Source organism: Furipterus horrens, unplaced genomic scaffold, assembly GCF_987537825.1.
Source record: "Furipterus horrens unplaced genomic scaffold, mFurHor1.1.pri manual_scaffold_6, whole genome shotgun sequence".
Lineage (NCBI taxonomy): Eukaryota > Metazoa > Chordata > Mammalia > Chiroptera > Furipteridae > Furipterus > Furipterus horrens.
In genome coordinates, this window is record NW_028327176.1 from 80,650,234 (window position 1) to 80,781,031 (window position 130,798).

At 37.3% G+C, this 130,798-nt stretch overlaps 1 protein-coding gene and 1 pseudogene across 2 annotated transcripts; both read right to left on the reverse strand.

Moving 5' to 3' along the window:
- Nucleotides 1-33,704: 33,704 nt before the first annotated feature.
- On the reverse strand, nt 33,705-110,707 carry SLC9A4 (solute carrier family 9 member A4). 2 transcript variants are annotated; one of them, XM_090280370.1, is made up of 12 exons: nt 110,178-110,707; nt 102,949-103,412; nt 67,933-68,192; nt 66,459-66,676; nt 61,858-62,060; nt 61,155-61,241; nt 56,270-56,340; nt 53,777-53,937; nt 47,964-48,073; nt 43,896-44,027; nt 42,859-42,946; nt 33,705-34,041 (listed from the first exon to the last, which is right to left on the reverse strand). In XM_090280370.1, the coding sequence occupies exons 1-12, from the start codon at nt 110,560-110,562 to the stop codon at nt 33,707-33,709; spliced, it is 2,514 nt and encodes an 837-aa protein (XP_090136496.1). In that variant the 5' UTR covers nt 110,563-110,707; the 3' UTR covers nt 33,705-33,706. The 2 variants fall into 2 exon arrangements, with proteins under 2 accessions (XP_090136496.1, XP_090136497.1); XM_090280371.1 differs by having other exon boundaries at nt 47,964-48,060; nt 53,776-53,937.
- LOC150006606 (THAP domain-containing protein 1 pseudogene) lies at nt 55,153-55,941 on the reverse strand (annotated as a pseudogene).
- Nucleotides 110,708-130,798: the final 20,091 nt, after the last annotated feature.

Sequence of the window (130,798 nt, forward strand, 5' to 3'; positions counted from 1 at the left end):
CTTTACATATTTATGTGCTCCTTTGTTGGGTGCATAAATGTTTACTAGAGCTGTATCTTTTTTGTGGATGGTTCCCTTAATTATTATGTAGTGTCCTTCTTTTTCTCTTACTATAGTCTTAGTTTTAAAGTCTATTTTGTCAGAAATAAATATTGCTACCCCACCTTTTTTTACCCTTTCACTTACATGAAATATTTTCCATTTCTTCACTTTTAGTCTCTGTGTATATTTCATTCTGAGGTTGGTCTCTTGAAGACAACATATATATAGGTCTTGTTTCTTATCCATTAAGCTATGCTATGTCTTTTGATTGAAGCAATTAAACCATTTACATTTGAAGTGATTATTGATAGATACATATTTATTGCCACTTTATTATTTTAACTATATCTGTCTGCTCTTTTTATTTATTTTTTTCTTCTACTTCTTAAAGCAAGTCCTTTAATCTTTGTTGTAATACAGATTTGGTGTTAACAAATTCCTTTAGCTTCTTCTTGTCTGGAAAGCTCTTTATTTCTCCTTCAATTTTAAATGATAGCTTTGCTGGGAAAAGTAGCCTTGGTCATAAGTCCTTGTTTTCATCACTTTGAATATTGCATGCCAATCTCTTCTGGCCTGATGTTTCTTTTGAGAAATCAGATGACTGTCTTATCTGAGCTCCCTTGTAAGTAACTAACTGTTTTTCTCTTGTGACTTTTAAGATTTTCTTTAAACTTTGTCATTCTAATTTTGATGTGTTTTGGTGTGGGCCTTTTTGGGTTCATCTTGTTTGGGACTTTCTCTCTGCTTCCTGGACTTCTGTGCCTTTCTTCTCCACTAGGTTAAGAAAGTTTTCAGTCATTATTTTTTCAAATAGGTTCTCAATCCCTTGCTCCTTCTCTTCTCCTTCTGGTATCTCTATGATGCAGATGTTGCTTGTTACACTTCATATTGTCCTAAATGTCCCTTAAACTATCCTCATTTAAAATTATTTTTTTCTTTTTGCTTCTGATTGGCCTTTTTTTTCTACCTTGCTTTTAAATCAATGAGTTGACCTCTGCTTCATCTTACCTACTATTTATTTCTTCCAATGTATTAAATATTTCAGATATTGCATTCTTTATTACTGACTGATCTTTTTTTATTGTTTCTATGTTTTTTCATGGTGTTGAGCACCTTCATATTAATTACTTTGCACTCTATATCTGCTAAATTACTTACTTCTATTTTATTCAGTTCTTCTTATGGAGAATTCTCTTGTTCTTTCATTTGGGGACTGTTTCTTTGTCTTCCCTTTTTGGCTGCCTCTTTGTGTTTGAGTCTATGTATTAGGTAGTTCTTCAGAGACTCTTGTTCAGGTGTATCACAGATGTTGCTTGTGACTGGTCCTGGGCAACATTTTGGAGCTATTAGCAATCCACAGATTGTGGCTTCCTCTGCTGGGTCTGGGTGCTTCCTGAAAAAACCAAGGTGTATACCAAGCCTGGATTTTACCAGCATCAGGCCTACAACCAGTTGATCTGCCTCTGGCTACAGGTTGTCTATTAAGCTTGATTGCTAAAAGACTTTCTAACTGTGCTCAGCAGTGCTTAAGCTCCAGAGGATGGAGCATGAAGTATTCCTGTGTGTGGAGCTATTGCTTTCCCCCAGGCTGATGTCACATGGGTGGGAGTGATCTGCCTGAGAAAGATGGCTTCTGTCATATAGGGGATGACTCAGCACAGGGGTCCTGGCTGCTGACCCTTTAGCTCTCTCCCCAGAGCCCCCATCCCCAGACTCTTCTCACAAAGCTCTAGTCCACTTTGCCCTCCCTTTGCTGGAGGCCAGAGTAATTGAATGCAAGCATAATTTTGTGCAATTGCTTTTTACAAGGGTGTCTTGCCTCTCTAGCTGTCTTCCCCTGTTGGACAGAAACCCCACTGCTTTTCACAACCGAATGTTATGTGGGTTCCTTTTACATTTCTGGTGGTCTAGGCTGAGGAGCGCAGATGGGGTTTAGACCCTGCAGTTCTCAGGGAGATCCCCCTCAAATGCTGAAATATCCCTCTGGAACATCAGGTGCCTCCCATGGGATGACAGCCAGCCCCTCTCTTGCTTTCGTACTTCCTATCAGTCCAATGTAGTGGTGTATTTTCTTCTGTAAGATTGAAGGCTTCTCTCAAGCTAGTCTTCATTTGGTTATTCAGGATGATTTATCTATAATTTATTTGTAATTACAGGTTAGACCTGGGAAGAGGTTAGCGTAACTTCCCTCTACCCTGCTGCCATCTTGGATCTCTATTGTGCAGTTATTGACACTTTCACTGCTCATGTATTAGGATTGTATACCATTAGAAGCAGATACTTGTGTAGGTGTATAACAGCTCAGGTGTTTTATGTATGGGGAAGTAGTTAATTATAAAGTATTCCAATAATTCTGCTGTGCCAAAACAGGGTCCTGATTAGGAATGGGGTGACCCTGAGGCAAAAGAACTAATGAACTAGAAAATATTGAATGACAAATAATTTATTGGTACTTTGAAATGGCTTACTATTCTCTGTCAAATGCCAGTGCATCCCCTTTGGTTGAAGATGACTATGAAGTCTCTGCTTTGCAAGACTACATGTGTTCACTTATGTTCTACCATCACTTTTTCCCATGGCCATCAAACCAATAACTAGTATTAATTCTTAGCATTGCTCATCTGGAGAATTACTAGGCCTGAGGGTGGGTGGCGACCACACTCCATGTGAGATGCAGGATCTGGACAACTTCAGAGGAGCTATTAGAGAATGTTGGGACTAGGTCTTGAAGGTTTTACATCAAGGGGTGAGTAGAGCATAAAGTTTGACAAAATAAAATTTATAAATATAAGAGCACTCTCTTGTGACTCAGGATTTAACATCTTGACAAGACTGGGAGATGGAACTAATATCCTAGCCAGATAGCGCTTGAAAACCTGAAGAAAGTGATACTCCATATTAAATAAAATTAAAAATGTCTGAAATTCTGTGGCAGATGAATAAAGCCTCAAGGAACTGGGAATGTTTAATATACCATGGAAGGACAGTAAACTTACCACCAGCCAACTTAGTTTTCTGTTAAAGTTCCTCGAAGACACTGTGCGCACTAAGCAGTAAGGGATGCACTGGTGAGCATCACTGAGAAGCTCAGTAGTCATTACCCTCAATAGTGAGGTCTGCTGATAGAGGACTCCTTGATGGCAATGATGAGAGTATTCCAAAATAGGAGGGACAAGATGAAAAAAGTAAATGTAATGAGCATAAGACAGTGGGTCTCACCCTCAGAGAACTACAGAAGAGGTATATTTAGAAGGAAATCTATCTTGCTTTGTATTGGATTCCTATTGCTACTATAACAAATTGCCACAAATTTAGTAAATTAAGCAAACTCAAATTTATTGTCCTATAATTCTGGATGTCTGAAACAAGTTTGACTGGTCAAAAACAAGGTCTTTACAGTGCTTATTCTCTCTGGAGGCTCTAAGGGAAATAGTTTCTTTACCTTTTTTTTTTTTTTTTTTAACTTCTAGAGGTTACTTGCATTTTTTGACTAGTGGCCTTTTTCTTCATCTTTAAATTCAGCAGCATTGCATCTTCAAATCTCTCTCTGAAGAATATGAAGTGTCATCATGGCCCAACTGTCAAAGTGACAAAGTGAGTACATGTTGGAACAAGATAATAAATTGATTCCACTGGCCTCAGAGACATTCCCAGTGGTCATTTCTCTAGTCTTCAAATATATAGTAGAAATGGACATGTTTGAGATTTTGTAGGACCCACACACTTTTTCCTTTACCCATGGGATAAAAGATATAGCTGGGGAATCCAAGTTGAATCCTCTAATACATCTACCTGGTAACCAAGGTATTAAATTAAAAACAATACTGTATAAAATGCAACTAATCTGGATATTTATATTATATCCTGCTACTTGATTGAATTCATTTATCAGTTCTGGTAGGTTCTTTTTTTTTTTTTTTTGGTTGGATTCTTTAAGGTCTCTATGTACAGTATTATGTCATCTGCAAATAATGAAAGTTTTACTTCTTCCTTTCCAAATTGGATGCCTTTTTCTTCTTCTCATCTGATTGCTTGGACTAGAACTTCCAGTACTATGTTTAATAAGAGTGGAAAAAGCATTAATCCTTGTCTTGTTCCCAATCTCAGGGGAAAAGCTTTTAGATTTTGCCCATTGAGTATGATGTTGTCTGTGGGTTTTTCATATTTGAATTTATTACATTGAGTTATGTTCCCTCTCTTCCCACTTGGCTCAGAGCTTTTAATCACAAATCAGTGTTGGATTTTATCAAATGCTTTTTCTGTGTCTATTGATATGATCATGTGGTTTTTGTCCTTCATTTTTTTACATATAGTTTATTGATTATGCTGTTACAGTTGTCCCAATTATTTTCCCTTTTTCCCCCTCTGTTCAGTATCCTCCTTCCCTCCAGCAATCCCCCAGCTTAGTTCACATCCATGGGTCATGCATGTAAGTTCTTTGGCTTTACCCTTTCTTATACTATTCTTAAGATTCCCCTGTCTGTTTTGTTCCTACCAATTATACTTCTTGATCCCTGTACCTTTTCCCCCTTTCTTCCCCTTCCCCTTCCCAGCTGATAATCCCATACCTATGATTCTCTTCCCATTTTTGTTGTTTGTTTAGTTTGTTTTTGTTTTTATTTTTATTTTTTAGATTCAGTTGATAGTTGTTGTCATTTTAATGTTCATAGTTTTGATTTTCTGCTTTTTCTTAAATAAATCCCTTTAACATTTCTTATAATAAGGGCTCAGTGATGATGAATTCATTTAGTTTTACCTTATCTGGGAAGCACTTTATCTGCCCTTCCATTCTAAATTATAGCTTTGCTGGATAGAATAATCTTGGTTGTAGGTCCTTGTTTTTCATCACTCTGAATACTTTTTGCTAGCCCTTACTTGCCTGCAAAGTTACTTTTTAGAAATTAGATGATGGTCTTATGAGAACTCTTTATCTTTAAACTTTAGCATTTTGACTATGATGTGTCTTGGCATGGTCATCTTTGGGCACAAGTAAATTGCACAAGCGGGCGGCATGTACTTTGTACTCTAGGTTTTTTCAGTCTAAGGATGGAAATGGCTTACTAACTTTGCTAGCCCAAGGGTACTTCATCAACCTGTGTTGATATTTCTAACTTCATCTTCACCTTTCTAAATAGATCCTTCATTAAACAATTCTTAGTTACCAATATTTGAGGGTTTCATGGTTTCTTGACAGAACCACGATAAATACGAAGAAGAATAACCTGCCTTAGATTAGTGACCTCCAGAAACCTCAAGGACTTGGAAACCCTTAAATTTTTATCAGATGGATCACCCATTCTCTTACACATATATGTCTTTTTTTAAAGTATATTTTATTGATTATGTTGTTACAGTAGTCTCAATATTTTTTCCTGTTGCTCCCCTCTGCCCAGTAACTCCCTTTCTCTCCAGAAATCCCAATCCCTTTAGTTCACATCCATGTGTTGTGCATATATGTTCTTTGGCTTCCCCCTTTCCTATATTATTTTTAACTTTCTCCTGTCTGTTTTGTGCCAACCAATTATACTTCTTAATCCCTGTACCATTTCCCCCACATGTATGTCTTAACAAGACATCAATGTTCCTTTCAATTTCCAGGTCAGCTAGCCATATCAGCATGTCATCAATGCAATGGAGTAGTATGTCCTGTGGGATGATAAAATAACCAAAGTCCTTGTAGTCTAATTTATGAAATAGAACTGAAGTTGTCATGGTTCAAAACAAAAAAGGTGAAAGTATAGTATTATCCCTCCCAAGTAAAAGAAAACTGCTTTTGCTCTTCCCTGCATATTGGGATAGAGAGGAAATATTTTCTAATTAAATAGCTGCATACTAAATACAAGGGGTTATTTTAAACTGTTTCAGTAAATTTACCAAATCTGGAACAGCAGCTGCAATTTAAGAAACAAAATAATGGCTCCTTATAATATACTGTTACTTTTTCAAGTCTATTTTTAGATCAGGTTACTAGGAAGCAATTTCTAAGACAGATATTTATTGTGAAGAAAATTTATTAGAGATTGGTATCAGAAGCAACACTTGCAAGCAGTTTGGGGCACAAAGAAGAGCTGAATTGCAATGTAGTTGCAAAAAAAAAAAAAACTCTCAATTTCACAGAGTGTTCAGAAGCAGAAGAATTCAGATATGTTCTGAAGTAAGCAGGAGGAATGGGCCTTACTGGACCCAATCAGTTTCCATGGAGGGGGATTATACTTTGCCAAGGCATCTCTCTTCATCTGAGAGAAATTTCTGAGGAAAAACTCAGCCCTCAAAAGGCAGCACTCTTGAAAGCTGGAAGAATGGGTAACAAAATTCTGAAGGGGAATCTAGGTAGTCTATTCAGGATCAGATATAGTTCACCCTTTGCATCACTTGAATCCACTTGCCTTATATAATAAGGTGACCCTATCTGGGCACATCTCCTCCAGGATTCTCAGGGCATCTTTAAAAAGGAAAGTTAGTGGAATAACCTGTGCCCCCCCCCCCCAACTCCTGCATCAGGCCTTGAGTTTGTAATTAATACCCCTCATCTTCCTCCTGTATTATTCATTCTAGATTCTCCTCATTGTCACCTGCAACTTCTGCTCATCTAGGTGGCTTTTCTAGAGGGGTAGTTCAGACCTACATTCCTAATGGCTATGAAGCATTGCTTACCATGCTTTTCTAAGGCTGTGGCTGCTGCACTTGTCAGTCACAAACACGGGTATGAGAAGTACCAGAAGAGGCCCCAGTGAGTTACCTGTGAACCAACATATTCTTTGCTGCCCCTATTTTGTAGTAACAGCCCTACAGAATCTTCATAATCAATTACTGATATCTGAATGAGTATTCTTTCATTTCTTTTTCTACTGCTTTCAACTACTAAATACACTCTCTATCCTCTATTTTCTCATCTCTGGATAAATTATGGCTATGAATAGTACCAGTGAGATCCCTTACATTCTGGGTTCTGATTATGTTCAGCCAATAGGAGGCACTTAGACAGTAGAGAAGAGTGAGATTTGAATATTTATTTTCCCAGTGACCTGACTTCTGGGTTGAGCTTGGAAGTATAGAGGAACACAGATACTGAGAGCCACAGCTCCTTTTTGAATATCACTCTTTGACAGTGCCCACTCTCCTATGTGAATCAGTTGTTATAATAATTTGTCAAGATTTAGTTTCATTTTATCCTTCCTGATGAAATACTTTTAGAATTCACTCCCATTGTGGTCTCTAGATTTCTGTTAAAACAAATGATGTCTCTTACTTTTCTCTCAGTGATGTACTGGTACCTAACTCTAATTATGAGCCTAGAGGTATTGTGGGGAGGAGATGTTGAAGCAACTCTCACAGTTAGTTATTGAAATATCTTCATACAGGGGAAAGTTGGTTCATGCTAATAAGAAGACAGGGTCTGTTTCTTCTGTTGAAGGATGCATATCTTCTCAGATATGGCCATCTCAGGTCTCAGGTTTCTACATTTACCCTGTGCTTAGCACAAGTGACCTGGTAGAGTTGAGCATTGAGTCAGAGATGTAACTCTACAACCATTATAATCAGGTCCAATGCTTGATCACAATATTTGCCCTGGATGCTGGAGGCCATATGTCTTGTATTTATAAGTGCTTCTCTGATAGATTTATCTGGTGATTCACAAGATTGCCCAATTTGAGAGAGGTACAAAAAACCAGAATAATTAATATTAAATTAAATAAATAATTAAGGTTATAAATCAAGTAGCTCTTCTTCTTGACCATTATGTTATCAGAGACACAATGCTACTTAAAATGTTATGAAAGATCAGAAACCCTTTAAAGCCTGTGACAAATCCCAATACCAAAATCACAGCAGAAACCCCTAGGAGTATGCAAATAACATTATACAAGTAACTGCTCTTCTTTTGAGAGTGCCTGATTTGGGAATGCCTGGTGTCTATGATTTCTGTGTTTTGCCCAACATAGACTGGTTTTGACCTGAACCACCAAGCTAAATAGTACCTAACTTTCAATAGAAGTAATTTGTATAGAGTATTGATTTTTTAATTACTGAGTAACAAATTAGCACAAATATAGTAGTTTAAAACACAAATTTATTATCTCACAGTTTCTGAGGTCAGAAGTATGATGGTTAATTTTATGTGTCATCTTGACTGGACAATGGCATGCCCAGGTATCTGCTTAAATTTTATTTCTTGGTGTATCTGTGAGGGTGTTTCTGAAAGACATTAGAATTTAAATGGGTGGAGTGAGAGAAGATGGCAGAGGAGTGAGGGGAGGCTGTGCTTTCTGGCTCCCGAGACCCGTCTGTAGCTTGGGCTAATTACAGACAGAACATCTCGATGAGCAGCTGGACACTGGCAGGAGTCGAGCCATGGCACTGCTGGATTAGAGAAAATCCATCTGGGAACAACCTGTTTAGTGAGGATAGCGAAGGAAAAGGGGACGAAATGGGATGCCTGACTGGGACGGCTGCCCGAGCTGCGGCTGGAAGTACACAAAGGCTTTTTGGCGACCACAGGCTACCCCGGAGAGGAGTCGGGAGGAGAGCAGATCTATGCCTGCAGGCAGAGCCAGGAGAGGACCAGGTGGCATCTGGCACTGAAAGACAAGAAACAGCATACTGCTGTGCATGAGAGAATGTGATTTTCTTTTATATTTTTCTTTTGTGTACTGCAGAGAGGGGAGGAAAGGTTGAGGGTGATAGGACATTCTTGAGGCGCACAGGTGCAGAGATGCTCTCGCCCACTCCCCAACCCTCCCTTTGGGTTGCGCAGGCACGCACAGAGAAGTACCCTCATTCACTGGCCTAGGAGCACAACCAGGTCATGGGTTGCGCGTCTGGGTGCCCCTTGGACACACCCTAACAGACATAATATCAGTGCCCCAACGGGCACAGGGAGGGTCCGCTGGGCATGCAGAAGACCATGCACAGAAACCTCTAGCCAGCCCCAGTGGGTGCCAGGCCGGAGTGCAGACCACTTGCACGGACTATACTCATGCCCACCCAGGTGGGTGCGGGAATGGCGGGCGGTTGCGGCACGGGAACAGTGGGCGGCGGCGACTCACAGATGCTCACTTCCACCATACACAAGTGTCCAGGGCCCCAAACCAAGGGGCGAGAGACCAATTCCCCGGGGCACAGCTCAGAAAACCCGAGGCTAGCGCACAGGCCAACTTGAGCGTGTACAAGCACCCCAGCGGGCTCCAAAGAGGCGCCAAACCTGCAAATATCAGGAGCCTCTGGCCTGCCTCATTAGGCTAGCTGTGGATCCAGAAAAAGAAGACGACACACAAAGGCTGAACTGCGTAGAAACTTTCCTTTTGTATATATATATTTTAAAATATTTTTTAAAGTATATTTTATTGATTATATTGTTACAATAGTTCCAACTTTTTCCCCTTTGCTCCCCTCCACCCAGCACCCCTCTTCCCAAACAATCCTCTCCCCAAGTCCATGCCCATGGGTTGTACATACAAGCTCTCTTCCCTCACCCTTTCATATATTCTTCTTCTTCTTTTCTTTTTTAATAATTAATTAATTAGTTAAATATTTTAACAATATAAAATAACAATCCCTCCCTCTCAGACTTAAGACCCTTTACAATCTTATAAAGGACAATGGACGAAGGTCTCGAGCTCCTCTAGCTGCTTCAAGCTGGACATGGTCGTCGTCCTAACTACTCTTGGGTCAAGAAATCCCTAATAAGAGTGGGGATGTGGAGGGGAGCGTGGCCTTCCCACAAGGGGAAGGATCGTGCAGACTCCAGGTTGGTTGGCTGTCTCTGGACAACGGCATGCTTGGTTTAACAGGCTGGCATCCTTGTTGTGTTCTGGGGGCAACAGGGTTAAAGGACATCATTCAATCTGTAACCACTAGATGACAAAAGACAGGTATTAATTTTTCAATTTCCCACATTAGGAAAAAGAAGGGCTTCTTTGGAGGAAGGTGTGCTAGGTACATCTCACCTTTCCAAAACCCTTTTACCCATTGTACTTAGTTTGGACTGAGGGAAATATTTTAGGTTTTCCCCCTCTCAGACCTCTGGGCACTTTCTGTCCAAGCCATTAGGATAGAAAAGAGAAACCAGTTTTAAAGTGAAGCGCACAGACCACCCCGTTCTTCACCAACCCAGCCACTTAGTTCAGCCAAACCAATTGAGTCTCAGGAGGCAGCGATGCAGACAGGATTAAGTGAGGCCTATACGTACAGACAATCATTCAGGTAATGAGATCGTAGGCTTATGCCCTTTGAAAACAGAAAACACATGTTAATTTATGTAACATAACCCACATACAAGTCTCTAAATCTGTAGGACTGTCTTATCAAAAAGACATCCAGTTGCAAGACATTTGACATTTTTCTTGCCTGTAAATTAAACATCTTTGATAATGCCACAGACATAGTTTAACTTTCGAATGAAAACAAATTTTAAATGAAAAGAAATTTTAAATACGGTTAGCTGCACTACTTTATAGTCTACCACTGGGCATTGTGATCTTCCTTGAATCGTGATTTTTCTCCCTAAGATTACCCTCCTTGTCATTAAAGGGACTGCATTAAGTTCATTTTTAATTTATCCTGTTCATTTGCATAAACACAACAAGAGCAGAAAATGATCACTTATGATCTTTAGTTCTGCTTTGCTGGAACTTACGCAAGGAACATTTAGGGTGACCTTCAGTCTGCCCTTCAGGGCACAGAAGCTGAGCCACATACCTGGCATTCAGCCTTGCCTGTAAACACCTGTCTTTTCCAGGTCCTCCTAGTTTTCCATTGTGCCTTAAGGTCCCTTCTAGCCATCTTTCAGGAAAACAACCTTCATTCCTTGCCTGGAAAGATTGCTATGGACCGCTCATCCATCCAAGGTACCAGGCCTTTTATCTCGTGGACTTTTATTACCTTTGAAAGTCAGTCCCAGTTGCTCAGGGCTTTTTGGTAACAACCAAAGCCCAAGCATGTCTCCTTTAGGCATGACATTCCAGTCAAAGTCTTAGTCAAAAAAATCGTTATTAACAACTGGTCTTATTAGTTTTATGTAAAGAAACTTAAGTCATTACTTACTTCTTTAGAATGCCAAATTCTGGAGGGATCAGATAGGGAGAAAATATATACAGTGTGAATGAAAATCCTTGTCCTTCTAATATTCACTGAACTTGCATTTCTATTCTTTATATTTTTATTTTTCTCCCCCACTAAAAAATTTTTCCATTTGTTTGTTTTTCCATTACAGTTGTTTCACTTTTTTCCCCCTCTTGCTTCCCTGCACCCTGCCCCCCCTTCTTCCACATTCAGTCCCCACCCAGTTGTCCATGTCCATGGGTCATTTGTACATGTTCTTTGACTAGACCCTTCCCCTTCTTACCACTTCTCTCCCTCTCATCTCCCCCTTTGTTACTGTTAGTTTATTCCTTGTTTACATACCTCTGGTTCAATTTTGCTCATTTGTTTGTGTTGTTCATTAGTTTCCTGTAACAGAGGATAGCATAAGGTAATTTTCTTTTGTTGCCTGGCTTATTTCGCTAAGCATAATTCTCTCTAGTTCCAATCATGTTGTTGCAAATGGTAGAAGTTCCTTCTTTCTTTCAGTACTTATTCATTGTCATTTTCTGCCTTTGTACTCGTGTTCCTCTCTGTCTCTCTCTGTTTCTTCATCTTCTTAAAGAAGACCCTTTAGCATCTCTTGCAATACTGGTTTGGTGGAGATGTATCCTTTTAGCCTTCTTTTGTCTTGGAAACTCCTTATTTCACCTTCCATTTTGAATGAGAGCCTTGCTGGGTAGAGTATTCTTGGTTGTAGGCCTTTGTTTTTCATTACTTGGAATATATTTTGCCATTCCCTTCTGGCCTGTAGTGTTTCTGCTGAGAAATCTGATGATAGCCTTATTGGAGCTCCCTTGTATGTTATTAGTTTTTTCTCTCTTGCTGCTTTTAGGATTCTCTCTTTGTCTTTGAATGTTGGCATTTTAATTATGATGTGTCTTGAACTGTGCCTGTTGGGGTTCATCTTCATTGGGACCCTCTGTGCTTCCTGGACTTGCATGGTTCTTTCTCTCTTCATGTTAGGGAAGTTTTCTGTCATTAGTTTTTCAAAGAGGTTTTCTATCCCTTGCTCTTCTTCTTCTCCTTCTGGAATTCCTATGATACGGATATTATTACATTTCATGTTGTCTTGCAGCTGTCTTAGAGCCTCTTCAGTCTTGTTCAGTCTTTCTTCATTTTGTTGCACTGTCTGTGAGTTTTTGTCTACATTGTCCTCCAGCTCGCTGATCCGATCTTCTGCTTCCTCTAGCCTGTTTTTAATTCCTTCTACTGTGTTCTTCAATTCAGAGATCGTATTCTTCATTTCCTCTTGGCTCTTATTGATAGCTTCCATGTCCTTTTTGATGCTGGTATAATTCTCAGTAAGTTCCTTATAGTTCTTCTGGAGTTCACTGTAGTTTTTCTGGAGTTCTTTGTAGTTTCTGCTGAGCTCATTGAGCTTCTCCATAATCCCTGCTTTCAATTCCATATCTGATAGTTGGCTCCCCTCTGTTTCATTTAGCACTCTTTCTGGGGACTCTACCTTTCCTTTTGATAGGGGGTTGTTTCTCTGTCTTCCCATTTTCGTGACTCCTATTGTTTGTTGGTGCTTCTTAGAATGATCTGCACTACCTGGATCTGCCCCTGGTGGCATCAGATCCTGTATCAGTCTGGGCATAGGCAGCCTGTTGAAGACTTCCAGGGATCTACTGCCTTTGTCTGACTCCTTTAGTTGTTAATCTATTCAATCTGTGATTAGCCATCAGGTTTAAGGACCGTGGGTGTGGCTGCTTAATTCCTGTAGGCAGGGCTTTTGCTTCCCCTCAGGCTGATGCCACTTGGCCGGGAATGGTCTGCCTGCAGCACTGGGGATGAGTCAGCACTGGGACCCGCCCGGCCGCTTCCCCAGCTCTCCCCTCAAAGCCACCACACCAAACTCTCCCCAAGCATTTCCTGTCCTCTCTGTCTTCCCTCTGCTTGTGCCCAGGATAAGTGGGGGCAGAATATTTTCATATGTGATCCGCTTAAGAGCTCTTTTTCTCCAGCTGTTTCTCTTTGGCTAGGAAGAAACCCTGTGGCTTTTCGCTTTTCTCAGCTGGATACTATTTTACTTTCCACTCTGTTGCTGTAGGCTGGGAAGCTCAGCTGGGGGTTTAGACCTTGCCCTTCTCAGGGGGAATCCCCGGCTGCTGAGATGTTTCTCAGTCCCTTCAGCTGCCACCCGTGTGATGCTAGCCAGCCCCTTCCACGTCTCTGCACTCCCTACTGGTCACATTGTGATGTAGTGGCCTTTTCTGTCACTCCGTGGTTACAAGACTTCTCTCCAGCTGGTGTTCGGTTGGTTATTCCAGATGATTTCTCCAAAATTACGTTGTAAATCCAGACTAGTTCTGGGAGGAAGTTAGTGTAGCTTCCACTTACTCCTCCGCCATCTTGTTTCTCTCTATTTTAAAATATTTATTTCTATTTTAGTTTTTTTATTTGTATTTAATTTTAATTTTTTTATTTCTTATTTTTTATTTTAATTTTAATTTCTACTTTAATTTTAAAAATTTAAGAAAACAGTATCTCCTTAATTTGTTTCAAACCATCTCTCCTTCTCATCCTTCCTCTTTAATTTTTCTTTTTTGTTTGTCTGTTTTGTTTAGCCTCCCTTACCAACTAAATAAATAAAATATAAATACCTTATAAATCTAATACTATACCATTCCACTTTCTTAATATATTCTGCATTGTTCCCTCTTTTTTAATTATTATTAATATACAATGTAAGTATTACCTACTGTCTTTCATAGTCTCAACACTACTTGCTACTACTAGTAATCTATCATCCCCTCTCTCAAAAGTCATTTTTTTTCATTAAAAACAACTCTTATCAATTCTTCTTATAGTATAAAAGCCCTAACCTCTCTACATTTATATTAATACTTGCTCATTTGATGACAATAGCAGGACAGAGGGTGGGGGATATTTTTGAGGGTGTGGGTTTCCTGCCTGGGCTGTGTGTTTATGTTTTTAACAGCATCTCCACAAAAGAACTCAAGACAAAGTGGACTGAGTGACTCTCAATCAACTAGCCAGAGAAAAGATCTCACCAAAGAGCATCTGAAATATAAACAGACAGGATAAACAAAGGACATGAAGGGTAACCCAAGAACATCAGACTCAAGAGATCAAAAAGACTGCACCATCGAAACCCCAAGATCTCCTATAAAGAATCTCATAGCACAAAGGTGGGAAGTCAAAGCAGACAAATCCAAAAAACAAACAAGAAGAATCCAACATGGTAAGATGCAGAAACAACCTCTCAATGAAAAGAAAAGAGGAATCCCCAGAAAGAGAGATAGATGGAACAGACGTAGGCCAAATGTCAGACACAGAATTCAAAACAATAATGATGAAGAAGTTCAATATAATCGACAACCTCTAAAAACAACTACGACAACCTTCAGGGAGGTTACCAACAGCTCCAAGAAAATTACAGGGAACTTACAAAGAACTACATCAGCATAAAAGAGGACATAGAAACTATTAACAAGAACCAGGAAGAAATGAAGAATACAATCTCTGAACTGAAAAACACAGTAGAATCAATCAAAAGCAGGCTAAACGAAGCAGAGGATCAGATCAGTGAGTTAGAGGACAATGTAGAAAAAAATTCTGAGACAATACAACAAAACGAGAAAAGATTGAAAAATATGAACAAAATGTGAGGAAATTACAGGACAGCATGAGAAAAAACAATATCAGGATCATTGGAATGAAAGAGGGAGAGAGAAGAGGAGAGAGGAATAGAAAAGCTGATAGGAGAAGTGATGACAGAAAATATTCCTAACCTGATGAGAGAAAAAGTTATGCAAGTTCAAGAGCACAGAGTCCCAATGAAGAGGAACCCCGAAAAACCCACTCCAAGGCACATCATAATTAAAATGGCGACATTCAAAGACAAAGAGAGAATCCTAAAAGCAGAAAGAGAAAAACAGCAAATAACATACAAGAGAGCTCTGACAAGGTCACTGAACGATTTCTCAACAGAAACACTACAAGCCAGAGGGAATGGTCAAAAATATTTCAAGCAATGAAAAACAAAGGCCTACAACCAAGAATACTCTACCAAGCAAGGCTCTCATTCAAAATGGAAGGTGAAATAAGAAGTTTCCCAGACAAAGGAAGACGAAAAGAATACATCTCCACCAAACCAGCACTGCAAGAGATGCTAAAGGGAATGTTTTAAGAAAAAAAAGAAAAAAAGAGGAGAGGAACACAGGTACAAAGGGAAATGAATAAATACATGTCAATAACAACCTTAAATGTGAATGCATTAAATGCTCCAATTAAAAGACATAAGGTAACAGAATGGATAAGAAAACAGGACCTACATATTTGCTGTCTACAAGAAATACACCTGAGAACAAAAGATTTACAGACTGAAAGTAAAGAGATACAAAAAAGTATTCCAAGCAGCAGACATGAAAAAAAAAAGCTGGGGTAGCAGTACTCATATCAGACAAAACAGATTTCAAAGAAAGGGCAATAAAAAGAGATAAAGAAGGACATTTCATAATACTTAAAGGAACAATCCATCAAGAAGATATAACACTGATAAACATATGTGCACCCAACTTAGGAGCACCCAAATACATAAAGAAAATACTAGAAGACCACAAGAAGGATACTACCAGTAACACACTCATAGTAGGGGACTTTAACACTCCATTATCAACAATAGACAGATCTTCGAAACAAAGAAACACCAGGGATATACAGGCATTGAACAACACACTAAACCACATGGACTTCACTGATATATATAGAACTTTTCACCCCAACAAGCAAAATATACATTCTTTTCAAATGCACATGGGACATTCTCAAAGATAAACCACATGATAGGACACAAAACAAGCATCAACAAATTCAAGAAAATTGAAATCATATCAAACATCTTTTCAGACCACAATGCCTTGAAACTAAAAATCAACCTCAGAGAAAAAAATCAAAGACACCCAAACTCATGGAGAATGAATAACATTAAATAATAACATTAAATAATGAATGAGTCAACAATGACGTCAAAGAAGAAATGAAGAAATTTCTGGAAGCTAATGATAATGAACAGACAACAGCCCAAAAGCTATGGGACACAGCAAAAGCAGTCCTAAGAGGGAAGTTCATAGCAATACAGGCATATCTGAAAAGGATAGAAGAATCTCAAATAAAAAATCTAAGCCTAAAGCCACAAGAACTAGAACAACAACAAACAAAGCCTAGGGCAAGAAGAAGGAATGAAATCATCAAGATCAGAGCAGAATTAAATGACATAGAGACCAAACAAACAATTCAAAAGATCAATGAAACTAGGAGCTGGTTCTTTGAAAAAATAAACAAAATCGACAAGCATCTAGCCAGGCTCATCAAGAAAAAAAGAGAGAAGACCGAAATAAACAAAATCAGAAACATAAAAGGACAAATCATGACTTATACCACAGAAATACAAAGAACTGTAAGAAATTACTACAAAAAACTGTATAGTAAGAAATTTGACAACCTAGAAGAAATGGACAAATTTCTAGAAAAATATAACCTTCCAAGACTGAATCAAGAAGAAGTAGAAAGTCTCAACAGACCAATAACAAAGAAGGAAATTGAAACAGTAATCAAAAATCTCCTGGCATACAAAAGCCCTGGACAGGATTGCTTCACAGGCAAACTTTACAACACATTTAGGGAAGAACTGACTCATACCCTCTTCAAACTATTCCAAAAATTCCAAGAAGAGGGAAGAATTCCAAACTCTTCTATAAAGCCAGTATTACCCTAAATCCAACACCAAGTCAAGACACAACAAAGAAAGAAACTACAGGCCAATATCACTGATGAGCATAGATGCTAAAATCCTCAACAAATTATTGGCAAACAGGATCTAGCAATACATCCAAAAGATCATACACCACGATCAAGTGGGATTCATCCCAGGGATGCAAGGATGGTTTAATATTCGCAAATCAATAAATATAATGCATCTCCTAAACAAAATGAGACAAAAATCACATAATCATATCAATAGATGTTAAAAAAGCATTTGATAAAATCCAACACTAATTTATGATGAAAACACTCAGCAAAATGGGAATAGAAGGAGCATACCTTAACATAATTAAGGCTATATATGAGAAACCTGAAGCCAACATCATACTCAATAGACAAAAACTGAAAGCATTCCCTGTGAAATCAGGAACAACACAAGGGTGTCCACTCTCTCAACTCCTATTCAAGAGAGTGTTGGAAATCCTAGCCACAGCAATTAGACAAGAAAAGGGAGTAAAAGGCATCCAGATAGGGATGGAAGAAGTAAAACTATCATTATATGCATATGACATGATAGTGTACATAGAAAACCCTATAAACTCCACTAAAAGACTACTTGATATAATAAATGAATTTGGCAAAATAGCAGCGTACAAAATAAATATGCAGAAATCTAAGGCATTTCTGTACAGCAACAAAAAAATATCAGAGACAGAGACAAAAAAAAATACCATTTACTATAGCAACAAGAAAAATAAAGTACCTAGGAATATACTTAACCAAAGAGATAAAAGACCTGTACTCTGAAAATTACATAACATTGAAGAAAGAAATTAAGGAAGATACAAATAAATGGAAGCAAGTACCATGTTGTTGGATGGGAAGAATCAACATCATCAAAATGGCCATACTACCCAAAGGAATTTACAGATTCAATGCAATCCCTATTAAAATACAAATGACATATTTCAAAGACCTAGAACAAATACTTCAAAAATTCATATGGAACCAAAAAAGACTCCGAATAGCAAAAGCAATCTTGAGACAGAAGGATAAAGCAGGAGGAATCACAATACCAGACATCAAACAATACTACAAAGCCACTGTGATCAAAACAGTCTGGTACTGGCATAAGAACAGACATATAGATCAGTGGAACAGAATAAAGAGTCCAGAAAGTAATCCAGGTTAACTAATATTTGATAAAGGAGGAAGGAACATAAAATGGAGTGAGAAGAGCCTCTTTTAGAAATGGTGCTGGGAGAACTGGACAGGGACATGCAAAAAAAAAAAAAGAAACTAGACTACCAACTTTCACCACACACCAGAATAAACTCAACATGGATCAAAGACTTAAATGTAAGCCGTGACACCATAAAAGTCCTAGAGGAAAACATAGGCAAGAAAATTTCAGATATCCCACATAACAATGTTTTCACGGATACATCTCCTAAGGCAAGAGAAATAAAGAAAAAAAATAAACAAATGGGACTACATCAAACTAAAGAGTTTCTGCTCAGCAAAAGAAAACATCATCAAGATAAAAAGGAAACCAACCATATGGAAAAACATATTTGCCAATGATATATTAGACAGGGGACTGATCTCCAAAATATAAAGAGAGCTTATATGACTCAACATCAAGAAAACAGACAACCCAATTAAAAAATGGGCAAAGGAACTGAATAAACACTTCTCCGAAGAGGACATACAGAGGTCCATAGACATATGAAAAAAATGCTCAACATCACTAGCCATCAGAGAGATGCAAATAAAAACCACAATGAGATACCACTTTACACCTGTCAGAATGGCCATCATCAACAAATCAACAAACAACAAGTGCTGGCGAGGTTGCAGAGATAAGGGAATCCTAGTGCACTGCTGGTGGGAATGCAGACTGGTTCAGCCACTGTGGAAAACAGTATGGAATTACCTCGAAAATCTAAAAATGGAACTGCCTTTTGAACCAGCAATTCCATTGCTAGGATTATACCCGAAAAATCATAAAACCCTAATTCAAAAGAACTTATGCACCTCTATGTTCATAGCAGCACTGTTTACAATAACTAAGTGCTGGAAGCAGCCTAAGTGCCCATCTATAGATGAGTGGATCAAAAAACTGTTGTACATCTATACAACGGAATACTATGTAGCAGAAAGAAAGAAGGAACTCCTGCCATTTGCGACAACGTGGATGGAACTAGAAAGAATTTTGCTTAGTGAAATAAGCCAGACAAAGAAAGAAAAATACCATATGATATCACCTAATACAGTAAACTAAAGAACAACATAAACAAATGAACTAAATAGGACAAAGAGCAGAATAACAGTCAATAGTGGGGAGGGGAAAGGAGAGATGGGAGATGAGTAAGGGAAGGGTTTAGTCAAGGAACGTATATAAATGACTCATGAACATGGACAACGGGGAGGATATGATTGTGGGAGAAGGGGTGGGCTGGTTGTGGGGAGCAATGGGGGAAAAATGGGACAACTGTAATTGAAAAATCAAAAAATAAAATTAAAAAAATAATAAATAAAAGAAAAAACATTTATTCAACTTAAAGAAAACATAAAAGAAATAAAAATAAAATTGGAGAGAAAAAAATAAAAAATAAATAAATGCGTGAACTGAGTGAGATAGATTTCCCTCCCCAAAATGGGTGGGTATCATTCAATTCATTTATGATTTGGTAAGAACTAAAAGGTTGAATTCTCTCTCTGTGTGTGAAAGCTTGATCTGAGATATCAATGTTCTCTGCACTTCGACCAGGTTTTACACCATTAACAGTTCTGATTCTCAGACCTTTGGACTCAGACTGGAACTGCACCACTGTCTTTCCTGAGTCTCCAGTTTGCAACAGAAAATTGTGGGGTTTCTCAGCCTCCACAATTAGGACTCAATTCCTTCCTATAAATTTTACATATATATAAGTGTGTGTGTGTGTGTGTGTGTGTGTGTGTACGAATGACATATATCCTCATTTACAGATAGCTCTGCAGCATATGCTGGCATGTTTAGGGAATGGACTGCTTTAGTACCACAAATGCAAATAGAAAAGGCCCTGTTTTTACAGTAGAGGATAGGAATGTTCCCAGTGGCTATAACTTTGACCTGTATATCTTGTCTATCAGTCTGCATACATGGACAATTTCCTATATGTTGGTCAAATGGTTAGGGTCTTAGAAGAAACAAAGGCTTGGAAGGCTGGAAGATTGGTGACAAAGGACAAGGAAATGTAAAGAAAAGGAATATGTATAAATTCTTCAGGCTGAAAGAATATTCAAATTTCATGTTAATACTCAGGAAAAATCTACAGAAACTCAATAACTGTATAAAGAAGAATTCAGGATGTCAGCCATCCTTATTTCTTTCTTTATTACTTGTTCATTTTATGAGAAAATTTTCATGGAAACATAAACTCTGTGCAAGCTTAATATTAGGAAATTTTCTTCACCAAAACCAACTTATCACCAGGTCTGGGGGCTTAAGGTATTCAAAATGTGATCAACCCAAATATTCAATCTCAGGGGATTCCTCACTTTATTAAATTGAACCCCTTTTATTGTGAAGGGCACAATGATTTGCTCTCACTGGATAGAATTTTATTGTATATTTTTTCATGTGTATTTGAGTTATTGTCTAGTGTATTTTCCTTTCAGCCTGAAGGACTTCCTTTAGTATTTTTTTGCAAGGCAGGCTACCAATGATGAATTTTCCCAATTTTGTTTATTTGAGAACATCTTAATTTCTTTACATTTTTAAAAGACAGTTTGATAGATATAAAATTCTTGGTTGAGAGTTTATTCCTTTTAGTACTTTGAATCTTTCACACAACTGCCTTTGGGCCTCCATGGTTTCCGATGAGAAATTAACTACTACTATATTGAGAATCCCATGCATGATGAGTCATCTGTCTTTTGTTGCTTTCAGGGTTACCTTTTTGTCTTTGTCTTTTGACAATTTGACTAAGATGTGTCTAGGTGTGGATCTCTTTAATTCATCCTACTTTGAGTTTGTTAAGTATCTTGAAAGTGTAGATTAATGTTTTTCACAAAATCTGGGAACCTCTCAATAATTATTTATTCAAATATTTTTCTCTTTTCTCTCCTGGGACTCATTATGCATCAGTTGATATGTTTGATGGTTTTTCATAGGTCTCTGGAGATCTGTTTATTTTTTATTTCTTTTTTTTTATGTGCATTATATCGGACAATCTTTATTGACTTATTTTTAAGTTTGCTATTTCTTTTTATCCTAATAGCTCAAACTGCTGTTGATTCTCACTAGTGAATTTTTATTTTAGGTATTATATCTTCAACTCCAGAATTTCTATTTGGTTCTTTTGAAAACAAATTATGTTGCTCTATTGATATTCTGTATTTGATAAAATATTATTACCATATTTTTATTTAATTATTTAGGCATGGTTTCCTTTATGTTTTTTGCATACTTATAATAGACAATTTAAAGTCTTTGTCTAGTAAATCCAACATTAGAGTCATCTCAAGGATAATTTTGGTAACTGCTTTGTCCCCAGTATATAACCATACCCTCGTGTTTCTTTACATGTCTTATATATTTTTTTGTTGTTGAAAACCAAATATTTCAGGTAATATAATGTGTCAACTCTGAAAATCCCACTACCAAAAATTTTGTTATTGCATTTTTGGTTTTGCTTTTCTTTTATTTTTTGGCTGCTTGTTTAGTGACTTCCTTGGATTTATTTGATAAAATATGTATTTCCTGTAGTGTGCAGCCATTGAAGTCTCTGTTCTTTTAGCTTAGTGGTGATTGGTCAGAAATTTCTATAAATGCCTTAAGCTAGTAACTCTTCCAGTGGCCTTGCATGTTTGTTGACTCATGCCTTCAATGCTCAGGCAGGTTACAAGTCTGTGTTAACCTTTATTTCCTACTTGTGAAGGAATTTTAAGATGGCCAGAGACAAACAGGACCCTCTCAGTTCTATTGTGCACATGTATGAGGACTTCTGAAACCCCAAGAATGTCTTAGCTTTTTAAAGCCCCTTTTAAATTCTCATTTCCCAGATTTTCTTTTAAATTTTTGGCTAGTGCTTGTCTGTGGCAACTGGTATTGCATAGCCTTGTGCAGATATGATGTTAAACAATTGCTGCTGATTGTTTTTGACAAACAAGCTGTGGATAGAGATTTGCTCATTGACCAAGGTCTTCCTTCCTCTCCTTCTCTTGTCCTCTTCAGTGTCTTGCCTATTCTTAAGCTTTTTCACTTCTATGAATTTCAAAATATTCTTTTAAATTTAAAAGTTTTGAATCTTGAAAAATTTCATATTGAATCTATTCATATTCCTATTTAAAGTTTATTAAATATATAAATAACTCCAGGGAGAAGTATTATATTTATTATGTTGAGTTTTCCTATCTGTTCTCTAACTTTGAGTCCTTACTAATTTTGTCACAATTTTTATAATTTTCTTCAAATTTTCTTCCTATACTATGTTTTAGAGGAGAAAAGTTCAATAATACCAAGTAATGGTATAAGTATGAAATAGCAAGAACACTAACACACTTCCAGTTCTTATGTAAATTGGTGTACTATTTGGCATGAAATTTTACTAGTCACATACTCTATAATTTAGCAACTGTATTTTCCTAGAGAATATTGGATAGTTTTCATACATGGTAAGAAACTGTGGTATATTTTCAAAACAGAATATTATACAGAAGTAAAAATTAATGTACTATAGATAAATATAATAATATAGAAGAAACTTAGATGCAATCTTTAGTAAATAAGTGTTAGTTTCAAAGTAATATATATGGCATAACACAACTTTCATAAAGTTTTAAAATGAACAAAATGTAACAATATAGCATATTAGAATGCACACATTTGAAATAAAACCATTAACATAGAAAAATAATTGTAAAATTTAGAACAGTAGTCATCACAAGGTACAGTGGAGAAGCATGAATTGGGATAAAGAAAGAACACATGCAATGATATAAAAATTGTTATAATTTTTTAAATGAGTTATAGATTCATCTTCGTTTGTTTTACTATTTTGCTTAATAATTTGAGTTTATTATATTTGGTTACATATATTATTTTTATGTAAAACTCTTATATAGAAAAAATGAAAAAATATTTATTAATTTAACCTTTAAATTTTTCTCAAGTCAGACCAAATCCTAGTCCATATTTATGTAAAGGGTTAGCAGATATATATATTTTAAGTTTGGTTCTCAAGATATCAGTATTACTATTTTTAGTGATAAGTACTTAAATATTTACAAATAAATTGATATGATCTCATAAATATGAGAATTTTCATACAATAACCTGGTGGATATTATGCCAAGATACAGTAGGTACAGCTGAAAAAATGTTGGCCCTAAATTAATATTTATTGAAGCTGGTGATGGGGGCAAATGGGTTAGTTTTATTCTTTTTATTACTTTGTCTACTTTACAATTTTTGATATTAGAAAGTTATCCTTCTAATTCCAACACTCACAAAAAAATTAACCAATGATGAAAAAATATAGATCAACTGAAGCAAATGATGCAAAACTCAGAACTTATGTGACCATGAGAGGAAAAGTCTACCCAGGCAGACAGACCACCTGGCCAGTGACAATGGTTCCAGTTAAGTGTCATCATGTGTTGTCTTACACCAAAGAGCTTATTGCTTATTTTATTTTATTTGTTTTTAATCTTGAAAAATAGTAAAAACAAATGGAAATTACTAGTTCAGTTTTAGCAGTTCTGTCAAAAATTAAAGAGCTTCTTTTCTTTAGAAATATGAGAAAAATTGTTCATATTTGCTATCTTTCTTATCTTACACCCAATCCTACAAAGCAAAAGGGCCTGCACAGAAATCTCATTCAAGGAGTAGCTCATAGCTCCTTGAACCAGTTACACAAATAAAATATTCTTAATAACTTAGTTTCTCTCCTCTCTCTTTCTCTTTCAAGCACACACACACACACTCACACTCACACATTCCTGGATAAATAAAAGATAAGGGTAGCCATGTTTTTCATTGGGCCTGATAGATTTTACATGCAACATTGCCTGGGATTTTACATGTGTTATTTATTTTTCATATCAATGCTAGTATTATTGTTCCCATTTTATATATCAATAAACTAGATCCAAAGAGTTATTGGTAACTTGTCTAAATTCTCATAGTTTGAATGTTACACAGCTATAATTTGATACCACATCAAGTACACCCCTAAATCAATACTACACCTAACACATTAAATGAAACAAACAATCTGAATAATAGAATAGAAAAAATCTTTGTAATTTTAGAACACTTTAGAAAAAAGTTGGAATTAGTTTAAAAGTAAACATAAAAACAATCCACGAGGTAAGAAAGGGTTTTAAACATAGAGCTAAAAGAACTGTATCCTAAGACATTTGCCAAAATGTCAGTGATAATAAAATAAGGGTCACTGTTGATTTCATTCATGAGAATCAATTGGATCAGTATAGTGTGTGGCTTCTTTAAGTGGCAAGTCTATTAAAAGCACAGGACAAAGGAGTCAAATTTAAATTAGATGCAAATCTGAGCAGTAGGCAACAATCTGGATGAGGCTGATCCCCTTCGCTAGAGAAATAGGAGTTTTGTGCATTGTAGTTCTTCCCACCAGTTTTTAACAAATGGGAATTTTGGTTAAAAAACGTTACTTTCCCTCATTTCTATATTAATCTTCTCTAAGCACTTTGTTTTAGATTTTCATAAGACAACCTACAGAGTGGGAGAACATATTCATCGATATATCTGATAAGAGATTAATATCCAAATTTTATAAAGAACTTATAAAATTCAACACCAAAAAACAAACAATCCAATTAAAAAATAAACAAAGGACTTGAATAGACACTTCTCCAAAGACATACATATATGTGATCAATAGACATTTGAAAAGATGCTCAATGTCACTAATCATCATAGAAATGCAAATTAAAATTGTAATGGGATATCACTTCACACTTATCAGATGGCTGTCATCAGTAAATCAACAAACAAGTGCTGGTGAAGATGTGGAGACAGGGGAACCCCAGTGCACTGTTGGTGGGAGTGCAGACTGGTGCAACCACTCTGGAAAACAATATGGAGTTACCTCAAAAAAATAAAAATGAAGCTGCCTTATGACCCAGTAATTCCACTTTGGGGAATTTATCTGAAGAAACCTGAAACACCAATTTGAAAAAATATGAGCACCCCTATGTTCACTGAAGTGTTATTTACAATAGCCAAGATTTGGAAGCAGCCCAAGATTCTATCAGTAAATGAGTGGCTAAAACAACTATGATACATTTATATAATGGAATACTCTTCAGCTGTAAAAAAAAAGAATAAAATTTTATCCTTTGCAACACCATGGATAGACCTAGAAAACATAATGCTAAGTGAAATAAGCCAGTTAGAGAATGATCAATATCATATGATTTCACTCATATGTGGAATATAATGAACAACTTGAACTAACAAGCAAAATAAAGAGAGACTCATAAACAGAGCAGGGTGACAGCTCTGTGGGGTATGGTTAGGGGGTGGAGGGATGGAACAACAGAAAAAAAGACTCATGGACATCAGCAACAATGTGATGATTGCAGTGGGGAGGGTGGTGGGTGGTGGTGAAAGAGGGTATAAGGGGGATAAATGGAAATGTCTTTGAATTTTTTTGTTTCGATTATAGCTCTGTAAATTGAGAAAACAATACTGCAAATAATTCTTGTCCATAGATATGCAAGTGGATTCTGTCAGGAGGGGAAGACAAGTGATTTCTCTTCCTACTGTGTTAAAGCTTGCTTGCATCTATCAGTATAATTTAATTTAATTTTAACATTCTGGCTACCTATAAATTTATGGCATTTTGAATTCTTCTTTGAAACATTGTATTGTTTTCTCATTAATTAATAAATACAATCTTTAATAAGTGTCTATCTTATTTTAACAATTATGATTTTACTTTTATTAAAAAATATGTTTTCACGGGATATAAGCAGTCTGACTCGAGAGCCCACATCCTCATGACAAAACTATACTAACACCTTTACTATGGTAATAGGTAAAGTTTATATTGTGCTAACTGTATCACAAACACTCTAAAACAGTGATTTTCAACAAGTGAGCCACAAGAATTTTTAAAACATACAATACCTAACTATTTAGTCAGGGGAACTGACCTCTTTTCTCTCAGTTTGTAAAAAAAAAAAAAAAAAAAAAAAAAAAAGTGACAACAGCCAATAATATCTGATGTGAATAAATCAAAATTATACCTATTTTTGTCAGATCAGCAACAAAATATATTTTTTGGTGTGCCACAGAATTTTACTAATTAGTTCATGTGTGCCATGAGATGAAAAAGATTGAAAATTGCTGCTCTAACAGCTTGGAGAGATTAAACAAGCTATTAACCTTTGTGTTATATTTCCTTCTTAAGTTCTTTCATAGCCACGAAAACTTTCTGCTTGCTCAAGACTGTATAGTGCTCTCTACTTCGGAATTTGTTCAACTCCTGACCTCCTTCCAGAATCACAACCACTTCATGAGGTAGGAACACTAGATATTATTTGCCTCAACTTTGTTATATGGAACTAATTGAAAGGTCAAAGGGCTTGGTGAATATCATAAGCACTAAGTGATGGAGCTGGTACTCCATCCCAGATCTTCTGATTCTAAATTCTTCTTTGCTACTCTGTTAGAGGAGGAGGCTGTAGGGTCATCCCCAGACATGTGATAATGCCCAGTGGGAATTACATCCTGGAGAGAGGTCATAAGCCCTTGAAGTATTGACCCTAGCATGCTCAACCAAGATTTGAACAGGGCTTTGAGACATTTAGATCTTAGGACTTACTAGGCTAATCCAATGTAACAGCATTTCCTCAGGGCTTTCTCTGTGTCTGACATTTAAAGAGTATATAGGCTCTTTAAATTTGAATTCAGTAAATTATTTGAAAGACCCCAAGCCTTGCAAATAATTTACCAAACGTAAATATGTATTAATTTTCCTGAGTCTATTCAAATACCAGGAAGGGCCTAATGGTGTGATGTAATCATAGGCATACCTTTTCCCTGCAAGGAATTCATCCTACCTCCTCAAGTCATGATAAAATCACTAACCTGTTTGTGAGGTTCTCCCCAAATAGCTTATTTTCTCTCATTCAACCTTGAAAAACTCACTATAGATGCATTTTACTTTTCAAATATTCATTTTCATTCTTTCAGTATTTGTCCAGATGTTTTTCACAGAGAGCTGCCTGATGCTCCCTGTGTTGTGGAGTAAAACTTCAGAAAATTCAGCTCTGTTGTCTCAATTCAGAACTTGGAATTCAGCTCCAGAGGTGTGGGTGGAGTATAGCAACCATTGTCTGTTGAGCCCCGAGCTCTTAAAACTGCTGGTTTATACTGCTCTGCTCTGCGTGGCTTTACCGTGGGCGTTTCCCTGGGTGAGGACCTGTCCTTTTGTCCGGTTGTTTTAAGAATATTCCCTTTTAGGAGGACAATACATTGATTCTCTTTTCTTTGTTCTGAATAGTTGTTTTTCTAACTTCTGCATTCATAAATTTGGGGGCATCCCCTTCTCCTCATACACACAACCTTTTTTAAAGATGGCATGGTTAGATAACAGGGCTGCCTCCTGAACCAAGTCCAGGACAAGCACAAATTCCAAACAAGGGCAGACTTCATGGGTGAAACAGTACACCAGCGAAACTTAGAATCTGAGTTTCACTTGCTCTCAGTTACCCAGAAAAAATCCTGCAAGGAAACAAAATTAATCAAACACTGTGGGCCCTTCCTTCCTTTTAAACTGCTCCAAGGTCCTGATGCTAAGTGACCCCTTATTTTAAAGGTTTCTGACTTGAAAGTATTCCCATAAGTTTAACGACAAGATCCAATAGCAACAAAAATACTGAAATTTTAAAAAAAATTGGATGTAGTGAATGTTCTTACTTCATTATACTTATTCCAAGATGCAGACTCCTGAATCAGTGATTTGGCCACAGTCACTGTTAGCCTCAAATAGCACTGGAACATCAGGTAAAAGAGAAAGAAAACTAGTTGTGGTGCCTAAAGAAGACTAAAACTAGCAGTTGATTCAGTGATGGGATTTTAAGAATTCAAATGATGGTGGCATAAAGCATATTCATTTTGTTAGGTTATTCAATGTATTCTTTACAGTAGCCATGAGGGTATTACTATAGTTTAGTGGATAGAGTTAGTGGCTTTGGAGTCAGACAGCTCTCAATGTAAATAAATGTACTGCTATGTGTGTCCTTGATGAAAACTTGGACATCTGTGTGTCCTTGGTGAAAGCTTTTCTGAGGCTTGGTTTCTTCATCTGTAATAATCACTTCATAAAATTGTTATAAGAATTAAAATTTTAAGAATGTGTATGTAAAGTTCTACATAAAAAGTCAGGCACATATTATGTTTTCAATGAATGGTGCAGTGCTTACCAAGAATTTAAGTTCCTCATTATACAGGTGCTTCAACAGTCAAAATCATTTGTTTACCCTCTTCCACCCTTTTAGTGGGTTGTTGGCTTATATTTTCTTTGTAAGTAAATTGCATAAGGCAGTGTTTCAGCACTCCCCTGGAGTGTCGAGACTGTCTACTTGGAGACCTCATTTGGAAACTGAAAACAAAGTTCTTTGGAAACAACATTTAATTGACACAAAGCAATATACAGATGATATATTAAAGAATTATATACCTAAAACATATAATGTTACCCCTATAAATTTAATAAAATAAATAAAAACAGACAAAATATTTTATTTATCTTCAAAAATAGTATAAATGACAGAAATGATCAATACCAATCAACATCTAATTTTTAGGCCATCCATTAAGTTTGTAAAACGTATTTTCAAAATCGTATCCTCTTGCACTGTATTTATTTGTCCATTCTAAAGCAAAGTTCTTTATTGGTAGGATAGAGCTTCTCTGTTTCTCCCCACTGTTTTTTCCAAGTGAGAAAAATAACTGTGTGGACTTGAGTCATTTACTAAATTCCAAGTTCATCTCAGGAAGAAAGTTTAGGTCGGTGGTTATGAACCAGACAAACCTGATTTCCGAGGTCTTCCTTGGAAGCAGGGTGACCTTGGACCTGTTACTTAATCTCTCTAAACTTGCCTCTTTTCATTTAAGATGGGTGAGACTGCAGTGTGTATGTAAAACATATTAAATAATGCCTGGCGTAGAGTAAGCATTCTATAAATGTTGCCTAATATTACTGTTCTACTCAAGATTGATTTCCTGGAACAGAGTATATACCTTGATTTCAGGACCACCCAATTCAATTAAGATCTGTATTACTGTGTCTTGAAACAAAATAGTGATCTTCTTGGTTCAGTTTACAACATGGTTCCAGGTCCTTTGTTGAACAAACCCTAACTTGAAGAAAGATGGGCAATGGAAATTTTTATTTCTAATCTGTCATACTCACTTGAGCATCCCTGGCTTGGAAGCTCATTAAAGTCTCAGAAAGAAAAATAATTTATTAATCAAATATTGTGCACAAATGAAACAACATTTCACTTGCTAGTTAAAGGAGAGATTAGCATTGATGCAGGCATCTCTTTTATCCCCCTTGGTTTATGGCTCCATTAACAATTAACAATGACTGATATCCTAAAATGAAGCTTTCTGTCTACCCTCCTGGGTTTTCTCAGCAGGAGTTAGAAAAAAGATACTTGACAGTTTAGTCAGAAAAAAATTAAATCTACAGTAAACCACCCATCTTATTTGTGGATGAAACATACATGCAAAAACCTTAGATAACACAAGCACATATTTATTGACTTTATAAAAAATTACTTTCCTTAATGTTGAAAAGTTATGAAACATAACTAGAAACTATTTTTTTTATGCTGAAATTCTTGAACACTTTTCTCTCTAGTTAATATTCCTAAGTTAAAAGAATCACTGTTTTGGAGGGAAAGTCTCATAGAAAAGATTTGAAGTGGAGAAGTTAAACCTCACTGAATGTTTCCTAAACAAAATATGTCTTCTTTCTTCACTAAGCATCTATCACGATATGTAGAGGCAGGGTTTCTAAATTTGTTGTCTCTCTGAAAACATACTATGATTAGAATTGGACACCAGAGTAATTGTTCCCAAACTAGGAAAATGCAATGATTTTGAGATAATGATACAAAAATAAACAAGCAGTGACTGAAAAGCATGAATCTATATTCAGACTTTATCTCTGGTTTTGCTATTAACTGATGAATGCTGAATAGAGAGACATGGCCAGGTGGGGTTGTGATCATGTTTTTCAGTGCTCTCTATTTCTCTCACATCTTCTTACCAGTGCCTGCAATATTTTCTCTTACGACAACCAAATGGCTTCTCATTAAACTATCAGATTTCTATGATCTGTGCCTCTTCATGTTATCCAATCAATGTATGGCTTTTCTCATGTATACATATTTTAGCCTAAATAATTATAGCTGTTAATGATCCCTCTCTAACTGTAAACTAAGCACTAAGCTACGATTTTTACATATATTATCTTATTTGATCTTTATTATCATTTAATGATGTAAATAAAATTAATACCTTAGAATATTAATCCATAAATTTCAGCTTAAAGATGATAATTAAGTTGCCCAAGGTCCTACAGCTGCAAGTGATCTGACTCCAGAGCCTGAGATCTGAATTAATTATATTGATTTTAAAATCTTTTAAGCTTAAGACCTAAGTTCTACCACACACCTGCCATAGTAGTCCTGTGTACTATAGCAATGGTAACCCTGTCACTAAATTCAGGTGGTAATTCAAACCTCACATCCTATGACCCTTTAATTTTCTCAAGAGAAACACAGAAGTATATGGTCTCCATGAGCAAGAGAAAGGCATGAAGGAAGCATAATAAAGTGTCCAGAATCATATCTCCACTTTGTCATAGCAGATCCTCTTCTGCACCCAATGGCCAAGGTTTCTCTTTAAGCAGATTGATTGAAAATAAGAAGGTACCAATAGCATCATATCAAGACCAGGGAAGATGAATAAGAACATTTACCAAATCCTGAACACTGGAAAACAAGGAGAAAAGTCTCTGTATAGGATAAATACAAGGAAATGCTACTTTACCCAACTTCAAAATTCACAGAAACCCAATACCATTCAACTTAGCATATAAATAGGTTTGAGAAAGGGGAAAAAAAAAGGAAAACATGCAAAAGACTTATGGAGGAAAATTAAGATTTTATGGGTGATGTGTCTCATATTTTGAGGTTTGAGATAAAAGAGAAAATTCTGCCATGGGCAGCGAAGTTAGACAAGGAGGACTGCTAAGGGAGCAGAAGTCAGGCCTAGGATAACGTCTTTCATGGGATTCCATCTCCTTCCTGAGATGAGTTAGGAAGAACAAGATCTTCCTCAACACTCAAGAAGAAACTTTTCTGCTGAACTGTGTGTTGCCTGCTGGGAAAAAAAAAATTCATCATGCGAAACTGATATTCTAGAGCATTCCTCAGGTACATGTTACACCCTCAACAAATCCCCAGAGTGATTAATGAAATGAAGATGAGATCACACTGCATTTTGAAACAATCTTAGGTGATAAACAAGAGACCATTTCCATCATGAACTCTGCAAGTCTACCAGAGCTACCAGGACCACTTGTGTCCTCGGCCCACCTTACCTTTTAGGCAAGAGCTCCAGGGCTTCTTCCCAGACTTGGGCAGCCCTGGCCAGACAGTGTCTAGATGAACAAAGCCTTCAGGTTGAACAACTCCATTATGGTTTCTACCAGTTAAAAGAGAACGTTTCAATCTACTTACTAACTCCCACCATCTTTCTCCAAAATGGAACCAGCCTCTCAAAGAAAAACAGTACAGTTATATGACTCCTACTAATTCTTACTCCTCTAGGAAGGGGCCTTCAAAATGTGGGTTTCTGGCATTATGCAGAAAGTCTAGTAAAAAACAAAGGCATCCTACAGCTCTCAAGAATCAGCTTTGCATTTGAATTTGGAAAGATAATTTCTGATGATGCCTCTCTGTCTCTGTATCTCCATTCATAGTTTAAGAATAGTGGTTCACTGACTCTCTCTCAGGGCACATAGGCTTTTCCCGTGGCTTTGACTGCTGGTTCACTTAAGTGCAAAACAAACAAACAAACAAAACCAGATTTCCCTGGGTTTTATATGTGTTTCTGTCCCTTTGGGATGATTGCTATTACTTGGTAGCATACAATTTTATTAAAATCCAAATATTTAAACAACTTAGAAGCAATCTTATATGTCAGATTCAGAAGAAAGACAAGTAACTCCTTAGGTTGACATTTCTTCCACTTCAGCAGGAACCTGAGTGAATGTCACTCACAAATTATAAATCTGTGGAAAGTCATATACTTTTCATCAGTCACTGGCACCCATGGGTTATATTAGAAGACAAGACCACATCCTTCAAGGGGAAGCAGACCCTGGACTGGCAGTAGGTATTTTCCCAAGACTTCATTTTTGTCACCTAGAAAATAAGAATGCCTGACATCTTCCCTAGTGTGCTTTTAGCTCTAAAATGTCATTGTCACTTCATTTATAGACAATCCACCATGTACAAAGTGCTATAACAAGAAAAGCTGAAACAAATAGAAAGAAGGCAAATCCAGGAGATAAAAATTACAACTGATAAATAGATAAAATTAAAATGAATATACTATCCTCCCCATTCGTGGACCATAGAAGTGGACAAGCACTTACACACATGGAAGTGTAATTCCCAGAGAAGTCCCATAACATGTCCAAAGTGGTGTGAGGGCACAAGAAGGAAAAGGATCACTTGATCACTTCTAATTAAGAGGAGCTGGATGAATTGGATCCTAACCTTTAAAGATGTATATGATTAAATCAGTTGAGGATGATTAGAGATGACAAAAATGGCAACAATAAAAAACATTATGGTTAACTGATTATTATAAATTCACCATTTGGCACAATAAATAGTACTTAATAAATGTTAAATCTATAGATGGCCAGAAGAAAGAGAAGAGGAAGGAAAGATAAAGTCATCTAGCAAAGCTGATGAGTTGGAATGTGAGGTTCATGGTCAAGTTTGGGGACAATGAAGATGGGAAATTAAATTGGAAAATAGTTTCAATCCTTATGGAAAAACATAGCACCCTACAAATGTACATAAATACATTGTTTATGTCATTATTATTTAAAGCCTGTTCATGGCTATTTTGTTTCTAATATTTGTTTTTAAAATATTCTAATTATAAAATAGACAACCCCATTGTTTGCAAATTAATTCTTTAGTCTGTATTACATCTATTGTTGCTACTGATTAAATATAGCAATGTAATGACAAATTTTACCTCTTCCTATACATATAATTATTGAATAGTGCATATCAAAATCAAATGCATTCTCTTGGAAGGAAGATTAATTAGTTTGTGAAGCCAACAACTCACCATGTGACCTTGGGCAAGCTGTCCTCATTTGTAACTTCATGGGATTGAATCAGAATATTTATAGGGCTCTTCTTAGGTCTACTCTGATTATAAGTTGCACATGCATATTGTCAAAGTATCACCAATCACGTTGTAGCTCAATAAATTAAATGAATCACACACACTTAGAAATTCTTAGGGAATAATTGCTGGGATGATGAATATCTGTCACTCACAGGGAATTATTTACAAAGTACACCAGCTAAGAATACGGCACAGCCTCAAAGTTAGTGCTCCTAGTCTTCAAAAAAAAAAAACCTTGCTTCTCATGTCTAATAGCTTAAGAAAAAATTTAACTCAATATTTTTCTTTGGAATTTTAAAAAATCTTCTTTCACAACAATAGGAAAATGGGCCCTTGAGATGAGCAGAAATAATCTCGTACACAATAAAACTATTTTCTTCGGAGCAAAGAACTGTGCAACCTGTGGTGTTCCCTTCTGTGTCTATGCTCAGCTGACCTCCTGGACCCAATTGCTGAGGCCTCTTCCTCACTCTCCTCTTCAGATTCATACTCCTCATCTACTGCGTGAAACAGTGGTTTGGGCCTTACAGCCGTCCTTCTGCCTCTGCCAACACACTCTTCTTGTCTTGTACTTCTTTGATAACCAAAGTTGGATGGCTTCCCTCCTCTGTTTGAACATTTCAGTTGTCTTTCTTGAAGCGACCTTGTTTGAGAGTGTGCAGTAAACATGTCGAAGGAGAATTCTGAATCACTGCTGTCATTATCTAGGAAATTATGACAAGAAGAGGTCAGAAGAAGACCTAAGGTCTGAGAGAGGACAACATCCAGACAGTCAGAGCTCAGACTGAAACAGAGTCCTTTCTGAGGGTCTAGCCCAAAACTCAATTTTCTTATCAGCATGATTGTCTCTTTTCAAGTTTGCTCCCCAAGCAGGAGAGTGGAATACAATTGACCATTCAACAATGCAGGGTTAGAGGTACAAACTCCCTGTGCAGTAAAAAAATCCATGTATAACTTTGTTGACTAGAAGCCTTACAGATAACATGAACAGCTGGATAACACATATTTGTATGTTAGATGTATTTGTAGAACTGTAGTCTTATAATAAAGTAAGCTAGAGAAAAGAAAATGTCATTAAGGACACCATAAGGAAGAAAAAATATATTTACAACACTGTACTAGTATTTTAAAAATCTACATATAAGTGGACCCACACATTTCAAACCTGTGTTGTTGAAGTATCAACTGTAGAAGCTATATGTGTAGTGTTGTAAATAAAGAGAAGTGTATGAAAATGGGTGTATAAAGCTTGTCTCCTCCAGGTAAGTAGGGAGTATCTTTTACAAAATCAGAACAATTGGCCCTAAGACACAAAGATGCTTTGTGTTATCAAAGACCAATGCTAAACTGAAGTTTACACAGTACTACATATGAAAATAGCTGTTTTTATGTGTCTTCCACTGTGCTATCATTTCACATCTATTATGCCATTTAGTCTCCATTATTACCCTTCATGATGAGAAAAATTGTGGTGGTCATTTCATAGGTGAAGGTTTCAAGAAGTAAGTGACCTCCAGTATCATACGATGAAGACAGGACTGAAATTTGAGCAGAACTTGTCCAGCTGCTCAGTCAGCCTCGACCAGGCTGTCACTGTCTCCTTTACATATGTCATGTGCAGGTCAGGAGAGCTGTATCATTAAAAGAGAAAAGCTATGACTTTCCAAATATCTAAGCCATGCTCAAGATATTGCCTTTTCCTTCACTGTGCACACACCCTTAAAGGAATATTTTTCACAATCTCTTTAATTCTCATGTCCGCAGTTTTAACCTCACAAGTTTATTTTCCTTTTAAATATTCTCCTGAGAATTTAAGCATTTTAAGACTTTTTATTTAAATCTGAAAGCAGGTTGCTTTCTCTCACTTTCTCCTTCTTCCTAAAAAGTATTTGAATTCTTTAAAAAAAAAATAAAACAAAACAAAACAAAAAAGAAATCCACACAGAACTAATGTGCTCACAGGTTTATACTTGACAAAATATATTTAAGACATGGGACATCATAAAATCTTAAAATAACCTGTTCAATAAGGTTTTTTCCAAAATGTAACCAAATTATCCTGAGAAGGTAGCCTGTAAGTTGAGGGGGGGTGGGCAGAAGGCTGGAATCAATGCTTTAAAAAAAGAAAACATTAGTGTGCTATTTATCCATTTTTCCATGACTTCCTTTTAATTCGTACTCTACAGTCTGGCCTGGGGCCTGAGTTCCTCTTGACCTTTTGGTGTTTGGAATACCACCAAAGCCTATCTGAGAAAACAAAGGCCTGGATGTATCTCCCTTCCCCCAGGAGCTGATCCTTTCTCCCACTCCCCTTTTCCCCCTCCTGGTTTCCAACTGCCCCTACTAAGCATATGCTTCTATCAGGGGGCAGATTCTAGTTGTCATTTCCTGGCCACCTCCTGGTTTTTGAAAGTGGGTTCCATGCACTAGAAAGAGACTTCAGGCAAGTACTTGCATCTTGAGTCTTTAGATCTGTCCATATGGGAGGAAGTGTCTTGCTAGAAAGCAGAAGGAAGAAGAAGAGTGAGGACTTTTCTTTGTTCCACTGGCACACTCCAGATCAGCACAATCCAACTGAGCACCCAGGAAGCACTGTTCCAGGGAAAGATCAGTTCTTCTATCTGACACCTGATTAAAAAGCTTAACTTCTGGACATACATTCTGGGGCAGAGCGAAGGAGAAACAGGGGAAGTGCATCTGCCCAGGGCAAGGCAGAGCCTAATACACAGGATGAAATTGGACTGCCTAACACAGACCTAGACCTCCAATTCAACCCTTCCTCTCATATCCTCCTCATGGTTTCATTTTGTTTAACTGTGGTACAATATACATAATGTAAAATTTAGCGTCTTAACCCTGTTTTTTATTTTAACCATATTTAAGTGTACAGTTCTGCACCACTAAGGACATTCATACTGTTGTGCAACTACCACCACTCTCCAGCTACAGAACTTTTCATCTTCCCCAATCACATGGGTTTTAAGCAGTCTCAGGGCATAGAAGAGGTGTCCAGGCAGGATCTCTGTACTTGTAATATCAAGTGAACCCCAAGGACAAAGGTGACTTGGAAGAGTGTGTGGGAACTCCCAAACCAGCAGGGTGCTCCCAGACATCTAGAGTAAGGGATGTTCTGCCACTGGGGGCAAAGAGAACAAGGAAGAATAGTGCTCTCCATAACCTGGTTAGCCAGGGACTTCCTAATGAAATGCACATCCCCCTCTTTGTTCTCCCTATAGCCCCTCTGACCATTCGCTGAACTTGTTCTGGTACAGAAAAACTTCAAGGATTTAAGTAATTGTGCCTGGGTACACACTGATTCTCACCATGATTATTATGATAATTCTTTAAAACTTATTAAAGATAAGTCCCACTTCATTACTTTTCTTTTCATATTTCTAGGTTTACCACTATTTTCATTTCCTTAATGAAATTTAGAACCAGTTGAGTATACTTGAAAGAAAAAAAAAAAAAAAAAAAAATCATTGAGACAAAAATTTCATTACATTTCTAGATCAATGCATGTAGAACTGACATTTCTGATGTGTTGTCTTCTTTACCTATATCAAGTATTCTTTGATATCCTTCAATAGTAATAATAATAATAGTTAATATTTATTGCACATTTACTCTGTTCCAGGCACTGTTCTAATAGCTTTTTGTGCAATGATTGGCTTCATGTCAGGACAACCCTTTTGTGTGTAGGACATACCAGTATTCTCCCTTTAACAAGAGGAAATAAAAGCATAAGGAAGTAGAGTTTGATGGGTTTTTTTAAATGTAAGTTTTAGATATATTTTCTTGGGATTTTAATTTTTAATGAAAGTATGAGTGAGATGCCTTTTAGGGCATCTATTGATAGGATTTGGTCTTTTGAGCTGATAATGTGGTGAATAATGTAAACATTTTCAAATGTTAAACAGCTCTACCTCTGTAATAATTTCCACTTTGTAAGGTGTAGTATTCCTCTAATGTTCTGCTGTATTTTGTTTGTAATGCTTTATTTAGGGTTTGTATATTAGTGCTTAGGAAGGTTATTTTCTGCTAATACTAGAACATGATTCTGATGTTCATCTCATAATAAATGATTGTTAGACTTTCATGATTTCTATTCACTCTAACAATATGTAGTTCCAGATAATTCATACAAGAATATTTTTAGATGGGAGAAACAAGATGGCGGAGGAGTAAGTGGAAGCTACACTAACTTCCTCCTAGAACTAGTCTGGATTTACAATGTAATTTTGGAGAAATCATCTGGAATAACGAACCGAACACCAGCTGGAGAGAAGTCTTATAACCACGGAGAGACAGAAAAGGCCGCTACATCACAACGTGACCGGTAGGGAGTGCGGAGACGTGGAAGGGCTGGCTGGGCTCCCACGGGTGGCAGCTGAAGGGGCTGAGAAACAGCTCAGCAGCCGGGGATTCCCCCTGAGAAGGGCAGGGTCTAAACCCCCAGCTGGGCTTCCCAGCCTACAGCGACAGAGTGGAAAGTAAAATAGTATCAGCTGTGAAAAGCGAAAAGCCACAGGCTTTCTTGCTAGCCGGAGAGAAACAGCAGGAGAAAAAGAGCTCTTAAGTGGATCACATACGAAAATATTTTGGCCACCACTTACCCTGGGCTCGAGCGGAGGGAGGGCGGAGAGGACTGGAGACACTTGGGGGGAGTTTGGCATGGTGGCTTTGAGGGGAGAACTGGAGGAGCAGCTGACTGGGTCCCAGTGCTGACTCATCCCCAGTACTGCGGGTAGACCATTCCCCTCCAAGTGGCGTCAGCCTGAGGGGAAGCAAAAGCCCTGCCTGCAGGAATTAAGCTGCCACACCCACAGTCCTTAAGCCTGACAGCTAATCACAGATTGAATAGATTAACAATCAAAGAAGACAGACAACAGCAGTAGATCCCTGGAAGTCTCCAACAGGCTGCCTAGGGCCAGACTGGTACATGATCTGACGCCACCAGAGGCAGATCCAGGAAGTGCAGATCATTCCAAGAAGCACCAACAAACAATAGGAGTCAAAAAAATGGGGAGACAGAGAAACAACCTCCCATCAAAAGGAAAGGTAGAATCCCCAGAAAGAGTGCTAAATGAAATAGAGGGGAGCCAACTATCAGATATGGAATTCAAAACATGGATTATGGAGAAGCTGAATGAGCTCAGCGGAAACTTCAAAGAACTCCAGAAAAACTACAAGGAACTCACAGAAAATTACGTGAGCATGAAAAAGGACATAGAAGCTATCAATAAGAGCCAGGAGGAAATGAAAAATACGATCTCTGAATTGAAGAACACAGTAGAAGGAATTAAAAGCAGGCTAGAGGAAGCAGAAGATCGGATCAGCGAGCTGGAGGACAACCTACACAAAAACTCCCAGACAATGCAACAAAATGAAAAAAGACTGAACAAGACTGAAGAGGTTCTAAGACAGCTGCAGGACAACATGAAACGTAATAATATCCGTATCATAGGAATTCCAGAAGGAGAAGAAGAAGAGCAAGGGATAGAAAACCTCTTTGAAAAACTAATGACAGAAAACTTTCCTAACATGACGAGAGAAAGAGTCACGCAAGTCCAGGAAGCACAGAGGGTCCCAATGAAGATGAACCCCAACAGGCCCACTTCAAGACACATCATAATTAAAATGCCAACATTCAAAGACAAAGAGAGAATCCTAAAAGCAGCAAGAGAGAAACAACTAATAACATACAAGGGAGCTCCAATAAGGCTATCATCAGATTTCTCAGCAGAAACACTACAAGCCAGAAGGGAATGGCAAAAAATATTTCAAGCAATGAAAAACAAAGGCCTACAACCAAGAATACTCTACCCAGCAAGGCTTTCATTCAAAATGGAAGGTGAAATAAGGAGTTTCCAAGACAAAAGAAGGCTAAAAGAATACATCTCCACCAAACCAGCATTGCAAGAGATGCTAAAGGGTCTGCTTTAAGAAGGTGAAGAAACAGAGAGACAGAGAGGAACACGAGTACAAAGGGGGAAAATGACAATGAATAAGTACTGAAAGAAAGAAGGAACTTCTACCATTTGCAACAACATGATTGGAACTAGAGAGAATTATGCTTAGCGAAATAAGCCAGGCAACAAAAGAAAATTACCTTATGCTGTCACCTGTTACAGGAAACTAATGAACAACACAAACAAATGAGCAAAATTGAACCAGAGGTATGTAAACAAGGAATAAACTAACAGTAACAAAGGGGGAGATGGGAGGGAGAGAAGGGGTAAGAAGGGGAAGGGTCTAGTCAAAGAACATGTATGAATGACCCATGGACATGGACAACTGGGTGGGGACTGACTGTGGGGGGGGGGGGCAGGGTGCAGGGAAGCAAGAGGGGGAAAAAAAGTGAGACAACTGTAGTGGAAAAACAAACAAACAGAAAATTTTTTAGTGGGGGGGGAATAAAAATATAAAGAATAGAAATGCAAGTTCAGTGAATATTAGAAGGACAAGGATTTTCCTTCCGATAAGACAGTCCTACAGATTTAGAGACTTGTATGTGGGTTATGTTACATAAATTAACATGTGTTTTCTGTTTTCAAAGGGCATAAGCCTACAATCTCATTACCTGAGTGATTATCTGTATGCATAGGCCTCACTTAATCCTGTCTGCATTGCTGCCTCCTGAGACTCAATGGTTTGGCTGAACTAAGTGGCTGGGTTGGTGAAGAACGGGGTGGTCTGTGGGCTTCACTTTAAAACTGGTTTCTCTTTTCTATCCTAATGGCTTGGACAGAAAAAGCCCAGAGGCCTGAGATGGGGGAAACCTAAAATATTTCCCTCAGTCCAAAATAAGTATAATGGGCAAAAGGGTTTTGGACAGGTGAGATGTACCTGGCACACCTTCCTCCAAAGAAGCCCTTCTTTTCCCTAATGTGGGACATTGAAAAATTAATACCTGTCTTTTGTCATCTAGTGGTTACGGATTAAATGATGTCCTTTAACCCTGTTGCCCCCAGAATACAACAAGGATGCCAGCCTGTCAAACCAAGCATGCCGTTGTCCAGAGACAACCAACCAACCTGGAGTCTGCACGATCCTTCCCCTTGTGGGAAGGCCACCCTCCCCTCCACATCCCCACTCTTATTAGGGATTTCTTGACCTACGGGTAGGTAGGACGACGACCATGTCCAGCTTGAAGCAGCTAGAGGAGCTCGAGACCTTCATCCATTGTCCTTTATAAGATTGTAAAGGGTCTTAAGTCTGAGAGGGAGGAATTGTTATTTTTTATTGTTAAAATATTTAACTAATTAATTAATTAATTTTAAAAAAAAGAAGAAGAAGAATATATGAAAGGGTGAGGCGGGAGAGCTTGTATGTACGACCCATGGGCATGGACTTGGAGAGGGGATTGTTGGGGAAGGGGGGTGCTGGGCGGAGGGGAGCAAAGGGGAAAAAAAATTGGAACTATTGTAACAATATAATCAATAAAATATACTTAAAAAAAAAAAAAGAGTTACTACATAAGTTTTGTCAAATTTTAGAATTGTTTTAGGCATGAGGGTAACTCTTACTGTCTCTGTTGTTGTTGTCCAACCAAGCAATTAACATGACTTTATTCTTAAATAGCATTTTATTTTGCTTTCAGTGATTCTTTTGTAAGCTGAAGAAAATCTACAGTTTTTTATATAATTTCTAGTGGTAATATTGTCACTTATTATTGAGACTGATTCATTACTTTTAAAAATGTAATATTTACTCTCTGTTGTAAATATTTTTTGATTTTTGTTTAATTTTAGATTTTTCTATTAAATTTTATTAAGTTTGGTTTCCTTTAAAAAAAAAAAAGAATATTTTTAAAAATTAATCTGCTGTCTACCCTGTAACTGGTGTTCTTTTGTTAGTTTGCTTTTGTTTGTGGAATGGCTCTTTTAAAACATAAAATAATACTAGTCACAAGATTGTGATGTGAGAATAGATTACTAGACCGATGAGACAGAATTGAGTCCAAAACTCTCTCAGAACCTATGACTTTAGTACAACAAAGATGGCATGTAATATTCATGGAAAAAATAAGGTTTATAAAGGAACAATACCATTTAAAAACAATCTCTATCTTAGTCTACACAAAGGTCAATCTCAGATGATTTGAAAGTTATATGAGAAAGTCAAATCACAAAAGTTCTAGATGAAAAATACTGATAAATCGTTTCCTAATTTTTCTGTAGAAGAGCAAACAGATCTGATTAATCAGAATCTAAATGGCAAGTATGTCTAAAAACTAAAAAATAAGTGTGAAATTTGGGGAAAAATCATTTGTAACAAATATAAGATAATAGGTGATGTCTTTGTTATATAATGTTCTTTAAATTCAATTTAAGAAAACAAACAACCAAATAGAAAAAAATGGGCAAAGCAAAAACAGAAACTTCCCCAAAAGTAATACAGTTGGCTCTAAAATTATTAAAAGATATTCAACCATATTAAAATTAAAAGACTCATGTGAAAATTAAATTGTATCCAATCATATCATAGATTACTCAAAAGTTTGATAATACCCCAGTGACAGTAAAAGTGTTCAGAAATGACTTTTCTCCCAGAATGTGGTGTAAGGGTAAATTTAAATATATGTAATTTTTCACTAAAATTTTTACTTTTTGGAAAATATACTAAGGAAATAATTGCTTATTTGTGCAAAAATCAATCACAAGTGGTCCAAGGCACTTATTATATAACATTAAAAATTGGAAAAACCTTAAATATTTGTCAATAAGGATTTAGCTAAATAAGCGTTGGCATGTTTATATAATTGATTCTTATTAAGTCATTAAATAATCAAAAGGTTCATATCTATGACATGGAGATAAATTCACAACATATGGTTGCGTGAACTAGACAATTTTTTAAAGTTACAAAACAATGACTATACTATGATTTTATGTATAATATTATACTTGTGTGGCTATGAGTTGTTTTTTGTTTTTGTTTTTTGTAATCATGCATGGGTAGGGTAGGGATTAAGGTGCTATAGAGAAAATTATAAAAAAAATTCCTGCCGAAATATTCTATAGTGATTATATCTGGGTTTTAAAAGGAAAACATTTCATCAGTAAATATGATGAAATTATTTTAGTAAAATTTAACCAACTTGGGAGAAGTCTGGTAACTTTTAAATTGTGGGTGAATTCTGTTGACAAATGTGCCAATTTTGTTGTTGTTCCTGTTTCTCTAAGACAAGGCTCAGCAAATTATGACCCTTGGCCTATATTTTGTCTGCTGCCTCTTTTTGTGTGGCCTATACACTAAGAATGATTGTTACATTTTTGAATGACTGAAAAATATGAATAGAAGAATATTTTATAAGTAAAATAATATGAAATTTAAATTTGTGTCCATCAATACATTTCTGAATTAGATTAATAAAAACATTGTTTTTTCTTTTTTTTTTTTAGTCATAGAAGTCCCTATATAATATTCTTGTTTTTACATTTGGCCCCCAAGCTCCAGGATATATATCATGTGGCCCTTTACTGATAAGAAAAAAAGCAGCCAGGCAAGCCAGTTACCTCTGAAGTCAGCAGTCCTCCTGTTTCTCCTTGCCAGCTGAGGATTGCTATAGGGAAAAGACAGGTAGCGGATGTTCTTGGCACCAGCCTGTGGGGAACAGATAGAAATAAAAGCAGAGTTAGCTACTTCAATTTGGAGTTTCATGTGGCGAGCAAAGTGAAGGACTCAGACCTATAGTGAGTGTTTCATCTTATTTGGTTGACTGGCTTTCAGTTAGTTTTGTTTAAAAAAAAATGCTTCAGCATTTTTAAAAAATATATTTTATTTATTTATTTTTAGAGAGAGGAGCAGGGAGGGAGGAAGAGAGGGAGAAAAACATCACTGTGTGGTTACCTCTCACATGCCCCCGACTGGGGACCTGGCCTGCAGCCCAGGCATGTGCCCTGACTAGGAATTGATCCAGCGACCTTTTGGTTTGTAGGCTGGCACCCAATCCACTGAGCCACACCAGCCAGGGCTTCGGCCTTTAATACGTATTTCCTTTTTTTCTCATGTAAAATAAGACATTCTAAACCTCTCAAAATTATTCCCACTGCCTCACTGAGATTAGGATAGAGAGGTGAGACTACTCCAGACCAACCTCTATTCAGTAGTCTTAGTAAGATCGGTTTGCTATGGCCTCAGATAGAATAGCTCAGATGCACAGCAGGTGATATGGAAATAAGGCCCAAACATCTTGGCAAAAACAACTTCCTACCTGAGAGAAATGCAAGCTTTCTAGAGCCAGGGATCCTGGTCCAAGGAGGTCCCCTGGCATGTTCAGTACCTAGCCACTTCGGTGTCCAGTCTAGACTTAGAGCCCAGTGAGTGTGGTAGTCACTGATCCATTCTGAAAGGCAGATCCTATGGGTTCCTAAGACCCTAGACCCCAAGAGGGATACCCAAGTATGGTGTCCTGCTCCCCGTTCTGTTTGTATTTCTCTGTCAACAGGGCAGTGGTCTTGTTTGCTTGTTTAAATATCAGTGGTAGTCACCTGAGGAGGCCCTGTACAGAGACTGGCCCAGCTCTCAGGTGTGTCCACAGTCCCCACCTCACCGGCTTTCCCCACGGCAGGCTGTGGCCTTTCCTCACGCTCTTCCGGAATGTGTTCTGGCGGCGGAGCAGGATCTCTTTAGTTTGCTTCTCAATTGTTTCAGGTCTGAGGTTATATTTGTTGTAGGACAGTGTCTGCAGAAAGACAGAATGTCAAATATGAAAAGACTTCTTCAGTATAGCTGTCAATCTCAGGGGGCCATCAAAATATCATGAGTTAAGACCCCTATAGCAAGAAGACACCATGTACACCATCTGAGCATTTCCTTAGTTACTGAGGAGCAAGCTGTGGCCCCATGAAGAAGGGTCTGTGACCAAAGCCACCCCCATCAGAACATGCCTGTGGTTGGAGCTGGCGCCTCCTGGCTCACACAGCACTGCTCTCCATCTTACTCTTCCTCTGTTATCCTTGCAGCACCCCTCCCACCATCACCACCAAATACGCACAGACTTTGGCTGCCCAATATACACGTTTTTCCCTGGGTTGTGTTTTCATATTAGGCCAGTGGTTACTGAATTTAATGAATTAGGACAAGGTCAGAACTACTTTGGGAATTCCCATAAGGTTGCTATTTTTTAACTTTACCAACAAAAAATACATTAACAAAAATCAACCAAATACATCATGTTGGATAAAGAATAGGATCAAATTGGATCAATTTAATGTAATGAAAAATTTCTTCCTTGTTCTTATCAAGGCCAGTGAAAACCTGTGTTGAATGACAGACTAACATTAGTCCTCAGATGTTTACAAACTGCTTATCTGGAACTTCTCTCCCTCCTTTCACTCAGGGTTTGCCAGTGAATATCCTGTTTCCCATGGGTCAGTAGGACTCTTGGGTAATATAATCAGGACTGTAGGCACTATCACTCTTGGTTAATGGGAGCTTTAACAGGGATATTCAGTTCAACAGGAAAAAAAAAAAGCAAATGCTTTATGTACCAGGTTCCATGGTAGACATAAAATTTTTTAAAATGGATGTTAGAATTATGACCTTCAAAAGGCTCACACTCTACTGGGACAGTTATACAAATTAGCATATGCTATTATGTGCTCAGGTATGTGATAAGATGTTGGGGTCTGCAGGTGTTATGGAGGACAGGCAAAAGGCACTCAATCAGTCAGTTATTGTTTGTATTTTGGTGTATTATACATCCAGTTAAGTACATTTGTGGCCTTTTTTAACTATTAGCTCAATAATAGTTAATTAATCCTCATAAAATGGCAAGTGTCTAAAAGTAGTTCCATAAATAACGCATAGGTTGGGGGTCAGGGAAACAAAGGTGGATAAGCAAAGGCAACCTTCTTATTCTGCTGGTGGGAGACCTTTACTGGCCACTGTTGCCAAATTAAACAACCTGACAAGAACTTGTCAAAAAAAAAAAAAAAAATAGAATTTTGAAGACATTTTGAAATATGGATTTTTATCTACCATCAATAATGATGGACCTCAACTAAGTACATTTTACACACTGGGATATTAATGGATACATATAACACTATCATGAAAAATAATAAATAAGCATCTAGAATACTGAGACAAACTTTTATAATTTTTCACCAATGGTAAATTTATGCAAACTCTACTCAGTGTGTGTGTTTATACACATATGCAAACGAGTATGCACATATATGTGTGTGTGTGTGTATACATATGTTGCTAGTAGAAATTTACTACACCTTAATTTGAGGAAGGTTGTACTTTAGAAAAATTTGGACATACTTTTGCCTCATATCACATCACCCATGTGCTTGTCTAATTTGCTTATTTGCAGGAAGCATAGTAGGTCCTATGCATATAATGTATATTCAAGTTTTTTCCCTCTCCTTCCTCCCTTTCTGCCTTCTAATGAAGGAGCTGGTGACTGTATAAAACCTATATTTTCTACTAAAACTTGATAAAGATATGCATTAGATTTCTGCTAAAGGGAACTGAAGTTAAATAAATTTTTTTCTCCTTTGAAAATATATCAAAATTCTGAATGTGATCTGATCATTCAGGCCACTCCAGGGACTGCCCACCAGTCTCTTGAATTATTGTTAGGATTGAGGTTAAGTCTGGTTTCTTCCCTTGTAAATTTAGTGTTTTTCTAAATCTCCATCCCTATTGCATTCCAAAGCACTTCTGATGTGGTTGTCCCATTGAGAATCTTTGGGGGAGAGTTCTTCAACTTCCCTACCAGTGAAGATCTTATACTAGATGTGCTAAGGGATGTTGCCAGAGCCCTCCCAGGTAGAACAGACCCAGTAGAACCAGCTCAGTTTCAGATCGATTATGTATTAGGATTCCGTAGAGCCAAACCCTGCACTCATTCTAGCCTTGCTCTAAAGTGACTCCTGACTCCCAAGATGGCCTCTCCCAAGATGTGGACTGTGAGAAATGTCCCAATTACAAGTGTAAGGCCTAATGACCCAGCCTAGAGGATTATAGATGTCACTTTTGTGACAATCCTCAAATTGTAGATTGTCCACTAGAAACAAAGCAGTCAAATAGCTATCTTGGGTGGCATTTTGAGTGCTGTTTTTCCTTCAAAAGAGCAAGAGGACCATGGTGGAGGTCAGAAGCCATATGACCTATGTAGAAAGTAAAGGAAAGACAGGAAGGGAGAGAACTGGTGAATTTCACTCTCTCAAAGTAACAAAAAGTGCAAGCAAAAACCATCTCAGAGGCTTGGAACTCCCCTCTGTTTATTATTTAAGTACTTTCCATGTGACTTTTCATAACCTATCTGCTTATTTGGGGACAACAAAAAAGGGATACACCACATAGCTTAGGAGAGAGTAACCTAGAAGACAGACCAAATAGGCACATAGATAGAATAAGAAAGGTAGCTATCTGGGAAACTGCATAGAAGGGAAAAAAAAAAGAGAGAGAGAGAATGGGCAGTTAACCTCATTTTAGACTGGGTTGGAGACCCAGGATTTCTATCTCCATTTTTGGATCTTTCCCTAAATTCAACTTTCATAAACACAGAAAAAAAGGCTAAATACCAATCACTCTTTGAGCTCTTATCCTCACTAAGCTCTAACCCACATTGGTTAAACCAGAAAGTTCTTAAGCATTTAGTGAAGGCAGAATGTGAGAGCTTTACTGAAACCGTTTAATTTGGAATGATTTGAAAGCTGTTGCATTTACCCTAAGTGTGCTATAATTGCTGCTGACTGATATTCCTTCAGCAGGTGCAGAGACATTCCATGACATATTTCCCTAAATCATTGTCCTTTCCAAAACAAGAAGCTGAAATAATTCACTTCACCTGAATCCTGTAAATATGGAATCATAGAAAGAGTGCAGGACCGGCAGTTTGGAAGATCTGGGTTCTTCTTTTTGTTTTGCGACCTTAAACAAGTCAGATAACCAACTCCCCTAACCTCAGCATTTTCTACTTGATAATAAGGAGCCTTGATTAGATGATTTTTTTAAGTCCCACAAAAACTATGATTTATGACATAGTCACAAAAACCAAAGTCTTCATAAAGAATTCACTTATAATCATATTGAAGAATTGCAAAGTTTGATTGAATCTTCACACTTTAAAAAAGAACCCTCCTAATTAGAGGTCACAAATTTGTATATCATTGGACTAAACCAAAGTTTCAGAAGCACTCACCCACTGATTCAAGAAATGTTTCTACTCCGCACTTTGTACTGGTTCCCATATGCTAATATAGACTCCATACCTTTTTCCAAAATTGAGAAATAGTATGTCTAATACATCTCCCCTTTTTTTTTAAGGCATTCAGCATTGCAGTTTCAGTATTCTAATAGAAACCATCTCAATTTTGTGAGCTCTATTACAGTCAACGGATTGAAAAAACTATCCTCCGTGACTGCAAGCCATCATTTTCTGTGGGGCTAGGGCCAGCAACTGGATTTGCATTTCTTTTTATACCACAGGTGCCAATTTGGAGCAGAAACATAACAATAAGCTTTCTGTTCTCCAAGATAAGCAAGGAGAAATTATAAGTAAAAAGGCTGTTTTATAGAGGACGGTGTGACCAAGACCTGATTCTTAAAGGGTTGGTTCCCAGGGCAAATGACAAAGACAAGTAAGATGGCTGATACACACCCTCTGTCGGACTTGGTACATGTTGCGTGTCAGAATGTCCCTCATGGCCTCTACATCTTCAGGAGAAAGCCTTTTGACTCCTCGTATCCTCTGGGTCCTTGAAACATCATTGGAGGAAGGCAAGCATTATTTTTCATATTGGCAAGAGTGCATGAAAAGTATCAGTGTACTTGTGGGAGTTCTAAGTTCCAGGCCTCTGTTTTTACATAATCTTTCCTACTGTTTGGTAAGCTCCAGTGAAATGTCAGTGTACGTGTCTTTACTTACATTTTAAAAATATATTTTCTTTGCCTTTAGCTTTAATATGGAAAATATTATAACTCATTTTTTAAAAGGAGCTTAAGGTGGTGACAAATCAGTTTTTTTCCCTCTGTATTTGCTATAAACAAACATGATTATAAAAATAATATGTCAATTATTAGAAAATAAAATTTTAAAAAATACCATAAACTGCAAACCAAATGTTTTACTATTAAATTCAACAGAAATAAGATTACTCATTCAAAACTGATTCTTTTTTTTTTTTTGTTTTAAGGCTATTCTTAATTAGCACTGTACTTATGGTGGACAAGTGACAAACAGCTCACAGACAGTGCTATCCACACACCACATTTTGAGTAGCATTAAATTAAAGGTATTAAAATGTTACAAGTACCTTTATTAGTACATCTACTCTGGGACTGTTCCTTTAGGGGTTTTATCTTTGGTTAAAGAACATCCTAAGAAACTAGTATCGTTTTTTACAAAGAGAATTAGAACATTTTTATCTGTGAGACTCTAGAAACAGTTGGCTGCTCACTGCCCCCACCAGACCAGCTCCCCACGTTGTCCTTCACCAGGAGTCCCCCACAGCCCCCCTGAAAGGGTTCAAAGACCAAGTCATGCCCAGATTAGCAGTCAATGCACAATTGTCTTCTGAGGATTGCAAAGTCATGAGATTGCTATGCGCAGAATTTGCATTAACAAACATATTTGATTTCAATCATTTCAATTTAGTGGAGGTAATTTCTGTTACTATTTTATGAGTAATATATGCTCACTGCAGAACATAAGACCTAAAAAGAGAGAACTAAAGAAAATTAAACCCATATTTAATGTCATCATCTCCCTTAACAGTGTGATATAAACCCTTACGGAGTTTTGACTTTTCTTTTTTCCTAAACCTCTTGCTGTAGCTCTTCTGAATGCATAAGGGCACTGCTGTGCTTGTATCTGCTTGCAATGGTCTTAGGATAATTGATCAAAGAGATGAGTAGTTATTAGTTTCCATACAGGCCACTTTTTAAATATTTTCCTCAAGCATCAGTAGCAACATAACCCTGAATAACATGGACATTTTGTAAGTAATGTACAACTGGTAAAAGATTTTTAAGGACTTAAATGCTGGCTATCACAGTATGTCAGGATTTGTTTAGCAATTTTATCTGTACAGTGACTAATACCCTTTCTACATAGTCACTGAAATCAGAGCTTCCATATCTTAGAGATACAAATGTCAACACTATTGATATTTGGTTACCACCTTAGGGGAACTGAACATTTTTGTAAGGGCATTTCAACTTAACTGTTTAAATGTCCTTAAAATAAAATATTCTGATTTATTCCAACAATATCAACACATTCTTTTATTATAGTGGAAGTAATCTAGTGCTAAATAAAAACAACAGCTAATGAAACAGTTTCATTTTCTGTATGCATAACAAAACAATCAAGTAGGAAAAACCATTGGTAAAGGTAATGTTAAAATTAAACTTCAGATAGCAATAGATCTAACTTGGCAGGCTCCTTGGTTTACAGTTGGGCACTTTGGGAAAGACCAAACTTAATTAAAAGTCCATTCAGGCTGCTGGTTGGATATATAATACCGGTATCACAAAGGCATCACCTTTCACTGATCCACACTGAGAAGCTGCAGCTCTAAAGTCATACAGATGAATTATTAACTTGGTCAAGGTGACACTTGGAGTTTTCTACATGCCACTTGATTAGCAGAATTATCCTGGAAATAATTATATCAGGAACACAGAATGGATACAATCCTTAGAAAAATGGAATGTTAATAATTTATTAGTCAAAAAAAGTAAACTTATAAATTGAAAGACCTTCGTCTCTTGAAACGTCATTCATTATCCATAAAAAAAAAAAGTCTGTCACCATAAATAAAAGTCCAATAGTAATTTCATGGCTATTAAAATCAAAAAGAAAGAACTGAATCTAAATGTATTTGAATAAAAGGTTCACATTTCTCTTAATTTTTTTTATTTTAAAAATGAGATGCTAAAATAATGTAAAAAGAGGCTTCAATTCCAAACAATATAGGTATAAAATCTGGCAGATGTTATGTTCATGCCATAATATTAATTTGCAAAAAATTAAATACTATATCCTGACTCTTTTAAAAGAATCCGTCCTCTTTTACTAGCTTTATACATGAAATCCATGGGAAATACATGATAAAATGACTGAAGGATATGCCCACTGAGTAAACAATGTGTCCAACAGCTTTTCTGTGACTGTGGTCTCCTGTTGTCCTTTCTTTTCCCTTGAATTTATTGGAATGACTTTTTAGGAAGGTCACAAAGATGACCAAAACTTAAAATGAATGAAGAGTGGCAGAGAAGAAGGCCCAATTTCCCACACACCATGTTCCATTGTGGAATGAATATGACATCAGTCTTCATTCTAGAGTCTTCAGTATAAGAACATATAAGGAGAAACTTATACCTGTCAAAATATGATTAAATAAAAAATTTCTTAAACTATAATAAATTTATTCTTTTTATAAGTGACATGCTAAAATTATTTGGGAGTTGTTAAATATAGTATTTTAAAGTTGTAGGTTGTAGTTTTCTATGCCTATAAATTTATAAATATTTCAATATCTTTTTAATGGTCTTAAACTAAATATTTTTTAAAGCTTCCACAGTTTTAATCAATCTGAGCCTCTATCCTTTGATATTTCTAAGAGTGCACTACTCACTGGTAAAATGAGATGCCTCATACTTAAAATAATAATTCAAATACATACTCTACCTATTCCATAGCATTGTTTTGAGGTTCAAATAAAATAATGCATGCAAAAGTAATAAAATTCCATGGAATCAACACCATCTGCACTGTGCTATCTATAACTTTTGGTGGGAGGTTCTCCTTAGTTTGCAAATTTAAGTTTAAGAACAATTTCTTAAACTTATAAAGAAAAAATATATGTTCATTTTTCTGTTTTCATTTCATACAGAATAATAAAAAGTGAGCAGAATACACACTTCTTTTTCCTATTATTGTATGAAGGTTTGTTTATTAAGAAATTAGCTGCCTTGATATTAGGAGAATTTCTTTTTGCTTGTGGTCCTGCATATTTCAGATGAAATCAAATAGATGCAATTTAACTACTGAACTTGAATTAATATGTTTTAAATTTTCTTTTATCCACCCCAGTTTGGATTATAGATGGGAAAATACTTGTCTCTCACCTATAAGGCTCTCTTACTAATCTTGAATCAACGTCTTAAAACTGTCTGAAAATATAATTGACAGAACAGAAGCCCCCACCCCCTCCAAATAAAACTGGCTTAAATATTGCCTGAAGTCAGAAACTGGGGCAACTGTTCATGACCAATGCAAAGTAATACAGAGATTCAAATTATGTTTTAGTACAGAATAGATTGATTCTCAATAAAGATAAGAGCTTCCACATTCCTATACCAAGTGCTCACATAACTTGTAAGCAAACCAATTGAGGAAGTGTTTAATAGTTTAACTTGCCTGAACCTGTCCAGCCCCCCTATTCCGCATTGAATTAACTCTCATTCGCCCTTCAGTGAGCAGGTCAAATGCCTGGGGAACAGATGAATTTCACCTCTTATACTCTCATAGCTCCCTAGACTTTAGAATTATATGTTTGTGACCTTTTTTTAAAATTAATGTAACCCTTTGAATTAATGTCATGACCCAGCTCCATGAAGACAGGGACTGTGTTTGCTTTCACACAATAGGAACAGGATTGGGACTAAGGCGAGGTGAGTGAGGTACCTGCCTCTGATAAGAGGATACCAAAAAAATTATATACAGTTCTTACCCCTCTCTGCACCCTGCCTCTTCATCAAAGTTCAGTAATCAAGTTAAGTCAGATATGAATGCAATATTTTAGAAAATAAAGGTCAATGCAAAAAATCCATGATGGATAAAATATCAACATTTTAAATAATGACAGGGTCAATATTTACTGATGTTTCCTTCTGCTTCAAGTTCTAATATGGCTCAGCATGACACTGCCAATAAATACTTGTTAACACATTCCCAATTTAGTATCCAAAGTTTCCTTATAGCCATGTAATGGGCAGCACAAAAATAAACCAACCACAAAAACAATTTCACTGAAAAATAAGGCAGACATCTTTCTATTTATACTGGACACACTCAGGGACACCACTCTGTTAGATTTTTCCCATGCCATGGAAGACAGGCAATAGTGCTTCTGATTCATTAACATGTAAGGGATGAGAAGCAACACTCAGGCATTAGTGACAATTTTATTTCTATCTATTCTGAGCTGTTCTCTCAACTAGGTTTTCAAACAGGAAGACATTATTAAGGCTCTTGATCAAGTATTCTTACCAGCTGAACACTTAAATATATCTTAGATTTACACTCTGATTAATTTTCTCAACTCAAAAATTGTTTCCTGGAAGAAAACTGGATATCTGTGGGTGGGGGAGGGGATAAATTAATTCTTGTGATATTGAAGGGACTCTTGTTAAATGTCAGAGAGGTAAAGCAGCTTGGAAAATATCTACCCACATCTTAAGATAATTGGTTTCCAATGCTCCAATAGAAGTTCCGTGCTTCAAAGGGACTTATATTGTAATGACAGATGTATATACAGGTCTTACCCCTCCCTACACCAACTCCCTAAGGCTCTCTGTTCTGTGGGAAGCCAGTCCTCTCCCTGATCCTATTACAAGTTAGTCTCACACAGACTCAAAGAAAATCTCACAATCTCACACACGTCTTTTGGCTTTAGACGCAATGACAAACTCACCTTTCTTTTTAAATAGCCCACCAACCACCACACCTCTTGCTACCACACCTCTTGCTACCACCACTCTGAAATCCAAGTTAGCACCTCAGAATGCTGACTTGGTTTCTCTTCATACAAGAGAGAAAGAAATAACTCAGGAGGAATGCAATGATAGGATTACCAGAATCAAATAAACTAAGGTTGAAGGGTAGAGATTTCTAATCAGGAAGAGAAAGGATAAGTCTTGTAAAATATGCTGTGATTCTATAAATTCACTTGCCTCTCCCTCCCCCCAAAAAAGGCAATTTGCAGAAATTAAGTGAAACAGGTTGAGCATGGCTAAGCTTAGATGATCTAAGACTTAGATTATCTTTTTTTTTCAAGATTTCTTTCTTATATTTGTGTTTCTTCATTCCAAGTATTATCTTTAAGTAAAAATTAATGTTAGTGCCCCTTGGAATACTGACATTGAGCATCTAGATCAATGGTTGCCAGAGGGGAGAAATGTTGGGGGGCTGGGTGAAAAAGGGATTAAGAAGTACAAATTATAGTTAGAGAATGGTCACAGGGATGTAAAGTACAGCACAGGGAATATAGCCAATCATATTGTAATATCTATGCATGGAGCCAAGTGGATTCTTGAAATATTGGGGGGATCACTGTGTAAATTATATGATTATCTAACCATTATGCTCTACACCTGAAACTAATACAAAATAATTTAGAAAGTAAATACAATTGAAAAAAATTTTAATGAAAAATAATCTAGATCAAAGAGCAGACGTGACTTACGGATGAGGTATGGAAAAGACTGCAGAATTTAAGTTCCCAGTTTCTACCATCTCAAGAGCTTGTTTTATTTCCAGCTTCTTGTACAAAGAAACAATGCTTGATTTTGGCAGGTTCTTTCGAATTAGGATTTTCCGTAAATATCTACGATCAAACGTCTTAAACCTAAAAATGAAAACCAACATTCTAAACATCTTTAATCTCTGTATGTGTTATGCAAGTATGTACTTTTCTTAGAACAAATTACTACTTAACTTTAGTCTGAGAAACATCAACACAGTGCCTGGAGTTCATAGCTATTGAACATTTTTTAAATCATGGAATTAATATGTTTTCTAAAATAAAGAAAGAATAGCTTACTGGCTTAAATATAGCAAAAATCAACTAAACAAAAGGGAGGCACAGGTTACAATCAAGACAAAAATTGTGTATAAATGGGGATCTGGGTAGGCACAGCCTAGCTCAGCTACAATTATGAAAAGAGAAATGAAGGGTTGAGGCTTTTGAACAAGTCTTTCACTCTAATAGCTCATAACAGTGGCAGCTGTACTTGCTGTGATACTGGCCTATCCAAACTAAAGCCATTAAGTTTAAACAGCCCTGTGGTTACAGTAGTTTTGCCCACTATGCTGCAGATCATTTTCAATTCTGCCAATTAAAAGGGTGGTGGTGAGACTCCACATATACCTTGATAGTCTGAATGATTGAGAATCTGAACAGGCTAGATGCTGATGGCTGCTGATTATTGTAGTGAACTTCTAGCTGACCCATTAGACAGCTGCATGGATATGTTGATACATTCAGAGTTGGCCACTTGTTTGGAGTAGAAATTTTCAACACTTCCAATCATTTTACATTCAAGAAGTAATTTGTCTGCCTGCTTTACTTGTTGCCACTCCCCTTGCTTTACTGGCCATGTGGCTTCCCCTGATGCACCCCTGGGTCATTTTTTCCATGCCCTCCATGTCCTGATTGACACAGGATTCCTTTCCAGCTTCCCTAATTTCTTCTTCTGAGTCTCCTTCACTCTTCCTCTTCCTTACCTGCCCAATAGAAATGGAGGTTTCTCAGAGTCCTGTCCTCAGTCATTGACCTTACCCATGACCATGGTGTTGGTTACCAAACACTCTCTGAAAACTCAAAAACGTAATCTCCAGCCAATCTTCCTCCTAAACCTGAGACTAAATTTCAAAAGGGCTGAATAGATACTCAAGACATATTAAACAGAATCTGTTATTTAACTCTAAACATTTGTCTATAGTGTAAAAATTTAACCATGACCTTGTTATCTCCCTAGACTCCCTAACTGGAAATCTGAGAGTCATTCTTATTTTCTACCTGTTTTTTTTTTTTTTTTTTTTTACAGTATACAGTTAATTTATTTTTTTAAAAATATTCTGAATTGTTTTTATACAAGTAATCAAGTGTTGTTTTCTCAGATGAAACTCCTTTATAGGCTAGAAGAGGGTATGTGGTATTGCCCCATTAAAAACCAATACAAGTTTCATTTTTTCTATGCTGGTACTTCAACTATTTTAAAGTAGTTATCTGGCAGAATCACATAGCCTCTCTCTGATATGTCTTTCTCTTTCTGGAAGTGTACAACCTCCTTTAATTTTTCAAGCTGTTGTTCTTGTCTTCTGCATTGCTGCTGTGTAGTCTTGAGCTTCTTTCTGAGTTTTTCGACTTGCTGCTCTAGCTGATGAATCCTTTTTCTCTGGTGCATTGTATCCTCCACAGTATAGTTGTGATCACAGAAAACTGAGAGATTATCAGGGGTCTGAAGAGGAGGCATTAGTAATCCAATAGCAGCATCAACCTGGGAAATGAGAGGTGTTAAAGGAGATGGGAGAAGCTGTTCTTGCGGCTCCAGAAGATCTTCCTTCTTGTCATGTGGTTCAGAACAAAGAAATATTGTGGGTACAGCATTCTCTTTTAGTAACTTGTTGCACTCGCTCTTAAAGCAATCTGGAGTAAATTGTTCTGAACAAATACTGCTATATTTGGTGGATTTAAAGTTTTTTCTTCTGACAGCTGCCTCCCATTCTTTACAAAGACTGGGTCAAGTAAGAGGACATTTATGGAAAGAAACGGGCTTATCCTTATCGTATCGGTTCTTGCAGCCGTAGGCGGAACAGGACTGCACCATCCTTCCAGTCCTCGGTCGTTTCACTTCTTTTGCCGCGGCAGGCTGGTGAAGCTGTTATCAATGTCGCTGCTCTCCGCTTTGACACCCTCGCTTCTTCTGTAGGTTTGGCCAACAATTACAGTGATGTTAGCCTTACTTGGGGGTGGCTGGTGTGCCCGTTTTGTTGTTTGCATTAGCAGAAAGACCTTCTACCTGCTTTTTGTATGGCATAGCTTCCAGTCCCTTTATCTTCCCAGTCCCCTTCCTCTAGATTCTTTCTAGTTTTATGCTCAGCTTCCAATGTAACCTTTTGAGGTTCCCTATGCCATAAATATGCTTCCTAAATAGTGAAACCCTCAGTCTTCTTACTTGTCTCTCACTTGGTAGTGGCTCCATTGCCCACACACATCTTCAATTCCAGCCTTCAAGTGATCCATTAACTGCCAAATCAAACATAAGAAAATGATTGCTTTTGAATTGTTAACTCTAAAAGACACACAAGGGAATCTGATACACTTTGGAAAACAAAAGAGTCCTTAATTCTCTGGAGCATATCCTCTTTTCTATCACTCTGTTCATATAACTAAAAATTATAAATTCTTTGCATAGTAATTTAACTTTGTTTTATGATTCAATGACTGTAGAAAACAGTTCCTTAATAATACACATAACTTGCAATAAAAACAGAGTATCTATCATTTCCTTTGAGTAGTATATTTCTAGAATTATCTAGGAAATATCTCATTACTGAAATCATGTGAGTATAAAGCTTATTAACTGTTATTATTAATGTCATTGCAAAAAAGAGAAAATGCCAATATCCAATTTATACAGTTTTCTAAAAATACAGTACTACAGATATTCTATTATAATAACATATAACAATAAAATTTACCTATATGCCTAATTCTTTATTTGACATTTTGTGATGATTCAAGCCAACTATACTACATTTGACTTATCCAAATTATTTATAGAAATGTAGAAAAAAAGTGCAATCCATTAAAAATGTATGAGTTAATAGTTTTCACACAATTTGAATTTGTAATCATTAAAGTTTATACTAGCTTCTAATTTTGTTGCAAAATACAGTAAAATACTAAATTTTGAAATACTTAATTGGTGCACATTTTACCAATAATTATAACTTTCTTGAAAAAAATAAAAATAAATAAGAAAGAAGGAAATATCCAATTGTTATCATCTTAGATATACAATCTCTAATTTTTCAAAATAATGAACAAATGTTATAAAGATAAAAACAAAATTTTGGGACTTCCGGCCAAGATGGAGGCTTAGACGGACACGCTAGGTCTCCCTCTACAACTATAGAGGAATACAACTACTTCAAAACAAAGGATAACTAGAAATTCCAGAAAATAAAACTACACGGAAGTCCAACATATGAAGTTATAAACCAGCGGTGCCATTTGGGCAGGTAAGAGTTAAAGTGGGCAGTGCTGTTTGCGGTCGCACCCGGAGCGGCGGTGCGACCCCGGCGAGGAGTCCCGGCGGCCAAGCCCCTGGCGTGCGCGACTCTGGAGCTGGGAAGAGCGGCCGCCGCATCGCCTTGAACAGTGAGGCCCAGGGGGGCGGGAGGACGGATCCCGGTCTCCTAGCTGAATAACTGTGTGAATCCATCTTGGACCCCCGCCCCCAAAGAAAGCACCACAGGGCTGCGAAATAGGTCGCGGACAAGCAGGCGCCGGTCGCTGATTTGTGACGCGTACACAGGCACTGCCCCCGACAGCCAGCCCAAGAAAACAAAACGCATCTGTCAAAATGAGGCAGGCAACTTTAGAAATACCGGTAACACAACTCACCAGGCAGCAGATAGAGAACCTGACAGATGAACAGATAAGAAACCTGTCAGAGGCTCAGTTCTGGGCCATTGTTATCAGGTGGCTTACAGAATTCACAAAAGAGCAGGAAAAAGATATGAAAGAAGCGAAAAACTTTCATAACGAAAGGAACAAAACAGCATACGAGACAGAAGGAAAGGAAATAAAATCCAGAGTTCATTTCAACAAACTGGAATATGGAGAAGGAACAAGCAGTCAACCAATGCAGCGAGAGGAAATGGGAAGCAACAATGAAAGGATCAGAAACCTCTGGGACAGCTATAAAAGGCCCAACATAAGAATCATTGGTTTGCCAGAGAATGAGGAAGATGAACTAGAACTTGAAAATCTGAGTGAAAATATAATAAAGGAGAACTTCCCAGACTTGGGGAAGGGAATAGACCTGCAGGTCCAGGAAGCAAGGAGAGTTCCCAAGAGACTGGACCCAGGGAGAACCACTCCAAGACACATTATAATCAAAATGTCAAAAATTAAAGATAAAGAGAGAATCTTAAAAGCAGCAAGAGAGAAGAAAAGAATTATGTACAAAGGGGTCCCAATTAGACTATCAGCTGACTTCTCAAGGGAAACCCTACAGGCAAGAAGAGACTGGCAAGAAATATTCAAAGTAATGAAAATCCAAAACCTACAACCACGAATACTCTATCCAGCGAAATTGTCATTCAGAATAGAAGGACAGAGAAAGTGTTTCCAGGACAAAATAAAACTGAAAGAGTTCATTAGATCCAAACCACTGTTATATGAGATGTTAAAGGGACTGGTTTAAAAAAAAAAACAGAAGCTAGGGAGATGAAACAAAGGCAAACTAAATAGGCAACGAGAGTGGAAGAGGAACTGTGGGTACGGGAAGCATATTGGGGGGAGGTCAACAGGGAGGGGGAATGGGGAAAGGGAGGGAGATGATATAGGAATTGGGGATCAAGGTAGGAGGGAATGGAATAGACGGAGAGAGGTTGGGAGGAACTGTATGCACAACTAATGGACATAATCTAAAAGGGGGGGACAACTGGAGGGAGGGGGGCCACCGGGTGGAGGGGAGCAGAGGGAAGGGAAATTGGCACAAATGTAATAATTTAATCAATAAAACACATTAAATCTGAAAAAAAAACAAAAACAAAAACAAAATTTTGTACTTAGGTTAAAGCATTACTTATTTTACAAAGTTTACTCCCCGTCCTCATCTATTGAATATTTTTGAATGACCTTGAAAATTTTTGGTTTGGGTTTCTTCGAACTTAATTACCCTATTTTCTCAGATAGCTTTGGCTATGAAATTCAGGGCTGATTTTGAATGATTTCAGCAATTTCTCCAGCTTTAGAATCATAAAATCTCAGGGAGGAAAGAAACCTAAAAATTATAAGTCAATCATCCTCTCAAATATTTAGCCTTCTAAAACTATGCCAGTGTTCCCAATTATTACTTGCACAGATCCATTTTGACTTTGGGCATGTCATATAAAAAACAGGTCAGAATGCTCTTCATTCACTGAGCTGAAGTCTGTCTCCCTATATCTTCTATATATTAGTTCGTATTTTATTCCCTGGAGCCATACAAATGACATCCTTTCAATACCATATTTAATGTATTGAACAGGTAGAAACCATGCTCAATTTCATTCTTATCATTACCAGACTTGAATATTTTCACTAAAAACTGCCACTAGATCTGCAGAAGTAGTAGAAACCTTTACCCGTTTCTAATTAAAACTTCAGGAAGATCAGGGGATCCCATGTTACATTTGAACAATGATTTTAGAACCAAGTAGGACAACTCTCAATATTAGTCACAGTGATAGTTTCTTGATGTGTAAAATTATCTAGCCTAGTCGCCAGGTATTATTAACACTAATATAGCAATGCAGTAAAGACATTTTGTAGATATGATTAAAGTTCAGAATCAGTTACTTTAAGTAAGGGAGATAGTTTGGGTGGGACTGACTTGATCAGTTGCAAGGACTGAAGAATGAAGCTGAGGTCTCCACATGTGCACAGTGGCTGTAGCTCATGCCTAAGAGTCTCAGTCTACCTTCTTAATGACTTAGTCTCCAGTTTGTGGACTTGCCTAGCCAGTTCCCACAGAAAACAAAGCTCTTAATATATATTTTCTACTAACTCTGCTTTCCTTCTCAGAAATACTGCCAGCTTGGACCAAAAGGGAAGGAGAGAAGGCAAAATAAAAGAAGGTTTTTAGATTCCCAAAACTCTGCAAGCAAGAAATAGGCCAATCAAACTAATGAAATCCAACCATGCCACCTTTCATGAAAAAGAAAATATGACTCAGAAGGAGGAGTTTGAATCAAGAAGGTGGTACAAAGAGCCACAAAAGATTGTTCTCAGGCCTGGAAACCAAATAGTTTTCCCAGGTGAACTGAGAAACTTGCTTGGGATAGATCACTCCTTTTTTCCTTTCATTTCCCCCTCCCTTTTGAAAACGAGTGCACATAGCTGTTATCTGATGACTGTCCTACCAGTGTATTTGGGGAGCTGTAACTTGTTTCTTGAGTGTCACAGGTTTAGAGGTGGAGAGGAGTTTTGCCTCAGAATGGATGATACTCAGGGCATCATCAATGCCTGTAGATAATAAATTTGATTGAGATGATAATATTTGGGCCTTTTGAACAGATATGATTTAAATGAGATTTTTGGTCTTTGAGTTGATACTAAAATGAATTGACACTTTTGGGATGCTGGGATAGAGTTAATGTATTTTGAATATGGAACAAACATGAATCTTTGAGGGGTAGAGGGCAGACTAATGATCTATAGACATGTCCACATCCTGATCCCCAGGACCTGTGAACAAGTTCTTTTATATCCAAAATGAATTAAGATAGCAGATCAGTTTAGGGTTGCCAATCAGCTGACTTTCAGATAGAGAGAATTTTTCTAAATTATCCACGTGTACCCAATATAATCATAAAGATCTTTAATACAGAAGGGGAAGGCAGAAGAGTCAGTATCAAAGTGATGCAGCACGAGAAAAAACTGACCAGCCACTACCCGGTATGTGAATGGAAGGAGCCTAGGAGACAATGAATGTCAGAAGTTTCTAGAAGCCGAAAGAGGCAAGGAAGTAGATTCTTTCTTAAAACCTCCAAAAAGTAATGCAGCCCTACAACATTTTTACTTCAGTCCAGAGAGGCCCATTTTGAACTTCTGGCTTCCAGAAATATAAGATAATAACGTTGTGCTTTTTTAAATCACCAGGTTTGTAGTAACTTCCTACAGCAACAACAGGGAACTAACTGGTACAGTCACTCTTGGTGGAGCTGGAGAGGAAAGGGGCTACATCTAGAGATATGTACACATATCTCATCAAATCCTAAATGACTCCCATAGGTGGCAAGTGGGAAACTTTTTATTAATTTAATTATGGCAAAGCGATAACTTACACGAATGTGAAGCTCTTCATTGATGGATTCTTTTTTATTGGTCTTTTTAACATCCAGATACCTGACCAGAGGGCCAATTGTGATTCCCTAGATTATAAATAACAAAATAAAAGGCTTTGTTGTAGTGAAGGTTGTCATTATAGAGAACAAATCTATTAACAAAACTATTAGAACTTCCAATTTTTATGTCTTTGTTTTGTACTAGCTTTTACTAGGTAAATGCTTCAGTGTTTATTTTTGTTCTTTTTAATTATTTTAAATTCTGCAATAAAAATAAGCATTATCTTTATATTTTAAAGAAGGAGTTTTGTTTCATCCCTTAAATAATCCTTCATCAATTTGCTGAAAGGTAGCTTGAGCTAAAATAAAAATTTGTACTACCTAATACTAATTAGAATTTTATTTTTAGCAATACACAGTATAATAGCTATAATTCAACTGTTACCCAGGAATGTTTTGATTAATATGTTTTACTGATTAAAATCCATCATATTTTAGAGTTTGAAGAATGACCACAGACATGATCTAAAAATGTTTGGAACTTCAGTATGATTATATTGTCTAATTTCTCAAAATAATAAACAAGATACAAAAATAGAAAATCATATCTGAAAATCAAATAAAATGTACTTTTTGTTATAGTAATTTAATACATAGTTTTGAAAGAATCTACTTATTTCAAATATGAAAGAAATCTACCAACCTGAATAAATACAGTAAAATATATAACTACTAGAGTAGCTGTAACAAACATTTTTTTCCTAGGAAAAAGGGACAGAGGAAGCAAAAATGCAAGCGAAAAACTTCCAGCTCCTCGAACACCACTGTAGAAAATTATACACTGGTCCTTGATGGAGAAGGGGAATGTCCGAAACTGGTTACTGACATAGAAGAGGGCAAACACGCCTAAAAAGGGGAAGATACGTATTAGAGCAGAGGGTCATGAACAAGTAGAGATACAATGCTAGTGAATCCAGGTTGTGCTCATGTGCCTTCAAAACTTGCCACCCAAATTCCATCACACCCATAATTGCCTGTCCTAGACAGTAGTGCTTCAGATTGGTAGCTTTCTAGATACTTTTTGATATGAGAAATGCATATATTTTCTAATATAACTCATAATTTTTGCTCTCCCTTTTAAAATGTGGTAAGGCAATGATATTGCCTGAAGAATAAAAATATTTTTATCATTTCATGTTCTCATTCAGTAAACAAAGAAGGTGTGTAATTTTCAGCATGAAAGTGGCCATCTCAGGGACTATGGTCTCTGTGGGGTGAACAAACCTTTTGTGGTTGATATGGTTCTTCTTGATATTCAATGCAAACAAAAAAGGATATTGGCAAGAATTCCAGAAAAGGGCTTATTTCTTTCAGTAAGTGGAGGGTTAAGGGTGGAGAGCTTGTTTAAAACACAGAGGTACTTTCTTCTACACTAATTTTCCATCCCTAACTGGTGCACATGACCTACTACAATACTGCAGTGATTCCTAGTGGGAAATGTCCCTTCACTAAAGCTTTGGCTAAACAAGAGGTTTCACTGCAGAATAACAAATCTTTCAGCAGCATCATGTGACTTCTAATCACACCGACCACACAAAAAGCAACTTTTGATTATAGGCATAATGACAGCACAAGAAACAATTACATTCAATTTTTTTCATTTTGTGTTGTTTGTTCTCACTCCTTCACATATTCACTAGTCATGCGACCTCAGACAAGGCTTTTAATTTTGCCGTGTACTCAAAGTCCTCATCTGCTTAATAGAAGTAATGATAGTATTTCCATCAGGAGGTCGCTATAAGATTGGAATTAATTTCATAAATACAAGTAATTATAAAGCAGGCCCTTATATGTTACATGCCTCTATAAGTGTGAAATATTATTAGCTAGAATGAGTCAGGCTAGAATGAGAACAGGCTGGGAGTGGGAGAACTGGATTCTGACACCTGGCTCTGTCCCTCACTGTGATGTGGCCCAGTCAGCCATGCTTTTGGTGACTGTTCCCTCAGGTCCCCTAGTTAGAAGATGACAAAGTTAGGCTGGATGGTCACTAAGGGTCAACAATGTGGAAGGATCCACAATATTAATCTTCTTTAAATGGTTTCTATTCTTGTTGGCTGGGCTGAAGTTTTGTAGTGTTAAGTTCTCTGACATTAACTTTAATAACCCTGTGGATTTAGTATTGGAACTAAAAAGAATCTTAGAAATTTGTCCACACCCACCATTTTCTGGTTGAGGACAAATATTTTGAGTCATTAAATATCTATTCAAGGTCAAATAACTAGTTAGTAATAGTGCCAGCAATTGATGTAAGATTATAAATTTCTATCACAATGTTCTTAATTCTCTTTTTCCTTGGGCACCCGTTAGTGATATTCAGAGTAAGTTTTACAAATATTTTAATATTTCTTCTTATTCTTTCTTAGATCCTAAAACCCATCCTGAATTAATTTGGAACTGATATGTTCAGTAAGTTCTCAGTCATTTTTCTAATATTTATTTATTTATTAAAAAGTTTTAAGTATATTGTATTTATTATGGTATTACAGTTGTACCAATTTCTACCTTTACCCCCTGTACCTTATAACCCCCTTACCTCCAGCAATCCCTTCCATTTAGTTCCTGTCCACAGGTAATGCATATGAGTTCTTTAGCTTCTCCATTTCCTATACTATTCCGTCTACTTTGTACCTACCAATTATGCTGCTTAATCTTTGTACCTTTTCCCCATTTTCCCCCAACCCCCTCGATGCTGATAACCCTTCAGATGATCTACATATCTATAATTCTATTCCTATTCTAGTTGTTTGGTTGATTTGATTTTGTTTTTTGAATCCAGTTGTTGATAAATTGTGAGTTTGTTGTCATTTTAATGTTCATAGTTTTGATCTTCTTTTTCTTAAATATATCCCTTTAAAATTGCATATAATAAGGGCTCGGTGATGATAAATTCATTTAGTTTTACCTTGTTTGGGAAGCACTTTATCTGCCCTGCCATTCCAAATTATAGCTTTGCTTGGGAAGAGTAGTCTTGGCTGTAGGTCCTTGCTTTTCATCACTTTGAATACTTCTTGCCAGTCCCTTATTGCCTGAAACATTTCTGCTGAGAAATTAGCTGATAGTCTTATGAGAACTCTTTGTAGGTAACTCTCTGCTTATCTCTTGGTGCTTTTAAGATTCTCTATCTTTAGCTTTTGGCATTTTAATTATGATGTGTCTTGGTGTCATCCTCTTTGAATCCAGTTTGTTTGGGACTCTGTGCTTCTTGGACTTGTAAGTCTATTTTCTTCACCAAATTAAGAAAATTTTCTCTTATCGTTTTTTCAAATAAGTTTTCAGTTTCTTGCTCTTTCTCTTCTCCTTCTGGCATCCCTATTATTTGGGTGTTGGCATTTTTGGAGATGCCCCAGAGTCTCCTAATTCTCTTCTTGTTTTTTTTGAATACTTATTTCTTCTTTCTACTCTGGTCAAATGTTTATCTCTTCCTTATGTTCCAAATTGTTGATTTGAACCATGGCTTCCTTCGCTTCACTGTTAGTTCCCTGTGGATTATTTTTTATTTCACTTAGTGTAGCCTTCATTTCTTACCTTATGCTTTGCCATATTCAATGAGCTCTCTTAGCATTCTGATCACCAGAGTTTTGAACTCTGCATCTGATAGGTTGGCTATCTCCATTTCATTTAGTTCTTTTTCTGGGGTTTTATACTGTTCTTTCATCTGGGTCATATTTCTTTGCCTCCTCAATTTGGCAGCCTCCCTATATTTGTTTCTGTGTACTAAGTAGAGCTGCTTTGACACCCTGTCTTAGCTTACCTGTTGCGTTGTATGAAGTGGAGCCTTAGTTATTTTCCATCACTGCTTTTTAGCTCTGTATGTGGGAAAGAGGTCAGAGAGGGGACAAAGCCACTGCCTGGCTGATGAAGGCTTGCTAAATGCTGGACACATTTCCAGTCAATTCACACCCTTCCTGTATTCTACTGGTGCTCTTCTGGCTATTGCTCTGGTGGTGGTTCCTAGAGTGGGTGTGTTTGTGTATGTTCTAGGATTGTGTGGGCCATTTAAATAGACTCCCTGGAGAAACTGGCAGTTTGTTGCGCCTCTCCAACCCCCACTGGTTTTTACAGGCAGAAGTTATGGTGCTTTATTTTCCTGGCACTGGAATCCTGGGCTGCGTGATCTGGCCTGGGGCTAGGATCACTCATTCCCAAGGTTCCCACTCGATTTTTATCCACCACATGTGAATGTGGAAATGTCCGTTTCACTGGCCACTGCTGCCACTGACTCACTGCTGCTGCCTCGCCACCATACACTGCATCCTCTCTGACCTGACTCTCTGTCTTCACCCCTCCTACCCATCTGGATGAATATGGCTTTTTTAAATCATTGGTTGTCAGACATCCATACAGTTAGATATTTTGGCAGTTCTGGGTATATCTTTTTGTGAGGCCAGTTGTGGTCCTTCTTATGGTTGTGCAAGGAGGTGAAGAGTGTCTACCTATGCCTCCATCTTGACTCAAAGTTCTAATTTCTCTTTGAGCAATTGCCTCATAAATATTGATCAAAGTCATTTAAAATGCTTCAAATATAAGCCAAATCATTTAAAAATATAATTGCTTCTAGTCAAAAGGCAACATATATATTGTAGTTTAGTACTAAGTATTTTTTCTAGTTCCAGAAAGATAAAATAAGATAAATCATCAGGCATTAGTCAGGAATGTCTGTTTTTAAGTCAAGTATATTTTATAGGGGTGATGGCAGTTACACTACAGAATTGTCTTTACTAATTAATGCTAAGCACTTCTTAAAAATAAACATCCACTTCCTGGTCCTTGATTTTTATACATCACCTTCAATCCTCAATTGAAACCATGTATATTACTTAGGGAAATATTTTCTAAAGCACAATTTGTGACATCTCACTATTCTTGTAACAAAAGTGTAAATGCCCACAGTTTATAATCTGTATCTGATTTAAGATGCAAAAGGGGACAAAAACTATCTCCAGAAGTGAGTAAGAGAGAAATTCACTGTTATATTTAAATGGATAGATGTAAAAGTTTTCTCTTCAATTAAAAAAACAGTGCTCCTTTCTCAGGGACAGAACCTGTTCAGTCAGTAATGACTTTGAATTGCTTGAAAGAGTAAACAGAACATCACTGTTTACTACAAGGTGCCCATACTCCCCTAACCAGTAAAACCAGTTAGCATCACCTCACTATTTATGTTTATACACTGCAAGAAGGAGTAAGAAAAAATTTAAAAAGCAGCAAACAGGAGCTCTTGGGGGCCCTGCCGTCCCTTACTGATGGCTCTCCAGATCTGGCAGAAGATCAGGGTGAAGCAGACAAAGGCCCAGTTCCACTCATGGTTCTTCCCAACAGTGGACACGCCCATGAAGATGAAGATCAGGGTCTCGCTGACACTGCTCAGCATCTTCATGAAATACTTGATGGTCGTGTAGGATGTCTGGGACACATTTTCTTCTACATACTTTTTCATTGTTACTGCACAGGCCGTGATTCTGCAAAAGAAGCTGAGTCTCAGAGAGAAACACATGATTTTGTCCCTCCCACAAAACCCACCTTATTGGTGATGCCACAGATAGACAAATCCTGTTTTTATCCAGAGAGAATATCTTCTCCACCCTCTCTCTGGCTGCAGGTTTCCCACAGATTTTTTTTCTTCTTATTCTCCCCCCACCAAGGGGTTTGTGCAAGGTGAATGAATGTGGTGGGGAACTTAAGTGTGGTGAGGAAGGAGGGCACCAATGCTTTCCCACAACAAATCATCAGGCAGTTCATGCACAAACTAGAAGCTCAACTGTTTCTATCTTGCTCTCCCTAGTCTAGAGCTTTGTTGATGCCCCTCTTACTCTCTGCTTAACTCTGCCTTTTAAGCCAAAATACACCCATTGCAGCTATCTAGGACTAATTCAGCAAGGCCCTTCATTTTCTATGTCTGAACAATATTTCTTACAATAATTTAATGAGCAATTTTTCATTTAAAATATTTCTGGTCTAGACCCACTTAGAAAGGATGTGGGTGGAGAAAGAACTTTGCCTTGTCTTAGCAGTTTTGATCACTTTTAAGGTGGAAAAAATAATGTCTAAATTTTATATTGTTATAATTAAAATAGTTATCTCTGCACAACAAAATTAACTATTTCTGCCTGAGTAGCTGGAGATGAGAATAATGTCATAGAAAAAACAACATAACCAGGTATAATAAGTCAAGTTGAGAAGCCTCATTCCAGAATCTGCATAAGAATAAACATTTAGAAAATATTTTCATTAAGAAATAAGAAATATGGATTTCTAGTCTTGTCCCATCTACCTAGTTTCATTCTACCTGCAGAGTGCTGGATCTGCGATGTAGTCTGAAGGGAACAGCAGAGGTGATCCCTCATGGCACGTTTCCCCTCAACTTTAAGATAATGAATTTTTCAAAGAAAAAAAATTACTGACATGAGACTTTAACCTTGAACTTCTCCCAGATTTTCTCTGCAACAGCTTTTCTGATCATTCTAAAATGACCTTCTAATTGCTATGCTTGCCTCAGGCAAATTAGGAAGAGAACAAACACAAATGCTGGAAAAAGCATTTGTTTGGTAAAGGACCTGAATCAGATTTTACAAATGTTTGAGGAACTTAAATCCTGCAACAACTTTGAGAATTAGCATTAGTGGTCAAGACTTTCCCAGATGCTTGTCCACAAGATGTGGTACTAAATTTAAATTCTCTTTTATTGCTACTAGAGTTGGTCCTTGTTTGTACTCACGCCAGAATGCCAGAGAGATAGAGGGTCTCAGCAGCTAAGTAAGACAAATAGCTGAACATGAAGACGATGAGCGGTTCAATTGCAGAGATATTCTGAGTGAAACGTGTGATAAATGCAGAAATGAATCCAAAGATAATGCCGAAAAATACTCCCCCAAACCCCACAATAATGAATCGGGCACATCCAGCCAAAATGTCGACCGTCTCTATGGTTTCAAATTTATGCATCTTTGTGAAGGCAATTAATATATTGTATAAGACCTGGACAAAAAACAAAAACAAAACAAAACAAAGCAAAAAACAAACAGAAATATGAATTAGAAATGAAAAATATTTTACACATAGATTCTTAACTTGTGTCTAGTTAAATAATACATAAGAAATAACATTATAATTAATATTAACATAGCACCTAATTTTCCAATTAATTTGAAATGTTTAAGTTTTTCGAAATAAGTATCATACAGCTTTCAACCACTGAGCACCTACTGTGTGCTAGTCTCTTGCTAAACTGTGTCGTTATCAATTTATTTCCTCTCAGTTCCAAATTCACACTACAATATGGGTTCTATAATAAACAATGAAATTCCTATAACTATTTCTCCTTCAATGTGAGCTTCACATTAAGCTCTCTCAGCAGAGGGACACTGTAGGAGAAAGAGACTTCCTGCAACTTTGACATGGCCTGGGAAGAGTCAGGTCTGCGGGAGTAAGGACTTCTGGAGAATCCTGACAGGGTCATAGGCCCTAAAAGTTTTCTTCTAAAAATGTATATTTTTATCCTGGTGATACATGGCGGACAAAAGCCCCAGCATGGCTCCTGGGCTGAATGCTTGTAGTCCAGGGGTCCATCTGAACAGCCATCCCTCTGTAAACCTCTAGCACACAATCTGCTCCCCTTTGCCCCCTCCTAAGACCAGGATCCCATTGCCCATCTGGTGCGCCACTGACTGCTCTCTGTCTGCCCTATGGAGGGTGGTCTGTTGTTTACCCAGTAACTCCAAACTAGCTCCAGTCTAGCTAAACTGCTGTACAGTGGCCCATCCACACCTTCTTCAGTGAAATCTAAGCTCCTTCTAAGTTTGTCCTTTGCAGGCCATCCTTTGGCCCTAGGCTACCATAGAGAGTTTCTTATATCTTATAGCCATTTCTTTATTATAGTTAATATTTTTTTTAAATTTCATTGAATTTTTGGGCACAGCATTGGTTAATAAAATTATATAGGTGTCAAGTATACCAATTCTATAATAAATCATTTGCATATTGTATCGTGTGTTTACTACCCAAAGTCAAGTCTTTTTCCATCATCATTAATCTCCCCTTTACCCTCTTCTACCTCTGCTTCCCCTCCACCTTTCCCTCTGGTAATCACCATACTGTTGTCTGTGTCTATGAGGGTTTTTTTGTTTGTTTGTTTTGTCTTGTTTTTTGCTTAATCCCTTCATCTTTTTTACTCAGCCTCTGAAATCCCTCATTTCTAACAGCTGTCAGCCTGTTCTCTGTATCTGTGAGTCTGTTTCTATTTTGTTTATTAGTTTATTTTGTTCATCAGATTCCACATATGCTGGTGGGATCCAATCAAGAAACAGAAACCACTGTTTAACCTACATGTGGTTTCTCTTTCCTGATTGGACTCCACTGTATACTTTACATACGCATCATCTCACTGAACTCCACCTCACTCCCCAAAAATCCTCTATTCCATGTGATGCACACTCTCGATGTTCCTACATTTCTCTACTTATTTTAACATTCTTATGAAGTTGCAGTGATGTGTTCATCACTAATTCATGTCATCTGGAAAGCTCAGAATTAAACTGAACTTCTACCAAGTGGTAGTTAATGAGATACATTAAAGAAGTGAAATAAGATCTCTGTGGAAAATGAACACCTTTGAGAATAACAGGCCTTAAAGAGTCCTGGAAAATCAAATACCTATTAGCTTTTGTTTCTTATACTAAGACAAATAAAAAAAACAGGCAATCATAAGCTAAAACTCAAGGAAATGGGATTAATGAGTTTTTTGTTTATGTAACAACCATCTTTTACAAAACCGATATAATACTGGTCTTTTAGTTAAGTGAAATGAAGCTGTGTTTTAAGAAAAATCTTGGCTGCTTAATAGAAAATTGTGACTTATGGATTCAAAATGTATCAAAAAAAAAAAAAAACCTTAGTGATTAGATCTCAACTTAATGAGTTTTTTAGTCCAATTTTACCTCTGGCCTGACCTCAGAGCAACCTACACATGGGTCTCAGAAGCCCTAGGGTTGCACCTCTGCAGTTGCACTATCATTTGAAAGAGTTAAGCCAAGAAGATGAATCAGATGCTTCTGCAAGAGCCTAAAAAGGCAGGTCTAAATGCATTCAAGTGGGACCTGGGAGTTTATTTGACTCTCATACTCAGAGAAAACTTAGGGAATTCCATTGAGATTCAAAGATTTGCACATTGTTTACACAAATATAAACTCTTTGCATAGTTCTCCAGATTACACAGGGGAACAATTTTTAACATAATTCCTGTTGAGTTCAACTTTTAGACTTAAATAGGCATGCTAATTTCAAAACTGCAGTTAGTTTTTTTCTATTACATCAAGTTTCTTCTCTATAGCTTACCTTAATGTGAACACTCTAGGCTGAATCAAGCCTGGATCGAGGGAAGCGCTAGTGCTCTCCTATTGGCTGAGAGCAAACCTCCCTCGAGTGGGGAGGGGTGGGGGATGACCTTGAGGACCAGCCACAGGTGGTCTAGGCTATTCAGTTACACATGAGACAGTGTGGTGGGAGGTTAAGTACTGCTCTATATAGTGAATCAAATTCCGATGTGTAGTCCGAGTTCTTGTCTGTATACTGTACAAGGAGTTAGCAGAGTTTATTTTTTTAGTTACATACATACTTATTTTCTTTCCTTCAGATCATGTCTGCCTCTGCTATCTCTCCACATAAGTGCCTAAACAACCCTGATTCATCTTGTTCTATCTGTGGCAGTTTCACCATTCCCAGTCAAAGGACAAACATCAGCGCATTTGTCAGGCAAGCCTATTTTGCATATTTTGAAATAAAACTTGGTGACCAAGACAAGTTTTAGGCCCCTCACAAGATGTGCAAGCAGTGTGTTGAGAGTTTACTGATGTGTATGAAGGGAACATGTCATAAATTGCCATCTGGTATACCTATGGTTTGGTGAGAGCCCAGAGATTATTCAAGTAACTGTTACCTTTGTATAGTGAAAACATCAGAATATAAGAAGAAAAATAGATGTAAAATAGAGTATCCTAGTCTACCATCAGCTATACGCCCAGTGCGTCATTCAGCTGAAATGCCAGTGCCAGTTTTCATTGAATTACTCTCTTTCGAAAAACAGGAGTATGGTGAAAAACTAAGTCACAGCAACGATGAAGATTTTGAAATTGAAGATGACTCAGTTGATAAGGGATTTGATTAGCATGAGCTGAATTATTTGACATGAGATTTGGGACTATCCAGAAAGGCTTCAGAGCTCCTAGCATCAAGACTGCACAAGAAAAACTTGCTTGAAAAAGGCGTTAAGACATCCTACTTTTGATCAAGAGAAAGTGCGTTTCTGCAGTACTTTTGAAGTGATGGTGGCTTTGTGTATTGCCATAACATACATGATTTAATGGAGGAATTGGGAATTCCAGTCTATAATGCAACTGAATGGCAACTGTTCGTCAATAGCTCAAAGCAGAACTTGAAGTGTATCCTCCTTCACAACGGCAATTTATTTGCTGCAGTCCCAACTGGCCATTCAGTTTGTTTTCATGAAGAATATGAAGACATACCGAGAGTCATTGATCTGTTGCAATATCACAAGCACAATTGGATCATCTGTGTTGACCTTAAAATGGCTTGCTTCCTTCTTGGTCAGCAATGGGGATATACCAAGTATCCCCATTTTCTGTGTATGTGGGATAGCAGAGCTTGTGAGAAGCATTGGGTGAAGTTGAATTGGCCTCCAAGATCTGATCTCAAACCTGGTGATCCAAACATTCTACATGAGCCACTTGTTGACAGAAAGAACATTCTATTCCCACCTCTGCACATAAAACTGGGTCTCATGAAGCAATTTGTTAAAGCTTTGCCAACTGAAAGAGACTATTTCAAAGATCTCATTTTGGCATTTCCTAGCCTGTTGTTCAAAAAGATAAAATACCTTAATATGTATGTTTGGTAACAGAACTTTACTACTTGTACACAATTTGACTTACAATAACAATATATAGCCTTTATGTGAATAAAATAACTCTAAATAAATAGTATATTCAGGAAAATTTTTTTTATTTTCCTTTGTATGTACATTTTGTATGTTTTTTGGGACAAAGGGAGGATATTCTGTACCTTAAAAAATGACATGATAGAGAAAAACTGGGGTCATTTTTGGATTCAGATGTCAAAAGTTAGTCAAAAACAAGTGTCAGATCTAATTCAACAAAAATTGTGTTCCTCAGTGTTATAAATAGTTATTCAGTCTGTTACAAGGACCTGGAAAAAGTCATTCAGGCCAGTCCTGACCCTGGATGCCAAGGTGCCCTGTGTGGAAGATGCCATAGCAGTTTCAGAAGCTCATGTAATGCATCTAATTAAAAAGAATGTATTTATAGACACAATTCATATTGCCTACATAAAAACCAATTCTTATCTTTCAAATTACCAGGCTGTGGGTGTTACAATAGCTGTAAAAGATTTTCTTTGAACTTATTTTAAGTCACAATAACGTGCATGTATTTTCAATGCTAAATCTCAAATAAGCCCATAGCACTAATGGAAAAACAGCTTAGATTTATCCTTTTCATTCAGTGTGCAGGTGTGATATGATGATATAAGATATAAATATAAGTGCATATATATGTGTAAATATGTATTCAGGGTGGAGAAAAGTAGTTAAAACTGTAAACCTACTTTTGCCACATCATGTCTATATTTTCTGCCTTTCTTGCCTGACACAGAACAGCAGTTTACTTTCTATTACTGGCTTTTTATAAAGGGTTCAAGTCAGAAACAGCCTGAAATGCATAAGGCAATGTATGGGGGGAAGGGACACAGAGCTTCCATGCCCTCTCCAGTCACACCACCCATCCAACACCTTAAAAACCTTGTAGTTTCTTGAATGATGGGGTGAAAGAAGAATCTTTTGTTATTTATAGTGAATGCTTTTCAAACATACATGTGTTTATGCTAATGAGGTGACTGACTGGCCCAAGATAGCTTCAGGATTGGGACTGGTTGCCAGAAGAACCAATTATGTGAGTAAAAAGTTGTAACTTTTAGTCCCACCCCAACCCTGCCCCCATCCCTGACCACCAAGGAGAAGAGATGAGGTGAAGATTGAGTTCAATAAAAATGGCCAATAATTTAATCAATTATGCCTATGTAATAAACTTCTGTAAAAAACCTAAAAGATGGGTTTCAGAAAACTTCCAGGTTGGTGCTAGAAGGGTGGTGTGACTGAAGAGGGCATGAATGCTCTGTGCCCCTTACCCTCTTACCTTGCCCTGTGTGTCTCAGGCTGTTCCTGAATTGAATCCTTTATTTTTAAAAAACAGTATTAGGAAGTAAACTGCTTTTCTGAGTTGTTAGCTATTCTAGCAAATTACTAACCTGAGGCAGGGGCTGTGGGAACCCCCAATTTTATAGCCAGTCAGTTAGAAGTATAGGTGGCACAGATTTTTGATTGGTGTCTGTGAAGTGGAGGCAGTCTTATGCGACTGAGATCTTAACTTGTGACATCTGTCTTAATTCCCAGTAGTTATTATCATAATTGAATTGAACTGGAAGACATCAAGTTGGTGTCTGGAGAACTGGAGAACTGGTTTTTAAGGGGGGGGGGACCCACATATTTGGTATCAAAATGGTATTGTAAACAAAACACAGTTCAAAGGAGGTCTCAGGAAATTGTCCTTTTGTGTTACCTTTATCAAGTACATTAAGTCTCCCAGGATCATAATAACGGCAACTCTTTAACAGAAAGCACTGTAGAAGTTTGCAAAGCCTTTCAACAAGAAGTATAATGACTAAAGACACCAACCCACCAATCAAGGCTTAGCAGAGGAGGAAAGTTGATTTAAATGTGGTGATTTTTTTTTCTTGATTAACGTTATTGAGGAATAATTTACATATGATAGTCTGCATCTAAAATGAATACTGACCATTGTATACACCTATAAAGTCACCCTAAAAGTAAAGATCTAGAACAACTTCATGAACCCCAAAAGGTCTTCTATCCTTTTCTCAAACCCTAACCTCAGAAATCCACTGATTATTGTTACTATAGATTCATTTGTATTTTATATAATTGAATAATAAAGTATGTGCACTTTTGTGTCTGGCTTCTTTAACTGAGTATAATGTTTTGGGGACTTACCCATATTGTAACAGGTATTAATGATTCATGCCTTTTAATCACTGAGTAGTATTCCATTATATGATTATAGCATATTTTGTTTATCCATTCACTTGTTGAAGGACATTTGTTCCTTGCTTCCCCCTACCATCCAGTGTTTGCTATTGAAATATTGCTGCTATGAACATTCATAAGTTTTTTATGTAAATTCATGCCTTAATTTCTCTTTGATATATACTTTTGAGTAGAATTGCAAAGTAGTGTGACAGATGAAAGCTAAATTTTTAAGAAACTGCTCTCTTAGTACATTCAGACTGTTATAGCAGAATATCATTGATTGGATGGCTTATAAACAACAGAAATTTATTTCTCACATTTCTGAAAGTTGATGAGTCCAAGATCAAGTCACCTATAGATTCAGTGTAGTGTTAAAAGCCCAGTTCCTGCTTTTTGGACAGCTGTCTTCTTACTGTGTCCTCACATGGCAGAAGGAGTAAGGGAGCTCTCTCGGGGCTCTTTTATAAGAGCACTAATCCATTTATGAGGGCTCCACTCTCATGACCTAATCACCTTTCAAAGACCCCACTCCAAAATACTATCAGATTGGGGATTAAGTTTCAATACGTGAATTTGGGGGGACACAAACAGTCAGTCCATATTAAGTGCCAGATTGTTTTCCAAAATTATTGGATCATTTTCCATTCCCACCAGAAATGCATAAGACTTTCAGTTGTACCATGTCTTTGTCAACACATAATGTTGTCAGTCTTTTTCATTCTAGCCACTCTAATAAATATGTAGTGGTATTTCACTATAATTTTAATTTACATTTTCCTGATTATTAAAGGTGTTGAGCATATTTTCATATGTTTATTGATCACTTGTATACTATCTTTTATGTTAAAATTTTTTACTCATTTTTGAGTTGTTTAGGTTCTTTTAATTGAGTTACAAAATTCTTTATATATCTTGGATGTACATATTTTGTAAGATATATGCAAAGTGAATGCTTTCTTCCATTTTGGCTGTCATTTTTTTGTTGTTTGTTTACTTAAGAGTGTATTTCAGTCATGACTGGTGTAGCTCAGTGAGTTGGGCATCATCCCACAGACCAAAAGTTTGTCAGTTTGATTCCCAGTCATGACACATGCCTGGGTTGTGGGCCAAATCCCTAATGAAGGACATGCAAGAGGCAACTGATCAATGTTTCTCTTACATATTGACATTTAACTCCCTCTCTTTCTCCTTCCCTTCCCCTCTTTTAAAAAAAAAATAAGTGAAATATTTTTTAAAATAGTGTATTTTGAAGAGCAAAATTTTTTCTATTTTTAAAATCCAGCATATTACTTTTTTTCTATCAATGTTTGTGCTTTTTCTATCTTTTGCCTTCTCTAAGATTAGCTCTAGGGTTTTCATAAATATCCTTTATTAGGTTGAAGAAGTTACTTACTCTTCTTATGTTGCTGAAAAATTTTAGAATAAATGAGTGTTGAATTTTGTCAAATGTTTTTCTGCATCTAGTGATACAACCATTTATTTTATTTACATTGTGAATTACATTGATAGATTTTTTTTCCAATGTTAAAGAAATTTGTACTTCTAAGATGTACCTTATTTGGTCATGATTTATTATCCTTGTTGTATACTGTTGATTTTGATCTGCTAATATTTTGTTTAAGTAGTTTTCATCTATATTATGGTGGACATTGGTCTGTACTTTTCTTTCTTTGCATTAGCTGTGTCTGGTTTTGGTCTCAAGGTAAAGCTGGCCTCATAATGTGAGTTGAAAAGTATCACTCCTTGTGATACTGTGATTAAAATCATATATACATATATATATATATATATATATATATTTGATAATTCAGGTGGCCAAAATGTACTCCTCATATATATTTGGCCTTTGTTCAGGGTTCCTGGTTCACAGCTCCCAAGACCCTTTGATATTCCTGAGTTATATGAGCAATGGGAACATCTTTTTAAAATAATAATTGTTCTATTGTCCTCAGTTCCTGAAATCTTCAAAGCCATAATAGTAAAATGTGTACCTTATTAGTTGTAACAATCCTCTTTCCACCACAACTGGGTTTATGTTAATAATATAACTTTTGGAAAGCATCTAAAATGGGGACTGGTTTCTAGGGGAATCAACCAGGAATAGAAGGTTGGAAATTTCAGCCCCACCCCCTAATTTCCTGTGAGAGAAGAAGGGCTAGAGATTGATTCAATCACCAATGGCTAATGGTTTAATCCAGCAAGTCTCTGTAATGAAGCCTTCATAAAATCTCAAAATGACTAGATTCCAAGAGGTTTGAGGTTGGTAAAGGTGGAAATTTTAGGAGAGTGGCATGTTCAAAGAGGACATGGATGCTTTGTGCCCTTTCTCCATACCTTTCTTATGCGTCTCTCCCATCTGTCTGTTCCTGAGTTATATCCTTTATAATAAACTGGTAATTTAGTAAATAAAATGTTTCTCTAAGTTATGTGGGCTCCTCTAGCATATCAATCATACCCGAGCAGGAGACTGTTATAAAACTCTAGGCTATAGTAGGTGCATCAAAAGCATAGGTAACAACCTAGACTTGCAACTGACATTAAAGTGGGTGAATAAGTGTTATTCTCATGGGACTGAGCCTTAAAATTGTGGAATCTGATGTTATTTCCTGGTATATGGTGTCAAATTTGAATTTAATTGTAGAACACCCAGCTGGTGTCTGAACATGGCACACACACAACCACTTCAAGTGAATTTATGACCAGAGCCCTTATTTCTCCTCTACTTTTGAAAAATTTTACAGAAAATAACTAATTCTTTCTTAAGATATAGATACAGTATCTTACTTTTATAAATTATAATTTATTATATTATATTATTATTATTTTTGTAATTGCCTTCCTATTATTTAGGAATTAGTTTGTTGTACTTTTTCTGGCTTCTTTGGGTAGGACCTTATGTTATTGATTCTAAATCTTTCAACTTTTTCATAAGCATTTATAACTATAAATTTTGCTCTAAGTATATCTTTAACAACATTCTAAAATTTTTGATATGTTGTATTTTCATTATCATTTGTTGAAAATATTTTCTACTGGATCTAAGATGGCTGCAGAGTAGCCGAAATTCTTTCCACTTGTTCTCAGACCTGGACCAGTCTTGCAGCTAAACCACAGGACAATCAACTCAAAAAAACCACCTGAGAGGGAGTGAAAGCGTGGGAGAGTGAGTGTGTACATGGATGAGTGTGTGGGGCATGTTCATGAGTGGGCAAGAGACTGACCGCCTGCCGGGCACTTGGGAGTGGGTGGCTTGTGCTCTTCTAGTGTAGCAGCAGCTCCTGCTGTTGGTGCTGTTGCCCAGTCCAGCACTTCTGGCTGCATAGATTTGGGTGGGAGCCATTCTGAGGAATTTAAAATATTCTCTTGAAGAAGAAGCTTTGGGAGTGCCCGCATCTCAGTGCCCAGATGTGACTTTGTGCCCTCTGCCCAAGCAGGGCCATGCACCCTGCTGATGCCAAGAGCCAGGATCTGGAGACTGGTACTTACTGGGGAAGGGGCTGTTTCCTCTCTGACCACAGGTGCCACAGGGACCTCACACAGGACAGAATCTGACCCGGGAGCTGTGAGCTCCAGGGGCAAAAAGAGATGGTCAGGGTGGTTCTGGCTGCAGAAACAGTGTGGTGGGAGCAGGCCTACCCGTGTCTGAGTATCACTGGAAGGAGTGGCTAGAATACCCCACCACCACCCCGTGTTATAGTATCGCTGTGGGACTCTTCTCAGAGCCATCTGGGAGAGATCCAGAGAGAAACTTTATCTAAAATTGTTAGAGTTTCTGACAGGCTGTGGCCAGCCTTACCAGAAAGATACTTAGTGATGTTGGGGGAGGTGGAGAGTGCTAAGAACAGGTCCCTCAGGGTTCAGAGCTACAGTGTGGGGGCTACACAGAAACTCAAAAAAGTAGCTGAGGCGGTGGAGACTCAAGACTTGTCAGGGACCCAGTGATCACATGCGTGCATGCCCAGCAGCTCTACATATAAAAAACTCAGAGGGAAAGAGTCATGCTATGAGACCCACCCCAGCATGGCTGGTGAGCAGGAGACTGTACAAGGTGTAGAATTTGGGCCACGTTTCCAGTGAGAGAAAGGCAGGTGGCAGGTCGGGAATTAGATGTCCAGTAGTGAACACCTGAGATTAGCTGCAGTCAGGCAGGCCTCCCCACAGACAGGTGAGCCCAAGTCCCACTTACAGGATTACAAAATCTTAAGATCAGTGAGGCCAAGCTCAGGAGCCTCCTGTTGGGCACATTTCTTCAGGGAAAAAAAATAAAGCTCTGAAAAGGCCCTTTACCACACACTATGAGCTACATTGTTCCTCAGGTCATGATACGCTGAAATCAATAGAGAAGAAAGATTAGAGACAGGCACAACAGGGAATATTCAGGACCCCGCCCAGCCTTGGTGCCTAGACAGAGCTGCTGTCTGCTCCAAGCAGGAAATAGCTGCCCCTTTTACACAGATTGTCCCCTCACAGGAAATTGATGGCTAATTCACCAGAAACCATACACTATTGGAAAGAATCTGAGGCAGACCATGACATGTGGTGAGGAAGTTAGGAAACATGCCTACCATTTTACCAGAAGATTGAACAGTCCCCGCCAGAGGTGACACAAGGTACCCCACCCTCTCAATCGCACAAGAGGCCCCTTTTGGAGGCAAGTGGAGAAAATACAGGCAGTCCTTTTGGGTCATTAACTGAACCACTCCTGGGCCCTGGGCTGATGGGAAGCCAACAGGGCAGAACAGTGGGGACCAGCCAAATCTAAAGGAGATAGCAACAGACTATGGACCACTTGTAGTCTCAAACAGGTTGCCTAAAATTAGACTAGGACACCATCTGACATTACCAGAAAGAGAAAACAGTGGTAAACACTGAATTCTACTGAGACAAATTCTACTGTGGTCTTCCTCATGATTTGCATTGTTTCTTCTCCTGCATAGCTTTTTGACATTCATTTCTTTTCCTTCCATTTTGTGCCTATTATGTCACTAGTTTTTATATTTTAGTTTGTTTCAAATCTCAAATCTTGCTCCTCCCTTTCATTACTCCACTTTACTTTCTTCCTCCCCCTTCTTATTTTTATTTTAAACTTTATTTTTTCTCTTGGTACAGCTTCTTTCTATTCCACACTCTTACTATTTCTTACAAAACCATTTTTCTTGTCATTATGGTCTCACATTCTTTTTCCCATCCTTAAAATAGCCTTATTCTCTCTCCACTTATATCAGTATTTTTTAATTGGTTGTGGATATGCTGCTTGTTGTTGCATTTCTTCAATTTTATTTCTAGATCTTCACTAATTTTGTATTTCAAATCTCAAATTTTATTATTCCCCTCTCCTACTCCACTTTGTCTTCCTCCTGCCTTTTCTTTCTTTAATTTTAAATTTTAATTTTTTCTTGTCTTAGCCTGGTTTTTATTCCTCACTCTGAGTGTTTCTTCTCCCTATATTCTCTCAAAATCACTTTTCTTTTCTCTAGAGATCTCATAAGCTTTAATTTCTTTATTTTTTCCTTCTTATTAACATTCCACATATTAATCTTTGCTCATTTGTTGTTGATATTGCTGTGGTGGATCTTTTTTCAAACTTGGTTCCTATTATTTTCATTATATTAAAAAAATTTTTTAAACCTAATATTATACTCTTCTGATTTATTACTCCATTTGCCATCTTCCCTCCCTTTTTATTTATGATGTAAATTTGATTTTCTTTCTTTCTTTGCCTTGTTTCTATTCCCTACTCTTATTATTTCTCCACCATCTATCCTTTCAAAATTATTTTCCTTTCAGTTAATCATCTTATATTCATTTCTCATTCCTTATATTAGTATCAGTCTCTTTACACCTTAATTAATATTTACTCATTTACTGTTGATAGTGTGGATGGGGATATGGGTTTGTTTTCTTGGCTGTTTAGTTTTGTTCTAGCAGCACCTGCACAACAGTATACAAGACATGTGGGTGATGTGACTCTCAGTCAACCAACCTGAAGGAAGGACACACCAAACAATGACCCAACAGTAACCAAAACCCAATTACAACCAGAGAGCCCACATAAGTGGCATAAAGGGAATCCCAAGAGCATCCATCTCAGGAGATCAAGGAGACTACACTATGGAGTGCCACAAGTCTCCTACCACTGAAGATCACAACATGAAGACAGGTGGTCAAGGCAGATCAACCTAAGAAGCAGAAACAAACAATAAGAGTCACCTAAAATGGGGAAACAAAGAAACAACCACCAATCCAAAAGAAAGAAGGAATTTCCAGAAAGGGTGCTAAATGAAATTGAGACAAGCAAACTATCATACATTGAGTTCATAAAAATAGATATAGGGATGCTCAAGGAACTCAATGAGAACTACAAGAAACTCCAGGGAAGCTACAAGGAACTTACTGTGAACTACACAGCATGAAAAAGAACATAGAAACTATCAATAAGAGCCAGAAAGAAATGAAGAATGCAATATTTTAAATGAACAACACAATAGAAAGAATTAAAAGCAGGCTAGACAAAGCAAATGATAGAATCAGCAAGTTGGACAACAAAGTAGGGAAAAAAACTCCCAGAACAACAACAAAAAAAGAACAAAGAGTGTTTAAGAGAGTTGCAGGACAACATGAAATGTAATAATACATGTATCATAGAAACATCAGAAGGAGAAAAGGAGGAGCAAGGAATTGAAAACCTGTTTGAAAAAATAATGAGAGAAAACTTCCCCACCTTGATGATGGAAAAAGTCACACAAGTCCAGAAAGCACAGTGGGTCCCAATTAACATAAAACCAAAGAGGCCCATTCCAAGACACATCATATTTAAAATGGCATAATTTAAAGGCAAAGGCAGAAGCTTAAAGGCAGCAAGGGAGAAACAATTAGTAACATACAAGAGAGCTCTGAAAAAACCATCAGCTGATTACGCAACAGAAATATGCCAAATAATGAAAAACAAAGGTCTACAATCAAGACTACTTTAACTAGCAAGGCTCTCATTTAAAATGAAAGTTGAAATAAGGAGTTTCAGACAAGAAAAAAAAAAAGCTCAAAGAATATATCTCCACCAAACCAATATTGCAAGAGATGCTAAAGAGACTGCTTTAAGAAGATGAAGAAAAGGAGAGAGGAACACAGGTACAAAGGGGGAAAATGACAATGAATAAGTATCTATTAATAATAACCTTAAATGTAAATGGATGAAACGCTCTAATAAAAAGACAATGGGTAGCTGAATAGATAAGAAAACATGACTCACATATACGCTGTCTATGAGATACCCACCTCTGAACAAAATTTCTACACAGACTAAAAGCAAAGGGATGAAAAATATATTCCAAACAAATGGACATGAAAAAAAAAAAAAGCTGGGGTAGCAATACTTATATCAGATAAAACAGATTTCAAAACAAAGTCCTTAACAAGAGACAGAGGAGGAATCTACATAATACTTAAGGGAACAATCTTTCAAGAAAATATAAATCCTGTAAACATATATGCACCCAACATAGGAGCACTTAAATACATAAGAAAAATCTTGGAGGACTTCAAGAAAGATATTGACAGCAACATACTCATTGTAGGGGACTTTAACTCCTCATTTTCAACAATAGATAGATCTTTTAAGCAAAGAATCAACATGGCTATTGTGGCACTGAACAACACTCTATATCAACTGTACTTAATTAATATATACTGAAACTTCCACATCAAGAAGGAAAATATACACTCTTTCCAAATGCACAGGGAACGTTTTTCAAAAATAAACCACAAGGTAGAACACAAAGCAAGCCTCAACAAATTCAATAAACCTGAAATCATACCAAGCATCTTCTGAGATTACAATGGCTTGAAACTAGAAATAAACCTCAAGAAAAAATAATCAAAAGCACGCAAATACTTCAAGACTGAATAACATGCTGTTAAATAATTAATGGGTTAACAATGACATGACATCAAGGAAGAAATAAAAACGTTTCTGGAAACAAATGAAAATGAAGACATAACAGCCCAAAACTTATGGGACACAGTGTAGACAGTCCTGAGAGGGAAGTTCAGAGTAATACAAGCCTCACTAAAAAAAAAAAAAAAATAGAAAAATATCAAATAAACAACTTAACCCTACATCTATAAGAAGCAGAGGAAAAACAACAAAACACAGACTGAGCAGAAGGAAAGAAATAATCAAGATCAGAGCAGAATTAAATGACATAGAGACTAAAAATAAAATTCCAAGAATCAATAAAATCAGGATCTGGTTCTTTGAAAAGATAAACAAAATTGACAATCCTATAGCCAGACTCATCAAGAAAAAAAGAGAGAAGATCCAAATAAATAAAATCAGAAACAAAAGAGAAGTTACAACTGAGACACAGAAATACAAAAAAATTGTAAGAAAAATCTGTGAACAACTATATGCCAAGAAATAAGACAACCTGGGCAAAATGGACAAATTTCTAGAAACATACAATCTTCCAAATCTGAATCACGAAGAAGCAGAAAACCTGAATAGACTGATAACAACTAGTGAAATTGAAGCAGTAATAAAAAAAAACTCCTGGCATACCAAAGCCCTGGACCAGATGGCTTCACAGGAAAAATTTTACCATTTAGGGAAAAACTAACTCCTATCTTTCTAAAATTATTCCAAAAAATTCAAGAAGAGGGATGACTCCCAAACTCTTTTTATGAGACCATTATTACCTTAATTTCAAAACCAAGTAAAGACACAACAAGGGAAGAACACTACAGGCCAATATCTTGATGAACATAGATGCTAAAATTTTTAAGAAAATATTGGCAATCTGGATCTAGCAATACATTAAAAAAAATCATACACCATGATCAGGTGGGATTTATCCCAGGAGCTCAAGGATGGTATAATATTCAAAAATCAATAAATGTAATACACTTAATAAACAAAATTAAAAACAAAATCACATGGTCATATCAATAGATGCTGAAAAAACATTTGATAAAGTTCAGCACCCATTTATGATTAAAATACTCAGCAAATTGGGAGTAGAGGGAGCAATACCTCAACATAATAAAGTCCATATATGAGAAAACTACAGCCAATATTACACTCAATGGGCAAAAATTAAAAGCTTTTCCATAAGATTAGGAAAAAGACAAAGGTGTCTACTTTCACCACCTTTATTCAATATAGTATTGAAAGTTCTAGCCACAGTGATCAGACAAGAAAAAGAAATAAAAAGTATCCAAATTGGGAAAGAGGAAGTAAAACTGTCATTATTCGCAGATGGCATGATAGTGTACATAGAAAACCCTATAGTCTCCACCAAAAAACTACTTGACCTAATAAGTGAATTTGACAAAACAGTGAGATACAGAGTCAATATTCAGAAACTGGCATTTTTATACACCAACAATGAAATATCAGAAACAGAAACTAGGAAAAATTCCACTTACTGTAGGAACAAGAAAAATAAGCTACCGAGGAATAAACTTAACCAAGGAGGTAAAAGACCTGTACTCAGAAAACTAAAGAATACTGTAGAAAGAAATCAAGGAAGGTATGATACAAATAAATGGAAGCATATACCATGTTCACGGATTGGAAAAATTAACATTATTCAAATGTGCATAATACCCAAAACAATCTATAGGTTCAATACAATCTTTTTAAAATGCCCATTGCATATTTCATAGATCTAGAACAAATATTTCAAAAATTTATATGGAACCAAAAATGACCCTGAATAGCCTCAGCAACCTTGAGAAAGAAGAACAAAGCAGGAGGGATCACAATACATTATATCAAACTATACTACAAGGTCACTATAATCAAAACAATCTGATACTAGCATAAGAATGGACACACAGATCAATGGAACAGAATAGAGAGCCCAGAAATAAACTTAGGTCTCTATGGTCAATTAATATTTGACAAAGGGATCAGAAGCATAATTTGGAGTAAAAACAGCATCTTCAATAAATGATGTTGGGAGATCTGGACAGGGACATACAAAAAAAAAAATGAAACTAGAACACCAACTTACACAATACACCAGAATCAACTGAATATGGATAAAAGACTTAACTATAAGTTGTGACAACCATAAAAACCCTAAAAACAGGCAGTAAAATTTCAGTTATCCAATGCATCAATATTTTTACCAATATATCTCCTAAGGCAAGTGATATAAAGGACAAAATAAACAAATGGTACTACATCAAATTAAAAAACATCTGCACAGCTAAAGAAACCATCATCAAAATGAAAAGGGAACCAACTGTATGGGAGAACATATTTGCCAGTGATCTTAGACAAGGGTTTGATTTCCAAAATATATAAATAACTCACATGACTGAATACTAGGAAGTCAAGGAATCCAATTAAAAAATGGACAAAGGACCTAAACAGACACTTCTCCAAGGAGGACATACCAAGGGCCCATAAACATGAAAGGATCCTCAATATCACTAGCCATCAAAGAGGTACAAATTAAAACCACAAGTAGATACCACCTCATACAGGTCAGAATGGCCAACATTAACAAATCTACAAACAACAAGTGCTGGTGAGGATGTGGAGAAAAGGGAACCACAGTGCACTGTTGGTGGGAATGCTGACTGGTGCAGCCACAGTGGAAAACAGTAAAGAGTTTACTCAAAAAACAAAAAATGGAACTGCCTTTTGACCCACCAATTCCATTTCTGGGATTATACCCAAAGAATCCTGAAACACCAATTCAAAAGAACCTGTGCTACTCCTATGTTCCTAGCAGCATTATTTACAATAGGCAAGTACTAGAAATAGCCTAGGTGCCCTTCATTAAATTAGTGGTTCAAAAACTGTGGTATATTTACACAATGGAATTACATGCAGCAAAAAGAAAAAACTACTACCCTTTGAGACAGCATGGGTGAAACTGAAGAATATTATGCTTAGTGAAATAAGCCAAGTGGTGAAAGAAAAATAGCATATGATCTCACCTGTAAGAGGAACCTAATGAACAAAACAAACAAACAAAATAAAAACGCAGACATGGAAACATGAAACAGACTGACAGTGACCATAGGGGAGAGGAGAGGGGCATAAGGGTGGAAAGAAAAGGAAAGGACTAGTCAAAGAACATGTATGAATGACCCGCGGATATGGACAACTGGGTGGGGATTGACTGAGGGAGTTGGGGGTGGGCTGGGTGCAGATGAGCAAAGAGAGAGAAATTGGGACAACTATAATAGAACACCAGTAAAATATTTAATAAAAAATAAAATGTTTTCTAATTTCCTTTGTAATTTCTTATATGAATCATCAATTATTTAGAAGTGTGCTGTTTAGTTTCCAAATACTGGGCTTTTCTTAGATATCTTAATGTAATATATTTCAGTTTAATTTTGTTGTATTCAAAGAATGTACTCTGGTCATCAGCCTTCTAAATTTATTGAGGTTTCTTTTATTGTCAAATATATGGTCATTTTTTATTAATAACATACCATATGCACTTGAAAGGAATACAGTATCTGTCTGGCAGTTGTTGGGCACAACATTCTGTAAATATCAATTTGGACACAGTGGTGCTTGATATTGTCCAGATCCTCAATGTCTTGCTTATATTTTGCCTATTGTTTTATCATTTCCCAAGATTAGAGTATTGAAACCCTTCTATAATTGTGGAATTGTCATTTTCTTTCTTTAAATTTGTCAGTTTTTTTCTTCATGTATTTAGTGGCTCTACTCTTAGGTGCATACACATGCATAATTGTTAAATATCCTTAATGAATTCACTTTTTTGTCATTATGAAACACCCCTCTTTATCTTTGTAAAACTTCTATCTTTAGATCTATTTTAACTGATAATAATATAACTACACCAGCATCCTTATGCTTATTGTTTTCCTAGTGGTTATTTTTGTATCCACTTACTTTCAACGTACCTGTATCTTTAAAATTGTTGTGTTTCTTATATTTAGAATACACTTGAGTCTTAATTTATAATCAGTGCTGGGGATCTCTGGGTTTTTTTTTTCTTTTTTAAAATTTATATTTTATTAGTTATGCTATTACAGCTGTCCTGATTTTTTCCCCTTTGCTCAACGCCATTCAACAACCCTCACTCCTCAGGCAATCTCCCCAAGATTGTTCATGTTCATAGGTCATGCATATAAATTCTTTGGCTAATCCATTTCCTATACTATACTTTACATCCCCATGGTCATTCTGTAACTATATATTTGTACTTCTTTTTTTTTTAAGTATATTTTATTATGTTGTTACACTAGTCCCAATTTTTTTTCTGGTTGCTTCCCTCCACCCAGTACCCCCCTTCCCTCCAGAAATCCCACCCCTCTTAGTTCATGTCCATAGGTTGTGCATGTAAGTTCTTTGGCTTCACCCTTTCCTATATTATTCTTAGCTTCCCCTTGTCTATTTTGTACCAACCAATTATGCTTCTTAATCACTGCACCATTTCCCCATTTCTTCTCCTTCCCCCTCCCAACTAATAACCCTCAAAATTATCCCCATACCTGATTCTGTTGATATTCTGGTTTGCTTAGTTTGACTTTGTTTTTTACTTTTTAGATTCAGTTGTTGATAGTTGTTCATTGTCATTTTAATGTTCATAGTTTTGATCCTCTTTTACTTAAATTAGTCCCTTTAACATTTTATATAATAATGACTTGGTGATGATGAATTCCTTTAGCTTTACCTTGTCTGGGAAACACTTTATCAGCCTTCACATTCTAAATGATAGCTTTGCTGGATAGAGTAATCTTAGCTGTAGGTCCTTGCTTTTCATCACATTGAATACTTCTTGCCAGTCCCTTCTTGTCTGAAAATTTTCTTTTGCAAAATCAGCTGATAGTCTTAGAGACACCCCTTTGTAGGTAACTCTCCTTTTTTCTCTTGCTGCTCTTAAGATTTTCTCTCTATCTTTCACTTTTGACATTTTAATAATGATGTGTCTCAGTGTGGTTCTCTTTGGAGCTAGCTTGTTTGGGACTCTCTGTGCTTCCTGGACTTATATGTCTATTTCCTTCACCAAATTTGGGGAGTTCTTCATTATTTTTTCACATAAGTTTTCAATTTCTTGTTCTTCTTCTTTTTCTTCTGGCATCCCTATAATTTGGATGTTGGCATGTTTAAAGCTGTCTCAGAGGTTCCTAAGCCTCTGCTTGTTTTTTTCAATTCTTGTTTCCTCCTTCTGTACTGGTTGACTGTTTTTTCTTTCTTATGTTCCAAATCACTGATTTGAACCCCAGTTTTCTTCCCTTCACCATTGGCTTCATGTGGATTTTCTTCATTTCATTTAGCATAGCCTTCACTTCTTTCCTTATGCATTTGCCATACTTAAGCATATCTGTAAAGCCTGTGAGGATCTTTATCATCTGTGTTTTGAACTCTACATTTGTTATGTTGGCTATCTCATCTGTTAAGTTGGCTATCTCCTTGTTGTTCAGTTCTCCCACTGGAACCCTTATCCATTCCCTCTTTTGGGCCATATCTCTCTGTCTCCTCATCTTGACAGGCTCCTGTATTTGTTTTCCTCTGTGTCTTAGGTAGAGCTGTCATACCTGTTACATTGTTAAGTGGTGGAGTCTTAAGTATTCATCAGTGCAGGGTGACTCATTTCACCAGATTGTGGTGCTATATGTGGGTGAAGGATTGGGGAGGGAACAATGCTGCTTGCTCAGCACTTGCCCCTTTTCCAGCCACTTCTCCCACTTCCGTATGGGACTGGCACCTCTCTAGCTGTTGCCCTGGCCATTGTTCTCCAAGTGGGCAGGTCTGCAGACATTCTAGACTGTGGGAGCCCTTTAAACAAGCAGACTCTGCTGAGAGAACAGCAGTTTCTTCCCCCACCCCAACCGCCACTGGTTTGCACAGTCAAAAGCAGTGAGGCTTTATTTTCCCAGCGCTGGAACCATAGCTGCATGGTATGGTCTGGGGCTGGAAGTGCTCTCCAAGTGTTCCTCCTTACTTTTTAAAACATGTGACTGGGCTTTCTGCCAGCCTGCCACTGCTGATGCCACCATGCTGTATCCTCTCCACCTTGGCCCATCCCTCTTACCTGTCTAGATGAGTATTTCTTCTTTATATCTTTGTTGTCTTCCATGCATCTCAATTTTCTGGAAGTTTTAGTTGTCTCGAGTTTTGAGATGGTTGTATTCCTTCTTAGTTGTGGAGGGAGATGCAGTATGTCTGTCTAGGCCTCCATTTTGGCTGGAAGTTCTGGAATTTCTGACTTTTAATTGGAGCATTTAGTCTATTAACACTTAATGTTATTATTATGATGATTGGATTTGGATCAACTATTGATTATTTGTTTTCTACTCTTTTTTTTTCTTGAATTCATTTTGATTATTCGAATACATTTTAGAATTATATTTTAACTGTATTATTGGCCCAATCTCTTTGCATTCTTTTCAATAATACTTGATAATATAACATTCTGAACTTTTCACAGGATACTTTAGGTATACATACCAATTCATATAAAATAAATAAACCTTATAACTGTGGAGGAGGGAGAAAATTTTGTCTACTCTCAAGGGTCTTTTGGATGGTCATTAAATAGATTAGTAATGAAAAATGACCAAATTTAATTGAATATATATGTATGAGAACTTGATATACATGGGAAAGTTGGAAACCTCACATACATAAAGAGGTTCAAAGTCAGAAAGGGAAAATGGGGTATTTATGACATTCTGAGCTAAGGATCACCTTGGGGTTTCAGAAAGGAGGAAGTTCATTGCAGGGCAGTTAGAAAAACAGACAGATATTCAGTAATTTGAAGTTTGCCCTACCCTATAAGCCAGGTTATAAGAAGTTATTTCTAGTGCTAACTCTTATTATGGGCAAAGACCTTTAAGGAGACAGGTGAAATTTTCTCATGAGCTTTCAAGGTTTGATGGTCACAACTCAAAATAATTTAAGTGCCAATGTGGTACATTTTGACTAGGCCTATTCTCCTACATACCCAGTTAGGTCCATTAAATGTTCTTATTTTTAATCATCCTTTAGAACCAAAGTGAGACATGTATTTGTCTTCAAAATATTAAATGTCCTAGATTCCTTTGACATTAATAACTCAGGCCTTAATAATAACTTATTGCACATTTTGTGACTACCAACTCTCCTAGACATATAACCATACTCTCCACGATGCTCAGGGATCCTTGTAAGGGTAATTTCTATGGTATAGCATCTGAGAAAGCGGAAGCATTGTGTGCCTTCATTATTTTCAGCATGAGACATCCCATTCAAGAACAGAAGTAGACAGACCCTGAAGAAACCTGTCTATAGACTGGGGACTATGAAGTATCCTGAGGTGAACCCCTCTGCCTAATTGTGAACTATAGCAACTGTATTTTCTGAGTACAGAGAAAATTTATTATGTATGGATGATTAGGAAAGTACTATGAGGTAGATGAAAAATGATGAGGAGCCACAAGGAAGTATGAGTTCAAAGACACCAAAACTACGATTAATAAAAACTGAGGAATAGGGGGGAAAATTGTGTAGGTTATGTGGAAGTTAATTGCAATGGAAATGGAAATGGAAAGATCTATAAAAAGCAGCAGATTCTGAGCAACTGACCAAGTTTCACCCATGGTGAGCTCGGCAATGGTGATGTAATAGCTGTTAGCACTCTTTACCCTTCCCCTTTTAAAAAATCTTCTAAGCACCTGGTAGGACTGCACTTCCAATCTCCACCAGGTGACTATGTCTGGCCAAGTTTTAAGTCTCAATGAGTTCTGAGCAGAGTAGTGTATGTCATTTGTGCGATGGGGCATTTGCTTGCCAAGGTGAGAGTCTACCAATCTTCTCTCTTTCCTGCTGGTACAGAGACCAATAGTGTTCAATATCATGGCTGCTCTATTAGCCCAGGATCCTGAATAACCATGGTGAATAGAGGGTCCTGCTGGCCAGCAAAAAAACAAGTGGTATGAAACAAACAAACAGACACCTTTGTTGTTTTAGGTTTGAGGAATGTTTACTAATGCAGTACTGCTCAATGCATCCTGACTGTCAAAAAGATCTATGAAACCTTGCTTCTGAAATTCTTAAAACTAGCTTGGTTCTAGTTATAGCCCTTGTGAGATTTCTTTGTAAAGCACTTCCTATTCCTGGGTTCTTGAGGGGTCTTTTATGGGGTGAATTGCATACTCACAAATTCATATGTTGAAGTATTAGCCTCCAGTACTGCACAATGTGACTGGACTTGGAGATAGTGTAAATATGTAATTCAGTTAAAATTAGATTACAACGGGGAGACTCTAATCCAAAAGGACTGTGTCCTTTTAAGGAAAGGAAGAGACGCAGGAGTGCACATAGCAGGAAGGCAGCCACATGAAAGCCAGCATGAGAGGTCTCACCAGAAACCAACCCTGCTGGCACCTTGATTTTAAACTGCCAGCATCCAGAACTGTGAGAAATACATTTCTGCTGTGGAAGGCACCCAGTATGTGGTACTCTGAATGGCAGCCCTAGTAGACTAATAATGGATCTATGTCTTCCTGATTGCCTTGTATATCTTTTAATTAATCCTCATTACTTGAGCTTGCCATGAAATTAGTTAAAAAAAAATTCAGTCTACAACTATGTGCTTTAACCATTAAAGAAAATCACCTAAGAAACCAGGAATTACCCAGCAGACACTGAAAAACTATGTAAAAGACAGAAGTGGGGAGCTTTTAAAGCTCTTAAAGGAAGAAAATGGAATATCTGCAACCTAGGACAGATTAATTACACATGGGATTTTCCAACTCTCCCTTGAACATTTATTGATTAGAACCTCAGAGAACAGAGGTGAGGAAGATGAACTGAACAGACATCAGAAAATTTTATAAAGAAGAGATGTGTTAGTAGCCAAATTTTATTGATTTGGGGAAGGGCAAAGACATTCCTTTAAAGAATTCATTTTCAATTTAAAAGTCTGGAAATTTTTTCTCAGCTTCAGGAATGGTAGGGTGGGAGAATGCCCTATTTCATAGCTGTAATTAACACCTACTTGTCAATGACTGCCAAATGCTCATCTCCATTCTATCTTTTCCCCAGGCTCTACACTCCTATTTCTAAAACTATTGGAAAGGTTTCTTCAATGGCCTATAGATCTCAAATTCAGCAGCTTAAAACTAACCTAACAATAATTGCTTACCCACTACCAACACTAGTTCCTCATCTGTGATGCTCAGTCTTTCCTTTTCACACCAACCTGTGTTAGAGAGTGCCATCCCCAAATTCCCCAGAGCCCCTGATTTTCAGGATGGGGAAAGGAAATAATACAGCTTTTAAGGTACTTTGTATATCTATAACTGGTAGCTAGTTTCTTATTTATGCAGATGGTTGAGGCTGCTGCCTGGCTCCAGGGACATGGGAGGAACTTTGACAATAGAGTGATGGTGGAGAGCTCACAAGGCCTGCATGAGATTTCCCACAGGTGGCCATGATTGGTCACCATACCCACTGCTTGACACATCATAGTTAGGATTTAAATGGATGACAGAAGCCATTGTGGGCTGGGCTGTGTGGTTTGAAAGACTACAGAGGGATCCCACCAGCCCGCCATAAGGTTGGGTGTGTAAGGAGGTGCCACGTGGTTCTGGATTAAGAGCATGGAGAACACTGCGACATGAGCAGGACATCCCCCAACCAGGCATGAATGAATGGGAGCTACTGGGAATGCTGAACTGTGATCAGGAATGCTTAGCGATGGACTTCTGCTTTTCTGAAAGACAGTACCTCTGACTGGCATATTATGAAACTGGCCTGGTTTGGCACGGGCCAGCAGGATTTTGTGCCTTTGGGTGTTTTTAAGGGGAGTGGGACCTAGCGGCAGAAACCCACCATTATTCTAAATCTGTAAAACTTTTAAATAAACCCCCTTTCCTTTTCCACCAAGCTTTTGTATTGGGAGTCATGCTTCTTGGCAGTGGGCAATTAGACCCCACAGCTGTTCTAGAACAGCATAGGCTGGGGTTCTGTAACACCTGGAGCAAGTGTCCACAGGACCATCTTTCACTATTAGTGTTAGACCGCCTATGAACAGCAGAGGTTATTTAATCGCAATACCTTTTTTAATTATAAAAGTATATATCACATACTTCTGGCCAAGATGGAGGCATAAGTAAACATGCTGCACCTCCCTCCACAACTAAGAAGGAATACAACTACCTCAAAACTTGAGACAACAAGAAGTTCCACAAAATGGAGCTGCATGGAAGTCCAACAAACAAAGATATAGAGAAAAAATACCCATCTAGACAGGTAGGAGGGGTGGAGCTGGGGCAGAAAGAACATGGTGGGGAGGCAGCAGAACAGTGGCAACAGTGACTGTGGCCACCAGCATAAAGCAGTCACACATTTAAAAAAGTAAGGAGGGACACCTGGGGAGTGATCCCAGCCCCAGACCAGACTGTGCAGCTCATGTCTCCAGTGCCAGAGGAAATAAAGTCTTATAGTTTCTGACTGTGAAAATCAGTAGGGGCTGGGGTGGAAGAAGAAAGTCTGTTTGTTTAGAGGGCTCCCGCGGTCCTAGGACATCCACAGATCCACCCACTCTGAGAACCATACCCAGGACAACAGTTAGAGAGGTGCCAGTTCCAATGGGAAGTGAGAGAAGTGCCTGAAAAAGGGGCAAGTGCTGAGAAAATGGCATTGTTCCCTCTCACATCCTTTGCCCACATACAGTGCCACAATGTGGTGAAATGAGTCACCCTGCACTGACAAATACCCAAGACTCCACCACTTAACAATGTAACAGGTATGACAGCTCTACCTAAGACACAGAGGCAAACACAGGAGCCTGTCAAGTTGAGGAGACAGAAAAGTATGGCCCCAAAAAGGAAAGAAATCAAGCTTCCAGTGGGAGAATTAAGCGATGAGGAGATGGCCAACCTAGCAGATGCAGAGTTAAAAACGCTGATAATAAAGATCCTCACAGACTTGACAGACATGCTTGAGTATGGCAAGCGCAGAAGGAAAGAAGTGAATGCTAAGCTAAGTGAAATGAAGGAAAATCCATAGGAATCTGAATGTGAAGGGAAGGAAATCGGTGTTCAAATCAATGATTTGGAGCATAAGAAAGAAATAAACAGTCGGCCCATACAGAATGAAGAAAAAGAAATTGACAAAAATGAGGAGAAGTTTAGGAACCTCTGGGACAACTTTAAACATCTCAACATCTGAATTATAGAGGTGCCAGAAGGAGAGGAGGAAGAGCAAGAAATTGAAAACTTATGTGAAAAAATAATGAAAGAAAACTTTCCTAATTTGGTGAAAGAAATGGACATACAAGTCCAGGAAGCACAGACATTCACAAACAAGGGAGACCCAACAAGGACCACACCAAGACACATCATAATTAAAATGTCAAAGGTTAAAGATAAAGGGAATCTTAAAATCAACAAGAGAAAAGCAGAGAGTTACCTACAACACAGTGCCTAAAAGACTATCAGCTAATTTCTCAAAAGAAACTTTGCAGGCAAGAAGGGGCTGGCAAGAAGTATTCAAAATGATGAAAGGCAAGGACCTACAACCAATATTATTCTATCCAGCAAAGCTGTCATTTAAAATGGAAGGGCAGATAAAGTGCTTCCCAGACAAGGTAAAGTTAAAGGAGTTCATCATCAGCAAGCTATTATTATATGAAATGTTAAGTCAACTTATTTAAGAAAAATGGTATCAAAACTATTAACATTAAAATTACAAGAAACAACTATCAACAACAGAACCTAAATAAAAATAAAAACATAAACAAACTAAGCAAACAACCAGAATAGGAACAGAATCATAGGTATGGGGATCATTTGGAGGGTTATCGGCTGGGAGGTGGAAGGGGGAGAAATGGGGAAATGGTGCAGGGATTAAGAAGCATAATCGGTTGGTACAAAATAGACAGGGGGAAGTTAAGAATAATATAGGAAAGGGTGAAGCCAAAGAACTTATATGCACGACCCATGGACATGAACTAGGGGGGTGGGATTGCTGCAGCGAAGGATGTACTGGGCAGAGGGCATCAAAGGGAAAAGTAGTTGTGACAACTGTAACAGCATAATCAATAAAATATACTTTTAAAAAAGCACACATCATTGTGAGCAGTAGAGTCAAGTTCACTGAAGACTATTTGAGTGATTTGCTTCTTTTGAAATGGTAACTTTGGCACAGGGAAAAGAGAAGTTTCCAATAGAAAGTAGCTCACAGTAATAATTTTATAAGTGAATAAATGAAGAATAAATAAATGAATGATTTTGGCTCAGACTCAATCAAACTGGGCTGAACTTTATTTTTAACATAAAGGAGTTAGATTTTATAATCTCTCAGTTTCCTCCCATGCTGTTGATTTAATACTAATGACCAAAACTGATCCTGGATGGGACATACAGATAACCACAGCCTAGAGCCAGAATGAATGCTTTGTCTCTGATCCATGACCTGGATGTGATGTTGTAGAGGGATCCTGTATAACAGGTTCTGCTGGATACTGTTTATTTTACATCACATTTGAAGAAGATATAGGGAAACTATTTGTCAACAAGCTCTTTCCAAACAGCCAGGTTATGGGGCTTTTCATATAATTTTTCCATAGCCAGACCCAACGCACCCACCATGCACTTGAGAATGTATGCGAGCTTGGTGGTGGTAGTGGGAAAGCTGTTGAGACCACTGAACTATGAAACGCTTGGCTGTGTTTGCAGTTCTAAGTTTTTCTCCCACATGATGATTTCTATTAAAGTATTATGTAATCTTCTAGGAAATCTCTATGGCTTGAAAGGGCTACAAGAAAATAGGTTGTAGGATAAAAAGAGTATATAAATGGAAAGAGACCGTCAAATGTTCTGGGTTGTGGCTCCGCAAAGGCAAGGAAGATGCCCACTTGCCTCAGCGTGGCTGTACTTGTTTTGGTTATTCCCTAAAGCTTTAGGAGAGTTTGCTTTTCTCCTTAAGTGTTGTTTTTTTCAAATGTATTTCCATAGCTGCTCACCCTACTTCCTGAGAAAGGGAGAACTCGGTAACAGCAAGGCTTTGTCCTTTATTCTTGAACTTGAAAACTTTCACCATCACTAAGTGGTTCACGGCATAGGCTGGTTGAAAACTGATTTGTATAATTCAAATTGCAGTCATTCTGTGTTTCCAGCCAGAAATATGATCCAAACACGTGTTTATGAATCAAATTTGAGGAATTCCAATGAAATAATGGTTGATGTGTCCCTCTCTGACCCTCATTGCCTTGGCATGCCTCTGGTTTATTAACATGCACCTGAGCAACATATCTGTAGGGATGCTAGTTAAAAGGAATCTGCAGCTCAGACTCTAGACATGCAGGAGGTAAGTGTGTCATCCAGCTGGAGAAGTTTAGGAGTCAGATCTTCCTCGTCCAGGTAAGTGAGCCTCCATTTCCTTCAGCACCCTTGTCTGTGGGGACCTACTGACATTGGGCTGCCCTCTGGCCCTCTCTTCTCCCAGATCCTTCCACCTCCCCAAACTGGTCCAGCAGCATCACAAGCTATTTGTGTATGCTGAACCTGATACACACACACACACACACTCTCATATCCATACACTCAGAACACTCCCCTCTCCCCCATAGATCTGTACAGTCAGCACCATATTTCACTCTCAATGGCAGTTGTGGGCAGAGGAAAAGCTCACCAGGAAAACCTCCAAAAGTTTTGGCTAAATACATGTCTAATGGAAAAATGTCTGGGTCTTGGGCTGCATGGACACCAGATACCTGCCTTACCCCAGTTATTCAGAAGTAGCCCAGGGGAGATGTCTCAAAGCTCACATGCACTGTGGGGCCCTTGCTGGGTCTGCAGTTTACTCCACAAGCACCTGAAGCTAACGCAGCAAGGCTGCACAGCCCAGTTTGTCTGAGTTTTAAGCCTCATCCCCATATCTTCTCAGACAGACATCAACAAAATTGTTTTCTTTTGTGGAACTTCCTCTAATATACAAGGAGGGCAACCTACTATGTGCCAGACATCTATGTGTCTTATTGCATACTCTCCTCAAAACCACTCTTTGAGGTTAGATTAACTGTTAGAAATTGAGGCACAAAAGGATGGAGTCACTTGCTCAAGGTCATACAGCTTGTAGGTCCAAGTCCCCCTTATACAATAAGCTTCTTACATTTTTGGCCAGAAGAAACTGTTCATTTACAAAGATTTCTGGAAACTCTCACCTCCTTTCCTAGATGCCTGAATAAAGTGAAAGGAAATAAGATAAAAAGAGGACAAGAAAAAGCTGCCTACCACTCTCCCCTCAAGAGTCTTTTCAAGTTTGTACACAGCTCTTCTCTAGAAACTAAAGCTGAGATTGCAAAGTCTAGACAGACAAGAGAATGTGGCATCACTTAGGACTTTAGAGAACTCCTTGGCTCAGAAGGGCTTATGGTAGGTGGACTTCAATTAAGGTAGACTCAGATTAATAATACCAAACACTTAAATCTGTGCTCATTCTGCTGTTTTAAATATATTATTTATAAAACTCACTTTAACCCTCATGCAACCAAATCTCCATTCCACAGAAAGAAAACTGATGCCCAGAGGAGTTAAATAAATTCCATAAAGCCACACAGCTGGTGAGTGGTAGAGCCAGAACATGAACTGAGGAATATTGCGGTTCTGTCTATGCTCTTGGCCATACCTCACTGCCTCTTGAATGGGAGGCTAGTGGAGCTAGGACCCTTTGAAAGCCAGAAAAATTAAACCACAGATAATTTTGAAGAAAAATTCATACCTAAATGAATTTACTTTATCTTTCTTGAGTCAAAGGCAGCTTTCCTGGCAAGCTGCCCCACATTGTGCCAGCTTAGTTTGAACTCATCATCTCATTCTCACAGACAGCGGGGGTAGGGAGGGGGGGAGAAGAGGGGTCTATGCCTGTCTCTCTATCCAGAGATCGCCTGTGTGCCAGGACAGCATCAGCGCGGACATGTGCTCCACAAAGGAGTGAGTAGAAAGACACCGCACTCTTCTGTTTCCCCATGCCTGCTCCTACTTTCATCCCACCCCTAGCATTTAGGATCAGGGAACAATTCTGAAGTTCAGTGGTGACACTTTCTCAGAAGGAAGACATCCCAGTTTTCTCACAGCTTTTCTGACAAATCCGAATTCAAATGGAGTGTTACTCTTGAGGGTAGGGAAGAAGGGCAGCGGGAGCCCCTGCCAGTTCCCATTCCTTTGTGTGTCATTCATTTGTTCACTCTTTATGTAGCATTAATCCCCACACTGTAGTGATTACTTAGCACCTCTTGCAACTCCCAGTACCACACACTGGGCCCTACGGTGATGGCGGGAGTTGCTAAGAGAGAAATCCCAGCCTCAACAGGCAACTAGGTAGCAAAGTTAGTTATCAAAAGGGATAGAAAGATGAGAAGAGGGCAAAAAAATTCTAGCATAAAGGATTGGGGAATTTAGGATCTAAGGCCAGCAACAAGAATGCACCATAGAGGGACAAATCAAATGCAAAGTTAAGTCTCTGCTAGGAAACTGTTGCTATCGACTGCTGGCTGGAAAAAGCAATGAGATGACAACTTTTCCGTATCTTTAGGGTATGGAGCTACATGGAAAAAATTATATTCAATAAATAAATAACTTCTCTGACAGTCTGTGTCTTTACAATAAAAACAACAGGGAGGAAACATGGGGAGTTGATAATGTACCTGAGAGGTCCCAAGGACCAAAAAGGCCAATACAGAGATATGAACCCTGATGCCTGGGTCCAGAGGGTCTCTGCTCTTAACCACTATACACTGTCTCTTCACAAAATGAGTACAACAATTCTGAGCACATTAGGTCATTAGGAGACTCAATTAGAAAAAGTACCTAAAAAACACCCATCAATGTGATTAGCTCGAAGTCTGCGCTCCGAATTTTTTTTTTTTTTTGGATCCCTCCATGCCTCTCTCATTCACTCTATTCCTAAAAGATGTGCTGCTGCAGCAGCAGGATGCCAAATGAGAATATCACCAGAGTAGGAGAGAAAACCAGAGACAAAGAAGTTGGGAGGAGAGAGGGAGAGGTGACAACAGGGAGTAGCAGCTAGAAGCAGAGTCCCTGGAGCCAGGGTGCCACGTTTCAGATCTCATCCCTGGCCCATCATGACCTTTTGGATCTTTAAGGTGAGTGGGAGGTGAGGAGGGGTGGGGGTTATAGAGACCTTGTTAGCATTGCCTTATTGTTTATTCAGCAAATTGATCCAGGAAAACCAAGACAGAATATAAAAACAATCTGCCCACAATAAATAACATAGGTCCATATTTAATAGCAACTGCCTATTAAGAGAAAGCCAACCACCATGTCATATCCCTGAGCTGATATGATATAAAGATAATAACCAGCTTGCATGGAGTACTCACTATATGCTGGGCACTCACTGTCTCACTATACTAAGAGCTTAATATGAATTTTCCAGTGACTCTAAAGCTAAGGAATATCACCATTTTGATTTTATGGAAATGAAGCAAAGATACAATCAGAATCTTTCCTGAACCAGTACATTGGACTTGGCCAAGCCAGTCAATCTTGATTTATAGAAAGAACGCTGACTTCACTACTAACTGTAAATGAGCCCAGTCTCCCTATTGGCAACATGAGTTCTTTGCCAGCCCTCCCAGCTCCATAAGTTGAAAATTCAAAAAGAAAAGAGATTGGAACAAGACAGACCAGAGTACCCATGTCCAGTCAGTCATCAGCTAGGAAGTATGTCCTTATTCAGTTTACAGTATTTTAACTTGCTTTGCTTTATTTTCTCCTTCTGTGAAATGTAGATATTAATTCATTCATCATAGTAAAATATAAAGATTTAATAAAATTATAAATGTAAAGGTGGTCCTACACAAGGCCAGGAAATAGTAGTGGCACCTTTCTTCCTACTGTGATTTTTGGCCCTGAGATTCAGTTGGAGATACCAGCTATCATTTTAAAGCCATTTATTTGGATTTTGTCTCTACTCCCTTTGCTTGTCATTAAAAGTATGTTCTGGTGATTAGAGCCATAAATTAAAATATTAAGCAAGAGGGAAAAATAAATGGGACAAGAAACTTGGAGAATCATATATATTAATGTTGTGACGGTTCTGGAGAAGTACTTTCTCCTTAGTGAGAAGGAAACTCTTTAGTAGATAATGGCCTGTGGAGTTGTCACATGTAACCCACAAATCACAGGTCACTTTCTAGATGACTCAGACTTTCTGCTGAAAGAGCATGCTTATGACTGCTGCCCTTGAGAAGGTCCTTCTTCAATGAAAGGGTGAGTTCAAGGCCCTTAGCTCAAAATACAACTGGACTTCATTAAATACCAGTTGCTTTCAAACTGCTTTCTAAATCTGGCCCTGGGGCTTCTCTGGTTTCATGTAGGAATGCAGAAGTGCCCAGCACACACTTAATACTCACTGTGCTATGGGTGACCACAGAGTGACTCTGGAGTGACGTGTGGGTAAATCCCCCAGAGCCAACACAACAACAGCTCTGCCCATTAGAGGTCAGGGCATTGCCCTAAGCAGATACTTTGGTTACTGGATTATTATAATTTTATTTCAAAATTATCATTTTAAAAATGTCCAAGTGGAAGCAATTAAACTTTGGGAAAGTTAGACAAATGTTGCTAGCAATAAAACCCCAACCAGTCAAGCTGCAATTGGCTCTACACACAAAACCTAGACAAAAATTCAGGGTGAGGTCAGATTCTCAAGTTCAGAGCAGCAAAGTTAAATGTTTTCACTGGTAATTAATAAGGACTATTTCTCTGCAAAAATTTTTGTATCATAAGGTTTCCAATGGTGAAATAGTATGTCACCCTGGCCAGATGGCTCAGTTTGTTGGAGTGTTATATCGTATACCAAAAGGTTGCAGGTTCTAGCCCCCATTGGGCACATATGGGAGACAACGAATCGATGTCTCTCTCTCTCTCTCTCTCTTTCTCTCTCCCTCATCAATAAACATATCCTCCAGTGAAGATTTAATTTAAAAAAGAAATAGTATGTTCTGTGAAAACTAAAGAGTTAGTATTAAGAAAGTCATTTCTAGATTTCTCTAATAACTTATGAAGGAAAGTTTGAGTAATTACCTCAGAATGGGTTGCCAAGAGGTGGTTATTGTTATTACAGATGATCACTTTCTGTGGTATTACCAGTTGTGGGGATTTCAGTAAACAAATCCTCCTGAAGAACTCAGATATAAATGAAATAATATTATGCCTGGGAAATTAACTATGATGTGAACACATTGTAGCTAAGAGAAGCTATCTTAATAGGTGGAATAGATTCCCAGACAAGGACACTTACTTATTCTATTGTAACAAGATCAAAAATAGAAAAATATCTAAAGAAATAATGAGCAAGGGAAAAGAAACCTCAGAGACTAATCTAGCCCAGTCTGAGGAAAGTTTACAGTCCTTGTTCTATATGTATCTTCATTTTAGATCAAGATGAATTGACTTCTCTCAACCTAAAGGCAAAACAAAACAAAACAGAACAAAAAACAGTAGTTCTCACACATCACCAATCATCTGAGGCACTTATTAGAAACATAGATCCCTAAGTTCCCCTCCTAGAGAGTCTGGGTCAGTAGGTCTGGGATGGGTATGAATATCTGAGGAGTCATCAAACCCACCAGGGCACTGATGAGGCACAGGGCTTGAGGTCCACACTCTGAGGAACCAAATACATGAACCCTACAGCAATCTGGAGTCCAGGCTCCCCTGGCTACTTTCTGACGACTAGGCTTTTGGTGACTTTTACCCAGAGGGATAGTATGTGCTGGCCTGATGAATAGTATCTTGTCCATAGGCTAAAGGTTATTATTAGTCATGAATAAATTAAATTCTGAGTTCATATACTGGCCTCCTTCACTTGGTGATTCTACCCTGGTGTCTTGGATTATTTTTCAATAGCTTTTATTCCCTCTACACTAGCTATTTTTGCATAAAGTCCTCATGATAGAATATTATGTGTCAGGTGAATTAAATAATCAATTGTAAAAGGGGAAAGATAGAAAACATAATGGTTGCATATCTTTTTGCTAAGCACAATCTCCAAAAACAAAATAAGAAAACTAGAGGCAATAAAAGAGTGCTTTAGTTAGGTTCGATTTTATAAAAATTTAAAACTTATAAAAAATAATAGATATCATAATCTTTTAAAAATGTAAGTGACAGAATGGGAGAAAATACTTGATTTTTATCCAATATTTGGAAGTTTAAAATGTGCATAATTTAGTGAGTTCCTACAAACCAATTAAAAATAAAAACAAGTCATTCCCAAGAAAAATTTACAAGACTCAATATTTGTCTACAATAATTGAGACATACTTATAAAAATTATTGGAGATGAAATTCAAATTTAACTGGGTGTCCTGCATTGTTTTTAAGCCTGGTAACCCTAAAAGGATACAAACTTCCAATTTACAGCATGAGAAACATTAATGATCCACAATCATTGAAAAGATGCTTGATATTACCATGCAGATTAAAACAAACATGAGTAATCTTTTTTTGCTCATTAAATTGGAAAACAATGTCCCTTGTTGATGTAATACCAAGAAATATGCCTTCAATATACTGTCTGTAGAAATGTAAGCCCACAGAGACTTCCTAGAAAATATTTGCAGCCATAGTATAAGAACTTAAATTAAGGTCCAATATTATGTTCTACCTTGATGTTTGGTAAAAGGGGGAGGGCCTCGAGTGGGTTAGCTGCAAGTCCCCTCCCCAATCTGACCCCCTGGATAAGGTCCCCTAGCCAATAATCTTTCTTATCAAGGGGACCAGGCACAGTTCCTGATCATTCCTGTGTAGTGGGTTTCAGCCCCTGCCAGCCTTCCCCATTAGCCTTGAAAACACACTCCTGCCTGCAGCCCCATCAGGACCCTCAGCTCCCTGGAGACGTGTCATTGATATCTCACCACACTAATGCCGTCATTGAGAAGGGCCTCCCTGAAGATCATCATGTACAGTGCCTCAAACAAACCAATCTCATCACCCAGTGGGAACCAAGAGGTACTCCATCCTCTCAACATTACATAGTCTGCTTTTCACACCCTTAATTGTTTACTCCGAATGCACCCTTATGTGACCTTGCATTGTGTGCAGTGTTCTTCCTCACCCTGGGGCTTTGGCTGATAAACTGTTATTGATCTCAACTGTTTAGTATCAGGTGTCATTCCCTAATCCTCTGTCACCTCTCCCCTTAACCCTATCTTTTATTTAACTTTATCATCTAATGCATCATGTTAAAAAATTAATAAGCATACAGAGGGAATGAGGTTGAGATCCTGTGAAGGAGAGAAAATAAACATGTAAGCCATAGCTTACCCCAGTGTATAAGCCCAGATTAGCCTTTAGAGACAGTTTCTGTTTGCTAAGTGAAAAACTGAATATAACTACAGAATGATTTGCTCTCTTTCTTTTTTTGCTCTTTAAAGTAGTTGAGTATTGAATGACAAGCAGTATTTGTGAGCAATTATCCTAAGGGAAGTCACCTAGACTTGGGCCATACTGCATTGACGGAAGTCAATCTCTGTCCTGCTGTGGCTCAGTCCTGCTCAGCCTTCCCCATTAGCCCTGAAAACACACTCCTGCCTGCAGCCCCATCAGGACCCTCAGCTCCCTGGAGACGTGGCATTGATATCTCACCACACTAATGCCGTCATTGAGAAGGGCCTCCCCGAAGATCATCATGTACAGTGCCTCATTCACTCGTGCCTCCTCAAACACAGCCAGCACAGCCACCGGGTCCACAGCCGAGATCAGGCTGCCAAACAGCAGGTTCTGAAGCAGGTCGATGTCGCTGAGGCCGAAGACCTCAATCTGACAGATGAAGTAGAGAGAGAGGCCAATGCCAAAGGCGTTGATCAGGGCACCCAGGCCTGCCCACCAGAGGATGGACCCGATGTTCTCAAAGAAGGGCCGGGTGGGCAAGAAGTAACCGCTTTCCAGGATGATGGGTGGAAGGAGATACAAGAAGTAGATGCTTGAATCCATGACTGGAGGTGATTTGTGGTCTGTGCCAAAAATGATGGCACCCACCAGAGCCCCAACAATGATGAGGAGGCAGCTTTCTGGCATGAGGCCTGGCAGTCTGTGGTAAAGGTGGAAGCCTGGGGAGGGAAGAAAACCACATTTATCTGTCCACTAGTAATAATAGTGTTCTGGCCACTAAGATATCAGGATATGAGTGTACAAGTCTTTTAAAGCCAAGCAGATGGAACCCTGGTCAAGCTGTCTGTCCTCTCTGAGCCTCAGCACCCATGTGTAGCAGGAACTAGAAGTGTTGTAGGGGCTTTCCACAAGACCAAGCACTTAACATGCCAGCATCAGTATGGGCCACAGAATCAATGTTCTCAGCCAGTAGTCCTTGCTCCCTTCCTGCTGTCCCCATTTTACAGGATCTGAGGCACTTGAGAGAAGAGAGTGGGACTGTCTGGTTTCAGGCAAAATCCGCATTTAAAGCTCATGCAGAGTCTTTCAGCCTTGCCTAAACCTCAGCTTGTTTATCTTACTTCCCTCTCTGTGAAACAAATAAACAACAATTAAAAGTCCTTTATTTTGTTTTCCTTATTTAATCAATGATATTGCCATCCAGTCAGTCACTTAAGAGGGAAGTCAAGTCCCATTCTCGTGAACTCTTCCTCATCACCTTTTTTTTAATACAATCAGCTCCCTATTTCACCAGTAATGTCTCTCAGTAGATATCCCTAAAGTCCATCCTCTCCTCTCCAATTCTACAGCTACCACCCTTACTTAGGACCCCCCATTTCTACTCCTAATTACTGCATTGTCTTCCCAATTTTTTATCTCACCCTTAAGCCCTCCACTCACCAGTTCACTTCACATCTTGCTGCCAAATGACTTTCCTACACCATGTGTATCTGATGGTCTCATTTCCCACCTATGACTGTGAAGGTACACAATGCTTCTGATGCATTCTGCACTAACAGTATTTGTTGAGCATCCCTGCTAATCAGCCTACTGGGAAGTACTGTGAGGTGGAGGATCAAACATGTTTTCTACAATTCCAACTCTTGACAAAATTTTAGAAACAAAATAATAACAAATAAGAAAACAAAAAACAATACAATGCAGAAGCATACAATAACATGCTTACTGCATATGCAGCAAATACAGTAAGTGAGCAGAGCACAATGGGTCCCCCGGGGGCACCCTCGAAGCCAATACCCCCACCAGCTCTATCTTTATACCCCCTACTTTACAGCCAGCCACACACTTTCACTATGGAGAACCCCTTTCTTATCTTCATATACTATTTTTGATACCTAAATTATTTTTTGTTCAAACTTTTTTGGGTCTGCTCAATCTTTGATGTTAAGCTTTTCCTGATCTCTTCCAAAAAGAAATAATATGTCGGGACTTCTGGCCAAGATGGAAGCCTAGACAGATACACCGCATCTCCTTCCACAACTAAAAAGGAATACAGCCACCTCAAAACTAGAGACAACCAGAAGTTCCAGAAAATTGAACTGCCTAGAAGTCCAACAAACAAAGATAGAAAGAAGAAATACTCATCCAGACAGGTAGGAGGGTAGGAGCCAGGGTGGAGAGAACACAGTGTGGTGACAGCAGCAGCAGCCCAGCAGAAAGCACAGTCAAACTTTTAAAGTTGGGAGGGACACCTGGGGAGCACTCCCAGCACCAGACCAGATGGCACAGCTCATGGTTCCAGTGCAGAAGAGAATAAAGCCTCATTGCTTCTGACTATGCAAACCAGTGGGGGTCTCTCAGGAGAGTCTGCTTTTTTAAAGGGCCCCCATGGTCCTAGAACATATGCAGACCCACCCACTCTGGGAATGACAACCAGGGCAAGAGCTAGAGAGGCATAGGTCCCATACAGAAGTGGGAGAAGAGCCTGGAAAAAGGGCGAGTGCTGAGCAAGCAGCATTGTTCCCTCACAAACCCTTCCCCCACATACAGCACCACAACATGATGAAACAGGTCGCTCCATACTGATGAATACCTAAGGTTCCTCCCCTTACAATGTAGAAAGTGCAACAGCTCTACCTAAGACACAGAGGAAAACAAATACAGGAGCCTGTCAAGATGAGGAGACAGAGAGGTATGGCCCAAAAGAGGGAATGGATTGAGGTTTTAGTGGGAGAACTAAGCTAGCCAACCTAACAGACATAGAGTTCAAAACACTGTTGCTAAAGATGTTCACAGACTTGATAGATATGCTTAAGTATGGCGAACACATAAGGGAAAAAGTGAAGGCTATATTAAATGAAACGAAGGAAAATCCACACAAAACCAATGGTGAGGGAAAGTAAACTGGAGTTCAAATTAGTGATTGGAACATAAGGGAGAAAAAAAAACAGTCAACGGGTACAGAAGGAGGAAACAAGAATTGAAAAAAATGAAGAGAGGCATAGGAACCTCTGGACAACTTTAAATGTGCCAACATCCGAATCATAGGGATGCCAGAAGGAGAAGAGGAATTGCAAGAAATTGAAAGCTTATGTGAGAAAATAATGAAGGAAACTCCCCAAATTTGGTGGAGGAAATAGACATACAAGTCCAGGAAGCACAGAGAGTCCCAAACGAGTTAGACCCAAGGAGGACCACACCAACACACATCACAATTAAAATGCCAAGGAGCAGCAAGAGAAAAGAAAAGAGTTACCTACAAAGGGGTGCCTCTAAGACTATCAGCTGATTTCTCAAAAGGAACTTTTCAGGCAAGGAGGGACTGGCAAGAAATATTCAATGTGATGAAAAGCAAGGACCTATAACCAACATTACTCTGTCCAACAAAGCTATTATTTAGAATGAAAGGGTAGATGAAGTGCTTTCCAGACAAGGTAAAGCTAAAGGAGTTGTTCATCACCACGCCATTATTATATGAAATATCAAAGGGATTTACTTAAGAAAAAGAAGATCAAAACTATGAACATTAAAATGACAACAAACTCACAATTATCAGCAACTGAATCTAAAAAATAAAAACAAACTCCAACTAAGCAAACCAGAATAGGAACAGAATCATAGATATGGGGATCATTTAGAGGGTTATCAGCTTGGAGGGGGAAGAGGGAGAAATGGGACAATGATACAGGGATTAAGCATAATTGGTTGGTACAAAATACACAAGGGAAAGTTAAGAATAATATAGGAAAGCATGAAGCCAAAAAACTTGTATGCATGACCCATAGACATGAACTAATTAGGGTGGTACTGTTGGAGGGAACGGGGGTACTGGGCATAGGGGAGCAAAGGGAAAACAAATCGGGACTACTGTAACAACAAAATCTATTAAATATACTTTAAAAAAGTAATAATGTAATAACATGTCTTCCTCTGAATTATAACATTTTGTCTGTACCTGTTTATTAACAACATTGATCTTTTTCTACCATTTTTTGTGCATGACTTTTGCCCCCTACTAAACCCTAAACTTCTTGAACTCATGCAGAATAATAGATACCTTTATATCTTCTAAAGCATAACAGCCACTCTCTTTGTTGGAAGAATTTATGTGTTGAATGAATGAATAAATAGATTAAATATTCATCACAAAAGATTTTACATGGGAAGTAGAAGTGGAATAGGTTGTTAGGGAATGATTAAGACTTACATGGTTAGACAACAGAATGGAAGACATTTTAGGTGGAGAGAATTCCAGAAAAAAATAGAGACAGGAATGGTCCAGCTGGGTATGTTTGACATTTATTGAGATCCACCTAGCTAGAGCAAATTTTGAATAGGGAAGAATATTGGGAGAAGAGTTAGAAAATGACTTTTAAGCCAAACAATGATGGCCTTGAATTCAAACATAAGAAATGTAGGTTTTTCCTACAGACTATGAAGAACCATTAAATGTGTTCTTAGGAAATTTTTAGGTTCAGCCATCCAAAGAGTATATAGGTTTCTCTGACCACAGCTTTGAACTTCTCCATGCACTAGAGCAGGCAGATTAATACAATGGCATATCATTAATATCACGACACATTATCCCATACCATACACCTAGCCCACTGGCTTCAAGATCAATTTAAGGCCTCCTTCTAGAGTCCTGCACTCTGTATTTCTGAATAAGAACTTTTGCTTCCTCTTCCCTCCTTCTTCTTTCTCCTTCTTCTTCTTCTTCTTCTTCTTCTTCTTCTTCTTCTTCTTCTTCTTCTTCTTCTTCTTCTTCTTCTTTTTCTTTCTTCTTCTTTTCCTCCTCCTCCTCCCTCATCTTCTTCATCTTGTAGAACTTATTTTAACCACAGTAAAGTTTTTTAAATGTAAAAGAAGTAGAAGAACCCACAGTGTAATTTTATCAGGACTTTTGTCTCCCAAGTTTGGTCCTGCTCCCCAGAATCCAGTTTCCTGAAGTGAATTCAACACCCACCTGCCTTAAACTAAGTTGCACCCACACAGCAGAAGTAAAAGAGGCTTCATGCCTGTTAGTAAGGCACAGTAAAGGACAGCCTACCTTCATTTTATATTTCACAACTATTCTCCCCTTTTATGATGGGTGATAGAATCAGTCACTTTGAGACCTTATAGTTCCAATGCATGAAACTTAAATGGCCTCAAATAGCAAAGTCCTACTTATAAGTCAAAGGCAGCCTTCCTTTCCATTTTGCCTAATGATTCAGAAAAATCCTTCTATAAAGTTACAAGGGGTGGAACTGAAATAAAAGATAAACAACAAAGTCTGAAGTGATTTTGTATTATCTTTGTTCCAAAATATCATTCTTTTACAACATGCAGTTGAATGTTTTAAAAAATATTGGGGAGAGTTGTGATACTTTTTTCTGTCACAGTGCCTATCAGGCAGTGCTAGGTTCACCTGTCTTACCCATTAAACTAGGTCCCTTGAGGCTGGGGACCATGGTCATTTCCACACATTGCAAAAGTATTCAGTAACTGTGGCTTGATAGAGTGACTGAATAAAAGAATGAATAATAATTATTATTATCAATTACATTTTGATCAAGTTTCATAATATAGAATCTACAAAAAGTCTATCTTGTCTTAAAGTTTTATATATATATATATTTTGGCCCCAGGTGAATGAGCCACCATATATAAAACTACAAGCCCAGTACTTGGCACCTAGCATATATTCAATAAACATGGCCTTCTTTTTTTGTACAATGTAAAAATAATCTGAATTCCTAAAGACTAGCAAAAATGAAATTGTACTTGAATACACACAATTCACCTGATAACCTATTAAAGTTATTTTCTTTTTCTAAAGTATATTGAATTATCTCAACATGAAAATCAAGAATACTTAAACCACTACAACACTCTAAACTTCTACACAAAGTGAGTCTGGGCACATATAATACCTCTAACGAACAACCTATGTTTTATGCTAATGTAAAACCAAGATAAAACATGTCCTTTCTGCACTGAAATGTTTATTGACATAGAACATAAGCTTCTCTTCCATTAGAAAATCATTATTTGCTCCCAAGAAAAATCTTTAAAATAATTTCACTGATGAACAAACTGAGACTTAGAAAAACAAATTGACTAGCTAGGCAGTGTCAGATCTGGTTCCTGACACCCAGAACAACTCTACCCATTACTTTGAAGAAGAAAGGATGATTAGAGTGATGAGAATCTCTAGCATTGTTTACAAAGGAAAATCTAGGTTCTACGTAAGATCACCTTGGATGTTCTCAGTGGCCATGTGGTTTTCTCAAAGGTATTAGTCCCTTAGCTCTGAACTGAGAATATTATCCCTTTAGAAAACCATTTTTACTTGATCACTTCTTAGAAATGATGTGGGAACCTGAGTGTAATTTAAGCATTTGACAAATTACACAAGAGTTCTTCAAGCTAACAATTTCCATTTAATATTTATACCTTACTAGGTCAAAATGAATAGCACTTTTGAAGGAGTCAGTACCCCAACACCCATGAGGAGTCAAATGAGTAGGCAGAGCCCCCAGTCCTGATGCCAAGGTATTAATTGCCAGGTCTCATAGCTCAGCCCATACCTCACTTCCATTCTAGAGGTAAAATAGAAATGAGTACCATGGATTGTAATAAAGCAATTTATCTACTCAAATAACAAATTTCATAACTGAAGCAAAGGTTATGTTATGCATGATAATTAAGATAATTATATCAAGTTTTCACTTTCAAATAAGCTGGTTTTAAGGAGACAAGGGGGTGGAGTTAGGAATTAGATGGTCACAGAGTGTAAACCATCACATTGGCTTTTGGCACAAAGAATCTTGATTAGAATTTAATTCATTAACCTGAATTCACTTTATTCACAAAGAAAAGCACACGTGCCCCACTGGATTCATTTGGCTCAGTTGTCAATCAATATCATACTGATCCATATCATTTCCTGTGCCTCATATCCCAACGCTGAGGGACATAGAGCCTCCTATGATTGCCCTGTTCCTTGTTTTCTGTCAGTTTTCAAGGAGCATGCACCACTTTTAAATAATTAACAATGGGAACCTTTGATGAAGTGCCTGGCTGTGTGGGCAAGAATAAAGGAAGAATATTTTCATAAGAATTATTATGTGATTCCTGAAATTCCCAATGGCCATCATTCTGAGGTCTACATGCTTTACTCTATAGGAGTTTTTAAAGCATAGAACCTTGGTATTTTTGCATATCAAATAATGTCACATGGTTGTCATCCTGAAATAATAAGAAATAAAAAAAAAAAAAACAGGACCCAAAAGTATCCTTTTAAATTTCAAAACACAATTCTGAAGCACTAAATGGCTTTATAAGAAGCAGTTAAGACTTTCCCTTGAGTCAAAGGAAGAGAATTTTTGGTGTAATAGCAGTAAAGGCTAAATTCCACTAACCTCCCATCTACAAGGCATGTTCACATACAATATCTCAGGCAGAAAACAACTTGCACAACCCACTGTTAGAGGACTTACCTATTTTTGCAAGGGATGCTAGAAGTATCCAAAGCGTGACCTCATAAGGAATTTGCACATAGTCATAATCCAGTGCAAAAACAGTTATCTTCTCATCTAGCTCTGAGCTAGCAGCAGCAAAACGAACATCAGTGACATCCGTAGATTTGTTCAAATCAGAAGCTGCTTCAGAACACTTGAGGGCCACTAGCAGTAGCAACCAATTCCAAGGACAAAAAGGCACAAACACCTGAAAACCCATGCTGTGGGTTTCTCCTACCCTGCGTGCCATGGTGTGCCACACCTCTGAAGTGAGTAGGTTTCTAGAGAACAGCAGCCTCTGCTTGCTCAGAAGTAATATACATTCAGTCCGTGGGTAATCCCAATAAAAGTCCAAGCGTGTCATTGAGTTGTGAATGTAGATGTTTTCAAATAGCCTTTAAAAGATTCATGTTCAGGCAACTCAACTTCTAGCTCAAATGCAGTCATTTGATAGATTTGTTAAAACTCAGGGAGTTACCTGTGTGACCTGTATCTGATCGTAATTTGAAGAGCAATTTATGAAGGAGAAAAATGTCTCTTCATTCAAAGCTGTCTCCTCATTTCACTGTACACTGATTTGCTCTTGTGAGTGAAAAATTAGGAGGACACCACGGTGCTCATTTCAGATATCACTGGAGTCCTTGTAGCCGGGAAGGGAATCTTCCCCTCTCTACCAGATCCCAGGAAGGTGTTACCTGTCTTGCACCTGCTCCTTCTCTCCTCCCCCTCCTCTCTCGCTTGTTCTGAATGGCCAAGGCTTGCAGGTAGCTCTTGGACTACATTTAATTATTTGCTCTGATTTGACTTTCCAAGTGTTCTCTGAGGGGTTACACTGCTGACACCTAGTGGGAAGCCACAATAGGACAACTGGGCATGTTCAATGACAAACCATGTATCATCATCTAAACCAGGGCGCTTTTGAGAGTAAAGAAAAGCTAGCAATATATGGCAGATCACAGGTGTAAACCAGGGATTTCCTGGTACACTGTGTCTTATAGTCTCTATAAATGAGGAAGGAGGAAGACGGAGGAGATAGAGCACATTACTGGACTCTTTGAGCAGTTCCATTTATTTGTAAACTTTACACAGAATTTAAAAAGTAATAAGCAGCACAAGCTCCATAAATACATGTAAAAAGCCAGTTTTGAAAAACTCCATGGCACATCAAAATTTTGTTATTAATTTCTATTTGTTCCAAAGCAGCAGTACAACAGAGCTCATGAAAGCATATTGAGATGGTTCTATGGTTCTACTCCTAGTTCTACTCTACTCCTCGTTCTACATCTAGTAAGGTGACCTTGGCCAATTAGTTACTTTTCAAAGTGTCTTTATATGAAAAGGGGGTGGATAATAGCTACCTCATTGAGTGACTAGGAGTATAAATAAAGCAGGTATACTATTTGGCACTTAATAAATGTTAATTTTTATTATTTTTAATTTCATGTTTAATTCTATATGAAAAAATAAGAACTCTGTTGTAATCACAAATAGAGTTCAATAGAAAATGAGAATTATTATTCATTTTTACTATCTCAACACTGCTTTATGTCAAACTGCAGGATGATATGTATTTTTTTCTCAGTTGATATTAGTGAGTGTAGACAATTCCCCTTCAATAAACTCAACATGACTATTAGAAATTTGAGGCAGAAAAAGTTAAGAAAGGCTAGTATCTAGTTGTAGCTTCTTAGAAAGATAATAAAATTAAAGCTCACAAATGGATTAGGCAAAGCATAATGTCATACACACCAAAACCACCACCAATAAAATAAAAAATATGTAAGTTGAACTTTATTAAAATAAAAATCTTTTTGGTCCAAACTATATTATTAAGGAAGTGAAGAAAAAACAACCCACAGAATGGGAAAAATGTAAATCAAATATCTGAGAAAGGATTTATATCCTGAATATATAAAGAACTCTTACAACTCAGTAATCAAAAAATAAATAGCTCAATTAAAAATGGGCAAAAAATACACCAAAATAAACTCAAGGTGAATAACACTCTTAAATGAAAGCAGTGACACTATAAAAATCATAGAGAAAAACTTAGGCATAAAATTTCAGCTATCCCACACAGCAATATTTTTGTCAATATATCTCCTAAGGCAAAAGAAATAAAGAAAAGAATAAACAAATGGGACTACATCAAATTAAAGAGTTTCTGTTCAGCAGAAAATAAAAACAAAAAAAAACAAAACAAAAAACATCTGCAAGATAAAAAGGGAACCAACCATATGGGAAAACATACTTGCCAATGATACCTCAGACAAGCGTTTGATCTCCAAAATATATAAAGAACTTATATGACTCAACACCAAGAAGACAGACAATACAACTAAAGATGGGCAAAAGACCTAAACAAACACTTCTCCAAAGAGAATATACGGAAGGTCCATAGGCATATGAAAGAATACTCAACATCACTAGCCATCAGAGAAATGTAAATTAAAACCACAATGGGATACCACCTCACACCTGTCAGAATGACCATCATTAACAAATCAACAAACAACAAGTGCTGACAAGGTTACAGAGAAAAGGGAACCCTAGTGCACTGTGGGTGGGAATGCAGACTCGTGCAGCCACTATGGAAAACAGTATGGAATTTCCTCAAAAAACTGAAAATGAAACTGCCTTTTGACTCAGCAATTCCACTGCTAGGATTATACCCAAAGAATTCTGAAACACTAATTCAAAAGAACCTATGCATTCCTATGTTCATAGCAGCACTTAGTTACAATAACTAAGTGTTGGAAACAGCTTAAGTGCCCATCTGTAGATGAGTGCATCAAAAATCTGTGGTACCTTTACACAATGGAATACTATGCAGCAGAATGAAAGAAGAAACTCCTATCATTTGTGACAACATGGGTGGAACTGGAGAGAATTATGCTTAGTGAAATAAGCCAGGCAAAGAAAGACAAATACCATATGGTATCACCTAATACAGGAAGCAAATGAACAACATAAACAAATGAGCAAAACTGAACCAGAGGCATGTAAACAAGGAGCAGACTGACAGTGACCAGGGAGGAGGTAGGGGAAGGGAAGAAGAGGGGAAAGAAGGGGAAGAGTCTAGTCAAGGAACTAGTATAAATGACCCATGGACATGGACAATGTGGTGGGGATTGACTGTGGGAAAACAGGTAGGTGGGGTGAAGGGGAGCAATGGAAGAAAGAGTGGGACAAGTGTAATAGAAAAACAATAAGTAATTTTTTAATGGGCAAAAAAATCTAAAAAGACATTTCTCAAAAAAAAATACACAAAAAGCTCAATATCATTAATCATTAGAGAGATGCAAATCAAAACTAAAAGGAAATATCACTTCGCACCCACAAGAATGCTAAAGTACCAAACAAAACAAACAAAAAGACAAGTAATAAGCAATCCTATCAATAATGGCAAGGATGTAATGGGACTTTAAAATGCTAGTGGAAAGCTAAAATGGAACAGTTTGGCTGTTTCTCAAAATATTAAGCAAAGGATTATCACATGACCCAACAATCCACTCCTAGACAGATATATACCTAAGAGAAACAAAAACATATATTCACTTGAAAACTTGTATGTGAATATTTTTAGCATAATCATTCGTAACAGCCAAAAAGTGAAAAAAAAAATCCAAATGTCCATCATTTATGGAATAAACAAATAAAATGTACAATATCCATACATGAAAGGGGGTGCTGACATGTGCCACAACATGGATGAACTTGAAGAAAAAAATGGTGAGTTATGCTCAGAGAAAGAATCCAGTCACAAAAGATCACGTATTATAAAACTCTAATTTTATCTCCAAAATAGCAAACCTGTAGCAACAGAAAGTAGGTAAATTGTCTAGATCTGAGGGGTGAAGAAAATGGGAGGAGGGGGTAGAGAGTGACTATGATTATGAGGTTTTCTTTGGGTGATAAAGTATTCTAAATTCATGATTATGATTGCATGACTCTGTGAGCACACTAAAAACCAATGAATTGTGCACTTTAAATGGGTGAATTGTATGGTATATAAGTGGGTGAATCATATAGTATTATATCCTCAAAAAGCTGTTTAAAAAACTAAGAAGTAAGACAGGACAGGGAACAAATTTGTTATGACTCAACCATAGCTTCACACACACACAAAAAAAATACAACTTGTTGTTTTATCACATGGGATATATTCCAGAAAGCCACATGGAATCACCATGCTTTAGAAGGTTTATGAGAAATGTGAAGAAAGAGAAAGTGTCCTTCCCATCTCCTATCTCTTATTGGTGCATCCACATTTGCCTCACAGGATACTGACTCCCTTATACTTCCAGGTATATTAAAAAGATACCTCCTGGGAAGCCAGATCTCACACCTTGCACTGCAGAGCTTCATACTGGCTGGAAGTAGAAAGAAGAGCCACAACCTTTTGAGGTACAGCAGCCTGCAGGAGCCATTGAGAGATAATGTTAGAGCAGAAGGCAGCAGAGAAACTATAATTCATGATGAAAGAGTTTTTTTTAAGTGAGAGCTAGAGAGCTGGAGGAAATGATGGCTTGAATTTGGAAGCCCCCTAGTATACTACAGCCCACAGGGCCAGAACTGGAGGATGTACTGCAGGCCTTGCATGAAAAATGACCTCAGCACATGTGGAGAAGTCATGAGCATTCTAGCTTCCCAGGGATACTGTCCATCTCCTGGGAAAGAAGCTAGTGTTTCAACAATAGATACTCATGGACTGGCTCGAGGACATCTGCCCAAGAAGACCAATCTGATGTGGAAGAGGTAAGGTTATGGCAGCCAGAGCAAGTGGTCAAAGCCCACACAGATGAAGCCAAGTGAATCCTAGATTCAAGGGAAGTGGTGGCACACAAACCAGTTCTAGAAAAAACCAAAAAATAAAAAAACTGCCTCTCTTTTGATCCATTGTTCAGCACAATTCAAGTGGCCTGCAGGTTCTAGCCGTTTATTATATCTCCAGCTCAGCTTACTCAAAACCACTTACAGTTCCTGGAAGAAGCCTTACCCCCTCTTTTCAAATCTGCATAATTGTAAATGCAGCTCATTTTGATTGGAATGGCTCACTTTTATCTCCTTTCACTGCCTCAGGTCTGAGTAATATGTTCTGGTTCTTTGGGACTCAGGAAAGAAGTATTTCACTTTCTTCCACTCGGAAGAGGATTCTCTCAGATTTATGTTAACCTGTCTCTCCCCACGAGAGAGTGAGCTCATCAAAGCAGGGGCTGTCGTGCCCATCTTTGAGCTTGCAGTGACCAGCACAATGCATGGCATGAAGTGACTGCCCTGGATTTATAGATGTTGAAATGAAAAGTTTTTCCCACTAGCTTCAGTTGTTCCACAATCTGATTTCTTCAATAAGGACATTGGATTACCTTTTCAGAGTCTCACAGCAAATCCATTTTCTTCTAAGGGTCAAAATTAAAGAAGACAAACTAATAAGTCCTGTTGGAAAAGCTGTATCTTGAGAAAGCATCTTGGTGAGACAATACCATGATGTGGTTATGGACACAGTTACTAGAGGCAGAAGGCCTGGCTTTTTGGCTGTGTGACCTTGGGAAAGGTACTTAACCTTTCTATGCCTTGGTTTCTTTACCTGTAATGTAAGAAAAATAAACATAAAAGTGTTTTGAATATTAAGTGACTTTATATGTATAAAGTGCTTAGAACAGTTCCTGGCACATAAGGAGCACTAAGTAAGAAATTGTTTAAGAAAAGGGAAGAAGATAGAATGAAGATGAGGAGGGCCTTTCTTCATTCATTCAACAAATATGAAGAATTTTCTGTCACATGTTCTGGGCCTAACAAGAAAGAAAAGATGTTCCAAGAAGAGAATATTATATTTCAAGAATGCATGTTGGGTTGTGCAGGTTTCCCTGACTAGAACCAAGAAGATGCAGATATTTAGGGCAATTGATAAGAAGTTGGTATGAGGAGTTAAAGCCTCATAGTTCAACTGAAATAAATTCTTCCTGATGTTTCTACATTATAATAAGATCCAAATTATAATTATTGGTTAAGTTAATTCTTTGAAAAAGATTGATTGATGAGGCATCATGGCACCATAAGATTCTGGACACTTACCTGTCTATAGTTGTACATAGAAAAAGAGATTTGCAATGTGAAGGAAAAATAAAAACCAGCTTTCAATTGCACAGCAAATAACTAAAGGGATTACTCTGGAATTTTAGGTCAGTAGTAAGCTACTGAATAATCTGAAGCTTTTGGTCTAATTATCCATAAACTTATATTGGAAGTAGAAACCTGATCTGCTCTCACCCTTTTTGGTGCCAAATCCTCAAAATCCTGTGATCCTTGTCATTTGCTCTTGGAAACCCATCTACTCATAGAGTCCAGTGGTGTGAAGGAACGACTGATGTTTTCTCCCCAGTGCATCCTTTATAATTACAGTGACCATATCCAGTCCACACTCATAAAACTTATTGAAGGGGGTACACCCAGCAGGGGAATCTCCAGTCACCCAGGGCTTCAGTTGTGCGCAGCAGGAAGCAAAGTTGGGGGTTGATTTCCTTCCCTTTTTACCTTCAGTTTCTCAAAGGCAATTTTTGTCTTTGAAAGCTCAAAAAAAAAAAAAAAACAAACAAGAGCAAAGCTGATTCTTCAGTGCCTGCACATGATGAATTAGAAAGTCATCTCTCTCCTAGAACAGTTTTAAACAAAATGATTAACATATCTTTCCTTCCTTCCCACAGTGTGTGGAAATAATTGACTTTATCAGAAAGTGTTTGCACAGCACTTCTGGGACTCAAGTATCTGTTGTTTGCTGCTGAACTCCTGTTACTTTGTAGAGACTCAAATTTCTATTCTTTTTTTAGAAAGAAGAAGAAAACAGTGAAAAAGAATTGGTCAGTGCTGTCCAGAAACAAAATTTGCTTTCCAAGCCCATAGCTAGCAATTAAGCTGGATGGCCTTGGATTGAGTTCTGGCACATCATACACTTAAATTGAAAGCCTGCATCTCAAGCTGGAGTGAAGTCAAGAGCTTTGACCCTGTTTTTCAGGACAGAAAAGCTGAGCTCCATTTTTGCTCCCCGAAGTCTTCAACTTCTCAGAGAGAAACAGAGGGGGCTACTGGAGGGTATAATCAACTCCAAGAGATTCCCTAATACAGGGAGAAGAAGAGAGGCACCATGATGGTATGGTGGATATGAATGTGAGCTTTGGAAAGGGACAAATCTTCACACCAGACCATGGTTAATGTGATGGTCTTACAAGTCTAATGTGATAGCTTCCATAAGGAAATAAAGGTTTTGTTGAGGGGAGACACTTAAAATTGTGGATATTGGGCATGTCTTAAATACCTCTAAGCTTCAGCTTCCTTATCTATCAAGATGATAATTATGATGATGATAAGTGTAGTGCCTATATAAAAGTTAGAAGATTAAGTGGTGCAATATATAACAGAAAGGAAAATGCTTAGTACAGAGTAGACACTAGAGACGTATTAGTTTCACTTTATTTCAAAAAGATTATAAACTTCATATGAATAGAATCCTCTCATAATTACTATAATGCCTAAGAAAATTCTTGTCCATAACACATCCTAAATTAATTAATTGAGTGGCTGAAGTAAGATAATTAGCTGATTAAAATGAAATATATAATCTTATTCTACTTACCCACATTATAACTAGTCACTATACTCTGAAAATGAATCACAACGCTAATTGAGCCCAGACTTATGTGACTGGGTTAGCAACTGTAACTTCCATATTCTTTCCTGTCCCTCCAAGGGACTTACATCCTTGTCCCCATTCACCACCATCACTTGTTCTAGGAAAGTCTAGTAGGCGTGTTATCCATATCTCTCTGAAATTACTTCTTCTTTTCTTTCTTTCATCAACAAAATTTCTTCTTCCTTAAGATGACTTTGAAATCGGTTTTGGAGGAACACTGGTTCTCACTAAGTGGGTGGAGAACATGTGCTGCTATGGGGAAGGTTGCTTCTGTTAGCATAGGAGGTTTGCTAGTAGATATTAAAGCAGTTTGATTAAATGGAAGTGGCAGATATAGTCACTTAGCGAGGTGTGGAAAAATACCGTGGGCCAGAGAGCATTTCCAACTTTTCCTTCTAATTGGACTTCAAGAACATGGATGGTCTGAAGGACGCACAACTGTGATCTTTTTCCATAATTCATTGTCAAGGGACCCACTTGCATGCCAGTAAAACAACTAATTTCTGTGACTCAATCCAGGTAAATTTTTACCCCCTGCAAGGCTTCTGCCTGCTTCACATCATCTCCAATATCAAATACCTGAGTTTAAAAACTGTATTAGTCAGCTTGGGCTGTCATAACTAACTACCATAGATCAGGCCACTTAAACAACAGAAATATATTTTTCCACAGTTCTGGAGGCTGGGAAGTCCAAGATCACGGTGATGGATAATTAAGTTTATGGTGAGAGCTCTCCTTATGACTTCTAGATAACTGTCTTTGCTGTGACCTCATACAGCTTTTCTTCTGTGCATGCACAATGAAAGACAATGATATCTCTAGTGTTTCTTTGTAGAAGGGCACTAATCCTGTTGGATTAGAGTCCTATCATTATGACTTCACTTAACATTAATTACCTCCGAAAGACTCTGTCTTTAAATACAGTCATGTTGGAGGTTAAAGCTTTGACATATGAATTTTGTGGGGACACAATTCAGTCCATACAAGAAACCTTTAGGAAGAGTTTTGCCACTGCCTAGTTCCTGATTTCTTTTGGTGAAGCTATTTGTTACCTGTAATAGAATTTGTTCCTTTTGCTGTCTCAACTGGCAGAGCCTCGGTTTTTTTAGGTATTCTATTAACACAGCGAGCCTATTCATAGACATCCCTCATCTGAAAGGCTTTCTCAGGTAGCCCTGGATTTCTGAGATCTGTTGCTTTGTTACAAGAAAACTTTTGTACCCCATAATGATATAGTAATCAAGACTCTCAGCCTTTAACAAAAGGAAGATTTTTTTATGAAATGCTAGAAGAACCTCCAAAGGCCTTTCTATCACTAAAACTGACCACTTATTGCAGAATCCTTTACCACAGAGCTGAAGAAATCATCCAGTAGCTCATCAGCCCAGTGACAGTTGAAGCAGAAGCTTGGAGAAATTCCTATAGCTAACCAATATGCCAAAGTGTCTCAGAAGGAAAGAGGTAGCTTCCAAACCTCCACATCTAGTCTTTCCCAAGTCCTTTAGGAAAGTTGGGACCCAGGTAAAATTTCCACCTCTCCAGCGTGCACTGGATGTCCTGCTGCGCCAGCTACCTGACAACTGCTGGCCTGAAACTCCACAGCCCAGGAGATAATGTTTTCCCTGCTTCAGAAGTTGACTTCTTCTTTCCCTCCATGACAGAGAGATGATTTCTCAAGGAAAAAACAAGATTGATAACAGATAATTTGTGAAAGATGGATACGGAAAGCCAAGGTAGCATATAATATGTGAAGTTCCAGAAATTTATGAAGGAAGTGGGAGGATAATGGGCACTTTTAAGTTAGAATACAGGACCAATTTCTGGGGTTTTACCAAATCCTCATCTCAGGTAGAAAAGAAAGCCTCTTAGATGAGAAAGCTTTTTGATAATTAAAGCAGCTTAGATGAGATAAAGTCTTTCAAAATTTATTTTTGTTTTACTTATACATAATTGATCTATAACATTATTTTAAGGTATACAACATAATGATTAAATATTTGTATATATTGCTAAATGATCACCTCAATAAATCCAGTTAGCACCCATCACCATGAAAATTAAATGCATTTTCACATGGTGAGAATTTTTAAGATTTACTCTCTTAGAAACTTTCAAATATATAATACACTATTATTAATACACTATATATATAATACACTATAGTCATTATGTTGTACATTTTACTTCTTACCCCCAGGACATGTTTATTTTATTTTATAACTGGAAGTTTGTACCTTTTAAATACCTTAACTCATTTTACCCAATCCCTACATCTTACCTCTAGCAACCACCAATATGTTCTCTGTATCTATCAGACTGTGTTTTTGTTTTTGTTGCTTTTGTTTGTTTGTTTTAGATTCCAAATACAAATGAGACCATATGGCATTTAACTTTTTTGGTCTGACTTATCACTTAATACAATGCCCTAAAGGTCCATCTATTATTTGACAAATGGCAAGATTTTCTTCTTTTCTATGACTGAATAATATTCCACTATCTCTACCTCTTTATATATGTCATAGATAAGTATATCATATATATCTATCTCTATATCATGACACAGGTTGCTTTCCTGTCTTAGATATTGTAAGTAATGCTGCCATGGACATGGATGCATGCATCTTTTCAAGCTAGTGTTTTGTTTCAGATATGTAGCCAAAAGTGGAATTGCTGGATCATATGGTAGTCATATTTTAAATTTTTTGAGGAAACTCTACACTGTTTTCTATAGTGGCTGCACCAATTTACATCAACAGTCTACAGGTGTTCCTTTTTCACCACATCCCTACAAAGACATTTTTTGTTGACTTTTTGATAATGGCTTTCTGACAGGTATGAGGTAATATTTCATTATGGTTTTGATTTGCATTTCTCTGAAAATTAGTGATGTTGAGCACTTTTTCATGTACTTGTTGGCTGTCTATATTCTTACCTGGAGAAATGTTTCTTCATTGTCTTGTTTGTTATTTTGCTATTGAGTTATACCAGTTATTTTGGATATTAACTCCTTATCAGATATCCAATTTACATTTATTTTCTCCCATTTCATATGTTACCTTTCCATTTTGTTGATGGTCTCTTTTGCTGTGCAGAAACTTTCTAATTTAATGTGGTTCTATTTATTTATTTTTGCTTTCATTTTCTTTTGGTGTCAAATTCAAAATATCATCACCAAGACTAATATCAAGGAGCTTACTACCTATGTTTTCTTCTGAGAGGTTAATGGTTTCAGATCTTATGTTCAAGTCTTTAATCCATTTGGATCATGTCTTCTGGTGGGCAAATGAATTTGTGCCCATTATTCCTAGCCCAAAGTCATTATTAGAACCATACAGCTAAGAGGGATTTTAATCAGAGTCAGGGTGTTTTTTGTAAAGAAAAAAGAACGAAGAAGAAGAAGAAATTATGAAACACAAGAAAGCAGGGGCAGAGGTAAAATTCAGGGACCCAGACATTTTCTGCCTTCTCTTCACTCAGGTCTGTGGCCTAACCAATGTTGAATTTGGTTCAGAAACTGTGAACATATAAGGTTTGTAAATCCCTTAAACAGAAACCATAGAATGTTAGTGCAATTTCATGCAAAATAGTGACATAAACTCTGAGGATCAACACTAGTGTGGCAATTTTGTCAACTCTTACAGGAATTTCATTGCATGGAGAAAGTGACTGACTCTGGGACTAATAGGAAGCTAAAAAGCCAGGGAGACCAGTTACAAAATATTCTGCCTGTGCTCCTTTCGGTGTAGTCAGCTTCATTCCATTGAGGTCAGTGTTTGTGTGCATGCACACTCTGTGTGTGCAGTGTGTGTGTGTGTGTGTGTGTGTGTGTGTGTGTGGTGGGAGAAGGAGACTGAGGATGTGAGGTGGAAAAATGTGATCTTTTTATACCAAGTGAGCCAACTTGCAATGGGGCCCCACCTCCACACCCTCATGTTATATTTCATTTTACTGAGAAATATGTTAAAGAATGTGATTTTAGTGTATTCTATTCCTTTTGAGAAATGTCTATATTTATACTTACCCAACAAAGGAAAGAGTTATTTTGTTAATTTTAAGAGAAGGACAAAGGCGTGGGAAAGTGTTAGAAAGAGCTACTGTTGTAGTAGGTTATAGATCAGCAGGATGGATTTCATATCAGGATTTTCACTTATGTGAAAGTTTATAAAGTACAGAACTCAGTTCAATTTAACAATTAACTGAATTACTATGCCACAGGAACATAGTTTAGAATAAGAAGGCAAAAGGGAGAAAGCATAAGGGAGAAATGAAACAGAGGAATATGGTGGGAAATCAGGACTCTCTCCACCAAAAGAAAACTGTTTTAATATAATTTTCTTTAACTCTGAAAAACATGACAATTTCAGATGGCAAAACTCTTTGAGTGCTCTGAGATGTTAAAAAGAACATAAAAGGCTTCTGTCTTCTATTAGTAAGGAAGCTCTACTCTATCACATAGCAAAGCCATCTCAAGTATGTGATCTCCAACATAATAATGGCATGGGAAGAGAATATGGAAATGTTATACTTGCACTTAATTGCCTCACTCAAGAAATCACATGTCATGTTTACTCACCTTCTAGAAAGAAACTGTCACATGTCACCAACCAATTGCAAAGTGTGCTTGGGGAAAGTGACCATACTGTGTTTTCAGAAAGATAAATGATTTTTGGTGAACCACAGCATTGTCTCTACCACACCTGTGCAGTAAGCTCTAATTATACTCCAGGTACAATTGCATGACTGGTCATCCATTCCTGGTTAAATGTTTCATTTGTAAATGTCTTTATATGGGATCAAATCTGGAAGTATGGAGACCATGGAAAATATGATGAGGTAATGGTGGGAGAATAATAAAGTCATTTTTTTACAGATATCTTGCTAAGTTCAATGTGTTCAATAAACCAGTTATAGTTATAGAGGTTTGTGAAAAACTCCTAGACATGAAATGAGTCAGATTAGAGAGGTAAGAATAGCCAGTATGAGGGAGGACCCCAAGAAAATCCAGAATTTATTTATAAAAATTGTGTATTGATTCTCACATGTTTTAACCTCAGTCACATTCAAAGTACTCTCCATTTCATGCACTACAGCTATCGAGACTTTTCCACTGCTCAAAACAGTTGTTGAATTCATTGATTTTGATGCTTTTTAGTGCTTCTGCAGTTTTGTTCGTTTGTTTGTTTCACCTCTTCCACATCGGCAAAACATTTCCCTTTGAGGAGATTTTTCAATTGGGGAAACAAAATAGAAGTCACTTGGGGTGAGACGGGGTGAAAAGTGAGAGTAGGGCATGGGGTCATGTCTGTTTTTGATCAAAGACTGACCACCCAGCACAGTGTGGGTAGGCGAGCTCTCATAAATCACCCGTCATGAAATGGGCAAAAGCATTGAAAGGGTCTTCAAAAAAAATTCACTGAAGCCAAACACAGCCTCTCACCACAATGCCAGCTGGTACACTCATACAGATGGGTTCCTAGAGCATTCACGTGGTGGGGGAAGCCTGTACTACGAGGGGCCAATATTCCAGAAGATAATTCTATTTTGGGGGCGCCCTCCTTGTATATTATATTTAAATGTGAAAAATCTCATCAGAAATTTGCCTTTACATAATTGGTTTTTTAAATGGTACAGAAACTTACCTGGGGTAAGTACAAGATGTTAAATGGGATTTTCCAGTTTACTGAATTTTAGCAGAAGTCACAAATTTAAGGACTGTAAGTGACAAATACTCTCTTGGTCCAAACAGAGATGTTAGACAAAACCTTTGCAAGGCTTGCTAAGGGTAGCCAAAATGCCAAATCACATCCCCCAGTAACTTATATAGGAGGCAATTCAGCCATATCACCAATGAAAGAGTTTCACTAACAAGTCAACAAGTCATAGAAATGGAGCTCATCTGTCAGCTGGAAGACAAGATGCTTCTCCCTCTGGTGGAAGGTTTACAGAGGTAAATATTTATTATTCCCTCAGCACCCATAGAGTTGGGATGTAAGGATTAAAAACAAGAACTTGGGAGAGTTTGACATTTTTCATCTAGGATTCAAAGATCATGCTGGAGCCTAATATCACTGACAGTGGGAGATAGCCAGAACACTACAATGGGAATGCAAGGACAAAGGAGAAACAATGGGCTGAGAGATGGGGAAAGGGGCATCTCATTCCCCATGAGCCAAGTGAGTCACATGGAAAGAATTAACCATAATGGCTTCACTGCATGGGGCAGGAGATGAGGGATATCCAGAGCAGGCTTCAATTGCATCAGGTGCACCAACAGCAGCTGAGGGTTTGGGAGGGAGTTTGTCCAAACATCCTGCCAGAGTACCTCACACAGAAGGACCTTGCAGTTTGACATCAGGTAGAATAAAGAACATTCCATCATTAAGAGGTTATTTCCACCTTAGCTGATATGGCTCAGTTGGTTGAACATTGTACTGAAAACTGGAAGATTACAGGTTTGATTCCAGGTCAAGGCACAAGCCTGGGTTGTGGTTTTGTTCCCTGGTTGGGCCTTGTGAACCAGTCCAAGTTTCTCTCACACATTAATGTTTTTCTCACCCTCTTTCTCCCTCCCTTCCCCTCTCTCTAAAATCAATACAGGGAAAACCTCTCAAAAACCGGTATTATCTTCTGGAGTGTGGAATCCATCTGTATCAGTGTACTAGCTGTCATTGTGGTGAGAGGCTGTGTTTGGCTTCAGTTAATTTTTTTTATAGACTTTTTCAATGCATTTGCCTATTTCATAATGGGTGATTTACGAGTGCACCTGCCCACACCATTCTGAGTAGTCAGCACTTTTTGACCAAAACTGTCATGATCCCTGTGCCTTACCCTCCCTGTTCATCCAATCTCGCCCCAAGCAACCTTTTTTGTTTCCCCAGATGAAAAAAGTCCTAAAAGGGAAATGTTTTGCCCATATGGAAGAGGTGAAACAAAAAAATGGCAGAAGCACTAAAAAGCATCAAAATCAATGAGTTCAACAACTGTTTTGAGCAGTGGAAAAATGTCTTGATAGGTGTATTGCATCAAATGGGAAGTACCCTGAAGGTGACTGAAGTTTAAAGATATAAAATAAATACACAAATTTTTTATAAATAAATTCTGTTTTTGGGGGGTCCCCACTTGTAAGCATGTCCTCAGGTGAGGATTAAAAAAAAAAATGAGAGAGAGAGGTTATTTCACAGAGTTCCACCTGAATTAGAAGATCTTTCCCCCTTCTCCATTAGTCCCTCCTCCCTCTAAACTCAACAAAATAAAAGGCACAACTGGACAAGAGAGAGCATAGATCACACACCCCTGTCCCATTGCTAGTTTGCAGAATTGCAGGGTAGATCTCCACCAGGATAAGGGGAGACATTTCAACTGGATTAGAGATTAAAGTTTTGATATTAGATTGGACTAACTTTAAATTTTTATTTTTTAATTAGTGTATAATTAAATTGGTCTTTTTAGTGTATGGCTGCATAAATTTTTTTAAATGTTTGATTTATTAATTTTTAGAGAGAAGGGAAAGGAGAGAGAAAGAAAAACATTGACATGAGAGAGAAACATCAATCAGTTGTCTCTCCTATTACACCATATGCCTGGACTGAACCAGCAACCCCAGCATGTGCCCTGATCAGAAATTGAACAGGTGACCTTTTGTTCTGCATGACAATGCCCAGCCAACTAAGCCACAATGGTCAAGGCTGGCTGTATGAATTTTAAGACATATATACAGGGTGGGACAAAAGTAGGTTTACAGTTATGAGTACGTGAAATACCAAGTTTATTCCTGTATTATTACTTATTAATTATTGTATTATTTTCTATTTGAACAACTGTAAACTTGTTTTTGGTTCACATAATCACCAAGACAATCAGGTTAGTGCTCTCCCTTTGTGTGTCCATATGTCACACCCTCTTCCATCCATAAACAATAGAAACCAGAGATCTCTCCTCTGCCACGGTTTTGCCTTAAAAAAAATGTGATAAGCAGAAAAATCAACCTTTTGAGATTATTTTTTATTCAGCAAAATGCTTCAAGATTTATCCACATTGTTATGTATCTCAGTAGTGTTTTTTTTTTAAAACACTGAGAAGTGTTAAAGTTTTTCATGTACAGCTATTTATTGATTGATCTGGCCTGTGCCAGTTATCAGTTTATTACCTCTCAGCCCAGAATTCACTATCCAGTAACTGCTCCAAATAATGGGCTGGATTTTTGAAGCTGTCATTCTTCACAGTTAGTGTAATGTTAAGCTTCATCAGTAGAAGAAGCTGGAGGGGCATTGCAGGTGCTTTTTTTTTTTTTCTTGATCCTGCTGCACCATCAGTCAGCAGCATGGGTGTGTGAAGACAATGCTTGGTATGTTTCCCAAGCTTTGCACCTAGAGGGAGCAGTTTTTCAGTGACCTTTGCAGTCCTGGTCTGAGACAGGTGAATACCTTCCTGCAGCCTCTTGACATGGACACTGCACTCCAAGCTTCCTGCCCACAGTGGCACTCCACATGCCCCCATGCACCCCACATCAGCTGCAGCTCCCCTGCACACCAAAGCTTTGTGTCCTGAAGCTCTTGTGATGTGGGTGCCCTGTACTCCAGAGCCCTCCCCACAACCATCCCCTAGTTCACACTTCAAGTCAATGCACCAGCCATGTTTTGTCATGTTCTAGAGCTTTGCCAAATGTTTTCCAGCAGCTGGAGACTAATTCTATCTCCAGCAACCAGGAGAATTTGCCACTCAGTGTACTACACCATACCTTCTCCAACAACATCTAAAGCCCAGTCTGGGAAACAGACCCCTTCCAAGATTCCCTTCGCACTTTCCTTCACCTCAAATATACTCTTTGAAGTTCTATTTACATATTTATATTCACTCTCTTATAGCCAAATAATTATGTAAATTTATGTAAATTGCTGTGCAGTTTTTGACTCTTGATTGGACCCAGACTACTGATATATACTAGTTGAAGGTCATTGAATTATTTCTAAATATTGATGATTATAAATAAAGCTGTGTAAACATGCATATACAAGTTGTGTGTGTGTATGTGTATGTAAGTTTTCATTTATCTGGGGTAAGTATCTAGGAATGGGATTTCTGGGATACATAATAAGTGGATATTTCACTTTATAATGAATTGTTCAGGTGTTTTGCAAATGAACGTACCATTTTGCATTCCCAACAGGAGTGCATGAGAATTCCAGGTGCTCCATATCATCACTAGCATTTAGTATTGTCAGATTCCTTTTCTTTTCTTTTGGTTGTTTTCTTCGTTTGTTTGTTTTTTGGTCACTTTAGTTTGTAGTTTTAATTTATATTTTTCTATAGATAATAAAGTTTCACATTTTGTCATGTTCTTATTTACGTATGCTCTTTTTTCTGAATTGTCTGTTCAAGTTTTTTGCTCCTTTTTTAATTGGGTAGTTTGCTTTATATTAGTTAATTTAGAAAGATGTTTATATATTCTAGATAAAAGTCTTTGTGGTTTTCAAATGTTTTCTGCAGTTCTAAGTTTATTTTTTATTCTTCTAATAGTATTTCTCAGAATAAAAGTTTTTAATTTTGATGGAGTCCAATTTATCAATCTACTTATATATCATGCATTTACTATCATATCTAAGAACTCTGTCCAAGATTAGGTCAGGTTTTTTTCTAAAAGTTTTATAGGTTTAGTTTTCTTACATTTAGATCTGTGGTCCATTTTTAGTTAATGTTTGTAGAAGGCATGAAGTTCATGTTATTACCTATGTATGTCCAATATACCCAATACCATTTGTTTAAAATTTTACCTTTTTTATTGATTTGTGTTTGAAACTTTATTAAAAATAAACAAGCCATATTTGTGTGGATACATTTTTTCACTCTTGACTCTTGCCTTTTCATATAAACTTTAGAATCACTCTGCCTATTTCTACAAAAAATTCTTCTTGGATACTGGGATACTGATTAGAATTGTATTAAACCTCTAAATCAATTTTTAAAGGGTTGTTTATTGGAGATTATGTTAAACCTTGTGTCAATGAATATCTATTCATTTCCATTAATTAATTGTTCTTTGATTTCTTTCATAGATATTTTGTAGTTTTTAGCACACAGAAAATTCTCATGTTCTGTTGATTTATACCTTACTAATACCTTTTTTTCTATTTCACAATTATTGGAAAAGCTCTTCTGTGTTTGGTTTTCAATTGTTCATTGCTAGGGATAGAGATGTATTAATTTTTTTCATGTCGATCTTGTATCCTGTGAGCTCTAGCTAAAGTTACTTAATGGTGCTAGGAATTTCTTTATAGCTTTCTTGAGTTTTCTATATAGAAAGTCATGTCAAGAATAAGGACTGCTTTATTTCTTTCTTTTCAAATTGCATGTATTTAATTTATTTTTCTTGCCTTATTGCACTGGTGAAGACTAAAATATAAGTTTGAATAGGATAATGAGAGCAAAGACCCTTGCTTTGTTTCAAATCTTATGTGAAAAGAATATAGTTTTTCACCATCAATGTGATTTTCATTGTAAGTTTCCTATGTTTGTTTGTTTGTTTGGTAGAGCCATTTGTCATGATTAGTTTCCTTCTATTCCCAGTTTGCTGAGTGTTTAAAATGAATGGATGGTGATTTTTGTTAAATGCTTTTTTAGAATTAGTTGATAAGATCATGTGGTGTTTCTTCTATAGTCTGTTAACATAGACCACTACATTGAAAAAAGATAATACTAAACTGGTCCTGCATATCTAGGATAAACTTCACTTGGTTATAGTGTATTATTTTATTTACATATTGTTGGATTCAGTTTGCTAATAGTTTTTGTCAAAGTTTGTAAAGAATGTTGGTCTATATTTTTCTTTTATTATACTTTGGTTTTGGTATAAGAAAATTTCTGGTCACATTAAATAACTTCGGAAAAGTTCACTTATCTTCTATTTTCAGAAAGAAATTTTGTCGAACTGGTGTTAATTTTTTTAATTTAAGTGTTTGGTAGACATAGGCAGTGAAAACATTTGGATCTGAAGATTTCTTTTTTGGAAATTTTAAACTATAAACTCAACTTTTTATTAGTTATGCACAATTCAGATTATCTATTTTATCTTGTGACTGATACCTTATGATTTTTGATAATTTGTTAATTTTATTTAGGTTGCCAAAAATGTGTCCATATAATTATCCATATAATTTCATTCTTGATATTGGTAACTTGTGGCTTCAATCTTTTTTTTCTTTTTTTTTAGTGAGTCTTGCTAGAAATTTATCAATTTTATTGTTTTTGAAAAAACACAACTTTTGTTCATTTTCTGAATTGTTCTCCTTTTTTTATATAATCATTTTCTGCTCTTATCTTTATTATTTCCTTCTTACTACCTGCTAAAATAGTTTAGATAGTTAATTTGAGATATTCTTATTTTCTACTATAAGCATTTAACATTATAAATTTTCCTGTATGACTTTCATATTATCTTGCAAATTTTGATATGTTGTATTTTTTATGTTTTCTCAGTTCAAAATATTATTTAATTTCTTTTGAGGCTCTCTTTTTTACTCAGGGATTACTTAGAAGTGTGTTTTTTAATTTTCAAGTGTTTTGAGAATTTTCTGTCATCTTTCTGTTATTAATTTCTATTGTAAATGTGTTATAGAAAACATACTTCATACAATTATTTTACTTTGGTTAATGTTTGTTTTATAACTGAGGATATTATTAAGAAAGTTTTTAGATAATTTTCTATGTGTATTCTTCTGTTGTTGGGTGGCATGTTCTATATTGTCCAGTAGATACAGCAATTATGAATTAAGTGATATCATTCTTCTATATCCTTGCTGAATTTCTGTTCACTAATTTTATCAATATCTGAAAGAAGAATATTAACATCTCTATCTACAAGTGTGGACTTGTCTATTTCTACTTTTAGTTCTGTCAGTTTTTTCTTTATGTGTTTTGAATCTCTGTTGTTTGGTGCATACACGTTTATGATTGTTGTCTTCTTAGCAAATGTATTCTTTTGTTTCATGTGACATCATCTTAATCCCTGGTAATTTTATTTGCTGTAAAGTCTAGTTAAGCTGATGTTAATATAGTATTCTAACTTTTTTAAAATTAATGTTCACATAATATATTTGTATCTAAACTTTTACTTCTAACCCACCTATATCATTATATTTGAAATGTGTTTATTGTAGAGGGAATATATTTGGGTCATTTATTAAAAATTCATTCCAATAATCTTGGTCTTTTGACTACTATATTTAAACATTTTACATTTAATGTAATTATTAATATGTTTGGACTTATATCTACCATGTTATTACTTAATTTCTGTTTATTTCCTCAGTTTTTTGTTTCCTTTTCATTTCCCTTCCTTCTTTTGGGACATATAAACATTTTTACTATTCCATTTTAATTTATCTATCATGTTTTAACAATATATTTTATTTGTTTGTTTTAATGGTTGCCCAAGGGATTAAAATATAATTATATGTTTTCACTTTCTACTTAGAACTAATATTTTGCCATTTCAAGTATATATAGCTATCTTACACTCCTTCCTTTATATTGCATAATATTGTAAATTAATATTATTATATCTACCTACATTGAAAATCTTATCAGAAAAATGTTATAGTTTTTGTTTTCAATGGATTATATTCTGAATACTTTAAATATTATGTTATGCAACTCTGGATCTTGTTGAAATATTATTAAGAATGCTATGTTTTTTTTTTTTTATTTTAGCAGACAGTTGACCCAGTTGAGTCAAGCCCCAAATTCTAACCAGCCTTGTGCTTTCAAAGTTAGCCTTGTTCCATTGTCTTTCAGTTCTACTTAGACTGGCCCCATATATGTATATTTCATTGGCCAGTCTGGAACTTAGGAAGTGGCTTATCTTATTGTTCAATCTTCAAAGCTTATGGTATACTATTTAGTGTTAGTTTAGATTCAT

What these genes read in the sequence shown, in the direction of transcription:
- SLC9A4 (XM_090280370.1), bottom strand. Translation starts at nt 110,562, where the DNA reads ATGACACGCTTGGACTTTTATTGGGATTACCCACGGACTGAATGTATA. An exon ending in ATTTTACTGTATTTATTCAG is followed by an intron (nt 61,242 to 61,857) that starts GTTGGTAGATTT and finishes TTTATAATCTAG; the next exon opens with GGAATCACAATTGGCCCTCT. An exon ending in AGTCTTTTCCATACCTCATC is followed by an intron (nt 48,074 to 53,776) that starts CGTAAGTCACGT and finishes TGCCTTCCTCCA; the next exon opens with ATGATGTTTCAAGGACCCAG.